Below are 103,105 nucleotides of genomic sequence, written 5' to 3' on the forward strand. Positions count from 1 at the left end.
TATTTTTAACTTATATTATAACATTTGATATATTAGACAGTATTTCCGACGCTCCAAGATTTGAACGGAGTAGTATGTTTGGTACGAGGAGTAAACTGTAATTGCAAGAGTATTGCATGATTGCTTTGCTTGAAGTAAAGCACTGGCATCGGACTTTTGATTCAAGGGTTGACTACTTAAAGCTGTGGGGGCCACGCAGCTTTTAGGCGCGTTGAACTTTGGGGGTTATTATTTGGATAATATTAATACTAGTATTATTAGTTGGGCATCAATTAGCCTGCGTTTTATGTCCACGCTGGCAAATTTTTTACTCTGACTAAAACGTCCAACACACAAGTTGACTAAGCAGAAGCAACAGACAGACTCACCCTGCAATGGTGAAGGATGGATTACCAGATTTTTTTTAAATTAAAAATTAAAAGTTTTGGATTCGAAATTTATTGTTGGTGTGAAAGTTAGACTTGTGATTATAAGAGATTGAAATACTTCTATGAATCTTTTCAATCCTCAAAATAGATGAATAATAGTGGCTTGTCACCCGTTGTTACTTTTTTCTTTTTAAAAAACAAAAGTGAAAGTACAAAATTGTGCTCAGACTGCAGGGATTTTAAAAAAAATTTATCAGAACCTTAAAAAAATGATAATTTAATTTTTATCAGGTGTTTTTCCGTCATTAATAAGTTAGTTTTTGATAGGAAAGGTGAGACTCTAGTGAAATAGCACAGAGTTCATAAAAAGTAACTTTTAAAAGAGTCCATAAATAGTCATTTTTAAGATAGTTCTCTTACCATTTATCACTTGCACGAATATATAATCCGGTAGATGTATGATTAAGAATGACAATGGTTCATAAAAAATAAAAAAAAATTGTTTATATTTTGGATAAAATTTTATATCGAGTTACATAAAGTCGACATGACATGCACAAAAACAATCAGATTGCCCTCCTTAGTTGGTGGTGATATTATCTAAACAATGGATCAATATCTTTTGAGGATTTAGAAATTTTAACAATAAAAAATATATGTTCCTGCTTTTCGTTTTCATTTTGGGTCAAAAGTTTGGAGCTTTGGATTTTGAATTTTCATTATTAAACTATGATTTTATGGCATTTTTCAGTAATTTTGACCATTCTATATCCAACACCTAATACCTTCTCCAATAATGTACGTATAAAATTTCAAATCAGTCTTTGTCTTTTTAAATATAAGTAATACTTGAGTAGGAGAAATCAAACTCGGAACCTTAAATGCAAGTATGAAATTAGTTTCAAAATCTAATCATTTCAAGATTATCTTTCAACACAATTTAAATGAAAAGTATATAAACAATAACTTCACAATATGGTCACGCAATATCAGCAATCTTCTCATTTTTTAGATGATTATACGTTTATAAAGGTTAAAATTTTCTTTTACACCTTACACTGAGTGGTAAAGCCATCTCCATTCGCATGATGGTCAAAAGGCTCCCCTTAGCCTTATAGCCCTGTAAGAAATTATATTTTAATGAACAATGCTAGACCATATTTTATACCATCTTCAACCGAGGGAGCCAAATGGTCATAGGCCAAACATAGCCCTGTGACAAAAAATCATCTCCAACCGAGGGGGCCAAAGGGTCATAGGCCAAACATAGTCATTTGACAAAAAACCATCTCCAAACCAAGAGGGCCAAAAGGCCATAGGCCAAACATAATTTATTATTTTAATTAAATTAATATGGTTAGTTAAATTAAACTACTATATTAAAATAAGGTTTTCGGACAAATTTTGAGTGTCACTTGTGACAAATGAATAAGCCTCTGAATTTTTTTGTCTTTATATAATTTCAATAATTTTTTGAATATGATTTCAAGTAACACGTGTCGTTATTGTGAGTAACTCTTCAAATTTCTTATTTTTATGTAATCTCAATAATTTTTCGGATAGGATTTCAAGTGTCACGTGTCGCTAAAGTGAGTTACACTCTAGATTTCTTATCTTTATGTAATCTTAATAATTTTTCGGATAGGATTTTGAGTGGCACGTGTCGAGATATAATTGGTTGTGCAAATTTTAGATAGGATTCTTATCTACATGACACTTCTTGTCTTCAGTTTTCAATGTTGTAGGTATTTATAGGAAAAAAATTAGAATTTTTTTTTAAATTCGTCCAAAAAAAAAATATTCTAATTCCAACATTAACTTGACAGCAACATGAAGTTAGCTAGCCGTTGCTAGCGGGCATCATACTGACGCAAGTAGCTGTTGGCATTCAAATTGACTGAGTTGGAGGGCTGGCTGGATGGCTGGAAATGGCTAGCATGCTGACCTGATTTGGGGGTTTGGGCATGGTGGGGCCCACAAGCCCTTTGGCTTAACCCTCGGTTGGAAACGGTTTTCATGTCATTCCGAGCTATTTTTAGCCCTATAACCCTTTGACCGGGTCGATTAGAGATGGCCTAAGTTTTTTCTCGTTACTTGAAGAAAATGAAATAGTTGGCTAAAACCGTATGCTGTCTCGATGGCACTTATTCGAATTCTCCTCTTTTCTAGTTAGACTATAATGTGACATCCCACATCGCCCATGGGAGTGATCCTTAAATGTATATTCTCATCCCTACCTAGCACGAGGCCTTTTGGGAGCTCACTGGCTTCGGGTTCTGTAAGAACTCCGAATTAATCGAGAAGGGGGCTAGGGCAATCCCATAATGGGTGACCCACTGGGAAGTTGCTTGTGAGTTCCCAAAAACAAAACCATGAGGGAATGGTAAGCCCAAAGCGGACAATATCGTGCTACGGTGGTGGAGCGGTCCGGGAAGTGATCCGTGCTGGGCCGGGATGTGACAATAAGTTAGAATATCGTCATGTCAAAATGAGAAAAAACACGTGGTAGAAATGAAGCTAATTACGACCATAATTTTCTAGACAGTAACATAAACGAAAGGAAAACAAAGGGAGAAAAGGTTTCGGCTTTTATTCTAAAAAGAAAAAAGATTGAAAGAATTATATAAGAAGTGAGTAATCAAGCATTATACACCAGGCCGTGTTTCCGACTCTGAAAAATTGCTCGTTTGTGATTCATCCCTTATACCAAATTCAAACAGATCGAACACGGAGTTTGAAAGTGCGACTGATTGAAAGATAATAATAATATTGCCCATTACTTGACCAAACGCCAACTTTGTCAAGAATTAAGCATTAATTTAAGTGAGGGGAAGAGAGAGTGATGCCGAACAAAACGACTGCGACTCGAGAATCCATGGATTCATACCAGAACCGTTGACAAATACTACAAAAAATAACAGCTCTTCATACTGCTTTTGGAGTAGAAGTAGGGTTCAATCAAAACAACTATATACAAACAATTAAAAGACCAATTGTTTGTCGTTTTAAGAATCGCGCTTAACGAAAATAGTTAATTTATTATAATCAAGATTCGTGTTCGTTTAAATATGTTTATTAGTTGCTTAAAAGCCTTTACTTCTGCAGTGACGTTTTGGCGTCCACTTGCTCCCCTACATCGCTTGTGCAAACAGAAAGAATTTTGACTTTAATCAAATTTCAAAATTTTCGATTTTCCATAGGGCTGACGAGAGCCTAACAAACCGATAGCTCTAAAACAACATGACGTTGTTGTTGATAATTGTATTATTGCTTAGATATTGATTCACGTGCTTATTTCTTATTTGGTAGCACATCACATGATTTGCAAATTGAGAATGCTAAGAGGACTCTGAAAAATGAGACTCCATACTCTCTACCATCTCATGCTTTTGGCACATTGTTTTATAAGGTTGGCATGAAAATTGATGTTAAACAGTAAAACAACGGAAAGTTCATGAAGAGTCCTCTTAGCAATTTTGTCTAAAAAATTGGTCTGCATAGTAGTACTCGAGGAAGGAATAGTAAGAGTAAATCGAAACTTGCATAAGTTTGAAGTAAAAAAAAAACCGTTTCCCTACATCTTTTCATGAAATATCACTTTTATTCAATGTAAGGGAAATAAATTGAGCTAGTGAACTGAATGAAAATGGCTAAATACAAGAAATGCAGATGAGGTTGTATAGACCCTTTATAGCTATAGCCAAAACTATTTCTATCTTATGCTACCCTTGGAGACCTTGAAGACACACACTTTCCGCAGGACACAAGCTTCAGTAACGAATGCGGTCTTCGTGCCCTTATCTTCAACCGCGAAAGCTGCATGTGAAACACATTCGTAAGTTTCATCTTCAAATCGACCACCATGGCGATTAAAAATGATGCAACGATAGACCCGAGCATTGTATAAGTAGTGTTTAGTTAGTATTCATTTTCTCCATCAACGGCGTTTTCATAGAATTGTATATCTAAGTTGTATGGCATGAGGAGTAAACTTCAGGTCTAAAAATGACGAGTAAGGCCCGGGCCTTGCATATTATGTCGCGAGCAATGTCAACCTGCTCAGAAATTTCATTGCAAGATTACTGTGAGATTTTAGAAAAATTACCCTTCGACGAGTTACTCTAGATGCTTTCCAGCAAAGCAAACTTCTCGATCGAGATTCCAGTCTCCTGTGGTTTGGAAAGAATCAGTACGATTTCAAATAAAAAGAGCATAAGATATTGAAGCTTATGAAATAACCTTGTATAACCAACTATATGTCCTCACTTACAAGTTACTTGAAACGAGAAGATGAAGCAAATGGAATTGCGTTACTTACAAATTATCTTGTTCGAGCTTTTCAGCAATAGAAACAGCTTTGTGTTGAGACCATCCACTGCGTTGCGACTCTGACTGCTGAATTACATGTGCAAGGGACACCTTGCTCCTGACAATGCTTTGATTCTGACTTTGTTGTTTTTCTGGAATTATCGCCATGGTTGATTTCTTTTGGTTATGCATTTGACCGCCACCCTTGCTTTCCCTAGGAGAAGCAGCTACTTCAACAATTTCACTCGTGCCCAATTCACGGGTATCATGGGCCACGAGCTGGGCATCAGTGGTGACTGCATTTTCATCTCTAGTATGGGATGAACCATCCTTTGAAGCTGGTATAATAATAGGCATCTGAGCCCATTCTTTACTATTTCTTTTTGATTCACATCTAATTTCAATTGTCAGGGGAGACCCTAGAACAATCTCAAATGCCTGCAAAATCTGCGTTCTGAACTTCTCAGCGGTAGATTTAGTCATGTGCGAAGAAAACATCAACTGCGCAGTGGGAGCTGCAAAAGAAGGGAAACATGTCAAAGGATTACTAATGTTTTGATATTTGATTAGAATAGTTATGATCAATTCACTTTAAGCATATAATTATCTCATTACAGAAAAGTAGTGGCATCGGAGCAAATTGAGAGTTCTTGGCAAGTTTATGAAAGATAAAATGTCATGTACTTAATTCAACTTTGTGTCCATGTCTAAGGGTCCATAACCCAAACCCTACAAACCACTGCTACCGGTATTTCGTAGGTGACTGACATAAATCACGAAAGGATAAATGTGTGTATGCACACGTTTATAAGTAGATATGTTATTGCATACCTGCACCAAAACTGACTGAGGTCAGCTTCCCTTCTTGGTACAAAAATTCTTTAATTCGATTATACGGAATTTTCTCAAGCACCTCCAACCAAATTTCTTCAATTTCTTTATGGCTTTTACCATGGACTTGCTTCCCATTTACCCTGACCATTTCAGCAGAGCCTGTGGCCGTCTGTTGAGAAGCCATACCCGACGCAGCATGACGTTTTCTATCTGAAATCATACCTTTCCCAGAACTTACAGAATTTCTAACATTAGTTGGCAGACCTTTCTCATACTTTGGCATCCCACCTTGTTCACTATCTTTCCTGACCGCATTCCTTCTGCCCACATTATTTAAGGCCAAGGGACTGTGAAAGAAACTTGCGTCTCCAGAATAACTAGGCAGCATATACTGTTGATCAGGAGCAAGTTGGAGTAGTGCAGCTGTTAGCCATGTTAACTTGTCATTTGACATCCTCAATTGTTTCTCAGCCTCAGATAAAGTTTTCAAAGCTTGACGCAATTTCTCCATGTCTTCCTTCGATACTGCAACCAGTTAATTCGTTTTTCAGTTGACTAAAAAAGTGTCACAAAAAAGGCAAGAATCAACAGGAATTAGCCATTTGATTTCAAAGGGCAAGGGTTTTCAATGTCTATTTAAGGCGGTTTCCATAGGGGCATAGCACATAACCAAAAGTGGTTCAAGCACGTTAAAATTGCGGTGAAGACTGAAGGAAGAAAAATGACTTGTATGAAATGCACAGTTACAGATATTTGGAAACAGAATATGAACATCGTTGACATAATTTATTAATGAAAAAATGGATTACTCAATTAATCTAGTAAATTTTTCAACTCACATGGTTGGTTATGAAAGAACTTCCTTCTACGCCTTTCTTTTCTATAATCATAGCTGCCAGCAAGTATATCTGTAATTACCGTTGCTAGTTGTGACATCAAGGCTAATGGATCAACACCAGTTTCCATTATCATTCTCAAATTCTTCACAGTATTAACTGTGTCTGCCGATAATGCTAAATCAAGAAGATCTATCAATTTCTCATCAGAGATAAGCCCGACCTGCAAAACATAGTCAAAATCTTCAGGTAGTCCATCTAAAGTAACAAGAGCAAACGTAATTGTATTACGATATCATGCTGGTTTCAAAAGCATTCCTCTATCTTTATATGGAAATTGCATATTACATGTAACGCCATACAGGAAGCAAAAATAGGAAGGAATACAAAAGGAATTTGTTACGAGCAACTGTGATAAGAAAACATTTAGGCAAAGAGGTGCAGAAAATGCAGCAGCTTAATATTTATACCACAAAGGGATACTTAAGCGGCACTGCTCGCTTGCTAATAATCTAAAAGAAGAAAACTTAAAACATCCCATTTCAAGAAATGACAGAAAAATAAAGTGCTGGGAACAGTAACACAGAAAATAGGGATCCTCAACCAAGACGCAATTGCTCGAGCATTTTAATCAGCATTGAGGCATTATATATAATTACATGTAAACCATAGCGATTCTGGAGGAACAGGAAAGAACAGCGAAGAACTTACCAGTTCCTGAACAAGAGGAACGGAGATTCGCTGGCCAAGCAAACTCAGTTGCTCTAGAGTCATCTCAGCATCCCTCAATGAACCATCCGACCTTGACGAAATAAGTTTCAGTGCATCCGTATCAATTTCTAGATCTTCTTTGGTTGCAATCCATTGCAAACTGTAAATAATATCCGCATCCTTTAGCTTAGGGAAAAAGAACTTTTGACACCTGGATATGATTATGTGAGGTAAAACATCAAGACTTGAACAGACAAGGACAAAAACCACATGTCTGGGTGCTTGATCAATGACCTTCAATATGGCACTCCAACACTCAGCAGACAACGTATCACAATCATCAAAGATGAACACTCTGTACTGTGATGGCAGCTGGGAAACAATCATATTGTCAAGTAGGTCCACAATGCTCTCGAAGTTGAAGTTACTAACAGGCCCAACTTCCCTTATATTTCTACTCTTGCCCATATCATGTGCGATGCAAGACTTGCAAAAGCCACAAGGCTTGGTATGATCGACAGAATGGCAATTTAGAGCTCTAGCAAATATGCGAGCACATGAGGTTTTCCCTGTGCCATGAGGACCATAGAACACGTATAGCAACCCAACTTTCTTTTTCATGACAGCATTTGAAAGAGCTTGTGCCACCAAATTCTGGCCCACAAGATCTCTAAAGGCTCTGGGCATGTACTTTTGTGTCAGATTTTGGTGCCTACGCCGGCGGTGCCCCCTTAATTTGCGGTGATCACCAGATCTAGCTTCGGAAGCATAGTCAGAACCGACATCATGCTTCAATAAATTATCAGCATAAATACCAAGTTCACCAGAATAGTCATGTACCCAACCAGCATTGTCAGAGCTTGCCTGTGATCCAGATGCTTCAACTAGTAAAGGCAGTGCCTCAGATTCAGATTTAGTAGAAATGCTCGAGTTGTCAGATGTCACGGGCATGTCAGAAATATCTCTACCGTGGGCAGCCAGACCACCCTTCTTAAATCTTGAATCAGATAAACCACAAGAAAAGCTCCTTCCAGCATTGTCGAGGAATGTTTTACCTCTATGATGGATTCTCGACCAATTCCATGGAATCCCACACCCATTTCTAGGAGCCCTTGTGACATTTTGCTCACCATACTCATCTGCTCCCTGTTCCATGTGATACTTTCGGTGAGCTGACCCTTGAGCTAATGAATTGGAAGCCACAGATAAACCATTTTGAGCTCCAAAGTCTCTGGAAGCTACAGAATCACGACTTCTTCTTGCACCACGGAATCTCCGCCTTTTTACCCTACTTAGTCCACTGCAATATCCCCGAACGCAGATCTCTGGTTCCTCAGCGATTCTTTCCTGTTGGGACCGTCTTCCAGGTAGGTGGATATTAGAGGACGGTACATCATCAGTATCCATCCTAACATCATTCAACTGCTCAGAGAGAGTCTTCATTTGAGCACCTTGAGTGAGCTTTCCCTTTTGTTTACTTTTTCTACTTTTGGATTCTGAATTTCCAGAAAGAGCGTCATGAGTCAAATCGTTATCATCCTGGTCTTGCGGAGGTTCCTCATTGTCACCCAAAATATTACTCCTATTACTCTTCTGACTAGATTCTTCTCTCTTAATTTTCCTACCATCCTTAACTCCACTCTTGCTGCCATGTTCACTGATTCCGGCCACACCGCCAGTACCATCATTAGCCTCGCGCGGAGCAACTTTTGGTGACACTAAACTTGCCAAAGGTGGAGAACCTACCGATAACCTCCTGGCTTCCCTTCGATACTCACTTCCAACTGACCTCCTCCCCTCACGCACCAAGGCATCATTTTCACCTTTTCTGGAAAGCATGTCAAGAATGGAAGGCGAATGCCATGAGGGAGGACTGGCAGAAGGGTCCCTGAGAGATCGCGACCTCTGAAGGACGACAAGGTCCCTCATAAGTGACCTGTCAGCCAATATGGGGCTTCGCTTGTGCATATGGTTCTTCAAGTGAATGCAATTTGTCAAATGAATGTGGTTGCGCAGATGATCACTAATATCACCATTCGCATCCTTGAGTATCCTATCTCGAACAGCCCTGGTCATGATCAGACCGTCAACGTGTCCGATAGCAGAATCTCTTTTGAATTAATGAAACAAACAAACACGTTTCGCATGATTACTTAATACCAGCCGAATCTCCGCAACAATGGCAGCATAAAAGCAACAAAAATCCCTCAATGTACACCAATGCTATCCCCCCACTAACTGTTCGGAAAAGCCGCCAAAATTCAATCAATCAAAGATCCTCCAACACGAAAATAATATTCGATTTCAAATTAAACAACACCATTTTGAATGATCACGCCGCCATCCCCTCCACACACAGCAAACCCCTCAAAACACATAATTTCTCGCTGAAAGGCAACGAACCCAACAGCGACACCCGGACGAACAACTCAGTAATCCCCTCAGCTCATCAAAACAGCAACAAAGACATAAACTTTAAAGCATCCCACCCAAATGGAACCCCAGAACAAACAGAAACAGCCACCAAAAAACACAGCTCCAACTAAAAAAAACCCATTTGGAGAAAGCTCAGAAGCAATCAAAACACCATGGCTGTTGCCCTAAAACCCTAAAGAGGCTAACTTTTTGGAAAAATGGGAGAGAATTAACATAAGGCTGAGATAGAAAGAACATGAAGTAACATCCAAAAGGAGGAAAAACTAATTAAAGGAAGGGGAAAAGCTGAAAGGGAAAGAAGGAAGCACTCCAATCACCTGAAATCAGAAAAGGCAGTGAACCGTTTGCATCATTAAGTCCCCCACCCAGATCTCCCACCGAGCTTCACATGCACTTCACGATGCCCTTTCCCTTTCAAAGCAACCAACTTTAGAGTGAGAGAGATGGTTAGAGAGAGAGAGAGAGAGAGAGAGAGAGAGAGAGGTCAGCAGCAAGAGGGTAGTGAGAAAAATGAGAGAGTGAGAGTTGAGAGTTGAGAGAGAGAGAGAGAGAGAGAGATCCGCCACAGACAGACAGAGAGACACACCTCTGCAAACAGAACACATTGCAAATAAAGCGGTGAGTCCGTTTGTTTGAGCATGCAGACCAAACTCTCTTTTATTTTTTTATTTCTTGAATTATTTACTTTTTCTGTATCAAAATTTTGAAATTGGGTGGGGCCAACAATTCCCCTGCCGTTGAAAAATAGCGGGTGGGAAAATTGCAGAGACCTTAAATTGGTATTTTCCTTCAAAATTTTGAATGATTTAGAGTTGACACTGTAATTTTGACTCAATTTGGCTTCCAGTTCCAATTATTGAACCTAATTTAAAGGGATTCTTAAGTCATATTCATGAAATATATTACTCTTCTTATTTGGGTCACAGAATTTTTAGCAGTTTTGTTTTCAATTTTTGAAGTTTACTTCATCAATTACACTACTTAGGGTAAAACTTGCTTTACTTGTTTTCTTATCAAAATTTGGTTGAACGAACTGGATGAAGTTAGAATCGAGACTCAAGAGAGTTATAATTGACTTTTGTCTTTTTAACGATACGCTTAAAGATGGGCTACGATTGAATTAAATAATAATTTGTGCATTGTCCAATAAACTCTTTTGTGATATTGTGAGACGTAGCCACAATCCCTACGTACAAATAGACAAGTAGGTGCGATGTCATAAGTGGGAGAAATTCTTAAAATTTGAATGATCGGATCACGTGATAGTACGGTCATAAACACAAAACACATTGTCTTTCATGTTTTTTGTTTCCATGGACTCTATTTTGTGTTATCTACTAAACAGTCACATGATCTAGTTATGGAAGACCTAAAAACTTCTCCTTGTAGTCACATAAAACTAGAGGAAAAAAACGATAACTCACGCTATCTCATTTTTATTTTTATAGAAGAATCTGTTAGAGCAAGTGACCAACTATCTTAATACCATCGCTAAGAGTATCCAAAAAAACTCATGAAAACTTTAAACATGTTTTTTCGTGAAGTTTAAACATGTTTTCCGTGAAAATTTTCGTTGTTGATGCTCTCACTAAATTTGGTCAAAGATCTTCAAATTTCATGTTTGGATATTCTCTCTTCCTTTTGATGATAAGTAGAAATGATGCATAGAAACTCTTCAGGTAAATATATTCCATCAAGCAATTATTTATTTTGAGTGGTGTTATTCATAAATTTTGTATTAATTTTTATTATTTAACTTTTTTCAATTTATTTTATTGGATAATTTAAAATTAAAAATAGTACGTTATAAATAAAAAATATATAAATGTGAATAGCACTATTTTTTTTTTTCCTACTTCTATAAGGGTAAATTATATAGGATTCTCTGCCCCTTTTGTCATCCAAGGGATCTTTTAACGCAAGACAAACTGTAATTTCCAGTGGACAGACTGTAATACCATATTGGGGTCCTGATGGACCTTTGACTTCATTAGACATTACAAACAAATATGATAATTAAATAGTGTTACTAGACCCTACTCCATTGTTCTATTTTCCCACTCACTTTATAATTTCACTCACGGTAGGAAGTTAAAAATACTTAATACTCTTTATTCACCCACTTTTATTCTTGAAATATCCTAGATACAATTAACATCATCGACTCAATTCGACAACATCATTTGACTCAATTCGACTGCGAGAGGTCTGAAAGAGGGAGGGAGAGAGAAGGGCTCTAGATTATTTAGGTATTTACGTCATTTGACGTAGGGTTCTAGATTATTTAGATATTTACATCATTCGACTGAGTCTTCTAAACTCTCAAAAAAATGAATCGTAGCGAAAAAGTCATCAGATGATCCCCTTAAAAAAACAAGTGGGGCCATGGCCAGAGCTGCTGAAGTTCTTATGAAATCCAAAGTCTCCATTCTCGTAGCCACTGAGATTTTATATAATGGTTGGGGAGGGGACCAATGTGCTTGTTTAATACATTTTATGTTCCTCTAAAATACAAAGAAAAGTTGTATCGGGTATTGTTTTTTTGATACAAGCGATAATGAGAAAATTAAATTGAACTTGAACTTTTGGGTGTAAGTTGAAAGTTAATGCGAATAGAATAATTGAATTTGAAACTTCGAATACAAATGTGGATTAGTAAGGGATTTTATGGAGATGTTGGTGAAGTTGTTACGACATTAGATGATATAAGGCCCCATTGCGGTGAGTGATGTAGTGGAGGGGACCAAGGTATTTAGTGAAGGATGGTGCAAAGGGAACATGTTTTAATACTTGGTGAATATAAACCAAAGACTTTAGATATATTTTCAATATTTGGTTTAAATATTGGTGTGAGGTTGGTCCATGTGATATCTTTCTGGATTCTCACAAGTGAAACAAAATAAAAGAGGAGGGCGGGACCACAATATGTGGTGCCTGCAGGCACCCGATAATGCATTGTGTGTATTATGACATAAATAAATAAATATATATTGGCATATTTGTTAATTTGTCCTCTAAACTTGTATTGAGCTATCAATTTTGCCTCTTAACTTTAATTTTAGCCGATTACCCTCTTAAATTTTTATAATTAGCCAACTTCCCCCTTGAACTTTAATTGTAGCCGATTACCCCCCCAGGGGAACTTTTATAAATAGCCGATTTCCCCCCCATGCGTTAGATTTTAAAAATTTACATCCAATTTTCCATCAATATTGTCACAGAAACAACACATGACAACTATATGAGGGCAAAAAGGACGAAAAATTGGATGAAAGTTTTTAAAATCTAATGCCAAGGGTGAATTGGCTATTTATAAAAGTTCAGGGGGGTAATTGGCCAAAATTAAAGTTCAAAGGGGAAATTGGCTAATTTGAAAAGTTCAAGGAGGTAATTGGCTAAAATTAAAGTTCAGAGAGGAAATTGGCAGTCGCATACAAGTTCAAGAGACAAATCAACAAATACATACATATATATATATATATCATGATGCATATTACATGGATATATAGCAAAAATAAAGAAGAACCTAGGAAATATTATTAGGGGGTCAGCAAGAATAACACGTAAAGCGCAACATGTTTTGGAAAGTTGAGCATGCAAATTGGTATTTCATTGAACTTAGGTAGTCTTGAGGTCATTTGCCAAGTTATATTACACGTCTGCCGACGGATGCAAACAGTTTTTGAGCGTGCATATCAACTGATGTTAATAGCTTTTGAGCAAGTATGGAGACAGATGCCAACATATACCCAGTGTGCTTATCGACAGATGCCCATAGCAACACATACAAATGCATGAGGCTAGCAACTATCCTACCCAGTGCCCATAGAGGCAATTCGTTGAACAATTGTAAAAATTATCAAGGGCCTCTAAAAATTTTAAGGACTGCATCCAACTCTTCTATGGAATATTTTTGAACTCGGACGAGATCAGCTGACCCACCTTGCGCCAAGGTGTATCCGGCTAAGCAAGCTTTGAAGGCAGAGAGAGGTGGGTTTTTAAGCGGTTGAAAGGCAACATGAAGTCCATGTTCATATGACCTTTTTGTTTGATGATCTAATTCTTACCATATATTGTATGCGGGGTGCACATTAATCTGGTTCTTGTTTCAACCACCGGCCCCTTGAAAAAATTTATGGAAATAGAATTTTGAGGTGCGACCGACAATACAAATACAAAATGATCTCTTCTTTTCGGATATGTTTTCACCAATAATTTTACCATAACATACAAGAAGAAGATGATGAGGAAATCCATAGATTACAAACCGCGTGTTCCCATGGCATTTCGAATCTTTGACTGCTGCTTTAAGAACTCAAATGCAAATCATTTTCAAACATAAATAATTAGACCAACTTAAAATCAATCAGATGACACCAAAGTGAAAGTGCTTGATTACAATTTAAGTAATTAAATAATTAAATTACTTCGTTATCTTCCAAAGCAAATGATTAGGGGGGCACATAATACACAAAACGTTATGGAAAGCAGGAGCAGAATTGTCGTTACATGGTTAACATATATATGGCCCAATATATAATCTTTGATTAAAGCAGTTTATCAAGTGTGCGGCTGACTTTGCTTAAAGCCTTCCTAACTTTTTTTATTTAGTTTTATTTATTTTTCTTTTAAAAAGGAGGACAATTGAGCCTAGAGAAGATAAGTTGGGAATTGCACCACGATTATCATCTCTTTCAGGCCCAGAGAAGGTTAGTTGAAAATTGCACGTTTTATCCGTCGTTACGATCAAGCAGATTCACACCTAACAAATAATCTAATTCAAGACCTCATGTTATTTTTTTTAGGAAGCTTTTGTCCGCACATTTCCACTTGGCCAATTGTTGTGATTAACTTGTTTTCTTTTTAATTTTTTATACTACATACGATAGTATCTATATGAAGGGGTGAGAGGGTAGGTTAAGCCTCATATTGGACTAGCCATAACAATTTGGTTCAAATTCACCTTTGGCGATAATCAAATCTAAGACATTTCACTTATAAATGAAAAGAAATACCATTAAATTGTAATACTAAATAAAGAGAATGGCTAATTTAACTTTTTATTTTTATTTATTTTGCACTGTGGGGAGAAAAGGGTGGAGAGCATCATTTTTATCTATTGGAAAAGCTCCTTTTATGTCTAGTTCCGGAGGGACAACAACATCGTCATGTGTTCCAAGGCTTCATATATTTTTTTGGTTTAGGGAGTGATGCAATCTCTAATCTATACACAAACTAGTTCCTCAAAATTTGTTGTAAGTAATGATTACTCAATTGCATGCCAAAGTGAATCTTTGCGACGGCTAACTTGCACTTATTTATTTATTTTATTAAAGTTATTAGGGGTGGCTACGGATTAAATGTTACCCCGATTGGATGTTAAGTTTGATACTAAACATTTTATTTTACATAACAAGAATTGTTCTAGAAGTTATTTTCTCGTCCATTATACGGTCTTATGATCAACTCGACATCGTATATGTGCAAGTACCCACACGTTTGGTATGATTCTTAAGAGGAGTTTTCTTGATATTAAGTTTACCTCATCAACGTATGAATTATGGAGTGAAGAAAAGAGTTTTTATTTGGACACCCAAACACTCTTGAATTCTCTTTGGACACCCAAAACCAAGATTTTTGTTTTTTAGTTCTAGTTCGCCTATGCCACTTAGTACTACGGTTTAATGGTATTCCTCTACACTTGTAAGTCAGAGGTTTTAGGTTTCATTCTCGCCAAAGGTGAATTTGAACCACATTATTGTCTATTTATTGTGAAGCTTAGCCTACTCTCCCACATCCTTAATATAAATAATATCATTTATTAAGGGAAGTGTTATTAGCACTCCGAAAATCTCATCCTACACTCCTCACAAGTGTATTTTTCTTTCCTAATATAGAAAGTTTGGAGTGTAGAATGAGATTTTTGGAGTACTAATAACAATTCTTTTTATTAAAACAAATAAAGTTCCTAGTTTTGCCCTTATTACTAGTAAAAACAAAATTAAAAAAAACGAAATGTATGGGTTAACACACCAGGCCCAGCCCAATCTTTTTTCCATTAGAAAGTCACATTTATATTGGTGCATCATTTAATACCTTGCGTTGAAAAATTTCTCCCATGAATATTTTTTTATGAGTGATCAGTTGAGATTTAACTCAATAAAATTTAAGTTAAATTAGCCATTCTTAAGTTAAATTTAAGTTAAGTTGAGACTAATCCACCCCTTATATATATATATATATTCAAATTTCTTTAATTTACGGTGACATGGGTTTCACACTCACAACAACTTGTGAATGTATATGTTGTGTTAAGTAGGTCAATCTAAAAAACAATGCCTACAATTGCATGATTCTTCAACTGTAGCCACTGAGTCAAGTAGGTCAATACAAAACACCTGGACAATAGCGCACAATATATGTATTTTCAAACCAGATTAATGACTTCATTTGAATCTAATCAATCAACGGAGTAATGTCCAATTATTACATTACTTGGTGGTTAATCAAGTTAGTCAGCACTTAGCAGGCGGTGAATCAGATGAATTCATTGCCAGCAACTCGGCGAGGCCATCGATAATCATGGAACGGGCATGAGTGCATTTTTTTTTTCCAACCATCCTAAATTGATGATGATGCTCATCATACTTATTACAACTAAATTATTTTAAATTTTAAAATTTATATGGTAAATAGATTAAATCAAATTCATTCACCGAATATCACTACTACTTTGGAATGTTTGAACAAAAATGTTTTCATTAATACAGAGCGCAACGTACGTCAAACGGGTCTGCAAAGAAAGAAAGATGCCACGTCATTAGTGTATCCAGCTGGCACGATTACGTGGACGGACGAGAGATGGTTCCACCAAGTCCGAGCTGCATGTCTGACAAACTCCCTCTTTATTCGTTCCGGGGAACATCGTGGAGGGTCTGTAGAAAGGAGAAGCCGTTTCCGCCTGCCACCTCAACTCTCCTTCTCTCCTTCCTTACACTCTCTCTCTCTCTCTCTCTCTCCCCTGCTGAAATCTAGGGCACAAAATCTTGGCTTTCGACCATGAATGTCTTCAGATTGACTGGCGACATGACTCACTTGGCCAGTATTCTGGTCCTCCTCCTCAAAATCTATGCTACAAAATCTTGCTCAGGTTACACACCTCATCCCTACTCGCTTTCCATTTTCCATTTTCCCTAAACCCCTGTTTGTTTCCTGAGAAAACGCTGGAAATTTTGATGGAAAATTGAATTTCTTTGTTCCCACCTAAATTTTGCTCAATGTAGAAAACTTTACCCAGTAATGCAAACCCAGATTTTATTTTGATCTGTTTAGTGTTAAAGAGAGCAACTTTGTGATTTTCTTATGTTCGGAATTGGATCAGTTTTAAGTGTATTTCCTTTGAAATTGTATGCATTAGCGATTATTAGTTTGGTGAATTGGGCGTTTGGGAAATTGATTTGTTGCTTAATTGTGATTAGGGATTTCGCTTAAGACTCAGGAGCTCTATGCGCTGGTGTTTCTGGCTCGATACCTGAACCTGTTTACGGACTTTATTTCGGTGTATAACACTGTGATGAAGCTTGTGTTTATTGGAAGCTCTCTTGCCATTGTTTGGTGTATGCGGATGCACAAAATGGTGAAGCGTTCTTACGATCAAGAGCTCGATACATTCCGCCATTATTTTCTTATAGCAGGCTGCTTTTTGCTCGCCCTGCTTGTCAATGAGAAGTTCATGTTTCCAGAGGTGAGACAAATTTTTCGACATTCTCGACTTGTTGGATGCATCTAGTCTCGTTTGAAATTGGTTTGCCTGAACCAGGGTATGATTGTAATGGTGAATTGGAACTACTTTCAGGTCCTCTGGGCTTTTTCGATATACTTGGAGGCGGTTTCTATTATTCCGCAGTTAGTTTTGCTACAACGAAGCGGAAATGTGGACAATTTGACAGGGCAATATGTGTTCCTTCTTGGGTAAATATATTTCTTTCCTCTGTACCGTCCCTAACTTGCTATACACTCAGGATATCTTGTGGTTAGGTTTCAATATTTGATTGCTGTTGATGATGTGAAGTTTAGTTGATTTTGTTACTCAATAGGTTTCCTTAAGTCGCTGTTGTATAGATTTAATCTTAAACCAAGATGAACACATTAGTGAAATCTCTGCCAGTGTATGCATTAACTCTGCCAAAATCTGAGAATATATGAGGTTTGAAGAATGAAGAGCTACTTTATCACATAAGAGAGGCATATGCCATTTGAGAAAGCAATACTTGTTGCGGAAAAAACTATAAGGGTGTATGCTATTTCATATATTGGATGCTGACCTCAACTTTAGGGGAAGGTTGTAATCGGGAAAGCATATACGAATGAAGCATGTGACTTGTTTGCTAGTGAAGCAAATTTTCTTTCCGGACTCTGGCAAAGAGGGCCTTACCATGACTTTCCTTCGTTTCGGAAAGTTATGAAGTTGGCCCTTCTTAGGAAAGATAGAAGGGAAGAGGCAATTGGATTGGTGAAGAGGTTTCTAACTGGTTACTAGTGGTAGCTTGTTCGTTTGTGTACAAGATGAATTTGCTCGTCGATGTCTCAGAATCTAACTTCTATGGTTGGGACTCAGGTAAGTGGGAATAGTGTATAGAAGTTAGATTCTGAGACACCGATGCAAATATATATTCTACTTCACACCATAAAATTTCCTTTACGCATACGCGGTTTTAAGATTGGTCCCCAAGTTAGTGTGTGGTTACTAAAGAAGTGTGATTTTGATTCTTGCTTCCTTGAATGAAGGCTGAATATACTGAAAATTTTGAAATCTAGTAAATAAACAGATACAGCAGTTTAGACCAGGTTAGATTGGTAGATGGTATACCGTATACTTGTACGCATTTGTGTGCCAAGTTCATCTTGGATTGTGACATCTTTTCAGAAAAGAATCTGGGGATACAAGTTAAGTTTCATACTGCAGGGCCTATCATGCATTGTACATTCTCAACTGGATCTACCGCTACTTCACAGAGCCACACTTCAGTCGATGGATTGGTAAGTTATGTGAGAACCATTGAGGACGAATGTTTTTTTTTTCTCTACATAGTCTTATTTACTTTGGGGGGTGTGGCGCCTTACTGCTGTTTGTATGGTTTTTTTGCAGCTTGTGTCGCCGGTCTGGTTCAGACAGCTTTATATGCAGATTTTTTCTACTACTACTTTCTCAGGTACCTAATGTGACACCTTCTTGCCAATGATCCTTGTTCACTCTCTTAGATGGTTAACACATAAAGCTGTTTGTTTTGCAGCTGGAAAAACAATGCGAAGCTTCAGCTGCCATCGTAAGCCAAGGAAGCGCGTTTTCGTTCTTACATCTGACTTTTATACACTATGGCTGATAAGCCTACATGCGGGATAACTCTCTGCTGGAAGAAGTGCGTACAGGTTAAGTAGTTCCGAATTAGGATGGCAACCGACCCCATTGCCATAAACGGGTGAGTAGTCAGTCAATTTTGGGTGGAGTTATCCATCTCATAGGCATTTGCAGGTCAGATTAATACCCCCGTTAGTTTTGAGATAATAATATCGAAATCTCGTATGGTCACCTTGTAAAGATGTTGGATCTTGGAAGGATTAATGGAACCCCAGGCATATGGTATAACTCCTATTTTTCCTTTCTTTTTGATGGATGTGTATTTCACGTCTACCGTATGTTTTTGTAATATTGCGTGAGAACAACTTACATGGCAAGTGATGCCAACGTGGCAACGTACTCGTGCTGTATAAGTTTATCTCATATGGACTGTCCGTATGGGGCACTAAGAGTGTCTAATCTAAGAGGTTCCTCATGATTGGGCCTATAAGAGATTAAACAAGGCCCAATTAGAAAGAAATATCAAATGTCAGGAGCTGAAACGAAGCGGAACAAGAAAAATCAACAAACACGTCACACATGGCGACGCACGATTGACATAGTCGTCGTAACTCGTCATTGAAGGTTGTGCCGGGACGCTGACTGTGCCTGCGCCACGACAAATACGATAACGCGGCGGCTAAGTCGCAATTGTGTGTGAGATTTTTCAGGGCGTCGCCTTCCCCTTCCCTCCTTCTACTTATCCATTTGCATCTCTCCCTCCCTCCCTCCCTCTCTCTCTCTCTCTCTCTCTCTCTCTCTCTCTAGCTCTGCGTTTGGAGCTCTCTCAGGTAAACACCTTTCTCTTTTTTTTTACATGATTAATTTGGATTATCGTTCTGGAATTTTGATAATCTCTTGAGGTTTTTCCAAGCGATTTTAGTACAAAATAATTGGATATTTGAGATTTTGAACTGATTTGCTTAAGTTGATGCGATTAGATTGTAGATTATGTGATTTATACATCATGCAACAAGAAATCAACGCTTGAAACTGTGAAATCTGAACCTATATGTGTTAATTACCGATTATTACTTTGCTTAACGACGATTATTACTTTGCTTTAACGAAATGGTTACCAAACGGCCCCGTAGTTTTCGTTTCAAAAATCCGAAGCTAAATTATATTATGCGTACGTTGCATTTCAGTTAATTCTTAGCTGATCTGCCTTTATTATGCTATAACTTGTGGAGTTAGCAACTGATTGCTGGTAGCAGTTTAATTTGTATAAATGGCGGGGAATTCCTTTTTCGTACTGTTAATTTGTTCTTGATTTTAGTTATCCATTGCTTAATCAATTTTATGGTTCTAAACATTTTCGGCTTAATTTGTAGTGCTTAAAATGGGAGGAGGTTTTCGAGTTTTGCATTTGGTGAGGCCGTTTCTTTCTTTTCTACCGGAAGTTCAAAGCGCTGACAGAAGGATCCCCTTCAGAGAGAAGATTATATACACCGTGATTTCCCTGTTCATCTTTCTGGTGTGCAGTCAGCTTCCCCTTTATGGCATTCACTCGACCACTGGCGCTGATCCATTTTATTGGATGCGCGTTATTCTTGCATCAAGCCGTGGGACTGTGATGGAGCTTGGTATAACCCCCATTGTGACATCTGGGATGGTCGTGCAGCTCTTGGCCGGTTCAAAGATCATTGAAGTTGACAACAATGTTCGTGAGGATCGTGCGCTATTGTGAGGATTTTTACTTTAATTGTTTGCTTTAAACAGTTTTCCTTGCTTTGATTATTGAATGATATGACGAACTTTGTTTTTGGAGTTGCATATTTTGGTACTTTTCAACTTCTGCTTGTTCCTTCCTTTGCCTTGCTACGCTAATTGCATGTTATGAAGAAACTTACTTTAGAGGTTGCGTATTTTGTTAGTTTTCAAACCATGCTTAGTTCTCCTTTGGTCCTTCCTACTTCCTGGTATAATCTTGGTTTAATTTGTTTCATCAGTAAAGTAGCAGTTTACGTATAATTGTTCAGCTTGTTCCTTCCTTACCTTGATACTCTGAGATAATGATCCTTCAGTTATGAGTCTTACAACTTAATCGGGTGGCTTTGCTAGTATTCTAATCTCTTGAATTTTATCGGCTTCTAATTTGCAGAAATGGGGCACAAAAGTTGTTGGCCATCCTCATCGCTGTTGGTCAGGCTGTTGCTTATGTGGTTTCAGGAATGTATGGTAGTGTTGCTCAACTTGGTGTCGGGAATGCGATTCTTATCATTGTTCAGCTCTGCTTTGCTGCAATTATTGTTATTTGCCTAGATGAACTTCTTCAGAAGGGATATGGTTTGGGATCCGGGATCTCCCTTTTTATAGCTACCAACATCTGGTACGCTAGAAACCTGTATTTCTTTTACCTTTTAGTATTATATATATAATCTATGGTCTTGCCATACTTGACTTTTGGTTTGATTATGCAGTGAAAGCATCATCTGGAAGTCCTTTAGCCCTACAACTATCAATAGCGGACGGGGAGCTGAATTTGAAGGTGCCATCATTGCACTGTTCCATCTCTTGATCACCAGGACCGACAAAGTTCGTGCTCTTCGCGAAGCTTTCTACAGGCAAAACCTGCCAAATGTTACTAATCTGCTTGCTACAGTCTTGATCTTTCTCATTGTCGTCTACTTCCAAGGTTTTCGTGTTGTTTTACCAGTGAGATCAAAGAATGCCCGTGGACAGCAAGGATCATATCCTATTAAGCTTTTCTACACCTCTAACATGCCCATCATTCTCCAGTCTGCTCTTGTCTCCAATCTTTATTTCATCTCTCAAGTAAGTTACTAGGCAATAAAAACTAAAGGCTCTTTACTGCAGTTGTTAATTAATTGACATGAAACTTTTTTTCTTCGTACAGTTGCTTTACAGGAAGTTCAGTGGGAATTTCTTCGTGAATATTCTTGGAAAGTGGCAGGAGTCTGAATATTCCGGCCAATCTGTTCCAGTTGGTGGTCTTGCCTACTATATCACGGCTCCAGGAAGGTGATCCAGCACGTTTTGTTGCTTAACCTTAGAATCTCCTGGCATTATTTATCATGTTTCGTGTGTGAAAGCATGTATTAATAGCATTGGTTCTTTTTCTTTGTCAATGTGGTTTTAATTGCAGCTTGGCGGATATGGCAGCCAATCCATTCCATGCTCTGTTCTATCTAGTGTTCATGCTTTCAGCCTGTGCACTCTTCTCAAAAACTTGGATTGAAGTTTCTGGTTCTTCAGCCCGAGATGTAGCTAAGCAGCTCAAGGTATTATTTTTCCTCCTCATCCTAGTTCTATGATTTCTTTGTGATATCCCTCAAATTGATGTTACAAAAACAATGACATTTTGGAGAGCTCATAGCATGACTGTAAATGTGAAGACATGAGATTTCTAGGATTAAATTTATGATTCTCAAACAACTTAACGTCACGAACTAATACGTTTATGGTTAATGATTGACATTTATGTTGCTTAATTCTGCAGGAACAACAAATGGTGATGCCTGGACATAGAGATTCAAACTTACAGAAGGAACTAAACCGCTACATACCTACTGCGGCTGCATTCGGAGGCTTGTGCATTGGTGCCTTGACTGTTCTGGCAGATTTCATGGGAGCAATTGGTTCTGGGACTGGGATTTTGCTTGCTGTCACGATCATCTATCAGTACTTCGAGACATTTGAGAAAGAGAGGGAAAGCCAACTTGGCTTTTTCGGCCTCTAAGCCCTAATAAAAGGAAAGGTAGTTGAGAGCTGTAAGTACATCCGACCTTGGATAACACTAGGGATACATTTGAGGTCGAATTTGTAGTTTGGTTACGGTTTTTCACTTGTTACGTCTTCTTTTATGGATAGCCTTGCATGCAATAATTTGTTTTTGACACGATGATATTCGAAATTACTCTTAATCCATGGGAAGTGGGATTCTCGAACCCAGGTAGAATGGAGTGGTACATTGCCATGACCAACGGACTATGAACTAGTGTGACGTATTAGGTGACTTGTACGTAAAAGTATTGGTTCACACCCAACCCGGTCTCTAATATTGGGCCTACCCTGCCCATGACCTTGGGTCAGTCCAATTCATGGCTGAAAAACTGGATGGGGTTGGGTTGGAAGTCCAATATACCAGTATTTTCTTTTTTATACACAAAACAATATTGATAGCATTTTGAAGCAATTGAACTACAAGCCACTCGCATCGTATATGCCCATTATCGCACTATTTTAAGTTTTTTGTGTTTTTACTGTATTTCCTCTTCTCCTTTAAGCTACTCAAGTCAAGAGTATACGTACGATTTACTTTGTAATTATTTGGTGATTAGTGAGTGTGTCTGGTTTGTGTTAGTGTTTTTATGAAGTGAGCAATCATGGTGCTTCCTGGTAATTGGACAGACTTCAAACTTTGGAAGGATGGATTCTATTCGTTGCAACTTTTGGCCTTATTTTTTGTACATTTAGCTGCAAAAATTGAGCCCCATTTTGCACTAGATTAAGTATGAGTCGTATGATTGGATTCCTTGGGTATAATTTTTGGTAGCAAGCAAAGCAAAGACGCTTGCTTGACACTCGTGTCCCTCACAAAGTTATGCTAAGCTTAATAGGGGTGTTTTCTTTGTTAAGCTTAAAATAACCTACGGTAATCATGCTTTTTAGGATATGGAGTTCAAGGTTTTATAAGTCAAGTTGTCATGCAAAGCATAAAGATGGCATGAAAGATGGATTAAATATGTAAAAGGAGATAAAAGGGATTTGAGGACGGTCAAAATTTGGTGTGCAAAACGGCTCGGGGAGATTATTATGAACATTCGACTATATATTCTCATGTTTGTGTCATGTGATAAGTGTTACTGAAATAAACTGAATATGGATGGTGTTATGGATAGTGTTATGCATGGTCATGTGATCAGCGTTATATTTCACGACAATATACTTTTTTCATTCATAAAGTGAGTAGTATTATAGAAAAACCCGTTGATATAAGAACTTACCATTAAGTGAACAAGTAAGAAATCCGGCCACAAATTAAAGCGGATTGGAAATCAACACCTCTAGCTCTATCATCCCTTTTTCTTTCCTGTGCACCGGGTTGTGTGCTCGTGGTTTGCGCATGACTTGATTCACTCTAATGTCATAACGACATTATAACGATACTCCAACAATCTAATGATAATCCAATGACACTGTAACCACACATTGGATTTTATTGTTGTTGTTACAATGTCATTTCGGCGTCAGATTTTTGTTATTGTATTGTGTTGTAGCTATGGCGTCAATAGACCCAACCGGGTCATGCGCAACCCACGCACAAACTTCGTGTGCAGGAGAGAAAATCGTCCTAAACTAGGACTTGCCTTCAATGGTATGACTATTTTAACCGTTGAATGTGATTTTAAAAATTATTAAATTTCTTATTTTCAGTCATAACTACTTTCGTATCATCGAATGATGCAAAATCCCTAAAACTAAAGGGACTAGAGAATATAGCAATTGTACTTGGAATTTATCTTTAGGCCTAAACTTTCTCCTAGAACTTTGAGTCTGAGACATTCTCTTACTATTAGCCTAGAGGGACACCAAGCCGCCCAGTGGACATTTAGCCTAGAGCCTACCTCTGCACTAGTTCACTGTATAAACGTTGTATTCCGAATCTTATAGATTGGGACCAAGAAAAGGAATATCGTATAGATGATGCGTTGGCTTTTGCCAATATATATAGCCTGGAAAGCTGATTCTGCTGCACTGAGTCACTGAACCACCGCACCAAGGACAACGGTCCAGATTCCACTGCACCACAAGTCCCCTCCGATCTCAATTACGAGTATGAAGTTGGAGGTCTCAACCCTTTTGATATGCCATTGAAAATTTACAGCAACTGGCATGCAATGTGAATGTTGAATGCCCTACAGTAACTCCCACTTTGCACTTGGCCATGAAATATCATCTATATATAAAACATTATGTTGAAAGCATGAGAGGTGAAGAGTTCATGGAGAGTCTCATTTTGAGAGGACCTTCTTAATATTTCTCTTCTCCAAGTCACGATATATAGCCAAAGTTACTTGAACAAAAATAAATTTCTTTGCATGCATGTGAAACTATGATAATGTCGACAATTGGAAAAAACTTTGCATGTAAGAAGAAGTCAAATATTTTTCGAACAAAGATTAATTGCTACAAACGTGAAATAGTACTGCACTAGCTGGTTCTCAGTAGCACTATGAAACTTCGGATGGCCATTGTGAATATGTAATGTGATTAGACAGCACAAGATGCAGGGAGGGAGGGAGGGGGATTGGGAGACTTTAACTACAAAGCACAAACTAAAGCAACAAGCCAAAACAAAGCAAAAGATGCAAATCTGGGAAACTTAAGCTTGTTAGCATATACTGCGTTTGGGAAGATTGGAAATCAACCAAATGTAAATCGATATGGAAATTAGTTAGGAGAAAACAAGAGGTAGTATGTATTCGTTTCGAAAAACCAATTATTAGGCAACAAGGGATGGGGGTACGGATTCTCAACTTTGTTTGCCATTAGCAAACCCTAATCACCAAACTCTGCGTACCTAATCACATCATGTAGTTCTATATGAATCTATATATATGCAACGTACTTATGGCTTGCTGCTTATATGCTCGCGTACCTTGTTTCCCAAACGCGCTTCTCTAACAAATTTTCTTCATTTTCTTTACCAAAAAGCTAATTGAATGCAAATAATTCAATTGATTTACAATCTCGTTGTTCTCTCATATTTTTAGTCTTAATTTGTAATTCGAAATGGCCACGCTAAAAAAGAAGAACTAGAAGTCATGATACGTATATAAACTATTATGTTTTTCATAAGATAATATTGAAGAGAAGGCTATGTGAATATTTTTGCTCACCACTCTCAATTAGTGGTGATGCTCACCACCCTATTTGTAATTGTTAGATAGATTTAAATTTCAAGATCTGTGTTATGGATATATACAAATCTTAAAATTTAAATTCATACAACGGTGCTAAAGAGGGTGATGACAGTAACCATTACTTGAGAGTGGTGAGTAAAAATACAACCGGAAGCTAAAGATGATTACAAATTCAACTAAATAATTTGCTATAATTCTGTTCAATCCACAGTGATGATATACTAACGTCGCATGCCAAAAAAGAAAGAAAAGATTATGTTCATGTTATAGATTATTACCAACTGCTAGATTAGATATATAACAAAATAATGTTGTATTTCAAGAAACATGCAATTTGGTCTGCCATGCAAAATTCAAGAAATTATATATTATTGCATGGAAAATAGTTTTGCTTGCCACTGGTGTTCGAAACTTGGGGAGTTGTTGAGGTCGTGGTCCCATGATTGACCACATTACAACTTTAGTGTAGTACACGGTTTATTCTTAATGAAGGTTCATTATGTATAATCTTATTAATTAATTGGATAAAATGCCATGATAATGAGAAATGCACGATCTAATATTCACAACCATGATTTGGTTAGTCAGATATAATGATACAAGAAGAGAGAAATAAGACGTCTACTTAACGTCTATGTAGTTAAAAAAAGTAAGTACTTTTGCTTAATTATGTTTTATGCTTTGAATTAAGATATCCCGACAATTTACGACCTATCATTCTTATTTATTTTAATACAAAACTCGGGTCTACAACAATTAAAAAACCGGAAAAGTGTATATAATTATGAAAGATTGGATATGATTTTCATTGTATATCTGGATCGATTTGATCGCTTTTGTGCATGTAGATTTGTATTTGAAGTTTTTGTAAATGTGTTTCTGAATATTGCTTTATCGTTTCATTCGAGTTTAGGAGTTCCTCTAACTCTAATTATAAGTTCGTAAATGTCATTATAATAGTATTTATAGAGTTCATTTTTCCATTATAACATATGCAAATCCAGCACACTCGCTATCATCCTCTTAAGTCAAATGGATGTGTTCGGTTATGGGTCATATTTCAGAGTGGGTAGTTTTTTCTATGGACCAAGCAACTTTTGTGTAGGGATGTGCCTTATTTTATATAATTAACCTTTGGTTATGTAGACAAATTTTGTCCCACTCCTGTTGTCTGTCAATAATGTCCAAGAAGGCCACTAATTTGAATTTTGAAACATATCTATTATCCACTTTCTATCTTTTATGAGCACCTTAGTTACTTGAAGAATTTTTAGTTAAAGTGATTTATGAGATTAATTTAACTCTTTATTTTAATTTTTGACATTGAAAGTTGATAGAATTGGTTCTTGAGTTTATACACTGTAAGTTGTTTTGATCACTCTATGAAAGATCCGTCAATGTTCTTGTTAAGTGGAGGGTTGGTTTGACAAAAGTACCTTAGTAGTCGTGTGGTTGTTCACGTGACAATGTAATGAACATATTGACAAATTTTTCAATAATAACCAAAATAATTGATGATGGACAAACTTAAGAACCACTTCTATCGATTTTCATTATCAAGAACCAAAATAAAGAATTATACTAATCTTAAAGACCATTTTTACTATAAGCAATTACTGAACGTAGTATTTGGATCAATGATCCAGTGAACAAGTTAGCTCTAGCGACACATGTTCAAGTACTAAAGCAAGAATGAAACCCATAACTGAAAATGGACTAGTTGATTGATCACACGTTGTATTGAAATATGTTGGTCCATTCATTGTCACATGCAGTGTGAGTACAATCTTCGAGTTTTCCTTATTGTTTTGACCATACAGAAAGTGGGAGATCCAACACGTTTTTTACGAGGGAATGATACCGATCTTCTCATTTCAACTTCTTTGGTCTATTTTTTCAGTTTTTTCATCCAAAAAAGTTGTACATTGATTGAAACGATTTACTCTAGTTCACTATTTAAAGATTAGTTATGTAGAAAATCATTTAAATTAAAAATCGTTCAACAATTTCATTGAAATTGTTAAATTTGTGTGTTAGAGTTTATCGTTAAATAACGTCTTCAAAAAAAAAAAAAATTCAAATCATCATGTAATATTACAGAATAAAAAAAATAACCGATAAAATGCAATGAGAAAATTAAAAAATATTTGCTAGCATTCCTTTTTGAAGTTAGTGAAAAAGAAAAATCGAATACAAAACTTTTGAGTTCGAGATAATATTCTTAATTATATTTTTTTATTTGTTACAATTCTTGTACTAGAAGAAAATCAATTGATTGAAGCAGCGTGTAGCAATTAGTGTGGAGTCCACAACTAACTCGGTAGTCAGTCTGCATGCAGTGGATTGTGATGTCGTCGCAATCTTCTTTCGGCTCTGTCTCTTTTGAAATATTATCTCCCACATGGTCCCACAATCTTATCAATATTCACTACCAGAAAAGAAAAAATTCAGTGTATCCGGAATGCGGAATAATCTCTCGCTCAACGGAGAAAAGGTTGTACGGTTTATACACTTATTTTTAACACCTTTTGTTATTTATGTTTTTTGATTTTCTGAAATTCATTCAATTTAATAATAAAAATTGAGAGGATGTGTGACAAATAAAAATAGGTTTGTAGATAACACACTTCAAGAGGAAAACACCAGAGTAAAAGTTCAAAACAATTTCAAAAAACAAAAATTAATCCAAAACAATTTAACCAAAAGAGAGGAAAACAAGAGCATATAACAATGCAATGTAAACTGTTAATTTGTTACACAAATTAATCTATAAAACCCAAATTTTGTATTTGTCTTGCAATTTGCACATTCTAATTTTCAAGAAACACATAACTAAATGAGGGAATTTCTTATGCTTGTTGAGAATAAGTGGAACAAATTTTTTTTTTTTTTTTTTTTTGGTACGAAGTATGATATTCCTTAAGAAGTAAAGAAGACCGTACAAGATGATAGAAAAATATTAAATGCGTCACGGTAAAAAATTTTGTCAAGACCTTCAACCTAATTCAAGAAAAAAGATGGAATTTTCTTGTTGTCTTGCGATCTGTTTTTGCAAAAGTTGGATTCCTAGTTGAATTTGGTTTGTAGAGTGAATTGGATTCCGGTTTATTTTATTTCCTTTTCCTATTTTTGCCTATTTTTAATAGGTTATATTCACCAAAGGAATAACCTAACCTGTACATGAACTCTAGAGAGGAGATAGACGCTAACAAAAAGAGAGTTTAACAACTAGGGTTTTGCAGAAGAACCAAAGAAGTGAAAGAGGTGTTGGAACCAAAAATACGCAACGGTTTTAAGTGCTTCGTTTGGTTAAATCGTTCTAAGTTGCAGCTACCATCCTTGCCGTTCATGGATCTTGACTTCATGCATTATGCTTTACTTGAGTCGAAGAATGAGGTTAGTTGTTGTTTTTAGTTCCAAATGTTCGTTCTTAGATTAATAGTAGTTAGTCCGACTAAAGTCCGTTCTTTTTCAAACATATGTTATTCGTATTGAGCTGATATTATCAAGAACAAATAGTAATGACATATTATCGAATACATATGTAAAAATATCAATGCATGCTTCCGTTCTTTACGTCATGCACAAAAAATTCATGTATACATGTGTGTTGCTTTCGATAACTTCTGAAATTGCAGAGTTGTTTTACTGTAGGAATTCTTAATGATAGAGTAAGAATGTGATTAGCTCCATCTAATTGCAATCCAAACCCCAATTATGAAATTCACTGGTCTAATTTCCTATCGTTAAACAACTGTATTGACTATTGCATAAGGATTACGACGTGTATTTGTTCTAAGCTTGTCCCAACCCTAACCCATCAACCCAAAAACCCTATTCTGCTAATCATCATCCATTAACTACATTATTAAAATAAATTATTGATGGAGACTAATTATACATTATCCCGATCCGTTGGATAATTAAGAGAAGTATTATTATCAATGTACATACATGTATTTTTTTGGCATATGTCAAATTCATACATATGAAGATTGATAAGGTCGTTAATCAGTGACAGAACCAGTATGGGATCATTGCTTGTTCTTAGGTCTAACAACTTAAAAAACGACAGATATATGTGTTTGTGTATTGTATTTAACACCTATAAACAACTATGACAAATTAAATTACAACCTTCTCTACTTTTCTATGTCCTCTATCATATTTATCTTCATTTTTTCTCTTCTTGTGTGCACGTCTATTGTGCGCATCATATGTTCGATGAAATACCTTAGTTAACAAGTATTGACAATCTTCAATACTCCACAATATCCTGCATGCATCATCGACAAGCCTTTACAAATAATAATAGTTATCAACCTATGTTGTCATATGTTTTTGACATATGTTGGTAGAAATTGATAGATAAACACTCGACGAAATAATTCAATAAAACTTTTTTTATTGATATTATGATTTTATTATTTGAAAATCTTAACTCCGCTATGCTACTGTGATAAATTATCCTCCTCCTCGTCTCCTCCCATGGATTATGGATGCAACTAGGTAGGGTCAATGAGTAGACGGTAGCAATCAATCACTCACTCACATCATCCCTCTGTATACCACCATTATAAATTCCCACCCAAAATATTCAATTAAAAGGATTAAATGAAAATATTTTTCACACTCTCATTTTTTTAAAATTTATATTTATTTGACATTAAATTAAGAGATTTAAACACAAAAATAAGAGAAAGAGTGTTAAAGAAATTAACGAGAGTGTAGAAATCATTATTCTATATGAATTATCCAACGTACAGATGTGCATGATATCATAATAGTATCATTAAAAGAAAAGTGATTTTAACACTTTATATTTCACCTTCTACACTTTCTTCTTAATTCTGTTTTCTTATTTTCTTTTTATACGTTTCTTTCGATAGGAAGAAAAAAAAAATGAAATGCATAAGGTAAAAAAGAAAGTGCAAAAATCATTTCTTTAAAAAAATATTGTCAATACATTTCATAAGCTACAATAATATCAACATATTATCAATAACATATACATCAACAATATTTTACTTTTAACAAAATAACAGACGTACGTTTCATAGCCGGACTCGACGAGTTTTATAACTGAATAGACCTTACTTGTTGTGTACTCACTTATGAGTAATTATACACAGTATTTACACTGTCGACTTTTCCCTTTTCCCGCGCTTTAAAACTCCCCCACTTTTTCCTGACCTCCTCCATCTCCTCCGCCCTCCCCAAAATCTTTATAGTCAAAGTTTGCGCCTCTGCTTTCCCCACTAAGTCCCTTCCCTTTCAGACACCTTTTATTCCATTCAACTCCACAAATCAAACCCAAAGTTTTATGCCTCCAACCAGCAATTTGAACTCTCCTTGCTCGCCGGTCCTCTGATCTTCCACTATTTGCAGATGGACACCGCCATGAGACCGAAACAGAGCAGATTATACAGAACTTTCAGCAAGGTCATCAACCTCCGCACCGCCACGAGCAGAATCGCTTCCAGCAATGGCATTTGCCTCCTCGCGTTGAACGGAAAGTTCAAGGACAATCTCGACCGGCGGAAGGATGACAAGAAGGAAGAAGAGTTCAGAGTCAGGAATAGAGCGGTTATGGAAGCGCTTCTGGCCAAGCTCTTCGCCGGAATCACTTCCATAAAAGCAGCTTACGCGGAGCTCCAAATGGCGCAGGATCCGTACAACAACGAAGCGATTCAGACGGCCGACCAGTCCGTGGTGAACGAGCTGAAATCGATATCGGAGTTGAAACGCAGCTTTTTGAAAAAGGAGCTCGATCTCTCGCCGCAGGTCACTCTGATGCTCGCGGAGATTCAGGAGCAGCAGGCCATGATGAAAACGTACGAGATTACAATCAAGAAATTGGAGTCCGAATCCGAAAAGAAGGATTCCGACATTTTGTCCCTCGAGAAAAAGCTTCAAGATTTGGTCTTGTCCAACAAGTGCTCGGAGAAAAGGCTAAACGACAGCGGCTCTCCGTCTCTCTCCGTTTTCGACAACCTTCGGCATTCGGAGCTGAACCCGACGCATTTCGTTCAATTCCAGCAGCAGGCTTTGAGATCCATCAAAAGCTTTGTGAGATTGATGATCCGGGAAATGGAATCCGCCAACTGGGATCTCTCCATAGCCGTCGGATTCATTGAACCCGGTTCTGTTTTCGAAAAACAGAGCCATCGATGCTTCGCATTCGAATCCTTCGTTTCCAAAACATTGCTCGAAGGATTCAACAATCCAAACTTCGGCCTACCCAGTGATTCTTTATCCCCAAGCAACAAAACCCAGCTTCTGTTTTTCCAGAAATTCAAGAAACTCGTATCCGAAAACCCAAAAAATTTCCTCACCCAGAACCCGAGTTCTTCGTTTTGCAAGTTCACCAAGGCAAAGTACCTCCAGCTCGTTCATGCGAAGATGGAGTGTTCGCTTTTTGGAAATTTGAACATGAGGAAGGTCGTGAGCTCCGGCGGAGTTCCGGACTCTGCTTTTTTCGCGGCATTTGCAGATGCGGCTATGCGGGTTTGGCTTCTGCATTGCTTGGCGTTCTCGTTTGGGCAGCAAGTTTCGATTTTTCAGGTGAAGAAAGGGTCGAGATTTTCGGAGGTGTTCATGGAGTCTGTGACTGCGGACGACGTCAACATGGAGCCGTTGGTGAGTTTCACGGTTGTTCCCGGGTTTAAGATTGGGAAGACGGTGGTGCAGAGCCAGGTTTACTTGTCTCCGGTCACTTATCCGGCGGGAATTTAAGATCGGATGGTGATAGGAAATGTAAATAATGCATCAGAGCCGTTGGATGTGGTGTGGGGCCAAAGTGGTAGGTGTAGTGTAGGTGGTAGTATAAAGGTGTATACTATGAATACAATTGTGTTCCTTGCTGTATAACATGGACTCAATTTTCACTTAGAAATGTGCAGAATGAATAATTTACTTTCAGTATCCTAATCAATTACGTACTGTTATATGCAAACGTTAAAATACATCAGTATTTTAAGCCAATAAGAATGTTTAAATGCAATGCCTGATTTGATTTAGAGAGAATACTAATATAATGTTGTGGCTGCATGAACTAATGGTGTCGTTTGGTGGGTGTTATGCAATGTTCTAAAAGACGCTAGGCGCTAGTCAGGCGGCGAGCAGGGGCCTAGCGCCTAGGTAGCTAGGTGGGGTCTAGGCGAGCGTCTAGGCGGATTTAATTAAATCTATTATATTTTATGTAAATAAGTGTATGTTTATACTTAAAATATATATAATTTCATCGTAAACTACAAAATAGAATGATACATATATTATGAAATATTGGAACATAATGAAAACATGGGGAATAAGAATATACTGTGTGCTCATTTAAGTATTCAACAAGTCTCTTACAATTTATTGAAAAAAAAAATGCAAAATAAAAGTTATCTATTTTCTGCCTAAGCGAGTTGATGCCTAGTTAGGTCTGGACGGGTGCCTAGGCGGGCGCATTAATAGGTCTATGGGTCATTTCTTAATTTTCAAACGCCTAGGTATTAATCGGAACGGTGATCAACCGTCCACTTAGACGGTGCTAGGTAGGGATTTTTAAAACAGTGGTGTTATGCATATCTTATGTTGTATGCTTCTTTCTCGTAGTCTTTCTGATTATGTGACGAAAGAGACGAGAAAAAGAGGAATACAGCCCGGGAATGCTGGATATGTGCGTTTCTGCTGTGTAATAGATGTTAAAACTTAGAATTGGGAGTGGGGGAACAGGAGCAAGCAGCAAAGGCATCCTGAACTACATGTGATAGTGGCCCAGAGAAGATACGATCTAGATTGGGATCATATTATTGGATGTGAGAGAGAGAGAGAGAGAGAGAGAGAGAGAGAGGCTGGGCTGTGTAGGACCAGCCGACCAGGGGGGGCTATAAACATTAGTAGCCGTTGGTGCAAACCATTTAGGCAACACATCAACGGCTCACAGTCTCACTGTGAATGACTGTAAGTCATTGATTCTTTATGTAAATCATCAGTCACTCACCAATGCATTAATTGTTAGCAGCTTACAGTCTCACCACGAAATACTTATAAACCGTTGATGCATTGTATAAACTGTTAGTCACTTACACGTGTATGAACAATTAACCCCAAACAAAAATTGTACTAATATATACATTCGAGTATAGGACTTTCAAAACAAGCTTTAATTTGTACACAATTGTGTGCATCTGGTTAAGGTAATATTAAAGACTACGAGATTTGGTTGTTACCCTCATCAATGGTAGGAAGTGCTACTTATACGCTCATTTTTATTGTTCACACATTATTATAATTTTACACAGCCGATCATCTTCAATTATTCAATTCGATGATAGAAAATTAAAAGAGGTGTGTAAGAAATAAAAACGGATGTGAATAGCATATTGTATGTGGCCTCTGTAGATTCTAAAGTCATATTTTTGTTTTGGTCTCCCATCGTACCATATTATTAGGGTACTGGGGAGTAACAACCCTACCATTCTGAGCATTTGGTTCACGGGCCTTTCCCCTTCACTTCAGCATTTGTTTTGTTTGTGTCTTGATCTAGCAACTCCAAAACTTTTGGTTCCATTCGAAGTATGTATCGACAAAGATCGATTGCTGTCTCCCATACTAACTTTGCAGCGTGCCCTTCGATATCTGGCATTTCTCTATAAGAAGTGATTTCTGTACATACTTTATCATTTCATGTATACCTTTGTTTATTTATAGTATTTGAATTAAATAAATCAAAGAAGAATCAAAGGACAAAAAAAAATATAAGTTTGATCAAATAAAAACTGAACGCCGCTCGACCAAATGATCATATGCATCTTTGACATTAAGTATGTCACACTTTGTGAGATAACAGTTGGTACTCGAGCTCTGGAGTTGTAAAAACCATGAAGCTGCTTGGAAACCTGCAATCTGGGTCTCAATGCGAACTGCAAGAGAGTCTGCTTGTTTGGTTGTAAGCTGTCCGGACTTCCATTTCTCCAAACACATTAATTTAACGGCTAATTAACAGCTGGATGTGCGTTGATGAATCAAAGAAAATTTAACGGGTGAATCTGGCTCGCTTAACACGTTATGTATAGCATACATTGATAGAAGGACTCAGCATTTTAACCCATCAAAGTGACTCTCCTCAGGTATCCGTAATCTAAAAGATGGCACCTTCGAAGATGTGATCATTTCTTGCAAATGTTGCTATATAATTTACAGATTCAATAAGACAAGGACTTGATCCAACAAACGAATGCCAAAGAAAATTCACTCAGAACAAAGAAGAAGAAAGACCTATATACTGTTTCAAATGGGGATTTGAACACCATTTCCCCACCGTATATTACCATAACCTAATGTCCCTAGAATGCATGTCGCCCACACTCCTTCGTCAGACTTGTTAAACCTTCACGTATATGATGCAATTTTCAACAATCTACCGATTTCCCGTTTCCTTTCTCAGATCTTCGTTTGAGCTGATGTCTAGTTGTGTTTTTCCTACCATGTAAACCCACTATAATCCAAACTCTGCATCGATTGATTGATTATATCACAGAAGAAATCCAAGCTACCGATTTTCCAGAACTGGCTGAAAATCATAGTCAGAAGGTCACGAACATGAAATCTTTCCTCCAACAATTCAGATCCAGAAAAGCTGAAAAATGATTACCTTCTTTCATGTGATTCATCACCATCGACTCCAAGAAAAGACGCTGGTATCTAACAAAGTCATTGAGGAAGATTTCAAGCAGAGCGTGGTTCACCATCTGAGGAAGGCGGAGAGGCTGAAGCGTCTGCAAGAGCGTCGAGCATTGCAATAACATCACCAGGGTCATCCAAATAGTACTTGGCTTTACTGGGTTTCTGTCCAACAGTGCAAGCGAAAACACTGGTATTGGAGGAGAGGACACCATTTGTCCTAGCACTACCAATGATCTCAAACATATCCTCATCAGATCTATCGTCGCCAACACACAGTACAAAATCAGCCTGCTTCCCCAGTCTCATGCATTGATGTAAAGATCTTTTCTGCAACCACGCCTTTACTGACACCCTATAAGGCACAACAAAATTAGGATTCACATCATCATATTCGCTTTGAAAAATCAATTGGCATGTAACAATCCCCAAGCAATTTAATGTAGATATACTTTTATCATTAGCAAGCAAACTACTCGTCTCAAACTTTACTAGAGTCTCCAACTTTGCTAGTGAGACTTTTATGAACTAATGTCTAAGCATTGCCATACTTCACAGTTTAATCTGTAGATATGTTTCTCGTGACGATATAAAACAAATCCTCATCGCACTTCAGGCATTCTATTTTCTGAAGATGTACGCAAGCATAGTCTTACGTGCATATTATGAAAGTTGATTTATGACATGCAAAAGACCAGCAAGGAGACGAAAAGGAAAGATGAGGGAAATAACTGGTGTGTCTTCCATGAATTCTAACAATGGTAATGCAGGAACTTGGAGCTCTTTCTGTGATAAATAGGAATAGGTAGCCGACCCTAGTCATAGTGGTGATGATCCTAGTATATTTTTCTATCGTAAGTGGATACAAGTTGCTTTGACATAGAGAATTAAAAACTGAAGACAGAGTTAAGATATTCACCTGTGGCTTCACTTCTACAATGTATTGACCACTCTTAACAGCAACTGGTTCATTAGCTAGCACACTTTCTAAATGATCCAGTAACTCTTTAGCCTGGCTGGATCCAAAACCAGAATCTGCATCTCGATGGTGCCAAACCAAGGCACTCTCCTTGGTTTCAATGCTAGAACCATCGGTGGCTTCTGTGTAGAGCTTCATAACTGGTTCAGCTATCTGTATCCAACCAAAGTCATTGCTCTGCCCGCAAACTTCCCAGTCCTTGTCAGCAGACCACCTAACAAAAACGATTTATATTAGAACCAAATGAAAACAAAGATATCCGTAAAGGACAAATAGATATTGAATATACCTCACAAAATAACCATGTTCGGCAGCAATTCCAAGTTTCTTGCAAGGAGAAAACCACTTACTTAAACTATCCCTTCCTCTTCCACTGACCACAAAAACAGTGTTTTTAACATCACCACAAAGCGTATTAATGAGGGAGATGACCTCTTGACTCGGGCTCTTATTTATAGATGTTTGAGGCATCACAGTGCCATCATAATCCAACAGAATCGCCCTATTTTTAGATCTCAAGTAAGCAGAAACGATGCGATCAATAGTCAGCTTTCTGAAGTTAGGATCAAGTGCTATAACCCTGAAGCCGAAGCCCAAACCAATACCCCAGCAACGCCTTCTGAAATGTTCTTTGCAAGTTCTCTCCATATCTTGGAAAACACTTCGCGACCAGTATGCCACATCATGTGTACTAACATACCTATAATGTTTCTCATGCCGCAACTGCTTCTCGGGTTCAACCATTGAAATTGCCTCGTTCATTGCCTCCGCCGTTGATTCAATATTCCATGGGTTAACCCGAATTGCACCACTTAGTGAAGGGGAACATCCAATAAACTCTGATACTACGAGCATGCTCTTCTTCGGCCCACTGTGTTCTGAATTAGAATCTGATACAGAGTTTCCTTGCCTGCACACAATATACTCGTATGGAATAAGATTCATCCCATCTCTCACTGCTGTGACTACCACACACTCCGCAATTGTGTAATATGCAACTCTTTCACTAAGAGAAACTGGTCTATCAATGAACACAATAGGTTCATATCCAGTCCGACCAAAATTTTCATTAATTCTTTTGATGCTTGCCTGTATTTCAGCCTGTGTTTCCTCAAGATCTTTCCCTCTTCCCCTAGCAGGGTTCGCTATCTGAACCAGAACCGCTTTCCCCTGCCACTTCGGATGCTGCTTCAGCATCTGTTCCATTGCCAAGAGCTTCAAGTTGACACCTTTAAAGATGTCCATATCATCAACACCAAGTAGCACCGTCTTTCCTTCAAACTGTTGTTTGAGTTCTCCTACCCTCCATTCCTTATCCGCAAGCTTCAACACTGACTCAATCTGCCCCATGTGAATCCCAACAGGCATGATCTTTATCCCAACTGTCCTTCCGAAATAATCCAACCCAATATAACCCCGCTTCGACTGATACTCCAAACCCAACATCCGACTACAACAAGACAAGAAATGCCGAGCGTAATCAAATGTGTGGAAACCAATAAGGTCCGCATTTAGAAGTGCCTTTAAAATCTCTTCCCTAACTGGTAGAGTCCTATATATTTCGGACGAAGGGAATGGGCTATGGAGAAAAAACCCCATTCTCAATCTATTGAACATCCTCCTCAAGAAGGTAGGCAGCACCATTAGATGGTAATCATGAATCCACACATAGTCATCCTCCGGATTTATCACCTCGATCACCCTTTGCGAGAAAATCTTATTTGCGGCCACATACGCCTCCCACAAAGACCGATCGAACCGCCCCCCATGAGTTGCTGAGAAAGGAAGCATGTAATGAAACAGAGGCCACAAATGCTGCTTGCAAAACCCATGATAGAACTTGGACAAAATATCGGGCGGCAAAAAGGCCGGAACGCACTTGAATCTATCCAACAGGAGTGCTGATACATCGTCCTGTTCATTGGTATCCACTTCGACGCTCAAAGAACCTACATACAAAACCTCCATATCTTCCGGTAGACCGTCCTTCAACTGCAATACCAATGAGTCCTCATCCCAACTAAAGCTCCATCCTTTGTTATCCGGTCTCCGCTTAGCTTTCACAGGGAGCTGATTGGCAACAATAATTATCCGGTCCTGAATGATCGACGACGGAACATCCGACGATACACTACCCGCCTGATCATCATCAAGCTCAGATATAACCCCGGCGACGGTCATTACACGCGGAAGCCGCCGTCTTTCGCGACCCATTACCGGAAAGTTTCCGGAAGCAAGATCTAAAAGATTGGTATACGATTTGGACATCATCTTGAACAGAATTTATCTGGGTTTCCCCCAATCCAACTCAAAAATCACAGACAAGATCTCACAAATATAAACCTGACCCAAGATTCTTTGCCCTCTTGAAATAACCAAAATTAAGCAGGATCTGCAATAACACCAAATAAACAGGCATCAATTCCAATCTGTAGCAAACCAAGCATTGATGAATAACATTCCCATATTCCAAAAATTGCAACAGCAAAAAAACAAAACATCATAAAATCTCAAGCTTTCAATTAATATCCAAAAAACAAAGCACACCCTAGAGGGTGAATTGAATGCAATGATTATATTTCCAAAAATTGAAAGAAAAAAAAAATGAAAAAATTGATACCTTTCAGAGGTTTGAAAGAACAAATTTTGAATCTTTCCCAGTAAAAATTTCGATCAGAAAATTCAAATAAAAAATTGAATTGGGGGTGAAATCAGCAGGAAAAGAAATCTAGGGTTTGGTTTGGCCTTCTCCAAACGTCCAAGAGTCACTTGCAAAAATCTCTCTCTACCCAGACAAATACAAAAACAAATATCCCTTTTTTGGAGGAACAAAATGAATAAATTTGTTTATTTATATATTTTCGGAGTAAATTTCTAAATTCGAAAAAAAAATAAAAATAAGAGGATAAGGTTGGCCAGTAGACTACTCAGTCATGCCAACTGGCCTAAATGTTTGAAATCCTCCCCCACGCGCTCCTACTCCCGCGTGCGAATAATTTGGTGACGTGGCGAAGTCCTGCACTTGCGTCGGCATCAGACGCGCCGTTCGAAAACGGGAGGGAACACGTCGACTTTGTACGTTCGCAGCCCACTGCCCGGGCCCAAGCGTCGGTGGATATATATCCACTCGATTAAATGATCCCGTGTTTTCGAGTTCCGGTTTAAATAACTGCGCTCGACAATTGCTTTCATGACACCTAGCGACTTGGAGTTTTTCGGCACGTTTTCATTTGACTTTTTATTTGCCCAATCTAATTAATTATTTAATGTTTTTAACATAATTCTAATGCAAACGTTATAAAACAATGCTCCAAAAACATGAGATGACATAAAGAGTCTCATTTTTTAGAGAGTCCCCAAATTCCTAATAATAAACCAAAAACTTCATGACACGATTAGTTACAAACGTTTTTTGACAAGCTTTCGTGGTACATTTAGAAGCACATATTTCTCCATTAGCGATTGGTTTAATGGTCGTCTTTATGTTTTCCCTTTCACTAGTAATACGGGGAAGGAGTGGACACATTAGCATTTCTCTCCTTGAAATTGTTACCAATCATTATATCACCTACTATGGGAGCATCTTTTCTTACCATCATAAACTATAGTGTATGCATCTAAACATTTGTCACATGTTTTTCACTTATTTTGGTTATTTTTTTTCAAAATTTAAAAAGTAATATTTAACGTGAAAGTTAACTAGAATTAGGTAAAAAGATGCAGATAAGTAGATGTATGGTACACCCTATTTATGATGGTGAGCAAAAATGCTCCCACCTACTCCTCCTACGTTCTTTGTGTACCTTGAATCATCTAAAAATGGTACACCTACCCTATTTACTATACCATATTTATATCACCTCATTAATAGAAATAAAACTTACATGTGTTGGTGTAACCTATTTCTATTAGAGAGGTGATGTGGTATGAAAAATATAATAAGTGTAGTATTACTTCTAATCATCACTTAATTCTAATCACATCACCAACCAAAACATAAAAAGGCTTGATCACTAGTTTTCGTAGTTACTTAAATTGTACGGATACAAGTAGTTTTATTAAGACACAAACACGTATTAAGCGTGAATATATATTGAACACTAACACTAATAAATGCTCATGACGAAACCAAACATACGGCATAATAAATTTTTGAAGTACGTATGTTAAATTTAGGACTTTCGGCCCTTGTTTGGTCTATATAAGTGTTATGTATCACTCAATAAGTTAAATGTGTTATAATTAATACTTGTATCTTAATTTTTGATGTACGTATATTAAATTCAGGATGTTTAACCCTTATTTGATCTATATGATTGAACTAGAACGAATAACTCAATCATATTTCAATTTTGATGAAGGCAAATGGTGAAATTAACTCCCTTTCAGTAATGCTAAACACCAAACCAAAATGGAGAGCCAATACTTGTGTCTTTTTATGAGGTAGTTGTGGGCAACTGATCAAACGGTGGATACAGAACAGTATTTGGTTGATGATAAGGGCCGTCCCCAGACAATTGGGAATAACGTTTGGTGATTAGTTGGGGGAATAACGTTTGGTGATTGGTTGAGCAATAAGCGTGGAGCTCGCCGTCTATGCAATTTGGCACGTGGTGCAAATTCGAAAATACAGATAAGTAGATGCCAATTCCAATTAGGTGATGACGCCGTCAGTAACGTCAGGCACGTGGTTTTGGTCATGGATTGGGCAATTTAATACTAGTCGGTCGTTGGTTGGTGGCCATTTCAAATTTTGTTTATTTGAATAAGTCTTAGACAATTTGGTTAGATTAGAAATAGGAAAGAGATTATCTCCGGATGTCTTCTATTAAATTTATTAATTTAAATCTTTAAAATTTGATCTAACGGTTAAAAATAGGAGATTCCTTTAAAGTTATAATAACTTTAACTGTTGGATTAAATTTTAAAGACTCGAATTGATACATTTGATAGAAGGGATACGGGGAGAATCCCTTTCCTTAAAAATATGTTAACTTATGGCCAGTTTTTATTATAATACGACAAACAATATAGAGTTGGTGAAGTAATAAAATATCTTGTCAAAGTAATCATTTTTGAGAAGTTTAGTATTGAATTATCATGCTATTATGCATTAAAATTGGTTTTTGAAATTCTTATAATTATTCGAGAAAAAAAGTTGTTACTGATGATTTGGTTTATTTGGAGTTGTCATATAGTTTGGGTCTAGTTTTTTTTTTTTTTTAAGCAAGCGTTGTCATCAATTGTTTACTGATGTCTCGTAATCTCGTGATATTCTTATGTAATCTTTATTTTTTTTTATGTTTCTGCCCCGCTGCCAAAAACAGAAAAAATATATACATATATATATACATATATATATATATATCGGGCTTAAATGGTGGAGGTATTAAAGTCCGCAAACCGCAAATATATATTTTGCATGGTTGGGGTTGAAATTGAAAGGATGGAAAGTGGGGAAGCAAATGCAATGTCGTTATCGTCCCTGCTGGATTTGGTTCATTCGCTGGAATAATATATGGGTTGCTCTTGTAAATAAACCAAGGATTGAGGGGCATTCTATTTGTACCCTTTTTCTCCTTTGACTAGCGTACAATATTAGAATATGCCTTTGCCTTGCTTGCCTAATTTTTACTGCACGGAGAAGGTGAGGAGGGTGAGTGTGGAATCCTTTGGAACAAGATGATATTGCTATACAATCAAGCCTCAAATATTATTTGTTGATACACTTTTTCATTTAGATTTTTAATCGTAATAGGATCTTTCTGTTCAATTTATTAATTTCGAGTTCAAATCATACTCGTATTCAATTTAGTGGTTTCGAGTTCAAATCCTTCTCTCATTTTAGTATCGTAAAATTTATTCAATCAAAAAATCTTTTGTATGCTCCTTTTTTATCAATCGTGTTTTTTTTTTTTTACAAATTTTCTGTCAATTGATTCAACTATTTATTCTTTGAGAAATACTAAGGGAATTATATCAAAAGTTGGACTCTTTGACTTTCTAGCACCTCATGTTTTTGACAAAATATTTTATAATTTTAGTACGTAAATTAATATTAAACTATAAAATAGTAGAAAATCTATAGAGATGCTCACTTTTGAGTTCCTAACTTATTATTTTTCAATTGATCAACTTATATCGACCTTCCATGTGACTTGACCTTGAAAATTCTTCCAACAACTTAGAATGAGGATCCTGGAAATCCTCTAATTACGTCTGTTCATCGTATATCGTGCGATCAGAAATCATTGTAATTTTTTTATTTAAAATTAAATATAAATAGTATCTGACGAAAACTGACCACACAATCCATAATGAACGGATGTGATTGGAGGATCTCCGGGATCCTCAATGAACATCTTATTGGCTCCGGTTCAAAATGTCCTATTTTAATATATTTTGACTTGGTTTTGCTTGAACAATAAGACATGATTTTGTTTAATTGATTATTAATTATAAAAATGAATGTGTGATGCTATTCCCATCCCAACGTCTTATCTTCCCACCCACATGTTAATGAATTTTTAATTACAAATTTGTCCATTTACAAAAAGACTGATAAAGACATTAATTATTTTGTTTTGCTTAATTTTAAAAAAAAAGGGTTGGGTATGGGAGACGATTTGTCTACCATAAACCTTAACTCATATTTTTATCTCCCTTCATTCAGAGAAAGTAAAAAAAAAATAGCAATGGACTTAGAAGATGACTTTTCCATTGAAGATGTGGAAGATGACGCTTCTACGGAAGAGGTAGAAGATTATATATCCATTGAAAAGGTAGAAGAATAATTTGTGTGTAGGTCATTTGAATTTGTCCATCGTATTTTTAAAATTGTCGTTGTCAAATTCTTTTGAATTTGGATACCTTTGTTGTTGTCATTTGAATTTGTAGACCTTAGCAGTTTTCATTTACATATTATTTGTTATATTTTTTTAAGAGAGAATTTTATAATTTCATTTGTATGTATATTAAAGGTTATTTTGGAAATAATAGTGGGTGTGAAAATAACATTTTAATTTTTTTAACTTTTTAAGGTGGGTGGGATTATAACTTAAGTGAGAAAATAAAACAATAGAGTGGGTCTATTAGCTCTCAAATGAAAATGAGTTGCAATTTGCACTCTAAAAATGTGAAAAATATAAAGAAAAAAGGGACATAGGATAATTTGTTTGAGGGTTATTATACAAAATGGTTTCTGAGATTGAAAATCAATAGAAATGATCCTGAGATTGTCCACCATCAATGATTTTGGTCTTTTCGTTAAAAACGATTTTGGGCAATTTTCAAAGATTTGTAACTCAATTGTTTCTTAACCAAATTCGACCTATAATATATCAAAATGAAGATAGGAAAGTGTAGAATAAGATTATATCATTTGAAAGCCCAATAGTTACCGGAGATGGCCGAAAAATAGCCTGAAAGGTGACTGGTCCGAAGGAAAACTGGAAAACTAGCCAGAAATTGGGTAAACTTTAATCATAACTTCTTTAATACTCAACCAAATCGAGTGATTCAAAAACGAAAATAATACTTCTTGACAAGATGAAGAGAATGGTACATTTTTCGAAGGATAAATCGCCGTGGTTCGGTCGGACAACGGCTCGAAAGTGGCTAACCATTTTCGAGTTAGCCACTTTCGAGAAGTTTTCTGGCCAAACCATGGCGAGTTAGCAGTAAAGAAAGATACCATTCTCTTTGTCTTGTCGAGAAGTATGATTTTCGTCTTTGAATCACTCGATTTAGTTGAGTATTGAAGAAGTTATGAAAGTTTAAAGTTTACCCAGTTTCCGGGGGAGTTTTCTAGTTTTCCCGCGGATCAGTCACCTTTCAGGCTATTTTCTGCCCATCTCCAGAAATCATTGGGCTTTGAAATGGTATAATCTTGTTCTACACTTTCTTATCTTCATTTTGATATATTATGGGTCAAATTTGGTTAAGAATCGATTGAGTTACGAAGCTTTAAAAATTGCCTAAAGAGTTTTTAACGGAAGGACCAAAATCATAGATGCTGGATAATCTCAGAGACCATTTCTATTGATCATGCAAATCTCAGGGACCATTTTGTATAATAATCCTTTTTTTTACGGACTAATCACAATAACAATACGAAAAGAATTGGACAAGTTTTTTCCTACCAATTTTAACCGACATAACAGAATAATTTCCAGGTAGCTGATATGAAAGTGTCAAAGATGCTGTGGCCTAAAACTAAAATGTGCCTAGCCGTTTCCCAGCGAATGACAAGGAGAACAACACACACGTCCAAGTCAAAAGAATTCCCACCGAAACAAGAAACACTACACAACATAAGAAAAAACAGCACAACCTATGCACTCTGGAGATTAATCCAATGTCACTAACAGTATCGATCACTAACCTATATGATATTACCATCCCTCTCCATGGCATAATTCTTACTAATCGAAACTCGGACAGACGAAAAAATGTCATCGGGGAACGATAGTGGTCCGGTTGATATAGCCGTCAATGTTGTGAGGCAGTGGAAGGAGACCTATAGATGGATACCAATATTTGGAGCTGTTGCTGCAATTGAAGCGGCTTTTTTGACTGGTGGAAACAATCTTCCGGCTCCGGTTTGTGTTTTTTTATTAGGGTTCATGTTCATAGCTATTGGCTACTCGCATTGTTTGCACATTTTCATGTTCATAGATATTTGATGGCCCATTTTATAGCATCTGAAATTTGTTTTTTGCTTGTTTGATGTTTATCAGTTTTCGACACCAATTGGGTCGGGGAGTTTGACACTTCTAAAGGCATTTGTTGTGGCTTGTGTGATCTACGTTCCTGGAGCAGCCTTTGCAAGTTGCGGCAGTTGTGTGAATGACTTGTTTTCTGATGTATGGATTAAAACACTCTATGTTCCTCCAATTCAATTCTATTTTACCTCCAAAGAAATTGGTCGCTATAATATGAATTTTTCTACAACGCGATTAACTGCACTTTTGAAATTGTGTATTTCATTCATATTATTGATAGTGTTGAAACTTCTGACCTTATAGTCGTCGACATGCGACGATATGATTGTCAATATGTTGTCAATAAACTTAACTGAAAAAAAGTAGTTAACCGTTCTTGTAAAAGAACTGTAACGTATAATTAGCTAATAGAGTTTTCTATATTCCCAGTTTCTCAAGGAAAATCAACCAAGTGAAGGTTTCTTGATGTGGAGTATGGTAGTTGTTCTCATCACTGCAGGTATACTACAACACTAGCATGTTGCTGTATGCCATTTTTTGTATGTTAATTTTCTCATGCCTGTAATTTTTGGACAGCAATTTGGCTTGCTTTGGCTACATATTTGCAGCTGCCAGTCTCACCGCAGCAATCGATGCAAGGTGCCCTATTGGGAACTATACTTGTTACTGAAGGTTTTAGCTACATACCCTTGTGGAATAAGGTAATTAAGGAGGTACACAGATTCAATTGCTTAATTAGGATGTTGCACGCGAAAACTTTACAAGAGATTGAAAAATGAAAATGATTTCACTTCTTTTCGGTAACTCAACATTGCCTTGTCTTTTCGCTATAATTCTTTCGTTTCTTACTCTCGAGCAATTGTGAAATACAGAACGCAAATCACAATTTCAAAGGCGGAGGAATTCTTTGGATATTTCTTGAATGGACTGTGGCTCCACTCATTGCCTTCGCATGTGCACTCTTCCTCTTCAGCGTAATGAAGGTTTCTCTGCTTCGCCGTGAAAATGCAGAAAAATGGGTTCTTGTTTTTCTCCCATTTGCCTATGGAATATCTGCTGGACTGCTTTGCCTCTTTCTCATGTTTCAGGTAAATTTCCTCGAGTGCAATTAGTAGTAGAACATTATTATGTATTACATTTTACTTGTCGATTTTCCGATGTGAGATTTTTTCTCCAACACCTTTATCTGCATCAATATCTTCCTTCTTTGTTGTCCATATGGCAGGTCATTCCGTCTATAACAGCAGTTCACAGTTGGGTTACCATTGCTGCAGTTGCCACGGCCGCCATGACTGGAGCACTATTATCTTTGGTAACATTTGTAACAAAATAAGATTTTTTTTTTTTTTTTTAAACCTTCCTTGCCCATATTTATGTTCAACCTTAATTGGGATCTCTACTAAACAGGGTTTGGTGATTCCTTTGGCCATGAAGAAAGTCAATGTAGACAAAAATTACAAGACCAATAAGAGAAACATGTCTAAATCCATAGACCAAAAGTGCATCGAAAGCCAAGAACAAACATGCATTAGTACAAAATCTTTGGATGACGAAGCGCAGTTTGAAGAAGCCTTGAAAGATTTCATGCAGATGAGAGTCCTTGATACCGTGTACGAAGAAGAGGATGAGAGGAGCTGGGCTTCACCGGACTCAATAAAGGAACCTGAACCCGAACCTGCACCTGCTCATAGTCACTCAGTTTCCGAAGATCAGTCTAACACGGAGAAATCTAGGTCATTTAGGCAGTTGCTTGAGTCTTCGCCAAACCAGGGTCAATCAAGGCACTTTCACAAGATTGACAAAACAACACCGGTTGAGAAGGCCCTTCGGTTCATAAGAGGCTCATCCAAATCAGCTTTTTCTCATGTGAGTCCTATATATGTATTTTGAACTTGCCTGAATGTTCGGTCACATTACCTTATATTAAGTTAACACCTTGTGCTTATGTAATTGAATAGGCGAACGAGTATGACAGACAGACCCTTGTTCGCCATGCTCTAGCCGAAAAATATGATGATGTTGAAGGCTTGTTCATTTTCCCACAGATTATAGCTTCGTGTATCTTCGCGTAAGTTCATTTCTGCCATAAAAACAGAAATTCGTTTGATAAAACGTATAGTGAAGATATTGACACATAGCATTGCAGGCTTATTCAATCTGCTAATGAAGTAGCTGCCATTGTGAGTCCATATGGAGCTATTCTTGATGTATTTCAACACAGAGTGAAATACTCCGGAAATGGTGAATCTGTGGTGAGTTAACGACTGTATACAATCACGTGTCTACCTCTATTTTCCATATCTTATCGTCATGACCAATCAATATGAGATTCTTGTAGGAATCCATCCATGTGAACTGGTGGTTTAAGGCGATTGGCGGATTTGGTGCAGCAGTTGGTTTCTTGATCTGTGGCAGGAGGCTGACACAGTGCCTAGGTGGGAAGCTCACTTATGTAAGCAACTCAAGAGGCTTAGCAGCACAACTGTCCACTGTGGCAGCAATGATTCTGGTTCATAAGATTAAGCTTCCGGTTTCAAGTGTTCATGTTTTTGTTGGATCGTTAGTAGGAGTTGGGGTCGCAGACGACGCTCGGGTGAGATTTTCTCCTATCTTCGAAATACAAATTCGTTTCTCTCATCACATTCCAAGAACATTTTAACGATAAGTTTTAGAAAAAACTTGACAGTCAGACCCTTAATATTTTCGTTTTTTTTCCCCTCAGAATGTTAACTGGAAGCTCCTGTTCAAGTTCGTATGTGGGTGGGTGCTCACCATTATTTTTTGTACCGGGATTGCTTACGTGATCTTCTCGGTGTCTATACACTCCCCCGCCTATGTGGTGCCCTAAATCTGTCTCCAATTGTTCCATCAATAATCCATTTTGTTATTTTTTCTTTTCTTTCTTTTTTTATCGTGTTCCTGTGTGTGTACATATATATATTATTTTTGTTTTTTTATTATAAAGCCGACATCACTTAGTGAGATAATACATTATTGTTGTTGATGATGTGTAGCACTCAAATAGTCAAATTTATGATTAGTCATTTTTGGAAAACTTCTGTTTTTATATGTGACACATTTGTGTAATACATACACACATATTTTTTCAGTTTATCGGGGTATTTATTTACATTAATAAATACCGCCCCAAGGTGTTTATTGGCAATTTATCAACAATAAGGACTGATTTATGTAGTGTGAATGTACCACCTCCATTATTTTTTACAAAATTTTTTTGTGAAAAAGCATCCTAGGTCAAATAAGTAAGCCCTTCTTTAAAGGCATTTCTACGACTTCACAACACCAATATAACTTCGCGTAAGAATTGCGTTGTCGAGTCTCCAACTTTCTCAGTTTTTGTCTAACATTTTCCTGTCCAAGTTATAAGATAATTGGTCAAAATAAGTACTAAGCCACTTTCTAAAATAGATACAGGCATGTTGCTTCCTAAAGGCATTCAAAGAATTTCAATGACTTCATTGGCATTTCATGAAAGCGTATTTGAGCGGTAGCTAGGGCTTTCAAAAACTTTATATCGAGAGTGATTCACTTTAAATTATTGGAGTTTTAAACTATCCTCTTACCAATTCGTCTTCCATTGAACAAATTATGGAGTATATGAAATCGTTGCTTCCCTTGATCACTGAGATCAGTTATACTTATGTTTGCTGCCTAGTTAACGGTGTAACCCACCGCCTTGCCCGTTACAGCCTCACAGTCCAATCTCCTTGCATTTGAATGGACTCTCCTTCAAGATCTATTCTTGATCTACTCTTCGAAGATTGTAACCAAACGTAAGTCGGCTTTTGCCACTCTTTTGTACTCTTTTCCTGGTTGAGTGCAAGTACTATCGTTTCCATGATTTTTTTCTTTTTTTTTTCTTTGAGAGATCAAAGATACTAGAGCACGCTCTTGTGTTTGTGCAATTTTAATGAAGTAGATATTTTGTAATATACCAGAAAAGAAGTTACACAGATTAGTCCACAATGTTTTAGTAAAAAAAAATGATTAGTCCAATTGCTAATTATGTTTAGGTTTTCATGAAACACGTTTGATCATTGTGTGGCGAAATGCCGTCGTTGATTTGCATCAACAACCGTTCATCAAAGAGATTCAGAATCTCACGTGGCGAAAGGCCATCGTCGATTCGCATCAACAGTCACCGTTCATCAAAGAGATTCAGAATCTCTCACGTGCCAAAATTTGCCAAATGGGCCCCGAGGTCTTCTTTCTTTAATATCTCTGGTCGCTCCTTCCGCTTCTCTCTCTTCATAAGACACTGTCGAGTCCCTCTCTCCAAACAACCCACCAATGGCGGCTGTGTCATCACCATTCTCCACTTCACTGGTGGCCCAGAAACCGAGTTTCCCAGAAGATTTCCGGCATGGGTTTTCCACAAGCTTCGATCTTGGCCGCCAGCGGCCGCTCGTATGGAAGAGTTCCGAGCTGAAGAAGCTGGTGGTCTCTGCTAGCACTGGCAATGCTGTTTCTGTCAGTGATTCTGTGCCTTCATTGACTTCTAAGTGAGTATTTTTCGTGATTAAATTTGCTTTTTTTCCCCTCTAATTTACGTTTCGACTCTTTCTGGGTTTGCTTTGCATGCAATAAAGCTTTCATTTTTTGGTAATTTTGTGCACTTTTTGGTTGAAATTTACTTGCTTTGTTTCTTGGGTTGAGCTGAATATTTGTGGGGTTTTTGTTATTTCAGCCGCTGGATTAAGTGCTTTTGCATAGAACTGTTTTAACATTGTTATTTTTGTCTCTATTTATTAATATTTAGCGAGTAACATAAATTTTGTTTTCATCATTTGGTAATTGGTTTTGATAATTTAATTGTTCCAACCAATCTTTTTTTCTTTTTAAGTTCGGGTAAATCGACTTTGATGGTGACCATTTACTGTTCAAATTTTGAACTTTGGTTAAAAAGAGTGTAACTTTGAAGCATGGATAAGGATACAACATAATATGGTGATACGTAAAATCTTTAAAAACGAAAATACTATACGTCATGAATACGATAATAAAAATATATAATTTGAAACATATTTTAACATGAAAACATTCAAATTCAAGTTCATTCAAGTGTGGGAGTTATATTCCTTGTTTCAATTAGAGGCAAGCTCTTTGTATTCATCAACTTTCAACTAAATATTTGTTTCCTATTAAATTCTCCTCTTAATTTCTCATTTGAATGTGTAACGGTATCCTAAAAGCCGAGTACATGTATCCGGCGAGAATCCGGAGTATACAAGCAGTATTGTATCCGATGAAGTATCGGATACAAGATACACGACCAAACTATAAAGTATTCGTGCTCTCAGTGTACCAAGGAAGTGAAAAACTGATGTGGGAGTTATGCTTTCATGGCAAGTGTAGCAAAAGTAAAAGATATAGGCGATGGCTGTGTCAATGAGGCATAATTAGTTCATCATTTCAAAAGCTTTTGTAGCGATGATTCGGAATCCCAGGTCATGGGCCTGGAAGACTATTTTCCATTTTTGTCATGAAAGTGCAAGGAATTTTTTATCTGGAAAGACTTCGGGGTGATTTCAAGTTTTCAATTCTGATTCTATAATCATTTCAGGGTGAAACGCCATACTATTTCAGTGTTTGTTGGGGATGAGAGTGGAATCATAAACCGAATAGCAGGGGTTTTCGCCAGGAGAGGTTACAATATCGAGTCTCTTGCTGTTGGTTTGAACAAGGACAAGGCTCTCTTTACCATAGTTGTGTCTGGAACTGAAAAGGTGTTGCGGCAGGTTGTTGAACAGCTCAACAAGTTGGTGAACGTGATAAACGTTAGTGGACGTCTTTAGCATTTCGTGTAAAACCTTTTGGTAGTTTCTTCATTATCTTCACTTATAATTCTGCTTTATCAGGTCGAAGACATCTCAAGGGAGCAACAAGTAGAACGTGAACTGATGCTTATCAAACTTGATGCAGATCCAAGTACCCGTGCAGAGGTAAATTTTTGGATCATCCAACCAATATTTGGATAGACCTCTTCCTTTTGATACGTCTAAATGATCTACCCCTAAGAATAATCGTCAATAATATGTGGTTTTAATAAATCGCGTATAATTCTCTATAGATTATGCCAAAATGTAATTTTTGCCACTGAACATGTTGATTTTTTATACATCTTGGGTTGAATTCTATTGTATACTTGTTGTAGGTGATAATTCTTCGAATTAAACCGGAGTTAACTTCTCATTTGATGGTTATCAACACTGATTAAGATGCTCTTTTATCATTAGTTGTCATTTTACCTGATCTTGTTTGTGCGCTCTGATTTTCAGATAATGTGGTTAGTGGACATCTTCAGAGCAAAAATTGTTGATATCTCTGAACAGTCACTGACAGTTGAGGTGAATTTTAATGCTTATGCCTCCTTTAGTTGTTGCAGTTCGTTGCTATGAGCGTATGACTCTCCGCTTGGATGTGTTCATTTTAACACTTATACTTAATGCATGTTCCAGTTTATATCTTAGTGCCCAGGTGCCCAAAAACTTACAGATGATTAGTTTGTTGAAAATTTATGTGGAGGATACATTCTGATTAATGAGGCAAAAATCATTGCAGTTTGTTATACTACAAGAGAATACACTAGTTCTTGTTGATTGTGGTAAAAAGCAATTATATTGTTTATTTGTTTTCTTACTTTCTCTGATAAAAACAGTGCAGCGGTTCATGAATTTTGTTTATAATGTGATTTAACCTACTCCATGAGCATATGGTGTCGTTTAGTGGTTTAGTTTGCTCAACTTACATTTGTAAATCTTGGAAATTTTATAAGTGGCTTTAGCCAATATCCTCTTGCTATACAAAGAGTGTTCCAACTTGCAATTTCCTTTATGGCCTCTTATAGTCATATTGGTACCAAATCCATCTATGCTTACAAAATCAGTTCATCTCAGGTTACTGGGGACCCTGGGAAGGTGGTTGCTGTTCAAAGAAACTTAAGCAAGTTTGGAATCAAAGAACTTGCTAGAACTGGAAAGGCAAGTTCTATATTTTGCATTCTGATGTTTATGCATGTACAAAAATGTCCATTTTTGCATGTGTTAATGGCTGCAACCATCTTAAACAACGCATGCAACGAGTCATATGTGTAGGATATCCAATAATTAAACAGTTCATGAGTGGCCAAAGAACTTGAACTGTCAAGATGTTCACAACTAACAATTTGAAATAGTATTCCCAATCAGGAAGATACTTATTGTTGGCATGGAGATGCTAAGACAATTTTCTATGGGAGTTGAACATCGTTGTGCACTAGCATTGATGAGTAATGGATGATATTTGTCAACCGGTTCCTTTGTTCTTGTATCCCATAATTCTTGATTTCTCTGTTGCATATGTTCTCCCAAAATGCATTTTGAACTTGCAATCAACGATGCAAATTAAGTTAGGGTGGTCATGTAACCCGTCTAGATGTTGACGCACTTTTTTTTTCCCTTCAATCTTTTATACGTTATGCAAGTATCATCTAAGTGAGGCGTTCAATTTGACTCGTCCGACAGATTGCTTTGAGACGAGAAAAGATGGGTGCAACAGCTCCTTTCTGGAGATTTTCTGCAGATTCTTATCCAGATCTTGAGAAGTCCACGTCTGATGGTGCTCTTGCAGTGAAAGCAAATCGTACGCTCAATGGTGATGCTGGTACTGCCTCAAGGGTATGTAAAATCATTAACTGTTATCATTTACGATGATAACATGTATGTGCACAACTTTTACTCTTGCCTTTGCCATTTTGGATTGAACATAAGCGAACCTCATTTCATTATTGCAGGGTGACGTTTATCCTGTGGAGCCCTATGATGACTTCCGTTTGAATAAAGTTCTTGATGCGCATTGGGGTGTTCTCTACGACGAAGATGTATGTTTCTTTACAATAATCAAATCACATTGTGTTTCACTTAAGTCTAAATATTGCCTTGTATGAGACGTACAAGGTGGAAAAATCGATGTATCTGCTTAGGAAGTACTCTTTATTCATGTTTGCTTTACTCTACAAACCAATGCCGTTGAAACCTAACCTGTGCCGTTCATTCTAATATGCAGTCAAGTGGCGTTCGATCACACACTTTATCTATGATTGTAAATGACTATCCTGGAGTTCTAAACACAGTTACTGGAGTCCTGTCCCGAAGAGGTTATAACATTCAGGTTTGTTGATTCTGACCTGCGCTCACTTTTTATGTTTGGTTTTCTTGGACCTTTGCTCATGTGATTATTGGATTTCATTTCACACTTCTAGAGCCTAGCTGTGGGGCCCGCTGAAATGGAGGGGCTTTCTCGCATTACAACAGTTGTTCCCGGTACAGATGATTCAATATCCAAGTTGGTTCAGCAACTCCACAAGTTGATAGATCTTCATGAGGTGAGGGTTGCAATGTTCAAATATGCAAATTAAAAAATGTATTGAAAAGCTCGTACACACTTGAAACTCTGCATTTCCGATTCTAATCACTTTTTGCAAGTCCAATGCCATTGTTTCGGTCGCAATCTGGTCGATGTGGTAGGTTGGGGTTGATGACTAAATATAAAGTAGTTCTATGACCCAGGATCTTTTTTTTCCCCTCTCCAGATTTCGATTAATCAAAATCTGCTCCTCAGTTATCTGTCAGTCATCGATAATAGGCAGCCTTGATAATAAGATCCTTACCGAATTCAACATTGATGAGTTAATGAGTGTTCATTTTGAGATGATGAAGTTTTTCCAAGGTTAATCACAAAATAAGATTTGTTCATGCCTTCATGGATGATAACGCTGGTTGTTCCTCCAGGTTCGGGATATTAGTCACTTACCATTTGCTGAGCGAGAGTTGATGTTGATAAAGATTGCTGTGAACACTACTGCTAGAAGGGATGTTCTTGATATTGCCAGCATTTTCCGTGCCAAAGCTGTTGATGTATCCGATCATACAATTACCCTTGAGGTTGAGGCTTTTTCCCGCACTCCTATTATTTGTATACTTTCACAAATAATCTAGAAGCAGGATAGTTATTCTTGCTTTCTTTTGGTCCTTGGAATTTGAACCAATATTCATCTCCCTGAGAAAGACTAATAGCAATAGATGGCGATTCCATTGATGGATTCTCAAATACAGAACAAGAATTTGTGAGTTTCTGTCATTTTTAGACACCGCATCCTTGTGAAGTTACTAGGCTTATGGTATCTGTTGAGAAGTTCTACCTCCAAACAGGATCAATGTCACCGTGGTTCCTGTATTTAGTTGTACTAATGAATGCGGTTATCGCTAATCTTACTAATACGATCTACTCATGATTGTTTTCAGCTGACTGGTGATTTAAATAAGATGGTTGCACTGCAGAAGTTACTAGAGCCCTATGGGATTTGCGAGGTCTGTCTTCTCATTCTTTTATTGGTCTTGTACTGAACAATTAACTAGCATACAAATTTCAGGTTTCCACATGAGCTTTGGTCCTCATATCTTAACATTGTTTTTCCTCCTTGAAGGTTGCGCGGACTGGGAGGGTGGCGTTGCAGCGGGAGTCTGGTGTGGATTCCACATTTCTCCGCGGATACCCCCTTCAGTTGTAATGCTGGGTTCCTCGCCCATATCCTATCCAGGTTATGTGAGCTTTCTGCCATCCATTTTGACGAGCTCACTTGTGACCAGCTTTGTTGATAAGGAATAAAATGCAGTTCGGCTGTTAGGCCTAAAGAAAGAGTGAATCAACCAACGTCTTCTTTTGGAGATCATTGATAAACCCTGGATAGAAGATCCGACTCCCACGAACCCTGTGTTGGTAAGCCGGTGTTTTACCCGGGAAGCAATGTATGGAGGTTAAATTAAGAATTTAGAGTGTGTCAGTCAGTGTTTAAGTCTTAGGTTATTAAATTTATGTTGTATCAGTGTAACAAGCACATGTATGTTTGTAATACACGTTAGCTCTTGTTCTTCCTTGCAGAGAATTCAGCAGATCAAACTCTTCAATGGGGGTAACGAACGAATCGAGGTTTTCAGCGACTATTCCCTGATTGTTCGTTACCCCAAAAAACTGTACCAACAACTCTAAAAGTCAAGAGAAAAAATGGCAACCCCCGAAGAGCTGTGCTTGTCAAATCCCGAATGAATAGCTGATTCGACTTTGCTCTCCATGCCGGAGAAATATTACTGAAACGCAACGACGGTAACCTGAAAGTACAACCTCAAAATCATAGAGCACCGAGCAGAAGCTAAAAACGTAGCTCGCTTCTGAAAGGCAAATCCAGACGGAGAGAAAGAAAAAGAACGAACTTCATTGAAAAAAAATACATTATAATTTAGGAAAAGAGTGGCCCATACAGGTCTCGAACCTGTGACCTTCGCGTTATTAGCACGACGCTCTAACCAGCTGAGCTAATAGGCCAGTTGACATACTCTTCGGTTTTGATTTATTTATTCTACAAGGTTTTGGAAATAACTCGTTAGAAATTTCCAAATTTGTCACTTAATTATTACATCATACAATTTCAACCCTTTTGATTAAAAAGTCTCCTAAAGCTTGTCCACTGGATAAGATCTGATCGATGGTTTTGGGTAGTTGGGTTGGTTAGTTGTTGCCGCTAGTGCTTCGATTGGTTGCATTCTAATCTCCAAACGCATGTGATGCATGAAATATTCTTTGTTAAATCAGCCCTCTTTCTTGAATTATTGGTTTCAAAAAAGCCTCTCATCAACTCATCCCAAAAGCACTTCTATCTTCAAACGTGCACTTCAATTACGAATCAAATCAATTTGTAATATTTGTCCCTACCATATATGAAACAACAAAAAGAAGGATGGGTACTCAAAAAAGTATGTAATAGGAGGATAGCCACTTAGCAACTTTTTTCAAAAGTGATATTCTAAGAGCTTGCTTTCACGAAACGTGGAGCTCAATCTATCAGCAAAACTATTGCATTTACCTTTCTCGTGAAAAATAGTGGGAGCTAATTTCAAAACCGAAATGATGGTAGCAGGATGCTGAAATCTTATCAATGACAAAATCATGAAAAAGAAATGCACATCGACTAGTATATTATTGTGAAAGATGAGCTTATATATATATAGGCTAAATTTAGTGTCAAAAGTTACAACAAGAACATGAACTATCATGGAGAGAAAACGTCGCCGATGAATTAGTTTATGTTACTTTTCTAAATTTTCCAAAGTTGTCATCATTTATATTCTCTGCTAACGTCTATCTAATAAATCAAATTATGTACGATATCATTTAGTTGCTGCCATTCCATGCATGTAAAAGCCACCATATATAGCATGCTACTCAGGTCACTACCAAAACCCTAGATGATGGCTATCGTGCACTCCGTCGGTCGGAAACCCTTTTCTTTCTTCTTAAACATCATATTAATAGTTCTCTTAGTTTTGGCATCCATAGCATCTGGAACTCGAACCTACCCGACACCAAATGTACCGGATTATAAAAGCCAAGGCGCTTCGGAGACGCCTGCAGCTGTGCCTCGGCTGGTGCTGTTAGATTTGCGGGAGAGGCTAGTGGCTGTTTTTCATCATGTGGTTCTTTCTAAGCGTCCTATCCCACCTTCGGGTCCAAGCCATAGGAGCAACAAGGCACCTAATTCTTCAAGGCATTTGTTATTAAATAGTCCATGATTAGGCTCATGCAGTATAGTTGTATTAGTTTGCAGTTTTTTGCCTGTGGCTTTCTCCAACCCAAATTGAATGTACCATGAACATGTCTTGTTCATATTTTTACTATAATTTTTAATTTGTAATTTATAGGTTATACAAGACCAGCTTGTACTCAACTTCAATCTTGTTCAGCCTGAGTCAGGCATGTATGTGTGAATTGAACTTGGACGGAGATGCATACCTTTGGGAGTTTTAATTGAATTCCATTTTTTTTTCTTTTCATTTTTTTGGTTCCTTGGATGGATTTGAATCTGACACTTTTATAATCCTCTCACCACTTAGACAAATCCCTAAAGCTAAAATTAATTGAGTTTGCTCAAGTAAGTTTTTATTATACAAGCGATACTAAAATGGAGAAAATTTATACTAAAGAAGTCGGTGCATTGATACATGCTCTTAATAATGCGACAAGCCGACTTTTGTTCGAATAAATTCGCTTACACGACACGTTAGTTCCACTCAAAACTAAAAGTCAAGCCGCCAACATATCTGGAGGTAGCGCTACCCAATGTAAGTCGCCACTGGTTGGTCAATGGCCGCCAGCTGGTGAATTGTTTCATGACAAATATGGGAGCCGGACTTGCTTGCACCCACACTCTTCTGTAGTTTTTGTTTTCTCTTTTATATTTCAGTGATTGATTTAACTTGAGCAGCACTTCTGCATTATTGTTGATATGGAAACATAATTAGTCTGAATGCCAAAAATCACAAACCAAGTGAAGGCATTTTGGTCCTATGGCTATGATCAGGCCTAAATTAATGAACGAGAGCGGGGTTGTGTGGATTCCTTGAGTTGGTTCGATGTTCTTGAGCCTTGGTTTAGTCATTTTTGATGACGTTGTCTAATCAAATTGAAATTAAGCGAGGGTGTGTAACTCAAGTACTCAAGAAGATTTATTTATGCACCTAAGTTTTAAATTTGATTTATGTTTCCTCAATATCGCTTGTGTAAAAAGAAAATTATATTGAAACTGAACAAGAGACGTGTAGCTTAAGTGGTTAATTAAGAGTATTTATCAATGCACCTGAAGGCTGAAGTCTTAAGTTTGAGTCTCCTCCTTCAATATTACTTGTATAAAATACAAAAACAAAACAAACAAAAATTGAACGTTAACCGATTTCATTTTTCTTTTTATCTTTTTGAATTACATTGTGTATAAGTGACTAGTCTTTCATAAACATGACGACAAATTAGTCTGCCAAATTATGAATTTTGATTCTTCAAAGCTCCTTTTTTTCCTTTTCATTTTGGTCACTTTCCAAGAAAGCCAGAGATGTGAAAAGACTTATGAGTGAAAACCTGATTGATCTTAGAATTTAACAAGCCATGACTTTGAAAGTTGATAGATATTCTTGGACAAAATAAGAAAGTTGTAGACTCTAATTAATACTGCGCATGCTTCTCTGATCCTAGCTACATGGTCAATCCTGATGGTTAGAATAATATCCACGCACCATACATGTATTTCTACTTATGTGTCATTCAACTGATGGATGTGTTTCTTTGCAAGTGGCACCCTTAAACCGTAATTATATCTTCCTTAAGGGCGTGATTGATAGATATCTTAATTTTAGGAACATGTCTCCGCTTTGGAATTTTTTGACGCACTAGAATAGAAAAGACACATGAATTCCTCGACAATACTTCATAGACACTTGCATATTCCAAATTAAACTTGAGGAAGAAACTGCTCTTGAGTTTATAGCTTTTCTTTTAAACACATTGTATTTTGAATTCAAACCCTTACTTTTCACTTAGGCTATCTCTAACCGAAGGCTGATTAGAGGGTTCGTTTTAGCCCTCTGGTCCTCCAAGAAATTAATATTTTAATGAACAGTGCAGGGTCATATTTCTTACCATCTCCAACGGAGGGCTAAAGGGCCATATGACTCGTTTTAGCCCTATCACAAAAAACCGTTTCCAACCGAGGGCCAAACATAATTTATTATTTAAAAACTAAAACTTAAATTCAAATCCAATGGCTAAGTGATGTTAGCTAGCCGTTGGATTTGTATTTTTTTTTTTTTTTTTTTGCTATAAATAGGGTGGATATTGGGTTCTAATTCACACTTTTTTGAATTCAATCTCTTTCAATTCAAATTTGCAATGAATTCCAACTTTGGATCATCTTCAAATTCCAACTTTGGAAACCAGGGGTCCTCATCTAATTCCAAATTGGAAGAAAAATGGGCTAGATGAGACGAGAAGATGAGGAGTCTGATGAATAAGATGAAGCATGGCGCAACACACAAAACAGAGTAGCAGCCATGGCTGTGGCCATGGTGTGTCAGCCAACTCAGGAACAACCTCAATGTGGTGGCTCTGTTGCTGGTCGCTTTTACAAACCACGAAACAGAGCGATGACGCATGCCAATCTGATGAACAACTACTTCAACCCCAACTCGGTGTACACAGAAGAGGATTTCAGACGTCGCTTCCGGATGAGGCGTCATGTCTTCGAGCGTTTACTTCGTGATGTCCAGCAGGTCAATCCATACTTTCAACAAAAGCGGGACAAAGTAGGCCGCCCTGGTTTCTCACCTCATTAGAAGTTATTGTTGCACTCTGAATGATGGCCTATGACTCCCCAGCTGATTCGATGGATGAAACCCACGGTATGTTTGAGTCTACATGCCTTAATACTCTTGCTATAGAATGATACGTTCTCGTACCATAAATAAGTACCTACAACAAGATCTTGTTGAACATCTTTGGGCTAAAAATAGCATAGAGTAGGCATTTAAGTTTTAGGAAAACTAATGAAAAGGCATTTAAGTTTAAGTTGGAGACAATTTTAGGGCTATTTTCGATTCTCTGACCTTCTAGACTATTCGGTTGAAGATAGCCTTAGTGTAAATGACGGAATGATATCATCGTTTCAGTTTACAATTCAAACGATAATCAACGTCATTCGTGACATTTACAGAGCAAGTAAAAAACTTTTGATTGGCACCGTACAGATGTCACCACTCCAATTAATATGATTTCGTGTTTGTAAGATTATAAGAGTAATTTGTTCAACTAATCATTCGACGCAGTAGTTCGACTAAGTACACAAGTGGTCGGCGTATGAGGGTCTTGCTCAAAAAAACAAGTCCCAAAAACGAGCTTTTGCATTTCTGGCACTTATCTTCCACAACCTTTAGACTCAAGGAATTGTTATTGGCACTCGAAAAATCTCATTTTTCACTCTAAATTTTCTATAGTTAGAAAGAAAAAAACATTTGTGAGAAGTGTAAAATGAGATTTGTGGAGTGCTAATAATAGTTACCCAGACTCAAACGGCATTACCATTTTATACACTATACTCTCCAACATTGTTATTCTATTTGTTTATGTTTTGTCCACACTAAATGAAAATATTTTATTTTAATTCAGCTTCCAGTGAAAGTTTTGTATGTGTCCCATCCATGGTATAAAATATCGATGATATCAGAAATATCGGTTGTCCAAAAACATGGAAATTTCGATGGAAATATCGGGATATTATCGATATCGATAAAAATTGAATAAAAACCACGGAAATTGTAAGAAAAACTTGGAAATTTTTATTGAAACTTTGGAGAATGTTTATTATCTATTAGTTTATAAAAAAAAATAGAAGGAAATGCATTACATGATGGATTTAACTGATTTAAGTTGATTATACAGCGAGCTGGCAAACACTATGAGTGTAGAAAATATGTAGTAACTAATAAAAAAAGATTAAACACACCATAATCATTTATATATAATGATTTACTACAATATTTTACACTTTATACATTGCATGGTAAGATACATGAGTGATTTAGTACCACATAAAGTTCCTATGAGGTTCAAATTTTTCACCATCTTCATCATCTCTATGTGTAGAGTAAGTTTATTGTGAAGAGTATTCATCAAATGATAAATCCCCAAAATAGTTTTGCATGTAATTGTTAACATGCCACTCATATAAATATAAATATTTTAGCATATTATCACTAAAACATAAGTGATATATCGTGGTTAAGGTGTTGGAGGAGTAGAATGGGAGGGGTTCAAACCCCCTTTGTGTTTTTTTTTCCTCCCTTTTTTCCCTTTTTTTCTTCTTTTTCCTTTTTATTTTTTCCCTTCCTTTACATCGATATTTTGAAGGAGATGGAGAGTTTTTTTCCTCCCTTTTTTCCCTTTTTTTCTTCTTTTTCCTTTTTATTTTTTCCCTTCCTTTACATCGATACATCGATATTTTGAAGGAGATGGAGTGTTTTTTCCTCCCTTTTTTCCCTTTTTTTCTTCTTTTTCCTTTTTATTTTTTCCCTTCCTTTACATCGATATTACATCGATATTTTGAAGGAGATGGAGAGTTTTTTCCCTCCCTTTTTTCCCTTTTTTTCTTCTTTTTCCTTTTTATTTTTTCCCTTCCTTTACATCGATATTTTGAAGGAGATGGAGAGTTTGGCAAAGCCATACAGTAAGTAGCCTAATTTGATATCGAATTCGTCATCCATGAGATTCGAACCTAAAACCTCTCACTTATAAGTGAAGAGAAATATCATCAGATCGTAGTACTGAGTGATATTCCCAGCCAATTAATATAAAAGAAAATCTCTCTTTTAGGATCTTTGCTTTTTGGGTGATGATCTATTTGTAGAACTTTAGCAAAGGCCAAAATGTTCCAAATGGTCAGCACTTTTTGCTACTTAGATGAACAATTGACGTTAGAAGCTCCATCACCCACTTAAGAAAAAAAAATTATAGCTTATGGAATCATCAAGAATTTGGAGAGCTCTTAATTAGGAGATGCCAAATTTAACCAAATGCAAGCGAAGGTTCTGAAATGCTCAGTCCTCACTCAAGAATGGACAATAATCCTTTTTCCTCTCTTACCTTTTACTTTTATATCATTCTTATATTTTCTCTTTAAAATTCGCATAACTATTTTCTGGACAAGGATTCTCTCTGGATCCCTCTAAATCCACAAACTTCATCAATCCGGACCCTTGAAATTTAATCTAACGACTAAACACAGGGGTCCCCTCTAAGCGTTTAATAACTTTAACCGTTCGATCAAATTTCAATAGTCCGGATTGATGAATTTGGTGGCTCCGGATCCCTTTCCCTATTTTTCAAAGTTGAGAGGACATAACATTAAACAAAAAGAAAAAAGGGCAACCACATATAATAAAGAATATGAACAATGGTACAATAAGGTCTTGTAAAACAGTACAAGCACCGTCTTTATAATATCTAAAGGGATGCAGATTATAAAAATGAATCCCAACAATATACTGTCTATACAGTTCTCTTCAACTCTTTAAATTCTATACCTAACCACTCCACTATAAAAATTAAAAATTAAAAAAATTCCAAAACTGTAGTGACTATAGAGATCTAACAGTCAATGAAAAAAAATACGAATAGTTATTGCGAATATATAACTGATACTAATCAATGGCCGACGCCGGGGCTTGGAACAGACTGCGCCAGAATCCGATTTGGTTCGCCGCTAAGATGGCGTGCGATGAGCTTTTCGTTGACGACGACGGCGTGACCCTTCTTGCTTGGGGTAGAAGCAGGCACGTTGCCCTTCGGAAGGGCACTTAGAAACAGAGAAGCCTCTTTCTTCTTGTACTCGGCATCGTCCTTCTTTACATCCAAGAGCTTTCTGCTTTCCAGAGTTGACACAAATGAGGCCATTACCACTAAGAAAATGAGTGCGAAAGCGCTCAGACGAGGCATAGCAGTGAAGAATGGAGAGAGAGAGAGAGAGAGAGAGAGAGAGAGAGAGAGAGAGATTTGGGATTGTGGGTTTTGTGCAGGTTGGAGAAATGCTGATGGGGGCTTGGTTTCATTGGGTTAGGCCGTGTATATTTATAGCAGAGGGTGAGTGAGGAAGTTCGTGTACCGCGTGGCGGCGAGAGAGAGAAAAAGAGGAACTTGGGGTTCAAGGTAGCACAGTCCACGAGGAGGTGGCCAAGTCAAGATCAAGTTGGAAGAGAGAGTCAGGTTGGTCAGAGGAAATTGTGGCAATATGTCATTTCATGCTATTTTGGAGACGGAAATGATTCCTCTCCGGATGATTTCTTCCTAATTAATTAAATTAGAGAATTTATGCCGTTGAAATTTGATTAAACGACTACAAATAAGGATCTATTTTAAAAATTATAATAACTTTAACTGTTGAATCAATTTTCAACGACACGAATCTCCTGATTTGATGGATTAAGAGAAAGGGATTCAAAAATGTTCCCATTCCGCGGGAGACTACAGAGAATGTGAGAGGAGGCCGCGTGGAGGAATGGAGGCTTGGTTTGGTGGGTGTGAGCTAAAAGCCGCCGGCCATGTTTCCTTCCTTATCTTGGTAATTTTCACTTCATGAAAACACATGCACCGTCAAATACCAACACCTTTCCTCCCATTTAATGCACCTCGGCCTGGCTCAATTATAATCAGCTGTCACTCGCGGCTCCCTGTAAATTTATAAGTTATAAGAGTAATTTTTTCAAGATATCTTATTTTCGCATTCTCATCTTTTTCGTTTTGTACATTTTTTTAATTTAAATTTTAAATTAAATAAATTAAAAATTAACGAATTAAGATAAAGGACAGAAGCGCATAAAAAATGTGTGGGAAAGTCAGTTGTTAATAAATAGAGGTAGAATATGTAAAGATTTGAAAAGTATATATAGAATTTAAACTATTAAAATATCAAATAAATGCTCTTCGATGACAAGTTTCTTATTTTAAAAAAGCAATACACACACACACCCTTGTTAGCACCAATTCTCATTGATGTACGTATCTATTTCTTATTAATGAATATCGTAAGTTTTCTATAAAAAAAAAGAAAAAAAAGTTCATTAAGTACTTATACAATCTTTTGATTATGCTCGTGATGAATTCAATTAAAAGTGAATTAAGGCGTTCAAGTTGCAAGGATAATTAACTCATTATTTTATGTTGGTCTTATAATAATCTGCTCTTGTGCTTAACACTTAAAGGCAACTTTCTTTCACACCTAAATTCATTTGCTCTTCCTCTTCATAACTCAACCCAATTTTAATTGAAGGCTAAACTTTTTCAATAGAGCCTAATATATTCCCAAAACATCTTTTTTCATTTCCTTGAAATTTAAAGCATTTTCCTTAGAAAAAAACAACAACCATGACTATCATAGTGAAGGCCAATCCTTGTTGGTGACACAGCACCTCCTTCTTAGGTGCACAATAATATGCCTCTAATTTAAAGGCATTGCAAGGAAGTTCCTACTTGAGGAGAATTACACTTTTAGCTGAGATGTGAATACAATCTACTGAACCAAAATCTATACCATTTATTTATTTAGGTATTAACAGAAAGAAAAATATAAAAGTGAAGGTTGTGAAAAGCATGGGCCATGACATTCTCCCGGCTTGACCTGCAGCCAAGCCATTTGTTTTATGAGGGCTGAAGCTTTGGGACTTGGGAGAGATTTTTCAGCGGTACATCATGTTTCGTTAAATAAATGGTGGGATATATATATGTTTTAAAAAGTTAATAATATAAAAAATAAAATTTCTCACCACTTATATAAAAATATGTGATGTATTATCCGTGTTTCCGTCACAACTAAAAATTTCTCAGAACTTGGGGAGGTGGGAGATCAGGGATAGGTGGGCAAAGTCAAAGCCGTGAAGCTCAAGAGCAAGATCCAAGTGGTCCCTGATCATAACGCAAGAAAAATATCAAAGTGACAAGGTTTTTCCTTTTTACGTGGAACTTTGATTGAAGGATATCTTAGAGAAGAAAAACGGGAACCATTTTTTAATTCAAAAGTCTCACACTTGTAAATCACAATACGATGCAAGTTTATAATTTTATTGAGCTTTTTACTCTTACTTTTGAAAAGCAACTAATTTCTTCGATTAATTAAGGTCTGAACCTCTCTAATAAGAATTCAAGACGATCATATTTCGAAGAAATGACAACTTTCCGCTCGTAGATGATAATTCCGGAAAGCAAAGCTGCTGAGAATATGCATTATTATTCTTGAATATTTTGGCCATGCATGCATGCTGAAACAGAAAGTTGCAAAATATTGACTGAGAGTTTTCGATGCTCTGGGAAGGTAGAGCAAACTGACGTGTGCACACAGGAAACAGAGAGACTCCAGGATAAAATTACCAAATAGTAAAACGATCATAAGATCATTGAAAATAGTAATACCACAAGTTTAATTTAATTTAAAGGGTTGCATTTGGCAATAAACAATATACCGTTCAAAATATATGGTAGCTTTTTCTTCAATTGTCAAATATATACAGCTCAAAGATCAGTTTTCAAAATTTTAAGGTTATTTTCTCACAGCCAGTACAACTTGGACTAACCACATGTACAATTCCCCTTTTAACAGCTATGACTCGATATGGCACGTTTTAGTTGTACGTTTTGTACTCTGAAGTCCCTAGTCATTTTATTGACGGATCTATGGACCTGACAAACATGAGAAATAGTACAACAATTTGTCATAGGGATGTGATATTCACACATCCCATTTTACTTCTCACACATTTTTTTAATTTTCGACCGTTGGATCGGATGAATTGAAAAATATCAACGGACATAAATTATCAAGGATGTGTAAGAAGTAAAATGGAGTGTGTGGATAACACACCCCTTTGTCATATATCATTTGTCAAATGGTATTTGCAATTTTTGCTCTCTCTCAATTTCTTTTATGAAGGAAATTTAATTGGTCGCATGCAAATGGAATATTATTAAATGGCATTCATATCTTATGAGTCACACCATTCTACTAGCTAGACCAAATCATAGAAGTGTTCCCATTAATTAATAAATGTCACGAAGAAAATGCTTATTTAAATATGTAAAGATAAGGATTTCGGCAAAAAAAAAAAAGGTGAAAATAAGGGTACACACACACATATATTATTTTCTTTTCATGTGCTGAAACTTTATGATGTATGGTGAAAATAAGGGTACACACACATATATATATATATATTATTTTCTTTTCATGTGCTGAAACTTTATGATGTATGGTCAGACAATAAACTTTTTTGGCCATGGAGGCAGATAAATCTTGTCTAATGAAGATACCTGAGCAGCTGACATGGGTAAATTATTTAAGGGTTGTTTTGTTGACATTGTGCCCTACATGGACTTTTTTTCTTCCTTGGGCGGCTGCGCCATTCAATGCCGACAATGCAGGAAATTTAGCACCATATCTCTTGCATTTTTGGCTTATGTTTTTCTGCGTAGTGCATGCGGTATCATGCGGATTTGTTTTATGCATAGTAATGGTAGCTAGCATTAAGTCAAAATATTGACATGGTTTTTTCTGTTATGGGCTTGCATGCTCAAATTGGCCATGGGAGGCCTCCATATGATTCTGATTTTAATTTATTTTATGATATTCTTATGGGGTTTTTTTCCATTCGATGTCGGTACATATTTTTGAGATTAGGGTTTAGGCAATTGATATTATTGTGTACCAGGAACAGTGAATGGATGTGGAATTGTACTACTACAAATAGTATCACATTCTTGATCATGAAATATCGATTGCTTGTTAAATCCTGTGAATGTGTACTGAGTGAAAGTATTCATGTATTAAACCTATTTGGAGAGGTAATTATTTATTATTAAATCCAAATTATGATAATATTTACTTGCGAAACCCAAATTTGCTATAATTTTGTTTATTGAGAATCATGCATGCCTTAAAAAATAATTGCTCCATATGTATGTGTCGAAATTAGGTGATGATACTTGGCATATGTTTATATTTTCAATCTGTTTAAGTAAAAATATATAAAACTAAAACCCATGAAAATTAACAAAGGAACAGGGTCCTACAAAAACCAAATAAACGGTTCATGGGATATGATATAAAAATTAATTAGGAGCAAAAAGAAGTAGACCCATAAGGGTTTGTCACAAGAAAATGTATAATATCTTTTGAATATGCTTCTCTTGAGAGTTGAAGTTTGGATGAATATATTTTAATTAAACTGATGATCCATCTAATGGTGTATAATTTGAGAGTTGTTTGCTGACTTTCGATCTATACAAAAAAAAAACAAAAAAACCAAAAGAAACAAAAACAAAGAAAAATTATTAAGAAATAACATAGTTATTACTCTTCTATGATCTTAACACGTCTACTAAATATAATGCTAAAGAATTTTCACGATTCTGTTTAGTCCTGTAGCCTCCTGGTCTTAACTAATTAAGTCAAACTTTGTTAATAATGTTACACTAATAAGAGTCTAAATTGCAAAAGACTGTAGTCCACGTTTCGCACATATCATTGACCTTTGGCTGCTAACAAAAGATAGGACATTGCGATGGAATTATTAGATTCTTTACTCTTTGAATTAGTATTTGTGTATTATATTAAACATAAACAATTTGATTAGGTGGTTATGGTTGCATAATAACACGACAAACTTGATAGCTACCCCAAGGCGTATATGTTATAATAATATTCCATGGCATCTGCATTCTGCAGCAGTCCCACGCAACCGCGTACCAGCAACAACTGCTAACAAAATTATTTTCTAACTATGAGATTTATGCCAAAATCTAAAGAGATAATTAACTAAATCCAAAAGATTTGATTCTAAACAAATAAGTTCAAATATTTGTACATTAATCTCACCTCCAACCGTGGTTACAACAGTGGCAATGCCGACCTACGCGTAGTTGGTGGTTGGTGGAAGAAGTTGGATGCACTCTAAAATCACTCCATGGATACTCTTCAATCCTTCCTGAGTCCTCCACCAAGATAACAAATGGGAATTTTTGTAGTTTTGTTTTGAATTTTAGCATTAAAAACTCATTCACGCGGAAAACCGAGGCTACATTGAAGTACATTCAATCAAGGAAATTGATTCTCTTAAAAAAGTAAATACGTTTTAGAAAATTTTGTATGCCTTTCTGATGTCTTTCACTGAATTGCAACTTTATCAGTTTGAGTCTTTGAAATTCTCTTCAAAGTGAGCTTAACAAAAAGCTCATTTTTGACTAATCACTTTTGAATCAAGACATCTAATTGATCTCATTCCAGATTTTGTAGATATTTGATTACTAATTTTAAAGTGAGATCACATATGATTTGATTTTTATGAGTAAGGAAGCATGAATGGGAAGTAAAAATTTGTAATACAATATATATGGTTATGCACATTATATTGTGTGATAACTGGGCTTTGGACACTGGGTCACTGATATGAAGTGGGCTGGCTTTACATGGCAACTCAAGGGATTCAGACTGGCACAAACAATAGTTTGCTAATAAGGCTATGTTTTTCTCAGACTCAGTGTGGTTCACTCTGGTTAGAGAATAATGTGCAACTGATTAAGTCGATTCCAACTTGCATTAGTACGGTGCATTGTTAAACAAGAAATCAAGTTTTATATGGTAAAGCACAAGATTCTAAAAAATGCTAGGCGCTAGTTGGGCGGCGAGTTAGCGCCTAGCGCCTGGGCGACTAGGCAGGATCTAGGCGGGCGACTAGGCGGGATCTAGGTGGGCGCCTAGGCGGCCTAGGTGGGCGCCTAGGTGACCTAGGCGGATTTAGGTAAATTTCTTGTATGTCTTGTAAATAAGTGCATATTGACACATAAAAAATTATACTTATATGAAATTCATGGATAAAATAATGATAAAATTCAAAAAGAGTATCCAACAAGTTCAAATTTTAAAAACACATTAAGCAAATATACCATATAAATTAAGACATTTTGAATGATTAGTAAGTTAAATTAATCAAATTCAGAGAGATAAAATATAATTCAAGATATTTTAAATAATTAGTATTTAGTTTTTAAACAATAAATATTTAAAAAAACCCACCAAATGGGTTGGGTAGTTCATAAACATTTAAAAATCAAAAGTTTGTTCATAAAAATCCACGTGTGAGGTTTGACACCTCCCCTCCACCCCCACTTTCTCACATCAGCCTTAGAGCAGTTCCACCGGGAGGTGGTTAGGCCGGCACTCAGCCAAAAAACAAGGCTGGCACTCAGCCAATCCACTCTAGCCCATTCTATTGCTTGGCATCCAGCCCAAGCTAGTCTCCAGGCCAGCCCAAAATTGACAGACCTTGGGACCGGTCCATCTGACATCAGTGTGGTGTCGGAGGGGGCATATGATGTCAGCCTTTTTTTTTTTTTTTTGTTGCGCCAGAGAGGGCGTTGTTGTGGAGGTGAGGAGCGGAGCTGGTCGAGGCGGGAGAGGGTGTCGGGAGGGAAGGAGCCACGGAGGGAGAATGACGGGAGGACGAAGCGACGGCATCGGAGGTGTGGAGATGTAGGAGGATGAAGTGACGACGTTGAAGGACAGGAGGTGTAGAGGAGCTTGTTGTTGAGGTCGACTTGAGATTTGAAGGATAGGTGGGCAACGACATCAGAGAAGGTTTGGAGGTGGCGGTGGGAATGGATTATCTGTGCTGGGTGGATGGCGTGCTGGAATGGAAGGGAAGGGAAGTGTGGAAGATGGGAAAATAAAAATATTTTAATAATAATATTATTTTTTTATAAAGTCAGAAATTAAAAATAAATTTATTTTTTATTATTTTATAATAAAAATAATAATATTTTAATAAATTAACTAGGCTATTTTTTTTTTTAAGGGATGGAGATGCTTTGACCTATTACTGTTCACTGGAGTATATTACTGTTCACCTAAGTGGATAAATGCGCTGTATTCTGGTGCAAAGTCTTTAGGGGTGGAACTGCTCTTAAGATTCCAAAAGCTGGAGCCCTTTTTACGCCTTGGAAAGCGGATCCATTATATCTTTTGGGGTTTTCTTTTCCTCTTCTTTCTTGGAAAGAGGAAAGCCATTAATGTTATGAATTTTTTTCCTTTTCCTCTTCTTCTCCTTCTCTGATTACTCTGTTTTTCCATTTCATCTTCTTCTGTTGCTCCGTAAATTTCCACAGCAGTTCCTCTCGCTTCTTCTCCGAGCTCCTTCCTGCTTCCAAGGCGCTCGCTCTCTCTCTCTTCTAGCTATCAAACAGCCCAGCGTTCGTACAGACCTTGCCAATTAAAGAAATGATTTTGAGTTAATTGCAGCGGAGCACCACCACTTAGCGCCCAGGCGGCTGTCTCAACCGTTTTTTAGAACACTGGTAAAACATAAGGCTAATCATAAGGTTTATAGACCTTATTTTAGATAGAGAATTGTTATTAGCACTCCAAATTTTTGATTCTACACTCTAAACTTTCTATATTTAAAAAAGAAAAATACACTTGTAAGGAGTGTAGAATGAAATTTTTGAAGTACCAATAACACTTCCTTTATATAAATAGAACAAAAAAAGAATTAAATTTTATATGTTAAAACAAAAGACTAATTATAAAGTTTATTTTATTTTATTTTATTTTTTTTAAAAGGGTTCTTGACGTCAAAGAAATTCCAACCCATGGCCAATGGAATTGTCAAAATCCACTTGCCGGTGCACTACGTTACTGTAAAACTAGCAAACAATACATATACATTAGCAAAATTTTAGGATTAGCTTGGGCCTAACCTGGTTTCCATGTGGCTCCGCCACTGGGTAATAGCACTTCATAGAATACTTCCGGAATTGGGTTCTTGGACAGCAGATAATTGTAGATGGCATCTTCCCCTTCTGAATGTTATGATTTACATTATGTATACAGGGTTGATTTCAAAAGAGAAGGTTGTTCAAATTTGTGTTGTTGCGTTAGAAAGCCCGTATGCAACCGCAAGACATCTACCTTTAGACTATCTCCAACCCTGATCTAGAACCTAAAAATATTTAGCCCAGAAAATTTAGGTTTTAGCTCAGAAACAACTTTTCTGTTTCAACCCTTTTAGCCTAAAATTTTAACTAGAGATTATCAAAGAATGAATTAAAGCTTTTTTTTTTTTTTTACACTGTGTTTTAGCCTATGATTGGAGTGGGTTTTAAAGTGCTGTTTCTACACTGTGTTTTACCGTTCATCAACTTTTGCAGATTATGACATAGTTATAATTCCTGGTTAAGAGTGTTATACCCTTTGCAGATTATGACATAGTCATTTGCAGGTTAAGAGGTTAAGGGTCTTGTTCCCGCCTCCCGAGAAGGACTAGGATGTTTAGTTTAAAACTTTGGAAGATGGAATTACAGGAAAGGAAATCTTGGAACAAGACCCTGTACTGTACCAGTGTATTGCTGCACGTATTCTGTTATCAACCTTAATTCTATAAGTTCAACTTCAATGGTGGACTAAACGCTAAATTACCTTTCAAAATTTCCCCTCAAGCCCACTCTAAACCAAGAGAAAATTTTGGGCTAAATGCTAAATGCTAAACCAATGCCAAATTCCTCTCAAAATTTAGTCCAGAAATCGAAGTGGACTCTACCCAATATTTATCGGAATTTAAATTTTTTAGATTAAAATATTCATAAAATTAATTTACGATAGTCTACATATTTATTTTTTTTAAAATAAATTAAATTGACAAAAAGAATAGCCTAAGTTCATTCTTTAATAATTTCGGGCTAAAATTTTAAGCTAGAACGGTTGGAGCAGAAAAGCTGTTTCTGGACTAAAAGCTAAATTTTTCGTACTAAAAAATTTGGTTTTTAGCCTATCCATTAGAAATGATCTAAGTGAAAAAAAGGGAGCTTGATATGCTAACAATTTTGATCTGTAGATATTAAAATAAATTGCATCCAACTATTAAATTCCGTCGTATATATTACACATAGATGCACACTAGAATTTTCGTTTTCGATATAGCATTTCCTTGGGACTGCTGCGGCGCCCATTTAATTTAAGGCCACCTCCTGTCTCTCTCATTGCAGGTGTATGTAAATACTCATAGCAGCAGATGAAAGGCAGAGGACTCTTTAGGAACATCAAAGCAATCAAAAGATTATAGGGTTCTGTGGGAAAATTTTGCTTCAAAATTTTGCTGTAAGACCATCTCTAACTATTAAGTTAAAATCTAAAATTTTTAGTCCAAAAAATTTAGGTTTTTTAGGTTTTAACCCAGAAACAGTTTTTCTGCTCCAATCATTCTGGTCTAAATTTTTTAGTCCGAGATTATTAAACAATAAATTTAAGCTAATTTTTTTCTTTTAAAGTAATTTAAAAAAAATAATTATGTACACTATAATAATTTAATTTTATGAACATTTTAACCTAAAAATATTTAAATTCCGATAAATAATGAAAAATCACTAAATTTGGATAAATTTTGAGTTAAATAATTTTTTTAATTTTTTTAGCATTTTTTAAATTTTTTTAGCCTTTGGATTTAAATTTGGGCCGTTAGATTTTTTTTACCGTTATATTTGATTATATTCGATCTTAGCCGTTGGATGCAATAAATCCTAGGAGATATGTCCATGTGGGTGGGATTCCGTTGGTGGTGCCCACACCATTTTCTGGGCTAAATCTTGAGGGGAATTTGGCTTTTGTTTGACTTTTAACTTTTAGTCCACATATTTAGCATGGGTTAGGTTGGATTTAGAGGGAGAATAAAACCTAAAATATAGCATTTAGTCCAGTGTTGAGTTTGGTCTAACTGTGAAATTATAGCCTTGATCACGAGGTCCAAATCTCCTTATATATCTGGAGGTTTGAACCCTTTTTTCAACATCAGTTTACTTTCTACACTCGAGTAGCTTAGACAATGTTTTCTAATGATATTCAATGAGATTATAAGTATTTAGAAAAATGGATACCTTTTTAATTCTCTCTTAAAACCCTAAGATCAACTCCAATGGTGGGCTAAAAGTCAAATTACCCTCCAAAATTTTCCCCCAAACCCACTCCAACCCAAGTGGAAATTTTGAGCTAAATGCTAAATGCTAAACTAATGCCAAATTTCCCCCGAAATTTAGCCCAGAAATCGGGGTGGAATCTATCCAATATTTATCGGAATTTAAATTTTTATAGATTAAAATGTTCATAAAATTAATTTACGATAGTCTACATATTTTTTTTTTTAAATTTAATTTAACAAAAAAAAAAAACCTATGTTTATTCTTTAATAATCTCGGGCTAAAATTTTAGGGTAGAACGGTTGGAGTAGAAAAACTGTTTTTAAACTAAAAGCTAAATTTTTCATGCTAAAAAATTTGACTTTTAACCCAACCATTAGAGATGGTCTAATGTCTTGACTCTCTGGACCATCCTGAATGAGTAGAATGAGGAGAGGTGAAAATATTCAGCAATTCAGTCAGCTGGTCAAGTCGCTCTCACAAAGGGTGGGTCCTTGTATATTGGAAGTAATGATTATGCATAGTGGGGACTTATTTCATTGTGAGTGTACCTCAAGATCCAGTTAATTAGGCAGCTATATCTAAGGTTTTTTCCAAAGTGAGACCTCGTGGACGATAACTTACCTATAGCTGGAAATCTTGAATGCATTGTGACCGTATCTCAACCAATTAAACATTGTAACGTGAGAAAGTTAAAATACATTATAATATTTGATTAGTTTGTGATATTGTCACAACCAAATCCTAATTTATAGGTAAGCTATTCACCTCAGGTATGAACGGGGGTGGCCGCATAGTTTGAAAAGCAGTCTTTCTCTGTACAATGTAAGCTTTTGATGAAGGCTCTTCAGTCTTCCCTTTTAAGTTCCCTGACCTTGTAATGCTAAAAGTAGACATCTCTTTGTACAACTGGAAAAGTTCAAAGATTATGTAAAACAGAGCTTCTGCAGCAAATTTAAATGTCTGTGACTGTCAAGCATTGCTGCCACATGGAAAATAAAGCCTTGGGCGCGGCATCACTGCATGATATGGATGCTGACATGATCTGGAGGATGTTATTCCCGTTGCTATTAAATGCAAAAACTGCAATTTGAGGACCCTACAAGTTCATCCGAATGAGCTGTGATTTTGGGACATGTTTCATGACCTCACTAATCACACCCTGCAAGTTCGTCTGAATGAGCTGTGATTTTGGGATATGTTTCATGACCTCACTAATCACAGCATGGCAACTAATGTCAAGAGAAACTTACATAGACCGAAACGCATTGTGATTGTATAAAATTCAAATATAAGGTATTATGTATTTTAATTTTTTTTACATAGCAGATTTCATTGATTTGGATATGCTCAAATGACATTTCTGCTTTTTTTTTTTTTGGTGAACATTTCTGTTTGACAATGTGATTAGTTCCATCACATTGATATTATTGTGACATTGAGGTCCGTTTCATTGATATGTGTTGCTCAGCAGAAAGATCAATGTGTGCAACGAGAAATTATTTGTAAGATGAGTTTGCCAGGTAGAAATACTAACCATTTTTTTTTTTTTTTTTTTTTGTGTTTTTGTTGGGGGGGAGGGGTTGGGGTGGTGGGGGGCCGCTAAAATATATAGTAACCAAATTGCGTCTAATGTTTACAAGTTATAATCAGAATGTGGCTACTGCCTAGTCTGGCTCCATGATAACATCATGAAACTGACACATTAGCTAAAGTTTACCATGGGCCATTGATGTTGGAAAAACTAAGGAGTCTCGAGGAGACGGGGATAAAACTTGAGAATCACTCAACAAGGGGCAATGAATTCGCTTTACATTGATCATGGATTTGCTCAACACGAACCAGCCTAACCCGACCTCTTCTTAGATTAATTATAATTCACTCAATTGACTAATTTATTAGTACATAAGGATCCCTTTAAATAGGGACATTAGAATACATCATAAGATAAAATTTAATACTAAAGGTTACAGTTTCTAAACATCTAATTAGAAGGGACAAGGATTCTCTTTTTTTTCTTTCCCTCCCTTTTCCTTCCCTTCTATTTGAAGGCTCGTGATTTCATCTTGTACGGAGAGAAAGAAGGAAAAAATTACTGTGAGAGGAGGGGAGGGAGGGGAGGGGAAAAGAGAGGGGAGATAATCCCCTTCCAATCTCTCACTCTCCCGAAGTCGGAATCTCCGTTCCGAATACAAATACATGAGCAATAGTTTTTCACTCCTAGTTACATTAACATTTTCATGACATTTATGCATATACTGCAATTAAACAACTAAGCATATATATGCAAATTACAAAACTTCCCAGTTTTGTAAACGAAATTAGAGACCAAAAACAATGTAAAAAGAAACTCAGAGAATAAAAAGGGTCGATGCCAAATTATTTCTTTTCTCTAAATACTCTTTTTCCTTTTTTTCGGCTGTAAAAAAAGGAACATTCGCATGAAAAAGTAAAAGAGAAGTAAAAATGGGGTTCTCTATTTCTGTTTTCTTGTTTCATTTGAATTGGTTTCTTGACCTGAAAATCTCATAAATGGAGTTCTGATGGCTTCACAATATCCTTCAAAAACACCAGCATCCCTACAAAAAAAGGAGAAGAAAAAAATAAAAATAAATAAGCAGACAAATAAATACATATAAAACCAAGTGTGAAACAGTATAAGCGCGATAAAAAAGCAGAGAGGCAAGCCAATCACAAAAACGAAACAAGAAGCTTAAGCAACTCACCCCAAAACAAACTTTATCGTGTCTTGCAGTAGGAGCATCCGTTAGGGTTGAAAGTCTGGCAAGCATTTCTCGTTCAGTGAAGATTTTACCTTGAGAGCTCAGGAACACGGTACGCCGGACCGGAGGAGACCACAGTCCGCTCTGCTCGTAATCAAAGTCGAACTCCGCGGCATCAAAGAACTTCTGAAGAAGTCGATCAGAAGTGGATTTTGGGACCAACTGCACAGTTGGAGAAGTGGGAGGAGGACAAGTGTCAGGCAAACCAGGTGAAGAATAAGAAGAAGAAGGGGAAGAGAGCTCAGACTCAGTCCCAGAAGGCATTTGGACGAATTGGAATCGGGAATAATGGAGCTGAAAAGATAAGGGAAAGCAAAACCTGACAAAACTAATGTGTGTGTATAAAGGGCATGTCAGAGGTGTGATAAGGACGTGTATGGCTGTATGCAATCATAGGGGGACGTCGTGGCTGCTATATATAATACATGATTCTTATGTGTTTCAATATCTGGTAGCGCACTCTTTGTTTTTCAAGCTAAAAAGTCTCTGGAACTTTGAAAAGGTTCACTTTGGAGAGATGCTAGACTAGAGGAGGTCTATAAAAATTGATTCTATAGTTGATATCACAAGGTGTTTATACATATAGGGTTCGTTTGGAAATAATTATGTAGGAAGCTGTTGTAGAACATATGGCGGGGGTAGAGTAGATCGAACAATAGCTTGACAGATGTCAAACATCAAAGTATTCATAGTTTACATATTCGTTTTGGAGTTTCGATGGGAACCCATACATAATATACTGTTTTAAAGAGAACTGTGTGATCACAAGTCAAATAATTTTAAGCTTTCTCATATTTTTTTCGTTGATTGTCACGTTGCGTTAGAAACGCTACTACTCCTAAACTCTTTTAAGTCAAATAGTGTTAAAAGTGTTTTTGACTATAAAAAACATTCTTAGGTATTGTAGAGCATATTCAAACATGCCTATTAATACCACATCAACAACCTAAATTTAAATCCGTGCAAATGGACATGGTGGCACACATAAATCATTTGTGGGTCTACTTCATGGAACGCCCAACTAATTTCTCAACGCTTGTATAATTCATGGTTGGTGTGAAAGGTTTGTCTTGTTGGTGAGAAAAGATCCTAAATTATATTGTTGGTGCAATATTAACCACATTGTCTTGACTTTTAAGGTTTTGAAAGACAGAAGAATGTAATTTGGTCATGTCTAGATTGCGATGATGCCTAGAATACTTTTACCGTACATTAGTTACACCAATGTGCTTTTACTATGCATCTGATTTCAAATTTCTCTCTCACAATTTAGATCAAGATCAGTTCACAATGTTATAAAATCAATTGCTGTATTTATCAAATATAACAAAAAATTAACCTTTAATTTTAAAAATGTCACTTTTTATAAAATCTTTCAAATATATCCAAAATTCCACCTAAATAGACACAAATATTCTCAAATTTAACAAGAAAATAAATTAAGGGCTTTTTAGCCAAAATGATTCGTAACATTGACATAACTCCTTAATCTGATCCTTAATAATTAATGATAATCAATAGTAGTGTTCTTGAATTTAGCTATCGTGAATCATTTTAATCTTTCTTTGAATTTGTCCATCGTGATCATTTTAGTTTTTTCGTGAAAAATTTGTCAATTGCTTTGTTAGTGTGATGAAGTGGCACCACATGGGTCTCACAAATACAATCATATAACGACATGTGGATTAACTTTAAAAACTATTTTTATATTTAAAACTAAAAAATGATATTAGTAAGAAAAAAGGCGTTGAAGGCATGATTGAAATTCTGCTGCTCCCACTTGCAGTAACCGCGACGACGCTCAATGTTGGTGATGAGGGGGTCCAAGGGGATAGGGTTGTGGTGGTGGAGTTTAGAAGCGAAGGTGAAGTTGGACTGAAGCTTGAGGCGACAATAGCTAAAAAGCCTTTAATTTATTTAATTGTTAAAGTTGAGGGTATTTGTGTCTATTCAAATGAAATTTTATATATATTTGAACGTTTTTATAAAAAAAATGATATTTTTGAAATTAAAAGTTAATTTTTAACTATATTTGATAAATACTCATAAAATAGATTAATTTCATTTATTGGATAATAACGTTGACCAATTAGAAACTTAACCAACACAGAGAAAAACGTTTAGAAAATTAAAAAAAAAAAAAAAAAAAAAACTTGCCCAGTAGGGGATCCATTTTAAATAAAATAAATACATTCATAATATCTCACTCCACGCCAATCTGCTACATTCCATCCTGCATTCTTGCTGCACTAGATTATTATCATTCATTAAGATTTCATGACCCCACCTTTTCATAACCTTATTCCTAATCAGCTTTTGAAAGCCCAATTAGCTACAAAGATCAGAAGAAATTAGAAGGTACAAAATGATGTTCAATTATCGTTAAAGATGGATTTAAACTATATCATCAATACGTTAGTGTAGAAAAGATCTTTTATTAAAAATAAAACAAAAAATATCTGAACATCCCAAAATATAAAAAACACCCTCAAGCTAGACTTCTCAACCGTAACCCGAATTGATCGAGCAAGGACATAAACGTCATTTCATGTTCCACATTCTCTTTGCAGACAGCAGTCTTGCACCGGTCTGACACGCCTCTGAAAAGCCGAAAGATCGAAGAAAGCAAAGGAAGCAAAATACACCGAAACAAACAAAAAAACGAAGATCTCAGACAGCGAAAGCAAATCAACGGGAGAGATCTGAAGAACAAGATCGCCACCTTCTTCTTAGAAGCGAAAGAAACTTCAAACTTTTTTCTTCGGGGTCTCAGTAGTAATGGCTGGGTACAGAGCTGAGGACGACTACGACTACCTTTTCAAGGTGGTGCTGATCGGCGACTCCGGCGTCGGCAAGTCCAACTTGCTGTCGAGGTTCACCAGGAACGAGTTCAGCCTCGAGTCTAAGTCCACCATCGGAGTCGAGTTCGCCACCCGCAGCTTGGATGTCGACGGCAAAGTCATCAAGGCCCAGATTTGGGACACTGCTGGCCAAGAAAGGTTGGTTGGCTTTCTTGCTTCTCTTTTCTGTGATCTGGGTTTTTCTTATTTTCTGGAGTTTCTGTGTGGGATTGAAGCTTTCGGTTGGTGATTATAAGATATGAAATGGGTCTGGGTTTCTTGGGGTTTTGGTGATGAAAAATTTAAGCTTTTGTGCAATTTGGTTGGTGCCTGGATTTGGTGGTTTAATTGGGTTTGTTGTGGTAGATCTGAAAATGCTTGAGTCAAGTCAAAGAATATATGCTCAGAATTTTCTGGGTTTCTTTTTGTTTTCGTAGCAATCTAAGTTATAACAGAGCAAGCATTGACTCATTGTGCATTGTGCAAATGAAATTTCCGCATTAACATTTTTATTGTTGTTGTGCATATTCTGCCTTTCTTCTGCAATTCATATTAACTTTTATATATGACTTTTGAGTTAGAAATGAAATGAATGTGCAAGCTGTGTTTATAGATCTCTGTAGTTTATGCTTTCCGGTTGGTGTGAAAAGGGTAATTGGAAATTCGTGGTTGCTTGTTGCTATGTGTAACGTCAATAATCCATCAGATAGAATGCTTAAGTAGTTGATTGGCATTACTATTAGAAAAAAAAGGTACTTAATCTCAGTGGGATGCCGCTGATTGTACAGTGATGAAATTCTAGTTGTTAGATACCATTACTTAGTGAAGCTTTGTTAATGGCCTGTTTGGGCTTGAAAATATGTGGTACTAGTCAAACCAACCTTATCAGTTTCAAAGTCAATCTGGAGATTCCAGGTACTGTGTTGGTAGATATTGGTGGAGATCGTTCATTAAATCCGCTTTCAAGTTTTCATCTGGGCCTTAAATTCAATATGGTGTCTCCCCCCTGAGTATTCTTATAGTTTATGGATGCAGCTACTGTCTTTCGTTAGAATAAGGGCAAATTGTTTAACCTTAGTAGGACATGATCATTTTATCTGCGCTACTGTAGAATTATCAAGGAAATTGTATTTCTTATTGCTGATCCATGTACATACTGAGATTGACAAATTGAACTGCTTTTTTCAAAGTGCAGAGTTTGAACTTTGACATGGTTTCAATAGAAATTGGTGAGTTAAATGTGACATTTAGGTAATTCAATTAAGTTAAGTTTTAATATTGTGCTTTCTTGAATGATTTAGTGGTGGGAAGTGCTCATGAAATGCAAGTGTGCGCTATTTTTTTCTGTATAGTTGAGCATGAAATGCATGTGATTTACCTATGATTCAAAATGTGTCTTTATATTCTAATGACTTTCTATGAGCAAGATAGCAACTTTTTGCATTTGGAGAAGTAAAGCCTTTCTAATTTATTACCATTTAAACAAGTACTACCTTCGGAAATCCAAATTCACCATTGTCATCTGTGTTTCAACTTGATTCACATGCCTTTTCACTTTGAACAGGGTATTCTGCATAACTGTTTATTGTGCCACTGGCATGCTTTCTCTTCTATTAACGGTTCAGATTCAAATTTGTGCATATTTAATAATGGATAATAGTTTGAGCACCAAAGAAACAGCTGATGAGGATTATCTACTTCCCTTTATTGTTTTGGCGAAGTTGTATGAGTTGGGAGACATGTCGATTAGCCTGGAATTCAAATCCCATTATGTTTTCTAGAATGAGAGGGGTGCGGTGTACACCAAAACAAAACTTCTAAAGTATATGTTTAGTGCTTCATGTTATGTCAATATAGTTGTCCTGGACTAACCCTTCTCTTGTAAAATACAGTAAAAATGAAGCCATCCTCTTAGCAACACTGAGGTTTTTGATTAACACCAAATAAAAGGATTGATTGAACTATTTTCTTTGAATCCCATGTTCGATGTTGACACAGGAGTAAGGGTAGACTAAATAGTCCAACCTACCCTCCATGTCCAACTACAATTAAACTTTTTAAACCATTGAGGATGTGATAACAACTCTCCTCACTATGTTATTCGACATGCACAAATTTTCTTCTCAAACATATTGCAAAGCCACCATACGACTTCAGGTCCATATCTGACACTAAGATACCCCAAGCCACCCGCCTCAACCCACCCCGTCAATAACAACATTTGTTGTCTGTGTACTGAAACTGAAGGTACCATTGTGTATAGAAAAATGGTGAATTTTTGGCTCTATAAAGATGGGTTATGTATGGTTGTATCATAATCTTATTAAATACTCGATGTATAATTTGAGAGCATTTCTTTTTTGTGATGATGTCGACACTTGTTCTGGATCACCTTCATGTACTGTAATGTGGAACTTCAATATGCTATCTTTTGATAGTTTATTTATACTTTGTTTCTTTCTAGCAATGCTGTATATGGGATTTTGAATATGCTATTGGTAGTTTGATGTCCTAATTGTGTTGGGGTTTCATATTGTTATTGTTATAATCACTACTAATTGTGTTAGTATTATATTGTTATCGTTGTAATCATTATTTAGTATTGTTAAATTGCTATAGTTTGGGACTTGATGTTAAAAGCTCTATTTTTTAGATTCCTTTCACAATCAGGCATGTGTTTACCTTTTGTATTTGTAGGTACCGGGCAATAACAAGTGCTTACTATCGAGGGGCTGTGGGTGCACTGCTTGTGTATGATGTCACTCGGAATTCAACATTTGAAAGTGTGGAAAGGTGGTTAAAGGAGTTAAGAGACCACACTGATCCCAACATTGTCGTCATGCTTGTTGGTAACAAATCAGATCTTCGTCATCTTGTGGCAGTCTCAACTGAGGATGGAAAATCCTTTGCCGAGAGGGAGTCTCTCTACTTCATGGAAACTTCTGCACTCGAAGCGACCAACGTGGACAACGCATTTTCTGAAGTCCTCACCCAGATCTTTCGCGTCGTGAGCAGGAAGGCCATGGAGTCTGGCAATGAAGGAGCTGCTTCGGCTGTTCCTCAAGGGGAGAAAATCGATGTCAGTAAAGATGTTTCAGCTGTGAAGAAAGGTGGGTGTTGCTCAACCTAGAGTCCGAATATGCACCGGATGTAGCTGGTTTGTGTTGCCACATCTGTTTTTCCCGATACTGGGGTTGTGTAAAAAAATTCTTGGAAATTCTGCCGGCATTAGGAGATAGGCAGGCGGGGTTCGGTGTTTACTTCCATTGTCATTATCATTAAGTACCCTAAGACAGATATGTTTAGCTGATCAAGAGGAGCTTGTTTAGTAACAAGACATTACATGTTCTTACTTTTCATAGGTGTTGAATGGGGGGTTTATTTTCACCCGAATTTTTTCGGTATTCCGAGGTTATTCTTGAGACGAATTAATTGAAATTGTTTATTCAACTTCTCTCTCTAATCTGTCGTATATTCGCATATGTTTCATGGTTGCTGTGCACAGTGATGAATGTACATTGGGACTAAGGTGGTCCAGAACCACCGGGAGTTCAAAAATATACATGTTAAGGTCTTTTGAGGACCGTTCAAATGTTTGGTTTGGGTTTTTTTATGCCCACCAAGTGTTTTTGTAATATATGTTAGACATATTTCGCCAGCATTTAGAACGTTGTGCTGAGAGTAAATTCTCTCGATAGCACTCAACAGATTGCTTCGGCATTTGCCGACATCTGATGAAATATACGCAATATAGTTCAAGTGACGACAACAAATCCATGGTGTTAGACACAATGCCTCAATGAGTAAACAAATTCGTTTTTTTTTTTGCGTAATTCACGCTCTGTTTCTACTAAAAAATTAAATCTTTATACACTGAAACCCAATTTTCGAATCTAAATTCCCCACTGACTGGCTGTAGTTCCCTCTCGAGACAGGCTGTCGTGCAGGTCGATTCCTAGAAAACAAAACAGTTGGTGAAGGTGGTGCGTCATGCATGCAAACAATAAGGCATGTCGTTTTGGAATATCCTTCTTGCCAAATTTAAAAAGTTTAGTTTGGACGTCCTTTTTCAATTATCTGATCTGTCCGTAATCATTGGAGAAAGGATATCATTGCCAATATGAATTAAACAATTTCAAACACTTTCCTTGTCCACAGGCAACGCCGGAGTTCCAGTAACCTAGGCTGCTATCCACAAATTAGCCTACGACAACAGCACAAGTTGCACAACATGTTCTATTATTCATTGAGGAGAGCTAAGGAAACTGCAAGCCGTTAGATCTGTGTGGACCCCACAGTGAAAGCACGAGAAGATGTTATAATACCAAGTATCTCAAGCTAATCACACATTATTACGTGGGATAGTTAAAACACATGTAATACGTGATTTGAAATCTTTAATATAGATAAGTTTTTCTGGCAATGACTTGCATGTGCAGTTGTCTCTTAAGCAACTTGTATCTATTGTGGTACTGCTAAATTTGATCACACATGCAAATCAAAATGAATGTGATTCATATAGAGTTATCCTTCTAGACTTTCGGGTTTGGAGAGGCCTCTCACAAATGTAAAAAAGCAATGCAACAATGCTGCAAACACACTCACGAATCTATCTCCAAGCCATCATCTGGTCATTGTCTCAGCTGGTACTTAATTTGCTACTCTAGATTTTTGGTTTGATTTTGATGTTTGTTTGCTTGATGACGATGATGTTGAATTTTATGAATATGGGAATAATCAAAACCTTCTTTGTCATCACTTATTCACAATTATTGGAAATCAGAAGGATAACTCTAGTTTTTTCTATGTGAAAAAAAGTCAGGTAAGCTCAGGACCATTATGGTCTCTTCATGGCTCTGCCCCTGACAACAAGGAAGTTATGGTCACTTATCATTCAATTTTAATTCAACGGTAAGTGTTCATTTAATTTTCTTGTGTACTTTCCTTACTAATGGATTAAAATAAAACGGTGGTGGCCATGATTTTCTTAAACCTTGTAAGTCTAAAAGAATGAAACTCGTGATTCATATGTGATCGACACAGTTTATCATCATAATATTTTAGACTGTACCATAAAAAAATATTTCTAACTTTACCGCTGCTACAAGCGTGCCATATTTAAACTTCGATTCCAGCAATACCAGCGGAAGGTATTAAGCATGTTATATACAGAGACAAAACTTGCAGGCTTTGCAGGTTATTAGGTTTTTAATAAAATGGTGAATCTTCATGGCTAAGCTGTCATTTGCCTTAATTTATGCATCTCTCTCTCTCTCTCTCTCTCTCTCTCTCTGCAATGCCTTAACGGATAAGGAAGAAGTAGATCCGATCCAACTTATCCCAAGGATGGTTTCATTTCATGACATGGGCAATGACTGCAATAATTTATATGACGTACTAAATGCCGTGCAGGTGTTGTAAATCAAAAAGCAAAAACAAAAGCCAATTGCAAAGATGAGTGTTTTTTTAAACAATCATATTAATTTTTTAAATTCGACGAGACTAAGTAGGGTTAAAATAATTAGGGTTATTCGTCCCAAAAAAAAAATGGTTAGCGTTTGAACTATACTGGTCCCCTTCTCCAGTCTTCATCAACAACTATTATATATATTAACACCCTGCATTTAGGGTTTATAATAAACTGAGGTAAGCTGGTGAAGTTTAAATTATCTGGATTTAGAGTGTGACATGCAAGATATTTTAGTTGTGTTTCTTTTTAATAAGCTGCCAAATAATTGGTAACGAAGTCAAGATCCAGCTTTACCATCGGCATCATCACGTAAAAGTCAAGGGCTTTGGGTTTCTTTAACTTTGCAAATGATGTGCCGAGAAAGACATTTTCATTCGACGTCTAATCGAACGATGAGAATCTTAGTTTCTGAGTTCCTCACTTCTATGACTCGAGTTGTGTTCTTCCCAGCCCAACTCGTTGGTCGCCCATCTAACAGATGCTGAGATTGGTTTGATTGAATCATTTTGTGTTTTTAAATTGATCATATATATGGGAGGAGATCAATATTTAGCCAATTATTACTGCTACGTGTTATCTCTTTCATCCCACTAATTACTTATCGAGAAAGATAAACACATTACTGTATATATAATATACAGATGATGATTCTTAAGACAAAAAATTATCCTAGTATCATGTTAATATATTTCTATAATGTTTAAGAAAATGCAGTGTGATTGCTTCCGGGAAACAAAAGGTGAGAAAATATATTGTACAGGATAAGATCGATGGAAATCAAAGAGCATAAAGAGGAAGCAAATGGCCATGTGATAATCAATGGTTGCTGGATTATTTTATTTGTCATAGTTTAGTTTAAAAATAATAGAACTGCCAACTATCCTAGTAGTACTCTAATAATATAAGTAAGAGAGTTTTAACGAAAAGCCCGTGGTACTATTCACTTTAACAAAAAACTACATTTCTACACTAAAAAGTCAATCCTAGTACTATTTACTTTACCCTTTATTTTGTCCTTATCATTAAAACTCAAAATTTTCAAGCTATTTTTATTAATTTTTCTTATAATGTAACTAGCCAACTCCAAGGGCTGGCTAACAGTCCGACTTTGAATTGAGCCAAGATTGATTTGGTCAAGCTACATAGAAAGAATAAAGGGTTAATTACAAAAAAACTACCCAACTTTTTGAGGTGATTCTAAATTAGTCTTGATCTTTTAAAACACTACAAATCACTAATTAGCGTTTTGAAAATTAAACATTTGGTAGGTTAAGGGGGACTTTACCAACATTAATGATGATGCTACTAGAACTAAACGATGAAGTGGAAAAATACTAAAGTTAGTGTTCACTAATCGACGTCTTTGAAGTTCTAATCCCCCAAATTGACCCATATTAGTCAAGTGAAACCATAAATTTGCTTAGTTACATGTCAATTTGGAGATTCAAATCTCCATAGATGACTTGAGAGTTAAAACCCGCTTAATATTTGTTAACGTCATCACTGAACGTTAGTGAACCCAATAGATGTCCATTTTTTAAAACTTTAGGTGGTTAATTGGAATGTTTTAAAATGTTAGAACCAATTTGGAATCACCCTTAAAGATTGGGTAAATATTTAGATGACTTAACTCAAGAATAAGTAAAGAAATTATATTCAAGCGGAAGGTAGAAGATAGATTACTTGTGAAAAAACTAGTTAGCTTCAATCCCCACACAATGACATTAACACCTTACTAATTTCTTCACTTCTACTAATTGAATCCTTGACACCAAACGAGTCTCTCGTGAAAAATTATGAAGATATAATTTCTTTTTTGTTCTGAATCAGTTAGTCTAAGCTTTCTATATTTTAAGAAATTATGTCACAAACGTATGATTTATAAATACTAGCCTTCATGCACGCGCTCACACGTGTGCAGAAGGTATTTTTTGAATCACGGCGTGCTACGTGCCACTTACACGTTTAAAATATATTTATATACGTAAATTGACAAAAGGAAATCAAATATTTGAAGTAAATGAATAATCTTAGATTATGCTAGAAGAAACCCCTCATAAACCAATTAAAGCAACTGAATCCATATAATAAAATTGGTCTCTATTGAATTTATATTAAGAATAGAGAAAATAATATTTAACAAAAAACTGATTGAATCACATTATTGATAACCCATTGTGAGGTTAAGCCCACCCCACTTAGTGTAGATAATATTGTTTGTACAAAAAAAAAAAAACAATCATTTGACAACTAATTTAATCACATTATTATTCACATGCGAAATACTATTTTTATAACCGGCATTACACACCTCTTAAGATATTTTGAACATGTTTAAAAATAGAGAAAATAATATTTAATGAAAAACTGATTGAATCACATTATTACTAGCCTATTGTGCTGTACTAATTATTAAAAAGAAAATTGTACAGAAGAAATTAATTATTAAAAAAAACACTATTAAAATAACGAAAATACCCTTAACACATTTGATGCATTATTTTGAATTGCTTTTAAAGTTTTTTTGTTTGAGGAGTATATTTGGTGAAGTATGTGACACCAAAAAAATACTATTCATTGGGCCATTGATCAAGATAAAATTAGCAATAATTGACTGGTGAGCCCCACTTAAGAATATTCTATTCTATGCAAAAGTTGGAAACGGACGGCCAAAATATGCTAATTATACCAACATCATGACAGATCCAGATTAAAAACTGTGTTTATTCATTCACTAAGCTAAAATTAAGGCAAGGAAATATAAAAAACTTTTTATTACTAAAAAAGAAAAACTAAAATCATAAAAATGTTAAATAAATTCGGTATCTTAGGGCGCACGATACTTGTTTGAACGTAGACATTTTTTAAAGTGTCAGAATACGATCTGATATATTAAGTGTTATAATATTAATGATTGAATATTTAAAAAAATATTTCAATCAATTATATTATAACACTTGATTTGTAGACCGTTTTCTTAGCACAATGAAAAATTTCTTACTTGACACAGAACTCTTGTATTTACGGGGAGAGAGGTTGTGTGTAAAAAAAAACAATAAAAATTAGAGGGTTTTATATGGAAGGAAGGACACGTGTCAACAGATCTGAGCTTGTGGTCCCACGCCGCGGTGCCGAAACACGAGGGAATACTCCGGCAGCTCGCCGAGATCGGCGAATAGAGACTCGTCCTCTTCTCCCATCGGGAACACCATTGCCGCCATGTCCCCGGAGTCGGACCCGACGGAGCCGCCGCTCTCGGCGAAGATTGGGCTCTCGAGCACCGTCGATGACGTCGTCTCCATGTCGGCGAACCAGACGTAATCGTCGTTTACGAGAAGCGACTCGTGGTTTAGATCCGCGAACCTCGGGTCTTGCTCTTGGTCTTGGTGGTCGGGTTGCTGGGCCTCCGGGGTGAGGCCGGGTTTGGTTCCAGCGGCGGGAATTGAAATGCTGCGGTTGTTGTGGTGGTTGCGAGAGGCGGGCCAAGGGTGGTTGTGTTCGGCGGAGTAGGTGATGACCAGCATGGTGGGGTCCACGCGGCTTCTTTCCACTTGTTTCCTCGCCGGGCATCCCTTTGAGCTACTGCACCTGTAATACCCTCTGCCCAATTTGGTAAATCAACCAAATCCCACACAAAAAAGACACATAATTAGTCACGGATCACCAGCTATGTAAAAAGCTGCCAAATTCGGCGATATTCTAAACTGCTCTGATATATGTTACAATTTATTCTAATTTTGTATAAGGAGCCGGACACATGCGGTTAGGAAATGATTATTGGTAAAGAAAGTGAAATTCACACTTAGATTTAAGAGGGCGAACACAGTCTCTCGGCCAAACTTACTTAACTTAAATATATAATTACGAAGTTGATTGATTATTAGTAGAATTACCTGGGATAAGGGGAGCCTTTGATGGGTTTCTGGCCGTACTTTCTCCAAGCCCAAGAATCTGACGGCGGCGGAGTGTTGCTGTTCTCGTTTTTTATGGGTACCGACACTACTCGTTTCTGTATAGCTCGCCGAGCACTGTAACAATTGAATTCATGTAAATTAACGTGAACTTAAAAATCCCATTACTACCATTGGTTTGGTGCATGGAATTGAATTGAAATCTGGTTTATCTTGTGAATTGAGAACAAGAGTAAATTACAAACCTTTTTTTGGGGGAAGAGGTGGAAGTGGTGATCTTGGAGTAGTCGCTGAAATTGGTGGACGGCGGAGGAGAGTCTGAGCTGTTTTCCGGCGTGGAGGAGGTGGTGTTGTCATTCTCCTCCTGATCGCTCATAATCTGTTTGCTGTTGCTGCTGAAGAATGTGGGGTCCATTTTTGGAACTTTTGGAGCTCTGAATTTGATGATGATGCTTGCAGAGAAACACAAAGCGGCTGCTCAGAGCAGAGACGGAGGAGAGAGAGGTTAGAGAGAGAGAGGGAGATGGAAGTTTGTGGTTTGATGAGGGGGGTTTAGAAGAAGAAACAAATGGAGGGAGGTGTAAGAGTAAAGGTAGGGTCTTTAAAAATTGGTCGTCACATTGACAAATATGCGTTTGGATTATAATTAAATGTTGAGTGCATTTTTACTCACCATCATTTATTGTGGTGTATGTTCATCATTTTATTTATCATCGTTAGATGAGTTTGAATTTTGAGATTTGTTCATATCCACTACACGAATCTCGAAATTTAAATTCATCTAATAATGATAAATAGAGTAGTGAGTATACATCACACTAAATAATGATGAGCAAAAATACTCTCTTAAATATTTATGTTGAATTCAGGACGTGCAACCAAATGTTTTTTTTTTTTAATTTAAACACCCCAATAATTGGATTTATGAATTATTATCCATCTCCATTTTCTCCTTTCTTTTTCTTACCCAAACTAATCACATTGCAACACGAAAGTGACCTTTCTCTTTTTTTCCAATTTCCAACCAAATCTTTTGGGACGGTTGAATGAGTTTTACCAATTTAAAGGAATTTCTGTTTGTTTCCTTTTTAAATGTTGCATACGTCTTTTGATCTAATTTTTTTTACAATCCATAAGATATTACGTAGATACGTTTAACGGTTAGTCAGAAAAAGCACAACATACTATGGTATTACAATTGGACTAGCCGCAACTAGGTATTCACAGGACGGCTTTTAATGATCTGGAGTAATCATGCTAAAGTTTGGAGCTCAGTTAATGCCTGGTATTTAGGCACATTGTTATATATGTTTGTCTATTATTTTGTGAGTTTGCCAACACCTACTCCTTTTTGATTGGGTGCATTTCTACTCACCATCTTCATGTGGTGGTAATATTCACCACCATATTTATCATCGTTGGATGAGTTTAAATTTTGAGATTTGTGTATATTTACCACACAGATCTCAAAATTTAAACTCAGGGGACCAAAAAACGCTTTTCGTTTTCTCCCCTTCTTTAGGCCACACTAACTTCCTTAACAAGCCCTCAAACCTCCTTTGTGCTGCCTAATTAAAATGAGGAATTAGTAAAATATGCCAAAAAGAAAATAGAGGAGCAGTGAACATCGGCACGTGCGTGGAGGCTAGGGCAAGTAAGTTCACATAAGGGCCTGAGCTCATATGTTGTACTCTATCATTGGCATGGGTGACATTGATTCATTTGATTACATTTTACCTTTCAAAATCCATGTATGGCACCAAAGACCTCGAGAATACCTGCCGCAAGAATTCATAGGTTTGTTCACTTACCAGCACTAGTTTGTATCTTACCTTAGAAGTCAAGGGCCTGAGCTCATATGTTGTACTCTATCATTGGCATGGGTGACCTTGATTCATTTGATTACATTTTACCTTTCAAAATCCATGTATGGTACCAAAGACCTCGAGAATACTTGCCGCAAGAATTCATAGGTTCGTTCACTTACCAGCACTAGTTTGTACCTTACCTTAGAAGTCAAGTAGCCGCACTAAAATAGTGTGGTGAACAAAAATATTCCCTTTGTGATTATGATAAATAAACAAAGATATTAAGTATGTTCTTCCCGTTAAATTCAATGGAAACCAGGTTTTGTTTAGTTCACACTTCCTTTCCCTTTCCTCCCCAACCGATGATACGAATAGAATAGAGGCAAGTAACATTCAAAATATGATTATCTAAATGACATGATAATGTTATTTTATCGACTCATATTATATTAACCATGATGATCTCACCAAATTTGTTTGTCCTTTTTGTGTATCGAGGGTTCTTAGCTCTTAGCCCTATCTAATTCAAATCAATTTCCATTAATTAATATAAGAAAAGTCAAATTACACGTATTGTAGCTAGGTTAACAAATACCTCAATGACGTATATTAAACTTCTTTTCTTTATAGTGTCAGGCCAGTCTGTCAGGTAATGTGCTTGTTCCCTTACATCTGAGTTTGATTTTCAGTCTTACAAATTGTAGTAATTTTAAACATTAAAGAGAAAAACAAAACAAACATTAAACATGACAGAATGTTACGAACATACTAAAACTATTCATAACGAATTATAGCAATTTTTTGTTGGTGGTTTCATTGCCATAGATAATCCCAAAAGGTTGAAGATAATCATATTTTTTTAATAAATTGCAGAAAAGTTAAAAATGAGTACATTTTTAGGGGCCATGACTGAAGACAAGGCCAACTTCATGAGGAATGCTAAGGAATTCTTTTAAAACTAGGATTTTTTAGGGATTTCCTGTTATTTCATAATTTTATGTTAATTTTTGTTTCAATACTATAAAATATTGTACTAAAAATATGAGGTGACAAATAATCAATGAAGAGTCGTACTTTTGAAAAAATCTCAAATAACATTTGATAATTTGAGGCATTTGGCGTGGTCCCAAAATTAAAATTTTTGGCGTGAGTCTAAAGTTGAGCCTCAGAATTTGACCAAGTCAGTTGCAGTGCCCAATTGGCCTATATGTTACATCAAATTTATCAAAAATCCCTAAATATATACAAGTCTTCTATGGGTGAAGCAATGTATATGCGTATGGATACGACTTATATTATTCATTTGTACATTGTACGACTCTAAGATCTACTAACCCTAGGGGTTTTTTTTTTTTAAAAAATAAAAAATAAAAAAGCAGATGATAACTTTGCCACGACAGTTCCCAATTCTAAAGTCGGAAACTAACCCTAATTTTTATTGTAATTATTTTTATATTTTCATTTAATTTTATAATACAACATATTAATTGTAATAATTTAATTAATTTCGTATTCCTTCACCCGCTGCATCCATCATGGCCACTTTCTCAAACATATGTCACAGCTCACACCCATGTATATTTTTCAAGGGATGGGAAGGTTCCTATTGGCTTTCCTCAGTCATATTTTAAATTAGAAATGAATCTTCGATTTGAAATATTTTCCTAGAGCCAAACATATGCGTTTTACGCACGACATGAATGTTGAATAAGAAGCAGTATTATGACTATTAATTTATGTTCATATTTATGACTGCGATATGATAAGAGAGCGCCATATATTGGGTGAGTATATGTCGCATTAAAGCTTTGTGATCTTCCAGCGATTAAAATAGGCAATATTAACCAGCGGAATGTAACCCACATGTTATCCTGATCCGTATAATACTGAGAGGGTCAGAAGAGATATCACTCGATCATTACGGGGGTGGCTTAATGGAGGGGAAGAATTTTAGGTTCGTATTCCACATGGTATGTTTTGGGTTTGATTTTTGGTACTAGTTAATTACACAATAGGAGTAGTGAAAAGCTGAAATGTATATATACATAAGTCTTCCCAACCACCAAAAAGATAAACTGTAACTATGTCCAATTATTTTATTTGTGGGTTTGGGTGTGTGCACGAGATGGATTCACCTTCTTAAACTTTGTCCCAAGCCAATTTGGCATCTTAGCGGAATCACACCTAAACGTAAAACTAGAAGGAACTCTTGTTGACATATTCATAACTTAGCCAATCAACTTAGCACTGTGGTGTTACTTACCTAGCAATGGAGCAGCACTCAGTGGCTTCGTTGATTATTAGTAATAGAGGTTGTTATCGACGGCCGGAGTTAGACATGCCAGAGTGGCTTTCTAATATCCTAGCAATTGACACACAAAAAAAAAAAAAAAAAAAAAAAAAAACTTCTATGCAACATGTTTTAGTTGCGAGAAATGGTTGTCTATGAATGACAAACTCATTATAAGGTTTAGTCCACTCCCCTACTCCATTAGTGTAGACACTATCATTTGTTAAAAAAAATTTGATATTTTCTAAAATCACATCCGAGATTTTTTTATCCATAAAGTCTAACCAATCATAAATACGACATAGTGGTATAAGTTTGAGATGATGTTTATTGTTGAAGGTTGCTAGAAGCTAAAGAATGTGTCCCCGCAACATGTTGAATGCAACAATTCGATATCTAAAATGGAAGGGACACTAACTTTGGTAGACTTTAGATTTGTTTCTGACTTGATTTTGTGGGAGGGAGAGTGATGCATTTCCTCTTTCGGACCAACCATAGTTAGAACATAACTCTCAAACTACACACACACACACACACACATATAAGGACAGATTCGTGACACTAATTTTTTTTTTACACATGTTTTTGTGCAGTTTACTTGTAATGTATTTTAACAATTTGAATCATATCTTTTAGACCATAATTCATTGATTATCCTTGCAAAAGATTAGACAAATCCAAAACAAGTAAGATATTCATTTGTAGAGAACAAAATGGACGAACATGATCCTACAAAGAAACCTGAAACTCTTAATTCAACGGTCATATGGTTTTAGATTTTAATAATCTTTGGTAGATATAATATTTGAGAAAAAAATTAACAAATAAATGGTTTGAATCGTTAAAATTGTGTAAAAGAACACTATAAAAAATTGTGTAAAGAAAAAATGGTACCCTACGAATTAGTCCCATTATCCCAAATATGAATGAGGACAGTACCGTAGTCAGGATTTTCAAATAATGGGGTCATAGTATCAATAAAAAAAGCTTTATTGAGCCATTTCGTCAAGCATCTAGTATGCACCTTCTAATTCCTGTCAACGTATGCCGAAAGTTTATTCCGATATACGTCGACATTTGTAGAGGCTTGTCAACTGTGCATGCAGGATATTGTGCAGTAATGTTGAAGACTGCTAACGCATTTCAACTAAAGTATTTTTTACAAGAAGAGAGAAAAGGAAGACAAATATGATAGTAGGAAAAAAAAAAAAAAAAGTAGGAGGAGAATGTTGTAATTTAGTTTCCTTAGCTGTTTATAGTGATCAAATACAATATACAAACAAATTTATATGGGGTTTTTGAAGTTGTTGGGGTCAAGGACAACCAATGATCCTATATGGGCTCCGCCATTGAATGAGGAGTCTGCTTATCGTATATCGTGCAACCAGTTTTTGTTAGGTTCTGTTTATATTCAATTTAAAATAAAAAATTATAATAATTTTTTACTGCATAATATACGATGAATGAATACAATTGGAGAATCCCTAAGATCCTCGTAAACTGAATATGGAGAGGATATATCTCGGAATAGTTTTAGTTACTGTACGTATGTGGATGAAATTTGAGAAATAATCGTATTTAACCGTTTGGGTGAACGCTTTTAACAAGAAACTATGGAAGTGGACCCCGTCTAATCTCAAGGATTTAGCTAATTAAATCTGCATATTAAAAGAAGAAATCTAGCATTTCTTCATCAAGCGGGTCACATCACTCTGATCGTATATAATTAAACTAATAATTAATGGTCAAGACTGAAGCTGCAGCCTGCTGCAGGCCTTCTCTGTAATTATCGATAGGGTGCAAGTTAAAGTCCGTAACGTCGACATTTACAATAGTTGGATAGTTGTATTTGCATGGAAGCTTCTATTGTTGGATTTGATTTGTACGGCCATGCACATTGCACATGTGTGATAATATGCAACCGTTGGCAGTGTAAAGTTGGATCGGATTGTATAAGATCTAATTTTATATCAAAGAGGAAGAAATGATAATTCCTTTTCATGTATAACGTCAATTCAGAAGTTGAGTTTGATCTTTACGCTCTTTTCTTTTTTAGTTACAAAAAATGAATTTTAACACTGGATTTGTAGTCTATTTTTATCAATCACCCTACTTAGTTACCCTCATCAATAGACTAACCTTAGTGGCTTATATATGCTCGTTTATTTATCACATATGCATATGTTCAAAGTGTATATTATGAAAGATGTACTAAATAACTTAATTAAGCGTTAGATACATTATTATGAATAATAATAATAATAATCCAATGAAAACAAATCATATATAAATTGAACAATGCAATCTCCTAACATATAATGGAGTGTATGTGTTGAGACTCATTGCAAGTTGCCTACTAGCTCGTACCATATAATTCTTGGTTGTTGGTTAGAGATGTCACCACCAAGTACCAACCTATATATAATATACCAGCTAAGGACCAAGCCGAACTGATAAAGCATCTCTACACACTACATAAATCAAAGATAACCTCTGGACCATAATACCCCGGCCCACACTAGTTACAACCACCTCCATCTCCGCCTACAATCCCCATTAAAGGAAAATTTAGGGTTTGTGGACAAGCTCTGGGCCAAAATACCCTAACCTAGCCAGTTCAGTAGCTTCGCCAAAACTAGTACTGATACTATATACACACACACAGCCAAATCAACATCAGTACCCACACCATCTGATTTTTATGGCTCTTGTTTCATGTGTGTTCTCTTCAAGGTGTTTTGAGTGTTGATTAGGTAGAGCTGGCAAGATGAACTCAATCTGTTAACACGATTCAATTCATTCATAAATCTTCAACTAATGGGTGACAGGGCCGGCCCAGGCCCAATGCGAGCTGGGTAACCGTCCAGGGCTCAAAAAAATTGGGGCACAAAAATTAATGGAGTGGTATATTTATATATGTTTTTATAAGAGTATAGATTTTTTAAATTTGGCTAAATGACAAAGAAATTTAAGTAGAACTAGTGGGTTTTGTTATTTGAAATTAATGAGGAGACCTTGGGTTCAAAACTTCATTTGTGTTTATTTACTTTCCAATTTTTATAAATTTCTTTTCATAAGAGTATAAATTTATAAAATTTGGCTAAATAATTAAAATGTTTGTTTATAAGCGGTGGTTTATTTTGTTTAAAATTAACAAGGAGGTCTTGGGTTTGAAACACTACGTGTGTTTTTTAATTTCTATCTTTTACAAATTCTTTTCATAAGAGTTTAAATTTATAAAATTTGGCTAAATGGTCAAGTGGTTTAATCAAAAGCAATGGTTTTTGTTTTTTAAAATTAACGAAAGGTCCAGAGTTCGAAATGCTATGTGCATGTTTGTTCTTTTCAATTTTTACTCATCATCTATCTACTTGTAATCCCAAGTTTTTTTGTTCCCTTCTCTTAATAAAATAAAATTAGTTTTTATGTGTTTCTAAAAATTAACGAAAGGTCCAGAGTTCGAAATGCTATGTGCATGTTTATTCTTTTCAATTTTTACTCATCATCTATCTACTTGTAATCCCAGGTTTTTTTGTTCCATTCTCTTAATAAAATTAAATTAGTTTTTCTATGTTTCTAAATTATTGAGTTTGAAATGGTTTTCTAAGTATAATTTTATTGAAGTGTTACGTGTGAAAACAAACAATTTTCCTATATGAAGTTAGGGCACATTTTTTAGGCGTCATCCCGGGCCTAAAAAATCTCACGACCACCCTTGACGGGTGAAGACTTAATGGTTTGAGTTAATAATAGGTGAACTCATTAGCAACTCATTAGATAACGGATGATTTTGAGTCAACCCAGGAAACCCACAATCACCCATTATTTTCAAAGGCAACATCTTTTTCGAATTATAGCTCGATTGTAGAGCCAACATTGTCCTTCTCGTGGATCCGAATGCACTAAACGAACCAGATTGAAACCCTAATTCACAATTACCATAAAAGTATAAAATAAAATAAAAAATTGCTCTGATTTTTGGAAAATTTGGTTCTAAACTAGTTCCAGCGCGGAAAAAAGAAAAGAAAAAAGAAATGATTTAAATTTGGTTCTAACCTAAACCAACTGAACCCAATCATTTGCCAGCTCTATGATTAGGGTTTTGTGTTTGAGTTTTTGGAGCTTTGAAAGTGGATTGCTACTTGGGAGTTTTGCAATTTAGGGTTTTGTATTTGGGTTTGGCTGTTACGGTAGTCTAGCATTTGTGCATTTGTAATTTCAGCCAGCGGTCCGACAGTTTCTTTCTATTAATGAAGTTGCCGTTTTAGAACCAAAAAATACCAACTGCAATTAAGCCTTCTTTTCGAGGAAAGGCCCATGAGCTTATAAGCCTCCTTTTGCCTAAACTCATAGAATAATCCCACTGCCTAATTAACAATGGTTTTGAATCTTTTGATCCATTTACTATAGATGTGGAAGCTAGTTCTCTTGCATCAAAACTGCTTGTGAGTAAAGAACTTGGAATACAAGAAATTTAAAGTGTGTCACTGGTGGCATATGTTCATCACACACGCATAAAAGTGATTTGAAATCAATTAAGTGACTAAAATTGGACAACGCAACGAAGTTTCAATGTTTGGTCTCCTTTCGAGATTCGACATTAATTTCAATCCTTTTTTCAGATGTTGAAAGTGGAAGTGACACCAAATACATTAATATTACATACGCATCAATTAATATCTTCACTACATTGATAAGAAGATTCAACACTACTAATTAAGAGTTATTAACCTGGGGAACTACAATGCATTCACGCGTCTCTTTTCCATTTTGATTGATCTCGGTGGCCCTTAGTATTGCTTGTGTCACGACTCTCACATCCATCTGGTCTTTGCTTTCGCCATCAGCTACAGCTGCAATGGCTTCCATGGAAAAATAATTGTTGCATGAAACTCTACCCTGCACGACATTAAGACCCATTTCTTCAAATGCCTCCAGAACTGAAACCAGAGTGTCCTTCGCTTTCTCGCACTTCACTCTCACAAGAAACCCTTCCTTAATCTTCTCGACCTTCACTTCCTGCTCATCCATGCACATATAAATATCCACCAAATGTGTGTGTGTGTGTGTGAGAGAGAGAGAGAGAGAGAGAGAGAGAGAGAGAGAAAGAGAGAGAGAGAGAGACCTTGGGGACTTGAAGATGTTTGATTAGGCGTATGTAACCTGTTTTGATAGCCATGAGATGCAAGTACTCTCTTTGGACTGCTTCAAGCTTGAGTTTCAGCATATAAATGTGGAATAGAGCATCCATGATAATGGAGCTCCTCTTGACCTTTAAACATAAAACATCCAACAAAAGCACACAATGTTTAATAGGTTAGCTAGCTAGTACAAGCATAAGAAAGTAAACCCTAATAGCTAGCCGTAAGAGATTAAAAAAACAGAGGATATGAAAACTTTTGTATTACGGATTTTGTCTTGGTAAGGCTCCTTAGAATTTGAAGCTTTCGGCGCAATGCTGCTCTCTTCCGCATCCCGGAGACTATAGCTCTCATCAGCTATGTTTCTTTGTTTTGCCCGTTTCTCTCCGTGTCTTTTACTAGCTAGTATTCATATTTGATGAGTTAATTTTGTAGCATGCATGGGATGGCTTTTATAGCTGCCAAGAGCAAGGAGAGCACTTTAATTGATTTGTGGGTGTGTCTTGGAATTTTGAATTTCCAAACTATTATCCTCTTGTTTTTATCTGAATAGGCAAAAGTACTGCAAATCTGTGTGTCCATCAGAAGTTTTTAAAATGAATCAAACGGCATACCATTTGTTTTTTTGACCGACATTAAATTATTCTACACTAAATTTATCTAAGTTGCGGCAATGGAGATATGAACTTGGTGTACAGGAGGAAGCACAATACTGCTCTAACCAACTTAACCAAGCATAAATCTACAAATCAAATGGTATATAGCTATATAAGACACCAAATTAGGTTCAAATCCAATGTAAAAGGTAAAAGTTATTTTTTTTCCTTTTATTATTGATATAAAATAAATATAATATTACTAAGTATCGTAAATATACAAAATCAATAGAGTGAATTCATTATAGTCTTACATGAATGTCACCGACACTTGGGAGTTGGTCACCCATTAATACTGTGTTAAACAGTCATGTTAGACATTTTTTCTGACTTGATTTCTTAACACAATATTAATGGGTTGCTGGGATATTTGCGCTGTTGAGTATAAGAATTTCTCGTTTATATTGATAAACGATCAACTACCTATAAGGGACTCCAGTAATTCGTTTTTCAATTTATGTTCAAGAAAAATGGATCCAACTTATTTCTTTACTTTAGGTATTTGTAATTTAGCATCTCAAATATTGAAAATCAGTACTGTCTAAATGGGATAGGGTTGGGATCTAGTAATTGGTACATGCCAAGACATGAAGATTAAGACAACTTCTGCACTATTATTAAGATTGAAAGAGTTAAGAGGACCATAGAAAGCAGGTGGGGACTAACTAAGCTAGCTAAGTTCTAGCTAAATAGCTATTTTAAGCCAAAAACACAAGAAGGAACGGGATTATGTAGTTGTCCCATTCACTACTTTTCCAGTTGGGAAATTTGCATTGGGATAGCTAGGTTTATGGAAAATGAGTTGGCAGAGACGGGGTTTGATCTGTCAGAACAAAGACACATGTGAGTACATCACAGACACTATGCCAGCCAATAATCTGGAGGAAGAGGCATAAGACATGCATTAACAGTACTACGAATTCACGGGCCTCTCGTTTGGTATCGATTTGTCTCCCCTTGCCCTAATGTATATACCACACTCTATGGCCATACCCTTAAAGCGTATATTATTAGTGCTGGCAGATGCAGCTGGTTGGCTTTATTGCTTTACTACTGACCGTAACTCACATGCTCTGATACCACGCATTTGTTTTATTCTTTATCGTTCTTTCCCTCTAATAGGGGTCACCGAATTCCCTTTAGAAATTAATGTAACTAGCTAGCTACTCAATCTAAACATGTGGGATAGCTGCATTTTAGAGTACATACGAGCTAAGTACGTTGTAAACTCAAATATTTGAAATTTGAAACCTCAAATGCTAGAATGCTCAAATTTATCAGTACATGTTGGTTTGCATTTGATTGTAAGTATTAAAATATAGGTAATGCTAGGAAGATTAAATTTCTAAACTAAATTTTGTAAACTAAATGATGTGATTGTTGACGATTGGATTATTACTTAAGTGTTATTAATGTATAGGCAATCACTAACATTAAAATCTTAAGCTATCATAAAATGGCAAACAATTTATATCAAAATTACTTATGCATCCTGCAACATTTAAGTTTAGTGCAAACTGATATATAATTAAGAAACAGAAATAATTAAACTTAGGATTACTTACAAAGAAAGCTCTGATATCATTTCAATTACACAACCACTAGCCCCAAAATTATCAGAAGAATAACAAAAAATATAACAAGGTTACAAATTCAAATTAACGAATTAGTATAATATAGTAACGATATTGCATGTAATGAATCAATATCTAGAAAGATGTTAGCTAGTTGCGAACAGTGGACGGTTAGCTCATTCTTGCATGCTAGTAAATTCCAAGCATATAGCTAGCCCCGTCCTTTGCCTGTACCGTGAAAAGACATGTCCATCGACTTCTCAATTCTCTCTCTCATTATTCTTCATGTTGTAGAGGTGTACAACAACACATAAGCACTAAACAAAAAGGTAAAAGCACAATTTGGATTTTAGCATGCAGTTGCATAAAAATATTACACTAAATCCACTCTCCCAACGTATGCGTTGCTATTGGCTGCTATCTGTATTTTGTTTCTTGTATGAGCTACCAGAGAGTCACAGAGCTAGTGTTACCCCTGCTTTTTAGAAGACGGATCACTAAGAGGACCTTATCTGTCTCCTTATTTTTGTTCTTCCCATTTCTCTTTGTCCATTTGTGTTTGACATATCTCTCTCAAGTTCTCAAGCTGTACGGGGACGGAGGCTCAATGCATGGCTTATCTGATCTCATGCATTTTTCGATTTCTAGGCTTGCTTGTGAAACTTTTTTGCACATTATCTCTTCGTCCATGGAATCCGCAGTCACATATGGCCAAAAGCGCAATCCTATTTTTGAAAAGTAGCCAAGACTAGGTGATTTATATGATACTAAGGTTTGTTTATCAATAATCATGTCTCAAACATGATCTTATTTGGTGTTTATTTCTTAAAAACGAAGGATAATATTCATTATTTAATTGTATGGATGTGAATCAAATATTGATTGTCCCCGGAATAAAGATAGCTTATTAATTTGACAGGAGTTTGCATGTACTAGAGAATAATTTTCCAGAACTCCTTTTCCATTGACTAAAATTCCACACATATGATTAAAGGTCGATTTCTGACTCCACCAACAACATGTGTATCTAATTATTCATACCATAGATTAATATGGCAAGTACACAAAAAGAGTTCATCCATACTATATGACATGTTTTATTAATATGCTTATTATTAGCAATGTCTCATATAACTCTACATAAATCTCACTTTACCCCTTCCACGTTATTGTGCTTCACTGCACTATTGTTTTGTGTCTCACTTATCCCATTTTGTCAAGGTTGAAGAAGCATTATTTTTGCTGACATAGCATGGTCTCTTGGTTGTTTCAACAGTGAATATAAGAATAGGTTACGTTTTTTCTAAGGAGTTTTTGGAAATTTTTCTTTTAAAGAATCATATTTACGTTTTTTCTGAGCTTAGATTGACTATATTCAATCTGACCTTTTATTATTAAATCCCCTTATTTTCTTTTGTTTCAAAAGAAACCTTAATTGTGATGCACTAACTTCTCACTGGGTTCCAATCATCAAAACAGAAAAAGACGTTTATCTAACTATCTTAAATTATTATGTTTGAAAATTTTGTGTTATATTGTTTATGTTTGAAAATGTGCGGCCAAATTGCAAATTTCTGTTACAAGATTGGACCAACATATTATGGTAAATAGTTCGAAACAACATAAGCTCTGTATCAAGCTTGAAAATTTTAAACTTGATTGAACTCGGCTCGTATAAGAAGCAAATAAAACTCGTATAAGAAGCAAATAAAACTTAGTTTGAGCTCAAAAATAATTAAACAGAGCAAACTTGAGGAGAGTGATATTCAGTTTGACTCTAATGCGTGCCCTAATGTGTTGCAATTGGGCAGAGCCTCAATTTAGTTGATTTATTCATATTTGGTCTTTTGTTGAGATGTTAACTTGAGATTGGATACAATCCAACTTAATGTATCACAAGTCCTTAATGACTCGTTTGGTGGACTGAATGAGATGGACATGTAAGACATAACTTGTAACACATATATAAGGATAAGTTACATAATCCACTTTATTGTGGATTTATAACCCATTATGTCCAATCACATCCTCTCACATTTTGACACAACAAATAAATGATTGAACTCAAGTCCATTTTAATTGGTCATAATTTATCCCAACCAACCCATCAAACAGACCCTTAAAGTCCATGCCTCAATATCATGGGCCTACATATATAAGGTCCATGCCTCGAGGGCCAACATATATAAAGTACGGAGGGAAGGCCCATATTTGAAATTGGATGTTTTTTTTTTTAAAAAATTAGAATTAGAATTAGAAATTTGATGAATATTTTAACCAATTTTATTTGAATCCATATAATTTTACTCTACACGCAACTTAAATTTTAAATGAGAATTGTCTTTATTACTTTATTGTACAATTACCATCAAATGCACAATAAAATTAGTAATAAAACTAATTTATCAATAGATACACTCCCAGTAATCAAATCCTAACCATCAAGCAATCTTTCTCTAATGTTCTATTCGGTACCTTAAGACGCTCAACAAGTTCTTTCTTATGGATTGATGGTGATTTTGATGTTTTGGATCCTCCAACTAAGGTATGAATCGTTATGCAAATTTTTTTGTTTGTTTCTTTTTAGTTCCAGAGTTCAAGAGACGACCAAGTTGACCTAATCAATCTTCTCATTCCATAGCCTTGAATTTCTCGCACCCTAACTTGCTCATAAAATCATCAGAAAATAGGCAACAAAGGTGTTATCAAGCTTTTCCAACATGGCAATCGCCCACTTCTTTATGGAACTTAGCCTCAAAAGATCAAGTTTTTCCAATACGGTAGGATGGTTTTATGCCATCCTCCTGCTAACCCTAATCGATAAATTAATTCTCACCCATCCTTATTAATTTCGATTTCAATTTCTATTAAATCATAAGAAATTGAAAGGAAAAATGTCGGCCTTGTTGGAGGGAGAGAACGTTAGACAAGAGAACATATGCTTTAATTTTGAGTTTATTTTTTAAATTGATGTAAAAATAAATTTACATATTGAATTAGGTTTGTCATGGTAGTTTAGGTAGTAAATTAATGTTTAAAGAGATATTGATAGTTTAATTAAAAATAAGATAAGTGTACAAAATAAATTCGGTGTAAAATGAAGTTATATAGGTTCAAATAAAATTTTCCTTCTACTATTTGACAAAAAGGACATGTACGTTGAGATAATGGCATGCAGAAAGAACAGTTGTAAATGGCAGTCTCGAACTTCCGCATACAATGGGATGTGAGAGTGGAAAAAGAAAAAAGAATATATATCAGAACACACATATGTCATATATGCTTCAGCATCTTCCATCATAATTCTCACATGAACTTAACATATTGGAGGTCCAATTCATATTCAGCATTTGGTGTAAACGTTACATAAGGACAGCCTCTAATTTTCGCCTCGTAGTGATGGTTTAAGGATATACTTCAGTTCTAGGGCATATGCTGCAGCCTCATAAGTCACTCAAGCTTATGTGTTCCAGCAGAAGGTTTGTGCAGAAATTTTGCACTAACTTAGATCCAATACCCAAGCTTATGTGTTCCAGCAGATGAACATATTCATCGTTTTTTTTAATTTTCTTTGGGTAGAACCGTAGAAGCCTATCAGAAGTTTCATTATTATACCCTTTAAAATTTAGTCTGTATGTTTGAGTTTAGTTCTTCAGGAAGGTGCAGTTGTATGCTTTGCTACATTCTAAAGGCTAAGGTTAAGGAATTTTTTATATATTATTATTCCTCTCCAAATTGAATAATACTTACATTCCCCATTTTGGGGATGGTCTCATTCCCCCATTTGCAAACATATATTTACTGTAAAAATTTCAATGTCTAAACCATTCAATGTCTTAATTTTTGTATTAGTTAAGTTCAATGTCTTGATCTTCATTTGAGAATTATTCCTACAAAAAATCATTCGAATCGGAAATCTTTTAGTCATTCAAATCAAATGTATCAACTAATGAACAGTATTTAAATGACTAAACGATCTCTTATTAGAATAAATTTTTGTATGAATGATCTTCGAATCAAGATTAAGACATTGAATAGTTCTTATTATGAAATTTCTATGGTGATAATACGTTATTTACAAGTGGGGAGAGCTCATCCTTAAG

At 36.3% G+C, this 103,105-nt stretch overlaps 12 protein-coding genes and 1 non-coding gene across 15 annotated transcripts; 6 read left to right on the top strand and 7 right to left on the bottom strand.

Moving 5' to 3' along the window:
• Positions 1-3,890: 3,890 nt before the first annotated feature.
• Positions 3,891-10,120, bottom strand: LOC103944054 (protein STICHEL-like 3). The gene is made up of 6 exons (XM_009354447.3): positions 7,058-10,120; positions 6,350-6,569; positions 5,508-6,035; positions 4,687-5,191; positions 4,474-4,537; positions 3,891-4,184 (listed from the first exon to the last, which is right to left on the bottom strand). The coding sequence occupies exons 1-6, from the start codon at positions 9,131-9,133 to the stop codon at positions 4,086-4,088; spliced, it is 3,492 nt and encodes a 1,163-aa protein (XP_009352722.2). The 5' UTR covers positions 9,134-10,120; the 3' UTR covers positions 3,891-4,085.
• Positions 10,121-16,425: 6,305 nt separating this feature from the next.
• Positions 16,426-19,623, top strand: LOC103944231 (ER lumen protein-retaining receptor A-like). 3 transcript variants are annotated; one of them, XM_048591163.1, is made up of 6 exons: positions 16,426-16,643; positions 16,972-17,237; positions 17,313-17,464; positions 18,459-18,532; positions 18,642-18,705; positions 18,787-19,623. In XM_048591163.1, the coding sequence occupies exons 1-6, from the start codon at positions 16,553-16,555 to the stop codon at positions 18,821-18,823; spliced, it is 684 nt and encodes a 227-aa protein (XP_048447120.1). In that variant the 5' UTR covers positions 16,426-16,552; the 3' UTR covers positions 18,824-19,623. The 3 variants fall into 3 exon arrangements, 2 of the variants coding, with proteins under 2 accessions (XP_048447120.1, XP_018502187.2); XM_018646671.2 differs by having other exon boundaries at positions 17,349-17,464; XR_007260801.1 differs by lacking the exon at positions 18,787-19,623 and having other exon boundaries at positions 18,420-18,532.
• Positions 19,537-22,801, top strand: LOC103944055 (protein transport protein Sec61 subunit alpha). Its single transcript, XM_009354448.3, has 7 exons — positions 19,537-19,681; positions 20,225-20,576; positions 20,995-21,222; positions 21,314-21,668; positions 21,751-21,875; positions 22,000-22,135; positions 22,354-22,801. The coding sequence occupies exons 2-7, from the start codon at positions 20,233-20,235 to the stop codon at positions 22,591-22,593; spliced, it is 1,428 nt and encodes a 475-aa protein (XP_009352723.1). The 5' UTR covers positions 19,537-19,681; positions 20,225-20,232; the 3' UTR covers positions 22,594-22,801.
• Positions 22,802-30,948: 8,147 nt separating this feature from the next.
• Positions 30,949-32,701, top strand: LOC103944056 (IRK-interacting protein-like). Its single transcript, XM_009354450.3, has one exon. The coding sequence runs from the start codon at positions 31,169-31,171 to the stop codon at positions 32,513-32,515; it is 1,347 nt and encodes a 448-aa protein (XP_009352725.1). The 5' UTR covers positions 30,949-31,168; the 3' UTR covers positions 32,516-32,701.
• Positions 32,702-34,900: 2,199 nt separating this feature from the next.
• LOC103944057 (probable alpha,alpha-trehalose-phosphate synthase [UDP-forming] 7) lies at positions 34,901-39,257 on the bottom strand. Its single transcript, XM_018646692.2, is given in 7 exon segments — positions 34,901-35,342; positions 35,424-35,559; positions 35,561-35,752; positions 35,754-35,807; positions 36,372-36,645; positions 36,721-38,823; positions 39,052-39,257. Coding segments are annotated over 6 exon segments (2,682 nt in total). The 5' UTR covers positions 38,703-38,823; positions 39,052-39,257; the 3' UTR covers positions 34,901-35,298.
• A 5,624-nt stretch (positions 39,258-44,881) lies between these two features.
• Positions 44,882-48,565, top strand: LOC103944058 (sodium-dependent phosphate transporter 1-like). The gene is made up of 11 exons (XM_009354451.3): positions 44,882-45,031; positions 45,170-45,295; positions 45,584-45,653; positions 45,731-45,855; positions 46,027-46,242; positions 46,380-46,466; positions 46,562-47,020; positions 47,113-47,222; positions 47,301-47,406; positions 47,493-47,747; positions 47,877-48,565. Exons 1-11 carry the CDS (start codon positions 44,882-44,884, stop codon positions 48,000-48,002), a joined length of 1,830 nt encoding a protein of 609 aa, XP_009352726.2. The 3' UTR covers positions 48,003-48,565.
• An 846-nt stretch (positions 48,566-49,411) lies between these two features.
• LOC103944232 (acetolactate synthase small subunit 1, chloroplastic) lies at positions 49,412-55,086 on the top strand. The gene is made up of 12 exons (XM_009354663.3): positions 49,412-49,677; positions 50,739-50,952; positions 51,034-51,117; positions 51,454-51,522; positions 52,072-52,155; positions 52,678-52,830; positions 52,947-53,033; positions 53,219-53,323; positions 53,415-53,537; positions 53,944-54,096; positions 54,457-54,522; positions 54,639-55,086. Exons 1-12 carry the CDS (start codon positions 49,466-49,468, stop codon positions 54,720-54,722), a joined length of 1,434 nt encoding a protein of 477 aa, XP_009352938.1. The 5' UTR covers positions 49,412-49,465; the 3' UTR covers positions 54,723-55,086.
• Positions 55,087-55,460: 374 nt separating this feature from the next.
• On the bottom strand, positions 55,461-55,534 carry TRNAI-AAU. The gene has a single exon. It is a non-coding gene; the product is annotated as a tRNA-Ile (tRNA).
• Positions 55,535-61,937: 6,403 nt separating this feature from the next.
• LOC125480427 (precursor of CEP14) lies at positions 61,938-62,587 on the bottom strand. The gene has a single exon (XM_048591306.1). The coding sequence runs from the start codon at positions 62,519-62,521 to the stop codon at positions 62,231-62,233; it is 291 nt and encodes a 96-aa protein (XP_048447263.1). The 5' UTR covers positions 62,522-62,587; the 3' UTR covers positions 61,938-62,230.
• Positions 62,588-74,101: 11,514 nt separating this feature from the next.
• LOC103944063 lies at positions 74,102-75,713 on the bottom strand. Its single transcript, XM_009354457.2, has 2 exons — positions 75,256-75,713; positions 74,102-75,108 (listed from the first exon to the last, which is right to left on the bottom strand). Exons 1-2 carry the CDS (start codon positions 75,574-75,576, stop codon positions 75,091-75,093), a joined length of 339 nt encoding a protein of 112 aa, XP_009352732.1. The 5' UTR covers positions 75,577-75,713; the 3' UTR covers positions 74,102-75,090.
• A 2,122-nt stretch (positions 75,714-77,835) lies between these two features.
• LOC103944061 (ras-related protein RIC2-like) lies at positions 77,836-81,602 on the top strand. Its single transcript, XM_009354455.3, has 2 exons — positions 77,836-78,311; positions 80,850-81,602. The coding sequence occupies exons 1-2, from the start codon at positions 78,091-78,093 to the stop codon at positions 81,280-81,282; spliced, it is 654 nt and encodes a 217-aa protein (XP_009352730.1). The 5' UTR covers positions 77,836-78,090; the 3' UTR covers positions 81,283-81,602.
• A 4,779-nt stretch (positions 81,603-86,381) lies between these two features.
• LOC103944060 (probable WRKY transcription factor 65) lies at positions 86,382-88,119 on the bottom strand. Its single transcript, XM_009354454.2, has 3 exons — positions 87,779-88,119; positions 87,516-87,650; positions 86,382-87,222 (listed from the first exon to the last, which is right to left on the bottom strand). The coding sequence occupies exons 1-3, from the start codon at positions 87,946-87,948 to the stop codon at positions 86,718-86,720; spliced, it is 810 nt and encodes a 269-aa protein (XP_009352729.2). The 5' UTR covers positions 87,949-88,119; the 3' UTR covers positions 86,382-86,717.
• Positions 88,120-96,195: 8,076 nt separating this feature from the next.
• On the bottom strand, positions 96,196-97,202 carry LOC103944059. The gene is made up of 3 exons (XM_009354452.2): positions 97,040-97,202; positions 96,757-96,903; positions 96,196-96,650 (listed from the first exon to the last, which is right to left on the bottom strand). Exons 1-3 carry the CDS (start codon positions 97,124-97,126, stop codon positions 96,348-96,350), a joined length of 537 nt encoding a protein of 178 aa, XP_009352727.1. The 5' UTR covers positions 97,127-97,202; the 3' UTR covers positions 96,196-96,347.
• Between the last annotated feature and the right edge of the window lie 5,903 nt (positions 97,203-103,105).

This window comes from the organism of the source record quoted next, unplaced genomic scaffold, assembly GCF_019419815.1.
Source record: "Pyrus x bretschneideri cultivar Hongxiangsu unplaced genomic scaffold, Pyrus_bretschneideri_v1 Contig33, whole genome shotgun sequence".
Taxonomy (NCBI): domain Eukaryota; kingdom Viridiplantae; phylum Streptophyta; class Magnoliopsida; order Rosales; family Rosaceae; genus Pyrus; species Pyrus x bretschneideri.

Coding starts and splice junctions, on each gene's coding strand:
- LOC103944056 (XM_009354450.3), top strand. CDS start 31,169: ATGGACACCGCCATGAGACCGAAACAGAGCAGATTATACAGAACTTTC.
- LOC103944058 (XM_009354451.3), top strand. CDS start 44,882: ATGTCATCGGGGAACGATAGTGGTCCGGTTGATATAGCCGTCAATGTT. Junction 45,296..45,583: donor TGAATGACTTGTTTTCTGAT/GTATGGATTAAA, acceptor CTATATTCCCAG/TTTCTCAAGGAAAATCAACC. Junction 47,021..47,112: donor CCAAATCAGCTTTTTCTCAT/GTGAGTCCTATA, acceptor GTAATTGAATAG/GCGAACGAGTATGACAGACA.
- LOC103944061 (XM_009354455.3), top strand. CDS start 78,091: ATGGCTGGGTACAGAGCTGAGGACGACTACGACTACCTTTTCAAGGTG. Junction 78,312..80,849: donor GACACTGCTGGCCAAGAAAG/GTTGGTTGGCTT, acceptor TTGTATTTGTAG/GTACCGGGCAATAACAAGTG.
- LOC103944231 (XM_048591163.1), top strand. CDS start 16,553: ATGAATGTCTTCAGATTGACTGGCGACATGACTCACTTGGCCAGTATT. Junction 16,644..16,971: donor TGCTACAAAATCTTGCTCAG/GTTACACACCTC, acceptor AATTGTGATTAG/GGATTTCGCTTAAGACTCAG. Junction 17,465..18,458: donor CAATATGTGTTCCTTCTTGG/GTAAATATATTT, acceptor TTCATACTGCAG/GGCCTATCATGCATTGTACA.
- LOC103944059 (XM_009354452.2), bottom strand. CDS start 97,126: ATGAGAGCTATAGTCTCCGGGATGCGGAAGAGAGCAGCATTGCGCCGA. Junction 96,904..97,039: donor GCCTTACCAAGACAAAATCC/GTAATACAAAAG, acceptor TTATGTTTAAAG/GTCAAGAGGAGCTCCATTAT. Junction 96,651..96,756: donor AACATCTTCAAGTCCCCAAG/GTCTCTCTCTCT, acceptor ATGGATGAGCAG/GAAGTGAAGGTCGAGAAGAT.
- LOC125480427 (XM_048591306.1), bottom strand. CDS start 62,521: ATGCCTCGTCTGAGCGCTTTCGCACTCATTTTCTTAGTGGTAATGGCC.
- LOC103944063 (XM_009354457.2), bottom strand. CDS start 75,576: ATGCCTTCTGGGACTGAGTCTGAGCTCTCTTCCCCTTCTTCTTCTTAT.
- LOC103944055 (XM_009354448.3), top strand. CDS start 20,233: ATGGGAGGAGGTTTTCGAGTTTTGCATTTGGTGAGGCCGTTTCTTTCT. Junction 21,223..21,313: donor TTTATAGCTACCAACATCTG/GTACGCTAGAAA, acceptor TTGATTATGCAG/TGAAAGCATCATCTGGAAGT. Junction 21,876..21,999: donor TATATCACGGCTCCAGGAAG/GTGATCCAGCAC, acceptor TTTTAATTGCAG/CTTGGCGGATATGGCAGCCA.
- LOC103944054 (XM_009354447.3), bottom strand. CDS start 9,133: ATGACCAGGGCTGTTCGAGATAGGATACTCAAGGATGCGAATGGTGAT. Junction 4,538..4,686: donor AAGCTCGAACAAGATAATTT/GTAAGTAACGCA, acceptor TCCAAACCACAG/GAGACTGGAATCTCGATCGA. Junction 4,185..4,473: donor CTAGAGTAACTCGTCGAAGG/GTAATTTTTCTA, acceptor TTTCACATGCAG/CTTTCGCGGTTGAAGATAAG.
- LOC103944060 (XM_009354454.2), bottom strand. CDS start 87,948: ATGGACCCCACATTCTTCAGCAGCAACAGCAAACAGATTATGAGCGAT. Junction 87,651..87,778: donor ACCTCTTCCCCCAAAAAAAG/GTTTGTAATTTA, acceptor CAATTGTTACAG/TGCTCGGCGAGCTATACAGA. Junction 87,223..87,515: donor AAAGGCTCCCCTTATCCCAG/GTAATTCTACTA, acceptor CAAATTGGGCAG/AGGGTATTACAGGTGCAGTA.
- LOC103944232 (XM_009354663.3), top strand. CDS start 49,466: ATGGCGGCTGTGTCATCACCATTCTCCACTTCACTGGTGGCCCAGAAA. Junction 52,831..52,946: donor ATGCTGGTACTGCCTCAAGG/GTATGTAAAATC, acceptor TCATTATTGCAG/GGTGACGTTTATCCTGTGGA. Junction 53,034..53,218: donor GTGTTCTCTACGACGAAGAT/GTATGTTTCTTT, acceptor TCTAATATGCAG/TCAAGTGGCGTTCGATCACA.